Source organism: Carassius auratus, chromosome 1, assembly GCF_003368295.1.
Source record: "Carassius auratus strain Wakin chromosome 1, ASM336829v1, whole genome shotgun sequence".
Lineage (NCBI taxonomy): Eukaryota > Metazoa > Chordata > Actinopteri > Cypriniformes > Cyprinidae > Carassius > Carassius auratus.
This window is the reverse complement of record NC_039243.1, coordinates 11,925,118-12,038,227: the sequence shown is the minus strand read 5'-3', so window position 1 is coordinate 12,038,227 and position 113,110 is coordinate 11,925,118. Positions and strand designations below refer to the sequence as shown.

General features: G+C 37.6%; 8 protein-coding genes and 1 long non-coding RNA gene across 17 annotated transcripts; 6 read left to right on the top strand and 3 right to left on the bottom strand.

The window, feature by feature from the left end:
- The first annotated feature begins 18,485 nt into the window (after window positions 1-18,485).
- On the top strand, window positions 18,486-21,071 carry nfam1 (NFAT activating protein with ITAM motif 1). Of its 2 annotated transcripts, none has more exons than XR_003293021.1 (5): window positions 18,486-18,695; window positions 18,870-19,154; window positions 19,454-19,572; window positions 20,344-20,671; window positions 20,819-21,071. XR_003293021.1 is itself a non-coding variant. In XM_026273744.1 (5 exons), exons 1-5 carry the CDS (start codon window positions 18,632-18,634, stop codon window positions 20,954-20,956), a joined length of 711 nt encoding a protein of 236 aa, XP_026129529.1. In that variant the 5' UTR covers window positions 18,486-18,631; the 3' UTR covers window positions 20,957-21,071. The 2 variants fall into 2 exon arrangements, 1 of the variants encoding a protein (XP_026129529.1); XM_026273744.1 differs by having other exon boundaries at window positions 20,567-20,671.
- Window positions 21,072-22,777: 1,706 nt separating this feature from the next.
- f8a (coagulation factor VIII associated) lies at window positions 22,778-26,680 on the top strand. 2 transcript variants are annotated; one of them, XM_026273575.1, is made up of 12 exons: window positions 22,778-22,878; window positions 23,263-23,309; window positions 23,642-23,714; window positions 23,804-23,963; window positions 24,263-24,331; window positions 24,455-24,575; window positions 24,690-24,782; window positions 25,112-25,176; window positions 25,323-25,404; window positions 25,490-25,536; window positions 26,136-26,191; window positions 26,293-26,680. In XM_026273575.1, exons 1-12 carry the CDS (start codon window positions 22,820-22,822, stop codon window positions 26,372-26,374), a joined length of 954 nt encoding a protein of 317 aa, XP_026129360.1. In that variant the 5' UTR covers window positions 22,778-22,819; the 3' UTR covers window positions 26,375-26,680. The 2 variants fall into 2 exon arrangements, with proteins under 2 accessions (XP_026129360.1, XP_026129367.1); XM_026273582.1 differs by lacking the exon at window positions 22,778-22,878 and having other exon boundaries at window positions 23,280-23,493.
- Window positions 26,681-26,921: 241 nt separating this feature from the next.
- On the bottom strand, window positions 26,922-30,675 carry LOC113109957 (epithelial membrane protein 1). 2 transcript variants are annotated; one of them, XM_026273884.1, is made up of 5 exons: window positions 29,738-30,675; window positions 28,706-28,824; window positions 28,403-28,511; window positions 27,970-28,110; window positions 26,922-27,828 (listed from the first exon to the last, which is right to left on the bottom strand). In XM_026273884.1, the coding sequence occupies exons 2-5, from the start codon at window positions 28,781-28,783 to the stop codon at window positions 27,668-27,670; spliced, it is 489 nt and encodes a 162-aa protein (XP_026129669.1). In that variant the 5' UTR covers window positions 28,784-28,824; window positions 29,738-30,675; the 3' UTR covers window positions 26,922-27,667. The 2 variants fall into 2 exon arrangements, with proteins under 2 accessions (XP_026129669.1, XP_026129678.1); XM_026273893.1 differs by having other exon boundaries at window positions 28,706-28,821.
- Window positions 30,676-30,803: 128 nt separating this feature from the next.
- On the top strand, window positions 30,804-34,496 carry LOC113109494 (uncharacterized). Of its 2 annotated transcripts, XM_026273058.1 has the most exons (6): window positions 30,804-31,202; window positions 31,403-31,521; window positions 31,833-31,983; window positions 32,070-32,188; window positions 32,290-34,003; window positions 34,099-34,496. In XM_026273058.1, the coding sequence occupies exons 1-6, from the start codon at window positions 30,902-30,904 to the stop codon at window positions 34,149-34,151; spliced, it is 2,457 nt and encodes an 818-aa protein (XP_026128843.1). In that variant the 5' UTR covers window positions 30,804-30,901; the 3' UTR covers window positions 34,152-34,496. The 2 variants fall into 2 exon arrangements, with proteins under 2 accessions (XP_026128843.1, XP_026128836.1); XM_026273051.1 differs by having other exon boundaries at window positions 32,290-34,496.
- Window positions 34,497-40,855: 6,359 nt separating this feature from the next.
- On the top strand, window positions 40,856-44,768 carry LOC113109423 (adhesive plaque matrix protein-like). Of its 2 annotated transcripts, XM_026273004.1 has the most exons (6): window positions 40,856-41,295; window positions 41,504-41,622; window positions 41,939-42,089; window positions 42,176-42,294; window positions 42,395-44,075; window positions 44,277-44,768. In XM_026273004.1, exons 1-6 carry the CDS (start codon window positions 40,995-40,997, stop codon window positions 44,534-44,536), a joined length of 2,631 nt encoding a protein of 876 aa, XP_026128789.1. In that variant the 5' UTR covers window positions 40,856-40,994; the 3' UTR covers window positions 44,537-44,768. The 2 variants fall into 2 exon arrangements, with proteins under 2 accessions (XP_026128789.1, XP_026128786.1); XM_026273001.1 differs by having other exon boundaries at window positions 42,395-44,768.
- A 52-nt stretch (window positions 44,769-44,820) lies between these two features.
- Window positions 44,821-47,341, bottom strand: LOC113110033 (uncharacterized). Its single transcript, XR_003293040.1, has 5 exons — window positions 47,212-47,341; window positions 46,820-46,873; window positions 46,549-46,669; window positions 46,137-46,215; window positions 44,821-45,994 (listed from the first exon to the last, which is right to left on the bottom strand). It is a non-coding gene; the product is annotated as an uncharacterized LOC113110033 (long non-coding RNA).
- A 4,919-nt stretch (window positions 47,342-52,260) lies between these two features.
- LOC113109397 (uncharacterized) lies at window positions 52,261-59,588 on the top strand. 2 transcript variants are annotated; one of them, XM_026273000.1, is made up of 18 exons: window positions 52,263-52,779; window positions 52,869-53,033; window positions 53,112-53,230; window positions 53,343-53,511; window positions 53,692-53,804; window positions 54,461-55,013; window positions 55,171-55,295; window positions 55,457-55,700; window positions 55,831-55,967; window positions 56,040-56,130; window positions 56,222-56,344; window positions 57,525-57,697; window positions 57,771-57,868; window positions 57,943-58,070; window positions 58,254-58,434; window positions 58,674-58,815; window positions 58,908-58,977; window positions 59,116-59,588. In XM_026273000.1, the coding sequence occupies exons 1-18, from the start codon at window positions 52,341-52,343 to the stop codon at window positions 59,136-59,138; spliced, it is 3,093 nt and encodes a 1,030-aa protein (XP_026128785.1). In that variant the 5' UTR covers window positions 52,263-52,340; the 3' UTR covers window positions 59,139-59,588. The 2 variants fall into 2 exon arrangements, with proteins under 2 accessions (XP_026128784.1, XP_026128785.1); XM_026272999.1 differs by lacking the exon at window positions 59,116-59,588 and having other exon boundaries at window positions 52,261-52,779; window positions 58,908-59,109.
- On the bottom strand, window positions 59,482-102,355 carry evi5l (ecotropic viral integration site 5 like). Of its 3 annotated transcripts, XM_026273034.1 has the most exons (24): window positions 101,995-102,308; window positions 86,680-87,048; window positions 84,691-84,880; window positions 84,334-84,558; window positions 83,731-83,805; window positions 83,506-83,631; window positions 82,405-82,548; window positions 81,418-81,507; window positions 81,224-81,321; window positions 81,047-81,107; window positions 80,600-80,653; window positions 80,065-80,097; window positions 79,349-79,489; window positions 75,452-75,568; window positions 75,089-75,229; window positions 74,768-74,932; window positions 73,649-73,795; window positions 73,111-73,206; window positions 72,901-72,996; window positions 69,139-69,346; window positions 61,109-61,281; window positions 60,800-60,916; window positions 60,037-60,202; window positions 59,482-59,809 (listed from the first exon to the last, which is right to left on the bottom strand). In XM_026273034.1, exons 2-24 carry the CDS (start codon window positions 86,919-86,921, stop codon window positions 59,712-59,714), a joined length of 3,003 nt encoding a protein of 1,000 aa, XP_026128819.1. In that variant the 5' UTR covers window positions 86,922-87,048; window positions 101,995-102,308; the 3' UTR covers window positions 59,482-59,711. The 3 variants fall into 3 exon arrangements, with proteins under 3 accessions (XP_026128819.1, XP_026128815.1, XP_026128809.1); XM_026273024.1 differs by lacking the exons at window positions 59,482-59,809; window positions 60,037-60,202; window positions 60,800-60,916; window positions 61,109-61,281 and adding an exon at window positions 96,205-96,267 and having other exon boundaries at window positions 69,038-69,346; window positions 101,995-102,355; XM_026273030.1 differs by lacking the exons at window positions 59,482-59,809; window positions 60,037-60,202; window positions 60,800-60,916; window positions 61,109-61,281; window positions 80,065-80,097 and having other exon boundaries at window positions 64,881-69,346; window positions 101,995-102,355.
- A 1,058-nt stretch (window positions 102,356-103,413) lies between these two features.
- Window positions 103,414-109,732, top strand: ddx39aa (DEAD (Asp-Glu-Ala-Asp) box polypeptide 39Aa). The gene is made up of 10 exons (XM_026273498.1): window positions 103,414-103,522; window positions 104,347-104,559; window positions 106,306-106,433; window positions 107,302-107,578; window positions 107,660-107,778; window positions 107,876-108,007; window positions 108,095-108,204; window positions 108,291-108,435; window positions 108,579-108,726; window positions 109,468-109,732. Exons 2-10 carry the CDS (start codon window positions 104,352-104,354, stop codon window positions 109,482-109,484), a joined length of 1,284 nt encoding a protein of 427 aa, XP_026129283.1. The 5' UTR covers window positions 103,414-103,522; window positions 104,347-104,351; the 3' UTR covers window positions 109,485-109,732.
- Window positions 109,733-113,110: the final 3,378 nt, after the last annotated feature.

The window sequence follows — 113,110 nt, the reverse complement described above, 5'->3', positions numbered from 1 at the left end:
TGGTCCACTGCATCATCAACAAACTGCAAGCAAATACTGATGTCACTGAATTTAACTCTCATTCTTGTATCTATCGATTCACGTCAGACATATTCTGATGATTGATTCCCGTATGAAAGTGCTGTTTTTAGTCATAAGGACGTCAAACATAATTTTTTTAAGTGATAGCTGTTTATTTTAAAACAATTTGCAATTTAATATTTCACAAACCTACTCTTTCTATTCCTGTCTCACTCCCCCACTCTTTCATTCCCCTTTCTCTCTCTTTCTCTCTTTCTCTCACATGCTTCCTTCAAGCAGCCAATCACAGAATACATTGCAACACATGTAACTATTTCTTGACAATTAACTGTTACCTAGCAACTGGACCTTTAGAGAAAGAAAGAAAGAAACAGAGAGAGAGAGACGGGGGGAGGAAGATACAGAGAAAAAGAAACATTTGCGAAGTATACTGTGTCTTGGTTTGGGAGCTACAACATTACACGGAAGCAGCAAGTACTGATGATGTGCAACACCCCCACACGGGGAGAAAAAAAGACGAAGAGAGCTAAACGCAAGCAGGGAAGAAGGAAGGAAGGATTGACAGGTAGACAGATAGAGGGAGTCGTGAATGGAAAGATTACGGAAAGTAATTAGTAAGAGACGACAAGTCGCAGCTTTCACATTCATTTAAAGAAAGACTGATAACAGACGCTCGTTTACGTGAGCTGCTATACGTATTTATGTTCATACGTACCGATATTCCGTCTCACGTCCTCACCAGCAAATATGCCCACTTCAAATATGAAGCGATATTGGGCCAAAAACAGTGGGCCACAGACTTGAAGCACTCACTCCTGTCAAAATAGCGAGCGGTGAACTAACCGACACAACACTGCCACCATGCGGCCGGAGTTATAACACCGCAGATTCATCTCGATCACTTCTGAAGGAATAGTGGGCTCGATGGTTTGTATTTTCAGATGTTAAAATTACACCACTGTGATTCTGACTGTTACATAAGAGCACAAAAAAAGTCCATAATCTGTTCTAGATGGCATGCGTTGCGTTGCGTTACATTATAAGCGATCGTGTTCCTCAATGCGGATGTTCATAATTAGTGTTCAGTGATATTTGGGGGAATGGATGTCATTAGTGAGCTGCATACTGCTATTCTCTGTTAGAGAGTGTGAAAGTGCAAATTTTTTCTTTTCTTTTCTTTTCTTTATGTAGGAGTTAATGTGTGGTATAATAAATCAGGATGCTGCTCTCATACACACAGATGGGAACCATCTCATATTTTAACTTAAGCATGTGAAAGCATGTGAATGGAGATGGTTGCCACACATAGAGTGTATAATGACAATAATTTAATTATACAGAACATAACCACACGCTTGCCTCTACATACATACATACAGGCACATGTACAGTCCCTACTTAAATATGAAAGTCCACCAGAAAAGTAATAAAAAATAAAATAAAAACTTAAGTTATAAAAGAAATGATAAAAGATTGTAACACTAAATTTGTAAAATTAATAATTTACCAAATATATATTGTATAATTCTTTCCGATCGAGCACTGTGCCAACCAGACCAAAATTACATAATTTAACATAATTAACTAAATTAAGTAGGGTGTTTGGTTTTGTTTGATTTAATTTGTAATTAGGTTATCTTAAAATTTTCCATCAGATATATTCAACCAAAAATTCATATTGTGTCAGCCAACCGCTGCATAGAGTTCAATATTTGAGCACAATTGAGTAAAAAATCAATAAAAACATTGACAGAATTATATTTTAAAGTATTAACATGTATTCACCCGATTTTATTCCTGTCATACACATCTCTGGATACCAATGATTCAACTGAAGATTCTCCACCAAAAAATATTTTATCTCATTTGGTATTATCCTGCTGGAGAAGTTTTCCACAATCAACATTCCCAGCATTCACTTTTCTGCCAGGGAACTTTAATCGCACCTTTGAGAGCCAAACGTGAAGGAGCGCAGACAAAAAACAAAAAAAAAATGAACGCACACTTGAATAGCATACTGACATTTCTAATATGTGAATTATATTTTATCCATAATATAAAGGATGTTTCCTGAATAACATTAATGTATTTGATTATACTATCTGCAAATGTTTCATCTGCCCCTCTACCTCTCACTCTCACTCTCGCTTGCTTTAACCCTTCCATCTTCATTTTTGAACACTTTTACTCGTCTGGTTCTCACTACCTTGTTGGCAGGACGGACCACTCGAACCATGTACCGCCGTGGATACTTTGCTTGACTCGGTCCCACGCTCCGAGGAGCCAGTTCTTCCCCTCCTTCCTCCCCCTCCTCACGGTAACCATGATGACGGAGGAAGGGTTCCAGGGTTGCTAGGCGATGGTTAAGATCTGTGATGCGCCTCTGTAAGTGGGAGACTTCTCTGAAGAGATCATTTAGGGACTCCGAGAGAGGGCGAACCCTGCGAGGAAGAAGAGAGTGTGAAATGGGGCGAGATAGAAGAGGTTTCTATGTTTGTATGTATGTGCGGAAACATCTGTAGGCCTACGAGAGAGAAAAATAGTTTTTTGATAGGGATTGGCACACACTTTGCAGTCAACATTGCAAAAAATTCAATGTGCCAAGTCAGAACTCTAAAAGAGACCGTACTAATATCAGAAACTTTGTATTAATTATGCATTATTAATGTGAATAGGAAATTTCACATTTTGTTTTAGTGTGCTAAAATGTGGGGTCAGAAAGTCAAAAAGCATACATTAACAGGACGTAGTTTAATATGACAAGGCTGAGCTTCTGGTCCTCCTAGCCAAGACCTGGCTCACAAATACTCAAAAGGTCACGCTGCCATTGCCTCCAGGTGTGTTAAAATGCTCTATGCCATAGGATGACGAGTCCTTTGTACACCACATTACGACAACTGTCCGATCCTGCCGCTTCACGAATAACAACAAGAAAAACAAAGCCTTTTATCCACAATTTACTCTTCTCTGTAGCTAATCTGTTCTCTAAAATTTTCAAGGCTAGTCTACGGAAAATTTCTTTTCTTCTGATGTTGTTAGTTGCTCTATGCTTTTTACCTATTTTTAAGTTTAAATGCATTAGATGTTCATTACAATACATGTCATTGGGATGCTTTACGAAACAAAAATATATGGCAATATAGCCTGCTGGAGAATATAATGCAAACTATATATGAGAAAATAGCATTTGTTTTTAATATACTGCAATATGTGCATGGACCAAGTATGTTTTCCACAAATAAATAAATATATATATATATATATATATAGGAATGAAGATTACTACACTACATTTAATTTTTTATACTTGTAATAGCTTTGTTGAAACCCTTAATCAATTAATTAATTTCATTTTCATGAGTTAATGCATGGATTCACAGGCTGAACGTATTCATAAACTTTTATCTCACTTTATTGTTTTCATACACATTTCATGTATGGAAATATTTGTAGTGGTATATAAGAAAAAAAGTTTACTGAAAACATTAAAATGTTTGGACAATATGTTTAGTACATATTATGCACAAAGTACATTTATTGCATGCATAAATATATATTATGAAGTGTAATAATGAATATAAAATTACATACATTATGATATATAAAGAAATATATTACCAAAAATGTTCAATATACTTATAGAATTGATCAGTTAATAGATACTGACTAAACCTTTTCTGGGATTTGAAGTGCTGTAGCTTAGAATCAGCTTCATGAAATCAATCTCCTTATGGGCCTAGAGTCCATTAAGGGCCTCCTTATCTCCTTATGGGCCTAAAGTCTGTTAAACTGCCGACTTCAGGATAACAAACCCCCAAAGGAAGCTGCGTCTTTCTAGTTTATATAAAACAGTCCAACAACCAGCTTTCGTGTGCAAAAAACTTATTTTGAAAGCCAAGAAAGCTTTAGTGAACATAGCAAAGAGAGATACAGCTGGTTTAACATACTCTATGTTTTGTATGAAAATGCATGTTTTAAAATATTGGTGGTTGGTTAACACTAATTGCTTTACTTGCCTTGTACTTTAACAACATAGTAAAAAGTCTTTTCAAAGAATTTGTACAGGTATTAGGAAATACTGTGTGTTACCTGGAGTAGTCTGGCAGGAGGGCATTGGGTTGTGAGTGTAACAGAGTCTTGATATCTTTGAAAATGCGTTTGCCCCAGGCGTCCAACACTCGAGTCACGCTGCGTATGTTAGCCACGTTCACATTCTCCGCTGCCGTGAGGGCAAAGACAATGAGGTTAGTCTCTAATAAGGCAAGCACCCACATGACAAGAGGCTGTCTGATACTTCAGAATGGTTTTAATCAGGTTTCTTTCACCAGACTACAGGGCTTTAACTTTAAAGTGTGGAATTAGGAGATGTCTATTTGTGTTTTAGCTAGGTTGACAGGTAAGGGGGAGTAAGTTGGTGTACATTGGCCAATGTGATTTGTATTTTAATATTAGCTCCATGAAACTGTACATCTGAATGAATGTGTTGCAGTTGAGCCAATCCAGACTGACTCACATTTTCACAATGACTGAAGCTGTTTTTGGAATGGACGCATTTAGGAATGGAAATTGGATCTGGATCATGATAATTGTCTTCTGTAGAGTTGCTTTATAGCTGAGTTAAATCGATTTCATATTGATGGAACTCACTGATGGCACCACTGATACTGTTACTGAACTGAATGAATCAAAACTGAATTGACTCCAGGTGTTACGACACTATTGCCTTTCTTTGGAGCTGCTTTATAGTTGATCTGATCTCGTTTCATAATTTGAGTCACTATTTCTGAACTGAACTGAATCAATATTGCATAGAACTGAGCTGAATAATGACACGATTATATTCTTTAGAGCTGCTTTATACAGTTGAATCAAATCGGCTTCATAACTTATTAACTTGGCAACATCTGCATTGTACATTTATTATTATTATTATTTTTTTTTTACATTTGTTTAGTATAAAGCACTATAGAAATAAATGTGACTTGACATGCATCTTTTTCAACAAGCAAAGTACTTGGCATGCATAAAATCAATTAAAATTTCATCAGATTTACTAAAAGTAATTAAATGGCTGCTATTAATATACAGTAATTATGCTTACCTAACACCACTTGTATGTTTATTTATGAAAAATTATACTAAATTGATATTGTTTTCAGCTAGCAATAAGAATGCAGTTGCACACACACACACACACACAATATATATATATTATTTATTTGCTTTACCTCCTTCTCTGTAGTTCCAGTTCCCATAATCCAGTTCATTGCTCGTTCCGAGGCATGGAGCCAAAAATGCCATGACCACCAGAGACATCATCAGTTTCATCTTTGCTGTCGAAACGGTCATGGTGAAGAAATGACTGAGGCTTAAAGGAGAGGCAGGGAGAAATATCAAAAAGTTAAACAAGTACTAAAAACACAATGTAAGGCAAGAGACTTAAACCTTTACCCTGCCAATACATCTGGCAGATGGAAGATCACTTTGTTTTTTTCCAGGACAAACAGCCAGATGTGTTTTAGGGGCCGATGATACTGTGGAAACTTTCAGTGCAGAGGCCTGCATTTTTATATGCTCATATCCTGTATGTATTATAATTTCTGTATATTCTTTGAATATTCTTTTTATTCGTTTTTTCTGTTATTTATTTATTTTGGAATTTAGTATTTAAGTTAGAGGCACAAATCCCATACTTTTTCTATTATAAAATATTCCTTTTGAAAAATAACCTTTTCTATATCCAACTATTAAACTCACCCAATAATTTTGACATAATCTGTTGAAATAATATTTAATTCATTAAACTAAAACTATTTTCATGTTTACCTACTTTTATTTACAAAATAATTTTACATTGACAGCACTTAAAATGGTTACACCCATCCATTTTTCTGTACATCATAGTATATAAATAGTAAAAAACCTCAATGTTATTTTCCACATTTTCAAATCCACATTTTCTGTGGGTTAAGCACCTTCTTCTCTGACCATTTGAAAAAGCAAAAAAATGACTTTAAAATGTTGTATGGGTTTCATGCCTTTTGCCGTATCCATGGAAAGTGCCTCATGCTCTTCACTTCCCAAGAACAATCACGCAAGTGTCGGGTATTTCCATTCCATTAAATGACTACGATCAGATCACAAAATGACTGGAGTTCATTCAGGAACACAGAGGGGAGATGGATGACGGGCTGATTGTCTTGTGACTGACCTAACTGATAGCAAACTCAATTAACTCATTTGAAAGAAAATCTCCTTTGTGCTGGAGCCACAAAGGTCAATGTCACAGAGAGAGAGAGCTCTGGGGTAAGGTTACTATGAAAAGGCAGAACCGCAAAGAAACATGATTAGACTAAAATGACCACATTTCAGAGAAATGCTGCAGGAAAGCAAAGAGAAACTGGAGTGACTCCACACTGAGAAAGCGTCCAGAGGCGACAGAGAGCTTTCATTAATATTGAACTTGGAGATCACAGAGTGAGTCACTAAAGAGGCATTTCTTAAAACGGTTTCATGTTGTGGCGTAGCAGATATCTGGATGCTCAGGAACTCGAAGATCGCAGGATTAATGTTTGATCAGCACACTTTTCACACACTTTACCCATTTCACACGTTTTTCAAATCATGCAGGCTTTTAAATAAAGACCTAAGGAACTGACATGAAATCGGAATATCAAAAAAAAACAATTACAACATACATCTACTTATTTCGATTTATTGATTTCTTGCACTTGCTGTAAAAATTATTTTGATGCTTTGTGAGGTCTACACAGACCCCTCTGGTATATATAAAGGATAAGTACATACATTTTTACTTTTAATGGTTCAAATTCGTGAAGTGCAAATTACTTACTTTTTCAGGGAATGAGATGTGGCTTTCCTTTCTCTTTTTTTCTGTCCTCCTCTCCTGCTGTAATATCGCTGTCCTGTCTACTTCTTCTCTCTGAACACTGTGCTGAAATCTGTTGACAGTCAGAGTGCAAACACTTAAACTTATGTCTGCCCTGCATAAGAACTATGATGCTGTGCACATTCACCTCTCTCTCTCTCTCTCTCTTTCACCCCTCTGTCTTATTCTCCCCCTTCTGTTCCTTTTTCTACTCTCTCTCTCACACACACACACTTTCTTCTTCTTATGCATCTCTTTTTCTTTCATTCTTTCTCTCCTTCTGTCTCTTTCTCTTCATCTCTCCATCTGTTAGACTCTGTCTTCTCACTCCCTCACAAACCATCACTCTTTTTTCCAGATGTGCACATTTTCTTTAAGTTTTAAAGAAAAAGAAAAATAACTTTTTTCCCTTATAGTGGCACACTGACATGAACTGATAGTGGCACACTGATAATCACTATGAACTGTTCATAGTGATTACTTTTCATAGACACAATGGTTTGCATAATAAATCATAATTTTGTACCTTTAAACCAAACCCTAACTAAAATCTCTTGAAATATTCTAGCATTCTAAACATTTCAAACATTATGAGCATTTCAAATGGTGATAACCACTAAAAAGGTCCTTATCAGTCAGTTTTTGACCTGTTTCTCAGTATGGCCAAATCTGGACACATCCACAGGATCTAACAGGATAACAGAGCAGTCAGTCTCATAAATCAGGTCTCACATGATTTCTGTTATTCAATCACAAGGCTCTTTAACATCACAGCAAAAGCTGCAACAACTTGCATCTGCTTTTCAGTTGGAATGCTCTTGATTAAAAACATTGCATTCCTAATTCAGTCTCCACATCTCACAGTATTATTTCCAAGGTAATGGTGGGTGAATCTTAGTGGGCCACTATTAATGTCTGAATTAAATCTAGTTAAACCTGTACCAGACAATGTCCAGACTTATATCTGTCTTATATATTTTGATATCAGAAACACATGTGCCAAAGGTTATACCATTTACCTTGATGGAGACATATTCATACTTTAGGATTTAAAACAAGACTTTCATAAATCAATTGTCCAGACCTCGCTATCTACATAAAAACCTTTTACAGTCAATAAAAAAAAATGCATAAAAGAAGTTCCTGGATTCAGGAAAATGACCAAAAAGTATGTTTAATAATTTATTTTATGGTAATTTATATCCAGGAGCTTAGTTTAAATTTGTAAATTTAGACATGGGAAGTCTACTTCTTCTCCTTCTGTCTTCTTCCAAAGTTTTTTTTTTCTCTCTCAAAATAATTAATCTTTTCTTAAATGCTTATGACTACAGAAATAAAAGGATGAAAGAGATTACGGGACAGAAATATTTATATTCCCTGGTATCCAGATGTTATATTTGCTGTGCCTCTATCTGTCTCTCTCACCCTGGTCTGTTTTGGAGAATGTGAGTATTTCTTTACTTCAGCTCAGAAGTCACAAGGCACTCATGCACCTGTTTCTCATTAAACAAGGCGATTTGTCACCTCTAACTGGATTCCTTGCTCTTCTCTTCACCTCACTCTCCATATATCTCCCTGTCTTACTCTCTTTATCTTTATCATACATAGGTGAGTGATATCCATATTAATGGCTGTATTTTGTTCTTGTTAATCTTTTCTTCTTATTATTATTTTACGTCTTCACTCATAACACTTAATCGTATTTCTATCTGTTATCTATTGTAAACCATTCTATTTGTTTCTATATATAAAGTAATATTTACTTTAACTTCATACTAAACGAAGTAAGAAGTGGAAAAGGATTCTGCACTGCTGTTTGTGATTTATCTGCCCTGGCGTTAATTATGTGTAATCTATTTCAGTGACAGTGATGTAATCATTACGTAATTCATTTTTGATTATTTTGGAACTCCTCTTTATATGATGTGATTCAGGCGCTCGCTCCCAAAACATCGTGCGCTCTTCTGCTGCCACCTGGTGGTCAGAGTAGACAGAGCAGTCTAGTGTGAGAATTACGCGCGCGCGCACACACACAAAGTTCCGTTTTAATCAATTATGCTCTCTAATAATGAATGTCTCTCCTCGTTACAGAGGATCGCAAGTGCCATGAAAGCAACAGAAATGTTTGTGATTGGTTACACTGTTCAACTCTACAGAACATGATGTAAATAGAAACTTTGGGAATGTTGTAAATGGAAACCTTTGAAGCTTTGCAAACTGCAGAGCATAAACACAACAAAAAGGTACCATTGAGAGGTTGCCACATCTGTTTCGTCAATATCCTGTTGTTACATTCAGCAGAGGGTGCTTTTCACTGCATGAAAAAATGGACGTGTGTTGGCAGCACTACTTTATTAAGATAAACCATTTTTTCACACATTATATAAAGAAACTACATTTCATTGCTAAAGCCTTGTTTAAAACCCGATTACGTTTAGGTTTAGATTTAGATTAGATTAAGCCAACCAAAAAAAAAAAAAAAAAACAGTTCAGTAAAAGGACTTAATTAAGGAAGAGAGCTTGTGGAGTGAGGGAGGAAGTGGTTTCTGATGATTAAGGGTTGCCAGGTTTTCACAACAAAACCCGCCGAAATTTTAACCAAAACTAGTCCAATCGTGTTTAAATGGTGATTCCCGGTAAAAAATGCGGGGGGTAAAATACAAGCTTACAGCGGGGCTCCTCCTATCTATCGCGTTATTGGGGACGCTTCAACCCGCTCCCACAGTGTTAAACTCCCCCTGTAGTCAAAAAAAATAAAAAAATAATACTCATATAATAACTCATATTTGATCATAAAAATGACATGCTTTTTTCTTGTGAAAACAATTTTCTCATGCCTTAAAATAGCCTGCCTCATTTACTAGATCCGGATCTGTGAATACGCACATTAGCCCTACCTCCTAGTCACACACCAGCCAGCCATAAGCCTGCTCCTCATCCACTAACTCAGTGGTTCCCAAAACTGTCCTGGAGGACCCCTTCACATTTTGCATGTCTCCATAATCACACCCAATTTACAAAAATAGGTCTCTGCAGGAAAGTAATGGGAGATACCAGATCAGGGTGTTTTTAGACCACGATACCTGATTGCCTGACGTCATAGTGATGTAGATTTAGGGGTGGAGTTAGGTAAGAGGGATCATTTTGATTGCATGATTTCGAAACACCCACAAGGTCATAAACGCCCACTTTTGCTCTGCAGAGACCTACATTTCCCTATTTAATGATTGCGGTTTCTACTAACAAGCTGATGAGTGGAATCAAAATGTGCAGGGCAGGGAGTTCTCCAGGACAGTTTTGGGAACCACTGTGACTGAACTGTAAAAAAAACGTGATACAATGGCAAGTGGAAATATTGGTTTAATTAAACCACATGTTTGAACCAGAAATATGCTGGTATGCTCAACATAAGCAAGGAGACTAATGGCTTATGTCGTGAGGTAACATTAGCTGTTTGAGCTGGTTCGTACGCGGATGGTAACTGATAAAACTGTTTTTACTAGCTCTAGACAACTACAGTGGATACTGTAACCAAATGCAACCATGTTTGTGATTCCAAATCGCGCCCGCGTTCATGCGCGTGAGACGCGCGGTTGTCAATGCAGGTGTCAGAAAGACCATAGGAACGGAAATTAAGAAACCGTTTCTGACGGACTGAAATTGTAGTTGCTACTTCCAGTAGACTGATGCAATAGCCAGCTCCAGACGTGCGATCTCCATTATTGTTCAATGTTGTGCGTTCATGCAAACAAATGTGAGTAATCATGTAAATATTTAATTAACACTTTGTAGTTATAATTGTGAATGTCTGGCGAACTGTGGAATGTTTTAGAGATGTGTAATGACGATCGCGATTTGACCGCAAATAGGCGCTAATTTCCATAAGACGCGTTAGTCTGATCACATTGAACACACCTGTTGTTGTATTTCATGCTGCGTCATGCCTTGTATTGAAGTTTACATATATAATATTCATATATTATCTGATAGTTAAATATTCGTTTGTGATGAGTGATTTAATCAGTTATTGATATTTTGTGAGTTAATTTGCAGTGAATATATACAGATGTTGTATTCATATTGTATTCTCTTTATCTGTTTAACAGACCACACACACAACGCAATAACCTATGTCAAATACTGCCATTTGATCCATCACATCTTCAGATGATGTTGTAAGGGATATCACTGCTTACCTGAAAGTACTATTAAAGAAAAGCTTGAAAGGATTCACATCGACCATGCCTGATTCTCTAACCGGAATCAATGTCCATATTTGTCCGCCAGTAGAACTGAGAATTTAACAAGGTTGACAGAGGTGGTAATCTGCAACAAATTGGTCCTTCGAGCCGGATACTGGCAACAACAAACAATATGGACACTGCAGCTAGTGATGCAGCGGAGCCTGTGGTCAGACCCAAGAGACAAAGTAAACCACCTTCACATCTGAGTGACTATGAGGTTGGCTACATACCTCCAGTGGACCCTCCTCCAATCTCTTCTTCTCGCTGTCACAGCCAACATAAGAGCCAATCGAGGAAAACGTCCCACAGTAAAGCCAGCTCTCATTCCAGATCCAGTGGTCATTCCATTATCTCTGGTGTGCAAGCTACTTCTGCACTCACAAGCAGTCAGGCAGCCATGGTGGATGAGAGAATCAAGCAGAGGCAGTATGACAACTTACGTCAGCAGATAGAGGAGGACACGTTGGCAGAAATAGAATATCAGAGGCTGCAAACACAAGCTAAAGAGGCTCAACGTGTTCAGGAAGAGGCTCTCATGGCAAAGGAAGCACTAACTAACCAATTAGAACGACAACGTCAGCTAAAAAAGGCAGAGACTGACCTAGAAGTGGCCAAACTGGTGAATTCTTTGCTCAGCCAAGACTTGAGTGTGGATGATGCAGGTTCTGAAGGATCCCCAGACACAACTGTGCCACCACCACAGTCACTTCATGCCAGCCCAGTCCAGTCTCATGTATCTCCGCAATCTCCCAGCCCTGTATTGTCCATGATGCAAGCCACACAGACTGTCTCAGAGGCACAGAGCACATCAAGGGGACCATGCATAGTTCAGTCACTCAAAACCCCTCCATTGACATTACAAGCAACTATGCCATTACTGGTTCCAGCTTACACCGCACATCCATTGTCCGCATGTACAGTCACTCAAACCCAAGGAAGATCAAAAGTAGCACATTATGAGGAGAATATGTCACATGTCTTGCAGCAGCCGAGCCCAGTCTCAATACCACTACCTCCATTCAGCCCTGTGCAACAAGCAGCGACTCAGCTTGCGACACCATACACAGGTAGTGTTCTGATATCACAGACTAGACCTCCTGTTGCACCCATTGCATCAACCTCACATGTGAATACTCCATTACAAAGGCAATCAGCCCCTCTTATGAGTCAGAATCAGCCTATTCCAACCACTCATCATAGAGCACCTCTCTTATCTAACACACCTATCTGCCCTCAACCATATTCACCTCTACCTGTTCCTCAAGCTGGTTACATACCTCAACCCGGGACAGAACTTCTGATGGCAGCAGCCTATGGCATTCCTCGCCCCACACTACCAGTGTTTGAGAGTGGCACTGAAAGTGACTTTGCCTTGTTGAAGTTGGCTTTAGATAATCTCTTAAGTCACCATACTCACATCAGCGAGCAGTACAAATACCAAGTGTTGCTGAGTCACCTGAAATTTGCTAGTGCCCAACAACTGGCTAAAGCATATATGCACCACCCACAGCCATACACCACAGCCTTGCAAGCTTTGCAGGAGAAGTATGGCCAGCCCCGGCAGCTTGTGCAATCTGAGTTAGGTGCAATCATGAGTACACCACCCCTTAAAATGGGTGATTCCAATGCATTTGAGTCATTCGCCTTATCTGTCCAGTCCCTAGTAGGCATGCTGAGAACACTGGAAGGTCAAAACGGGTATGAGCTCATGTGTGGTTCTCACGTAGACCGCCTTCTGAGTAAACTGCCACCAGCTTACCGAGACAGCTTCGTAGAATACTGCCTGAGTCATGGAATTCTACAAACTGGTACAGACAGAACCTATACTCTCCCCGACTTAGCATCCTGGTTACAAACAAAGTCACAAGCTAAACGTATCTCAAGCCGAGCAGCCGCTGTATTTCAGTTCAACACTACAAAGTTATCTGGGAAGAGTAAATACACTCCATATCATCGAGAGCGTTCAACACCTATACTTCTGACATCAGAGAAATCTGTCAAGCCTTTTGCACCGGCACAGGTAAAAGTCATTTCCAAGCCAAAGCCCTATTGTCCTCATTGCGACAACCAAGATCACTATCTCAATTCCTGTGATAAATTCAAAAGGCTGACCACTGCACAGATCATCACCTGGATCGCAGAGGGCAAACGCTGTTGGAAGTGTGGTCGGAATCATTCAGCTGACTCCTGTAACCTCAAGCGACCATGTAAAATCTGCAAAGAGCTTCACCTTACCGTGCTGCATGACTCAATTAATGACACCTCCAGAGCAGTGCTTATGGTAAGCCTACCATCGACACAGATCTATCTAGATAGACCCAACCGCTCACAGAAAGTCATGCTTAAAGTAGTCAGAGTCCTCTTGCACAATGGTGGCCAAACCATGGAAGCTTACGCTGTCTTAGATGACGGCTCTGAAAGAACTATCGTCCTACCCCAAGTGGTTCAACAGCTCAGGCTAAATGGAGCACCAGAAGTTCTTCCCTTGCAGACAATCCACCAGAGCCATACCAAACTTGATGGGTCCACAGTAACCTTTGAGGTGTCTTCTCTCACCAAACCTACTGAGAGGTATGTGATTCAAAACGCATTTACTGCCTCTGGTTTAAGCCTTGCTGAACATACTTACCCTGTGGCAGCACTCCAGAAAGCATATCGCCACTTGAGAGGTCTACCCTTACAGCCAGTTGACAACGTCAAACCCTTACTCCTCATAGGGTCTGATATGCCACACCTCCTGATGCCAGTTCAGCCAGTGCGAAGAGGAGCAGAGAGCAGCCCCATTGCCATATGTACCAAGCTTGGTTGGGTACTGCAAGGCCCAATGTGTCCAATTCAGCCCCCTAAAGGTCTGCAACAATGTTTACATATTATGACAGCCCCAACACGTGACGAGCTGTATCAGCATGTTGAGCGCTTGTGGCAAGTTGACACTGTTCCATACAATGAAAAGGTCATAACAAGATCGAAACAAGACCAATAGTGCTATAACCTTTTGCAGACTGCCACTGTCAGAGTGAACGTGGATGGTGTCCTGCGGTATGCTACTCCACTGCTGAGGCGCACTCCTATCACTTTGCTTAACGCAGGGATGGAGTCTGTGCTCCCCAGCTTAAGAAACATTGAGAGAAAACTGGCCAAGAATCCTGAGCAAGCACAAGTTTACTGTTCTGAGATTCAAAAGCTTGAATCAGCAGGTTACATTGCTAAGATAGCACCAGATGAGGTAGACAAGTCCACAGAGTCGTGGTTCATTCCCCACCACATAGTGCACCACAATGGAAAGGATCGAATAGTCTACAACTGTTCCTTCCAGTACCATGGTCAGAGCTTGAATGAACAACTCCTTCCAGGGCCAACACTTGGGCCATCTCTGTTGGGCGTGATCTTGAGGTTCCGGCAACATGCAGTTGCAGTGAGCGGGGACATAAAAGGCATGTTCCACCAAGTACGTTTATTACCTGGTGACAAATCGGTACTGCGATTCATCTGGAGGAACATGAACCAGGAAGCTCACCCAGACATTTACGAGTGGCAAGTACTTCCCTTCGGTACGACCTGCAGCCCATGCTGCGCCACTTATGCTCTTCAGTATCATGCCCAAGAATACCGACATACCATGGCTGGATTAGTTGACATTGTGGAGACCTCATTCTATGTGGATAACTGCCTTCACAGTACCCCCGATCAAGGTGAGGCCAAGGCCATAATAGATGGATTGCGTCAGTCCATGCTACAGGGAGGCTTTGAAATCCGACAATGGGCATCCAATGTGCCATCCATTCTCCGGCACCTCCCATCGGAAGCCAGATCAGCTAGTAGTGAGTGCTGGTTGTCTCAGAGTAGCACTGACCTGCAAGAACTTACACTCGGCTTACAATGGAATTGCCTCGACGACACCCTTGGGTATAGAAACCGTGTAGCAGAACCTACTCAGCCCACTATGAGGAACCTGTATAAGACTTTGGCAAGCCAATATGACCCCTTGGGGTTCATCCTTCCCTTCACCACGAGGGCAAAGACTCTGATCCAGGATCTCTGGAAACACAACCTAAGCTGGGATGACCCTATTGAACCCTTACATCTGCGTGAGAAATGGTCCACATGGATTGCAGAGCTTTCCAGTATCACCAAACTACAATTCCCTCGACCTTATGCTCCTGGCAAGTCCGACACTCCGTCCACTGTCAGAGAGTTACATGTCTTTTGCGATGCCTCGGAGAGGGTATATGGATCTGTCGCCTACCTTCAGGTCACCGACGAGAGTGATGAAGTCCATGTCACCTTTGTCCTTGCTCGATCGAGAGTGGCCCCTAGGAAATGTCTATCTATGCCCCGCCTGGAGTTGTGCGCGGCGCTCTCTGGAGCTCAGATGGCCAAAGTCATACAGACTGAACTTACCATTCCCATACACCAAGTCACATACTGGACCGATTCAACCACGGTGCTGCATTGGTTAAAATCAGAATCTTGCCGATACAAAGTCTTTGTGGGGTCCAGAGTAGCCGAGATCCAGACACTGACAGATGTTTCCAGATGGCGGTATGTTGACTCTGCTAGAAATCCCGCTGACCACATCACCAGGGGTCTTACTTTAGCGGAACTAGCTTGCCCCCACCAATGGAGATCCGGTCCTTCCTTCCTGACTCAACCACAGAATAAGTGGCCAGCATTACCCAGTACAGGATCTGAACCAGACCTGAGTGAGATGAAAAGATCATCCTTTGTTGGAGCAATCACAGTTGTTCCCAGTCCAGTGCCTTTAGATATCAGTCAATTCAGAACCTGGAAGGAGCTACTTCAAGCAACTGTGGAGTCCAGTGATGGGGCGGCCAACTCTGACAACTCTTCTGAAGCCTCAAGGTATATACAGGCAGAGAAGCACCTCTTAGCACAGGCACAGCTTGATTCATTTCCAGAAGAATTGCGGGCTTTGAAAGCTGGACAATTCATCTCGACAGACAGCCGATTGAGGTCTCTCGCTCCAGAATATGACAAAGATACTGGTCTTATCAGAGTGGGAGGACGACTTCGTCGTATTGAAACCCTGCCTCCTGATGTCATTCACCCTATTGTTCTAGACCCTCAACATCAGGTCACAAAGTTGCTCATCCAAGACATAGATCAACAGCTCAATCATCCTGGTGCAGAACGAGTACTAGCGGAGCTACGCCGTCGATATTGGGTGCTTAGAGGCCGTGAAGCTGTGCGCAGACACCAACATTTCTGTCAGGATTGCCAATTTTGGCGCTCCAAGCCACAGAACCCAAAGATGGCTGACCTTCCACCATGCAGGCTACGTCTGTTCAAGCCACCATTCTTCTCCACTGGCGTAGACTGCTTCGGGCCCTTTCAGGTGAAGATAGGTCGACGTCAAGAAAAGAGATGGGGGATCTTATATAAGTGCTTGACAACCAGATGTTTACATCTTGATCTCCTTGAACACCTAGACACAGATGCTTTTCTCCTGTCATTACGACGCTTTATAGCCCGCAGAGGGAAGCCCTTTGAGATATTATGTGACAACGGCACCAACTTCACTGGAGGTGATCATGAGTTAAGAGAATCCTTTAGTCAAATGACACCTGAACTTCAGACACAACTGGCTAAACAGCAGATCCAGTTTCGCCATATCCCACCGAGCGCCCCTCACTTTGGCGGTACATGGGAGCGAGAGGTGAAGTCAGTTAAGACTGCTTTACGAGTCATTTTACGGGAACAATCCGTGCCTGAATCTGTGCTGCAAACATTATTAGTGGAAGTAGAGGGCATACTCAATTCCAAGCCACTTGGCTATGTTTCGTCGGACATTGCAGACCTGGACCCTGTGACCCCGAACATGTTACTCATGGGATGCCGTGATGCCTCCTTACCACAAGTCCTTTATGACTCCAACGAGCTCTTGGGCAAACGCAGGTGGCGACATAGCCAGGTATTGGCTGATCAGTTCTGGACTGCTTTCATACGCAGCTATCTACCAGAACTACAGGGCAGACAGAAATGGACATCGGATGGCAAAGGGTTGGCAGTAGGACAAGTGGTGCTCCTAATTGACCATCAACTCCCACGAGCACTATGGCCTGTGGGTACCGTGACAGAGACCTATGCAGGAGCAGACAAGAGGATTCGGACAGCTAAAGTCAAAGTCAAGGACAAAACATATCTGCGTCCTGTTGTGAAACTGATTCCACTTCCTCCAAAGAGGGATGGGGATAAAGACACTTTGGATGGCCTTTCTTAAGGGCTACAATTAGCCTGCGGGTAATTGGGGGCGGCAATGTCAGAAAGACCATAGGAACGGAAATTAAGAAACCGTTTCTGACGGACTGAAATTGTAGTTGCTACTTCCAGTAGACTGATGCAATAGCCAGCTCCAGACGTGCGATCTCCATTATTGTTCAATGTTGTGCGTTCATGCAAACAAATGTGAGTAATCATGTAAATATTTAATTAACACTTTGTAGTTATAATTGTGAATGTCTGGCGAACTGTGGAATGTTTTAGAGATGTGTAATGACGATCGCGATTTGACCGCAAATAGGCGCTAATTTCCATAAGACGCGTTAGTCTGATCACATTGAACACACCTGTTGTTGTATTTCATGCTGCGTCATGCCTTGTATTGAAGTTTACATATATAATATTCATATATTATCTGATAGTTAAATATTCGTTTGTGATGAGTGATTTAATCAGTTATTGATATTTTGTGAGTTAATTTGCAGTGAATATATACAGATGTTGTATTCATATTGTATTCTCTTTATCTGTTTAACAGACCACACACACAACGCAATAACCTATGTCAAATACTGCCATTTGATCCATCACATCTTCAGATGATGTTGTAAGGGATATCACTGCTTACCTGAAAGTACTATTAAAGAAAAGCTTGAAAGGATTCACATCGACCATGCCTGATTCTCTAACCGGAATCAATGTCCATATTTGTCCGCCAGTAGAACTGAGAATTTAACAAGGTTGACAGAGGTGGTAATCTGCAACAGCAGGAGTGCGTCTGACCCCGGACTACTTTTACACTGTGGTCCTAAATACAATTAAATAAGCACTAACAGCACATGCCCTCCTTAGCTAAACATATGTGACTGCCTTTGGGAAACTACAGTTTTAAGGAGAAAATACTCAATAGCAATGGCGTTGTTAAATGAATTTGCACATGGTTTGTCTAAAAGCATATTAAAAACACCACAAAGACAAATAAACAACAGAAAACTGTCTTTCACCTCAATGGGGACTTTAAAGCAGCCCAATTTGGCAACACTGATTGCATGACATCCTGAGTAGATTGTACTTCTTCTGAGAGTCCAACACACACTCTGTGTAATATGGCTTAACATGCCATATTGTCTTGGCAGTTATTCATCATTTTGTTTCTGAACTTTGATGAAACAACAGAGAGAAAGAAAAGGTGGACAATTTTGTTTCAAATGAAAGGAAATGTAAATCTTGCTCCAGGATGTATGTAGCCAAGCCTGTCCTCTGTTGGATCATAATTCTGTGCTTTAGGCAGGAAACTCAAGGTATTGTTGATCTTTATTTATGTCATTACAGTGTGTATTTTGTTTAATGTTTATTATTATATTCCTGGATTTCCCATCCACTCCCTCTTTCTGAATTAGAAACCACACATTATTAAAATACCAGGAGAGCACAGATGCTTCAATAACACCATGTTCTCTCCTCCATCCCTCCAGCCAAACCTACGATCTCTATGCTGAACCGAACCAGGGTGGCACTAGCAGGAGAAACTCTTCATTTCAAACTGTTAGTGTGTATCCCAGCAAACTACACCACTAACAAACTTAGATTGTACCATAATCAGAGCAGAAGGATAATTTGGAGTAGAGAACTTAAAAGTGTATTTTTTGAAACTACACAGTTGGAGATGGCACGTATCAAAATGCGCAATAGTTCCAGTTCTGGCAATTACTACTTTTATTATACAGATCAGAAGGTGCATTGGGTGGTTCAAGTGAGAGGTGAGTACACGGATCATTGATCCAGGGTTGGTCCTACATTCTATATGCTCCATAATTGAAATGCACTGCTGTGACTGAGAGATTAGCATATGAATGAATCTTGAAATTAACCGTTTACATTTCTGATTTTTTAAAATAAAGACATGAGTTTGGCCATGTGACTAGGCATGTTAGACTTAAAACTGACACTTTCAGCAAAAAAGAGCTGTAATGCAAAAACCGAGCCACAAACAAAGTTCTTTTTTTACGTTCTCTCTATTTCTTCTATTTTACTCTTACTCCAACTCTTTGTTTTCCAGATAAGGGTTATCAGCAGCAACTTGAGTTAGACAGTGCCATCTTCACAATGATGGCATTTTCAGGAACTCTGCTCATCTTCAGTGTTGCTGGGTCACTTTACATAGTAAAAAGCTACAAGGTAAAACTTGGCTGCACAGTGTGTCGTAGAGACATTAGAACATACTGCAATAATTCATTTTATTCTAATTTGTTGAATGTACGTTTATTTAATTTCAGATGCTCTCTTGTATACTTTAATGCATTAATTAGATGGTACTCATGCTGTAAAAGTTCAGTACATCTCAAAGGATTCAATCTAAGAATGGGGGGGGGGTTGTACGCTGGACGTGTGAACATTGATTATAACATTACAATGGCACCTGTCAAGGGGTGGGATATACTGGGCAGCAAGTAAACAGTCTTTCATGTGTCAGAAGAAGAAAAAATGGGCGGGTGAAAATATCTGAATAACTTGGACAAGGACCAAATAGTGATAGCTGGATGACTGGTCAGAGCAGCTCCAAAACACAAAGTCTTGTTGCAGTGTTTAGTTTAGATCGGGTGGCTGGCTGGGTACGAATGTATCATTTACCTGGGGAAGAGGTGGCAGTAGGATGAACTATGGGAAGAAGGCAGACCGGTGGAGGGATCTGACATTCATGTGGATGATACTTCCCGCCTGCCTGAAGATTGGTTCAGCAGAAATATGCTCCCTGGTGCACTGCATAAACTGTTTAAAAAAATGGTTTTGAGGAATGTGAAAAAAAAAAAAGTTGAAGATGTTGCCTTTGTCTCCAGATTCCCCAGATCTCAATCTGATTGAGCATCTGTGGGATGTGCAGCAAATCTAATCCATGGAGGCATCAACTTGCAACTTGCAGGGCTTAAAGCATCTGTTTCCAATGTCTAGATAGTACAGGCAACATTATGAGATTTTGTTGTGTCCATGTTTCGACGCGTCGGAGCTGCTTTGACAACACAAGGGGGACCGACATGATATAAGGCAGGTGTTTTTAATGTTATGGCTGATCAGTATTTATGGACTCATAACTAAACGGTAAATGCCAGTTCAGAAAAGATGACATATGTGCTATTATGCAAGATGTATAAATAAAATAAAAATACATTTTTAGGAACACCATACTTGTAGAGATGACAAAAATGTCGCAGACCAGAGGCCAGGGTGGAGTGATGAAGTGATACTGGATGAAGATGCTGAATCTACACAACTCTACACCGTGAGATAACAGTCGATTTCTCTTTTGGATAATAGTCATTTGCTCTTTCTTTGTCTCTGTATTTGGCATTTGTTGGTACAAGGTTGTTCTACCAGTTTTAATAAGAATTTTAAATTAAGTACATCATCTAATACTCCATTCCATCAGGCGCTACAATACAAATCAAGCTCCATTTATGATACAGTGCATCTAGACGTGATGCATGAAGAATACACAAAGAAAACATCTGATGAAAATGTTTGTTTTATAAATGGTGTAATATTATGGCATGTATACCTACATTAAAACAAAATTGTCATAAAAATTTAATGTATAGCTTTAAGGTATTGAATGTATAAACAGAGTTCATAACTCAAGCATGTGTTTACTGATATGGAAGCATATGGGTAGCATTATTCAATTTGGGATGTAATATGCAAAATGACAATGCAATATGTAAAATGGCAATGCATTTCTGTATTTACATTTACATTTTCCAATACTGTGAGTGTTAATGCAATTAAGAAAAATAGCATTTAAATGATCATTTTGCCATAGTTTTTGCTTTAACATGTTAGACATATCTAATCATTTCTGTAATACATTTTCATTTTAATTTTGCAACTTATAAAGCATTAAAATTATTATTAATTTTACATATTAAAACTGGTGTAGTAAATGGCAAATTAAAATTATGTAATTTCATTTTCATTTTGCACCAAACGTTGCACAAATGTATTGGAAAATGTAAATGTATATACAGAAATGCATAGCCATTTTACATATTGCATTGTCATTTTGCATATAACATCCCAAATTGAATAATGCTACCCATATGCTTCCATATACTGAAGATATAAGCATGCAGTTATGACACTTCATTTTTTGTTAAAACAAATAAAAAGGTAATACCTTTGAACTCAGACACACAATTAAACTAATACGTAAACTAAATAAGTAATCCTGCAGTTGTAAAGCATGTTGAGAAATTGCTACACATATGAGCAGTTGGTCATGATTGCTTTATTTCTAAATGTTAATAAATGATCTAACCCATGATTATCCTTGCTTGATGATGTATGGTTATAATAATAAAAATGAAACAATTGTAAGTCTTGTTTCAGAATGCCAACAGTTTCTATTGCTTCGTTCTCTTACAGAACCGCGAAGAACAAGAAGATGAAGTATTTGATTTGGTTTATGAAAACGTGAATGAATGAAGTAGTAATGATTAAGTTAATTAATTTGAATCATGAATACTTGCTGGATTTTTTTTTAAATATAATTTAATATTTTATGGGCCAGTGTAAAATAAAATAAATGAAATATGAAAACAACTGAATTTTGTGTCGTTTTCCCCCAAATTCATCAAGCCTCTCACCAGAGGATTTTTTTTGTAAAAGCCCCGCCCTTACTCTATGTAAGCCAATCAAATAATCTTCAGATGTGTGTAACCATAGACAGTAAAAGAAATGGACACAGCGACCCCATTGGAACTCAATTGAGACAAATGAAGCCCAGTTTTAGCGTTTTTTAGCACTTCCGTTTCTGACGCGCAGACTCAAACGAAGCTTGACGACGTCAGCAACCTGTCTGGCAGATGTAAATCTTCTAGTAGCTGTGCGTGCAAACTGCCATCGTTAATCTTGCAGAGTAGGCGAGCTTGAGCGGGGAGTTCTTTGTCGTGAGTGAGCAGGAGTAAGTTTTCTGATTAATTATTTTGTATAGTATTTTAAAATGTACCGACAGTACGCCATATTAAGTTAATTGCCTGCGAGCTTCTCCTCCTGTCTGTACGGTAATGCGACAGAGAGCCGAGTGGTTATGACGCAATCGTTAGCCTATTTTTTACAAAAACTGTTCATACGGGGCTATAATGTAACATAGAAGGTAATGGAGCCCTTTATACATTGTCGTGCATCTTTAGAAATAAATAATGGACAAACAGAGTCTTCAAACGCCTCAGATGTAAAGTTATTCGCTGTCAAAGTGACGCCAAAATGAATGGGAGTCAATGGGAATGCTAACGCAAGTGAAGTTCTGCTAAAAGATGGCAGCCCCCACCCGACTTCAACTTCCGGTCGAGTTCCTTGCCCCTTGTGTGTAACCAATAGGAACGCTCGTATCCTAACTTCCTGTCAGTTTGCTCCTCCTCTTGGAAGTGTCAACATGGCAGCCGAGGGAGATTTCCTGACGCGCTACCGGGCGGTGTCAAATAAACTGAAAAAGTAAGAGCTTAAATAACAGTTTTATATTACTAATTAAAAAAAACGTTTTTGCAATGTTAACTTTGATAGATTGTTAATGTTGTCTACAATTCTGAGCATAACTAAAGAATGTCATGGTAGCTGTACACTACCCTCGCTAGCATGTTGCTAATTCAATTTGAAGAGCTAACTTTAACGTTACTAAATACAGTTCGCGTCAGTACGATCTATAATGGTCAAACTACAGAAGGTTTGTGCATTAACAGCTGAGGATGACATCTTGTAGATGTTTAATGTTATGCCATCGGCTCTATCCTAGAGGACGTTCGGTATGGATGTTCAGCATGTCAAATTAATCTCATTTAGTGGCGTTTTAACATTTTGTTCTCCTCCTTTAAATCACAGACGTTTTCTTCGGAAGCCTAATGTCGCTGAAGCAAGTGAACAGTTCGGTGAGTATTGTGTCAGAAGAGGGATGCCACTCTCTGTTTATCATTAGTCTTATTTCAGGGAAGTCGTGATCTACTGGTTGGAGAGTTTGACAAGGTTGTTGGTTCGAGTCTCGGGCAGGAAATATCACGACTGAGGTGCCCTAGAGCAAGGCATTGAACCCTAAATGGCTGCCCACTGCTCCGGGTGTGTGTTCACTGCTCTGTGTGTGTGCACTTTGGATGGGTTAAATGCAGGGCACGAATTCTGAGTATGGGTCACCATACTTGGCTGTATGTCACATCACTTTCACTTTTTCACTTTCACTTATTCATTATGTGATATCTTTCCTCAGGTCAGCTGGCCAAGGAGCTCAAACAGCAGGACTGTCCTCAGTATGCTGCCTTCTGTAATCTCGCCATGGCCCGGTAACACAGCTTCTCTCGTTTCTTCATCCTCTTGTGTCTGATCTGAACAACATGTGGAAATGTTTTTTCTTCTTGTTCTGTTGTCGTAGCTGTGAGCAGACCCTGTTCAACGCACCAGGAGAAGCCCTGGCTTTGACTGATGCAGCCAGACTCTTTCTGGCCTCAGAACAGGAAACCAGAGCACTGAGGGCTCCCGGCTTCGATGAGAACATGCAGGCAGCCATGAACTGCTATAGTTTTGCTATTAAGGTATTTATCGGGATCAAATTTATCACCAGATAATTAGCAGATGAGCATATATAACTACAGGTTGTTATTTTACAGAATGTTGGACTCAGACTTGCATGCGCAGCTTTAAATAGACTGAAGAGATACTTTTAATATAAATATATATATATATAATTTTTTTTTTTTTTTTAACAAATAAATTGCTCCTGCTCCGTTTAGTCTGACATGGTTGTCTATGCAGATTTTGTGTTGTTGTTTTTTGGTTGTTGTTGGTTTTTTTTGGACATTATGTTGCAGATATGTACTTGTATATTGTTTAGGTCTATATTGAGATGAATCAGCCTGTTATGGCGGCCAGTCTCTCACTGGAGCTTGGCAATGCTCTGAAGGTGAGACATAGATCATTGTAATACATGGGAGCGGCTTTCTGTTTATAAATAAATAAAAATCGCATATTCATTTTGTTCCACTGTGCTTAACCGTGTTGTTGTCCTGTTTGTATTTGTGTGTAGGAGATGAACAGACCCGGGGAGGCGATAGTTCACTTCCAGAGAGCCGCAGAACTGCAGATTCAGACTCCGATTGAGGCCCTGCAGTCACTGTGGGAAATGGCCTCCTGCAAAATACTGACCCGTGAGTTCAACGATAGCAGCATTTTCCTGCCAGAATGCAATGATTCATTTTGACATTGAGATTAAGTTGAAATTCTGCGGTCGTCAGGGCGGTGATGTGATGTTTGATTGATAGGTGATCATGATGGCGCTCTTGCTGTTCTTTCTGAAATGCAGCACATGAGCCAGGAAAGAGGACTACAGCTACCTGGGACAAATACCCCTGTCGGTATGAATATAATGAACTTTCACACCATAATACAATCAATCTTAGTTTTGAAAAACTAGCTGGGTGTGGACTGGTGGCCTCATTTTAGGGATTTTCACTAGCTGTGCTGTTTTGAATTTTAATTTTTTTAAATTTCCTAATTATACCCTGCAATACCAAATTTATAAGCAGCAGTTATGTTTTGTGGCTGATTTTCATGCTTGTCTAGGATCTGTTTTGCAGTAGCAGAGTCATTTGTGTATTTGATATCTGCTAATAATAATTACACCATGAAAATTAAGCATATGCTGTTGGATTCATGCTTCAACTCTGTTTGTTTTATTTTCCAGGAGCATATATGGATATCATAGCAAAGTGCGAAATCTGCAGGGTTTTACTTCTTATGTTGCTTGAGGTAAATTATGTTTTTAAAATCTGTAAGGTTGACAAATAAGCTGTTCACATTTTGTACTGTATATTAAGAAACCAGACCAATAGCATTAGTGTGTTTGTTTACTATCCTCATATGACACTATATGTTTGTGTCTTTTTTTTTTTAAGCCTCCCCCTCAAAAGCTGTTACCCGAGCACGCTCAAACACTAGAACGATATGCCTGGGAATCCTTCGACTCACACAGTCAGGGTAAGACTTCTGAGCGAAATTGTTTTTGAAATTGCACAGTGTTTTATTCGGTTGCTATTTTTTCTTCTTACCGTCTGTTCTTTAGTAAACTTCCTTCCAGAAAATGTGTTCCTCCTCCTGCAGTCGGTTGTGGTGAGTATTTAAAATCCAGTTTAAACCGGGAAATTATCTGATGAAAAGTTTTTAGAGTCTGAAATATTTAAAACAAAGCATTATTTTATAACACAATATAGAAATATATTTGACAAAATCTCAGAATCAACATATTAGAATGTTTAATGAAGGATTATGGGACACTGAAGACTGAAAGAATGGATGCTGAAAATTCAGCTTTGTCATCACAGGAATAAATGATCAAAATATATATTAAAATAGAAAATGGCTTTAAATTATATCACATTTCACAATATAAGCCTTTTTTTACTGCATTTTTGCTAAATAAATGCAGCCTTAGTGAGTATAATACACTAAAACATCATGCAGTCTTTACAACATTAAAATATTGAATTGTAATTTCAGCATTTTATATACATTTTTACATTGATAGTGTGATTTGCAGTGAAAATTTACAAAATTAGAAAATATCAAAATAGAACCATTTGCACTAGTGGTCTCTGACTTTAGACTGCACTGTTTGCTATAATGTGAAAAATGCTATAAACTGATTACTAGTAGTCAGAACTGTTATCTTGGATTAGGATGGCTAAATGGTTTGACTGGCCTGTTTACAGATGGCCTGTCAGGAAAAGGATACAGAATCTCTCAAGGCTCTCCAGACAGAATTATGGTGAACTTTATGCATTTCTTGACTTACACTATGCATTTATATATATTAGACTGAAGCCTTTGGAATTCGATAAACAGCACCGTTCTCTTCTCTCACAACAGGCCTCTCCTTTCGGCAGAACAGAATCATCTCCTCCATTTAGTGGTTCAGGAACGAATTACACCCTCCGGTCAGGGCATATGATTTGGTAGCATACACCCCCACAAAACAGTTCTTATTGGAACATTCCTGAGCCAGTGCCTTGTGCATTTTGCATGAGGACTGTAGAAGGTCGCTGAACCTAGCAGAGCTGTACATACACCTATGAAAATGCCTAAAATAACAGAAGGTTTATTTGCTTTTGTAATAATGAATGTACATTTTATTCCCCATTTTCATATAACGGTAAGATATTGTATGAAAAAGGTAAATGATTATGTTGAAGCTGTTATGTTGAAAAGTTAAATATTGATGTAAATAATAAAAGAACAAATGAGTTTCTTATGGCAAGGTCTTTATATTCATATTGCAACCTAAAAATGCATCTAGAGCTGGCTTTAACTCTAACCAAACAAAGTAAGGGGCTTCTCCCTTGAGAGGATGGTGAATAATTACTCCCATCAAATTATGAATAGATATTTTCACTTTATAAATCCAAAGCATTCTAAAAATATTTTTGGAACCTTCTGTGGTCTAGAATCAGGACCTTACAGGGTGATCATCTGACCACACGAACAATCATTCATCATCATGCTAATTAAAAATGGCTGGCATAGCAACAGGGCCCATGATGTCATTATCAAGAAAGCATTTCTCCTCACAGAAACCGTAAGTAAATATGGCAGAGGGTCTGTACAGTGAAATTACAAAAGGATTGTGTATTCAGAAGTCTAGATGATCAAGTGGATGATCACAAATTTAAACAGCACCATAATGCACTGCAGTAACAAAGATTTGACATTTTTCTTGACCTAGAGACTATCCTGTGCTATTGCCATTTAAACACACACAGACACACAACTCCATTAAAAAAGAAAATATATAAAAAAAATAAATAAATCCATGTTTAAGACAATGCTCTTTCTTAAAGTGCAAGTGATGTTTAAAACTACACTGTAACATTTGTGTATGTACTTCATATGTACAATTTATATTTCTCTTTATACATATTATAAATTTTACACGTCATTCTTGTATATACTGCATTTTCACCATCAAATTGTCTAACTGGCCTCAGTGCTTTGAGAAACTACCAAAGATGATCTAGCAAAACAATCTATTAAACAAAACTCTTCTTAAGAAACTTCTCCGGCAAATTTTCCTCAAATGCTGAATCAACAATTTCTCACTGACAGATTTTAAACTTTGCATGTTACTTTCGTTTTTACAATTCCAACCAACCCCTGTAATATTTGAGACAACTCATTGTTTTTCCAAGTTGTACACTTCAGACTGGGAAATAAAATTAAGTCTGTACATTAGAGCGAGGGCTAAAGTTTAATCCACTCTCTTGCGCAGAATGATGTACATAATTCCAGTGAAGAGGGTCAGCAGCCACCCGAACCAGGCCATGATGTAGGACCAGCCATACCAGCCATTCTTCTCACCTCTGTGAAAGTGATCGCTGTAGACTGACAGAGCCACCATAATGCAGAAACCTAGAGGTCCAAGAGAATTGTATAAAAGTACAACAAAAATGTATATCTGTATGACCTTTAGGACCTCAAAGGCAATGTTCCACAAGGATTGTTTCAATAACGTCCTAATTTATCCTCAGGTTTACTGAAGCAGGGACTTACAGGAGATGAGCTGCACGACCCCAGAGATGGTGAACCTCTTTCCTTTGCCCAGAGTGAAGAGCTGGAACATGAACACGCACAGAGAGAACACAGCAAACAGGCAGGACAGAACTGCAAATGCCTGAACCGCCTGGAGATAGTCTAGAAGGATGAATTACAGGGGCATCATGTGAATGTCCCAGACGCTTAAAAACAAAGGTTCTTTACTGGCATGAAGAAACCTAAACATCTATGGAAGTTCTTTAGATTATTAAAATGTTTTTCGGACTAAGTAAAAAAACGTCTCTTTTAAGAACTGATCAATGAAGGATTCTTTGAGAACCTCAGATGGTTCTTTTATTGAAGACCCCACATCATTGAAGAATCTTTATTTTGGCTCGACTAATGAAAACAGGCAGATGTCCAATAACGCATACTTTTAACATTGTCTTACCTTTCCGGTAAGAGGTTGGTATGTCCATGTACACCCAGACATTATCATTGTTCTCCATCACCCATCTGCCCCACAAGTCTGTATAAAGGTTCTCTGTGAACCACCATGCCTGGGAAAATTAAAAACCTACCATTAACTATAAACAAAACACAATATAGTAGAAAAACACATACTTCACAACACATACTTTTTACATCTTCTACTGTTTCTGTGATACAAGTCGTGTATCTGCATGTATAATGAAAACATTAATTTTATTAAATATACACGTACATGCATAAAAGAGGAACAACATGAACTTACATCATCAATAGTTGCCCAAAATAGGAAGAAAATTGTAGTCAGATGAAGCAAACAGATTCCTGCCAGGGCCTTGAACATATTCAGAGGATGAGAGGGAAACAGGGTGGAACAATATCCTGCTGTAAGGGAAATATTATAAGACATGACATCTTGTGTTTAAGATATACTCTACATCAAAATGTCCCATGCAATTCAGCAGCCATCCAGTGATGACTTAATGACGATAGCCATGTTTTGAAGAAGAAAAAAAAAGTTGACATATTCAAAATGTGCCAAGCAAAGCATTCAGGAAGAAAGAATAAGGGGGTAGTAAAGACCTTTTTACATGATTTAAAATGAATGCTTTTAATTCATACAGAAACCTACTTTTAACAGTGTGCTTGTGATACTGCAGCCATTTGTGTGTTTACTTAGACATAAACAGCAATTGTTTTATCACTTCTATAAAGTCACTTTACTTTTGGGATACTAGCTTTGTTTCTAACAATATCGGCTGTTAAACTACAATGTCATGTGAGAGGAGAAGTAGCCTGCTCTGATGCTCTTTCTCTAAGTCACAGATGCAGTAGGTGAACTGACATGAAATTTAAAATACTGATGCATGCTGTTCATACAAACAACAAAAAGGTTTGAAGATAAAATATAGTGTTAAATCCCATTAAATTATAGAAATATTCCAACAGTTCGGATCATATCTTCAGCCAGTGCCTTGGTGTTTTATAATCATTGGTTGCCCATTTAAAACAGCGCCTGGTGCGATCATCACATAAATACTCTGTTATTATCGGTTAATTCTAGCAAACCACATTAGACAAAAGCTAATGCGAAAGCAGACAGAACGAATTCGTGTTACGTCATACGTTCAGATTCCGGTTTTCATTCAATTCTAAACATTCTACAGTTTAAAAATATATTTCCCTTTATTTCACATCGATTTTAAGACGCTTAATTGTATTAATAAATAACTTTACAACCTCACTGGCGTGATAATTGTAAAGCGATGGCATCATGGCACAGATAATAAAAGGTTACCTTGGATATTTTAAGCTCTCAGTTTTTTTTCGGAGCCTGTCTGATGTCCCACCATCCGAGGATATTCGTCCGTCGTCTCTCCCCCTCCCGCACTCTTTGCTGCATGGACCCCACCCATCCCACATCCATATTCATGCACGGGGTGTCTTAAGACTATCATCTTAATGTCAAATCAGCCACTAAAACATTTTACTTTTAAATACCGGCATGGCCAATGTTTAGAAGCCTCCTTAAACGTACTGTAAATTACTTTTTACCGAGTGTTCAATAATTCTGTGCAAGAGTTTGCGACGTCCAATCTGTTACCTAAAGCTGTGATGTGCTGCTGCACAGCGATCTATCCGCATGCTGCAGCATCCTAACTCAGCTCTTCTAGAGATACACTGACCGCAGACTACACACTCCCCCGGAGTCGCACCGTTAACTGCAGGTATAAAAGTGGTTGCACGGGCCAAACGCAGCACATGGCTACCCAACAATAGGTCGAACTCAGAGCCAGTCAAATCCCATCTCTCCAATCAGGGCGAAGTAGCGCAGAGAGGCAGAAAACGGTGCGCAGATACTTTGCAGAGGTTGATGATGAGTCATCTAAAGTGGGTTTTGAGCGACACCTAATGCGGATTGAATGGATTGCTAGTCTTACAAGTTATTAGTTTTTTTTTCTTTCGTCTAATTAGAGTGAGACTGATTACCTCTTGATAAACTGCTTAGGCTTTTAATGTTTAGCTCAATACATTAAAGTTTTTGAGAGAAAAAAAGTTTTTTCCCCTGTGCAGTAGTTTGTTTTTCATTGCCTATTTTTTCTGTGTAGGCCACGGATCTTTAAAAAGTATCTATAAGTTATTGATTATTGCAAAAAAATATTTATTAACTAAGCTATAATAAGTTTGTGTTAGCAACAGTTTAGTGATTATTTGCCTGCGGTTCGGTAGCCTATTAGAAAATTACTGACAATTAATTCCAGCTGTGGCTCGTGCCATTTAATAAATAAGTGCACATGCAGGCATCGTTTCGCAACGTATGTTGCCGTATTTAATTATTATTTATTTTTTATACGTAGCCTATTTCGATTATGCATTCGTTCGTAAGCGCATAATTTAAGTTAAACAAAACACCAAAACTTATGAGACGTTATTAGCTGCAGTTAAATAGTCTTTATCCAACATGAATGCATGCGGCCATTTCCCAGTACTTTGTGTTTTATTGTTGGTTTTTCAGGATGTTTTCTGTAGCGAATTTGCCAATAGGAAATACGCTCTATCGATGTTTGATTTTCACGACGATATTTCAAGTGGTGATATCTTCAAGTCGTTTTTTTGGCTAAACTCAAAACAGCGAAGAAGTGTGAAACCGGGAGATGGACAACTACAGACGCGAAAAACCAAACCGCGATTTGAATGCGGCGACCGGGTCTTAACACTTCTTCTGAAGCATGTCGATGTGACAAATATCAGATTTTATGGACGTAAGTGTAAACCAGATCTCCACAATGACCTGACATAACTCACATCAACCAGTAAATGCTTTTTTTGTGATGTCAGCGGATAATATTTAGTTGAGGCAGTTAGGCTCTTTTCCCCCTTTTCTGTAGCCATGACCTCTTAATCAGTTTAATGACTTTAGTCATATTTAAACTGCAGCTTTTGATCTTTTCTCTACCGATAGCACGAGGAGACCTGCTTCAATTGGACCATTTGGCAGCATTTTGTGGTGTTTCCATCAGAAATAAAAACACTGATGTTCACCTGCTGCTCAACTATGATTCCTGTTATATGAGACGAGAGGCAAGTTTGCACTTTATTTCAGTCTCAGTATTGCAGTTTTAAGTAGATCTATTAGCATTATTCCATGTTTTATTCTTGCTATAGGCAAATGAAAGGTCGACCTTTTTTTTTTTTTTTTTTTTAACTTATGACCGCCTGGGACTTGAATATCCAAATACATTGGACATTCAGTTATGGAAGAAGCAAACATGTTTTCATGTGCCATGTTAGAACAAAAGTGTCCAGAAATGGGATTTATTGTAATTGCAACGGGGGCGTCAATGAGATGACCATTAAATCAATTATCTTTATTCATTTGCTCAACATTCTAGCCAAACAAACATGTATTATCTCTGAGCTGGTATGGGGCAGATCTTGACCTGTCCTGTCCTGTAAGTGTTACCCCTCCATCCATCACATGTAAGAACAATAATCTGGAGTTGACTGTTGGTGATGGAACAGCAGATGAACTGTCCGTTTCATGTACGTATTGAGTGATTGTGGGGTGAAGGTGTTTCTGTAAGGTCTCAATCTTGTGATCTTGCAGATATTTGCTAATGTTTTCACAGTAAATGGAGAATGGGCACCTCTGCTTTATGTGGCAACTCGATGCTGGCACCAGAAACTGTCCAAGCAGGGAGGTCTCACCTTCTCAGTTGCATATACAAGCTGTGGTGTCACCGTCAGAGTAAGTACAGTGTTTGGTTTTTGTAACTGTTGGTGCAGTATTTCAACTATTGAAGATTTTTTTTTTTTTTTTTCTGACATGTGGTTTAAATGTGACCTCAGGATGGTCGTTCTCATCTGAAATTGAAACTAAAAGACAAGGTGATCACACTGTCCTGTCCACATGAGCCAAGACCAGTGTTTCCGATCAAGGATTCAGGACTTTCTGTGACAAACCAACAACTGCCAAAAAGGGAACCCAATGTATACCAAAAGCAACCAATTGGATTTCCTACAAAAGCAATAGCTAGTCAGATAGTGGAGGAGCAAGCATTTCCTGTTAAGCAACCCGCAGGAAATGCATCTAATACACCCTCTCGACCTCGAAGTCCTTTGCTGCCTAAAATACCGCCTTTACCTGGCTCTTTTAATCTAGCTGTAAACTTCCCATTTTCACTTCCCATACCAACACGGCCGGCTCCCCGAGACCATTTAGAAAGTAAACATGTGGCTCCTGCCCTGACTTATGCTCCAACCATTGATCCTACTGTCCCAAGCTCAGAGTTTAGCTCCAATATTCAAAATGGACAGTCCCATGTCCCTTATGACCAGACACAACAGGAACTTGATCCAGTCACTAAGGCTCCTAAACCTGAATCCCACCACATGCATTATCCTCATTTTGAAAGGCCTGCTTCGACTCATTCTCAAACAGAGTCTTCACCAGCTCTGCAATATCAACTTTCAAGAGCGCCTGTCCCAAGAGCTGCACAGTATCAGTCTTATGGGTCCGCTCAGAACTTACCTAAACCTAATCCACTTCAAGTAAATCCTGCTTTTGCCAGTTTAGCACAGTATATTCCACCTGGTTATTTCCTATGCTCCGATGATGGTCAAAAACTGCCACTTCGCCCACAGATGTTTCGGCCTCCTGTTCCAAATCAGCCTTCGCAATATCAAAATCCTAGATATCAAAAGCCTGACAGTACTCCACTTGAACCTGCTAATCCTGATAGACCTCCCATGAAAGGTTACTCTGAACATCAATTGACTAGTGATGTAGCTTCCAGCTCCCTTGATTCTGGTGCCCCACTTTACCAGCCAACTCAACATTTCCAGCCTCCTCTGTACCAGCGGTACTTCTACCAAAATGGTTATGGTCATCAAGGACCCACCACACCCTTATCATCTACTTCTCAGCGTATTCCCATAAATCTGCAATCTCAAACAAGGCCATATCCTCCTTATCCTGCTTCTCAAGATTCAAGACCCTTCCAGCCACAATATTACCAAAAGCCTAGTCAACCTTATGGGTCAATCCAACAGCCTTGGTCAACCAGACACTTTCCTGTTAAAGTGGTGTCTCAAGACTCGAGACCATTTATGTCAGCCTCAAGCCAGAGACCAGAGTATCTGCAGTATCAGAGTGGTGGAGACCAATCTCCAAATCCATATCAGAGGTCTGTTATCCATAACCCTGGCACAGGAATCTCAAGTCACTCACAATACTTGCCCAATCAGGTTTCCGAACTTTCATATCCACCATTGAGACCAGAGGTACTTTCAGGTGCTTTTTCCACAGAAAATACTGGATCTAGTTCTATAGGATTTTTACAGCCACGGTCCCAAGCTTCAATTCAAAGTCCACTTGTGTACCTTCCTTCACTTGAAAAAACTGAGGCACAAGTTGCACAAGTTCCTTACAATCAGGATCCTTCATTTGGATACATGGAGAATCCTGAAATCCACCCAGAATGGCCAATCGAACAAAGAAGTCAAGAGCCTCAGAGTGACACCCTGACGCCATATCCACAATTGAGACCAGAGGTACTTCCAGGTGACGTTTCCACAGAAAATACTGGAGCTAGTCCTATAGAATTTTTTCAGCCACGGTTTAAAGCTTTAAGTGCACCTGCGCACCTTTCCTTACAGGAAAAAAACTGAGGCAAAGGTTGAACGGCCAGGCAAACCAACACTCAGAATGACAGCCTGCCACTGCAGCAGTTCTTCAGATGGGCAAGACTACTGAAGGAGGTTTATGTGCCCCCATACTTAAGGTCTACCTCAGAGAAATAAGAGTAATTGGCAAAAAAAAAAAAATCTGGGTCCCTTTTCTGCATACCTGCTACTGCAACTTCATAATTAAAATATTTGCGGGGTTGACGTACAATGTTTGATTGGCAGAGAGGGTCTTAATTGAAAGGTCTCCGGTTGTCTTTTGTGAGGTTATTTAAACTTGTCTTCATGCTTTTGATAAAATGAGTTCAAAGTGAAAGTGACTTGATTAAAACTGTTCTATTGATTTTAAAGCAATAAATATTTTGAAGTTCTGTTGTGCTTGACTAATCTATTAGACTTACAATACATAGACTAATCATTAAAAAAGGAATAGCTGTTAAGGAGTAATAAAAATCTCTAAAAAAAAAAAAAATTCTGTATGTAACAATTTCTCTCACTTTTTGTGAATTTTTTTTTAAGAAAAAGGTTAACGGTAATACAACTCAATTCTCCTATTTCTGTAAAACTTATATTTATGAAAAAAACCCAAAATGTATATCCTATTTTATTTAGACCCCTTCCATCCATACCCTTAAAACAAAAGTCCCCATGAAATCAGAACTGAAGTTTTGTTTTTAGTATGAATATGTTCGGCTTAAGGGGGCTCCCACTTAAAGCACTGAGGCTTTGTCCAGAGCCAAACAGTCCTAGTTTTGTTCAAATCCACTAGGGAGAACACTCTTTCTGCATCTACATTTGAGTGGGGAAGCTACAATACTTTAAGTGACAGCCCCTGGCCCCTATTTAACATACATGCTACGAGCAAGTTCTGCAACCCTACTGTATGTATGCCTACAGTATGTACACTGAGCACTACAATTCAGTTGGATTGTTTGGAGCCAAATGTATTTTTTATTTTTGATACATTTGAATTTTTGAAACAGGCTACATAAAACAATTCTGTTTGGATTAATAATAAAAAAATAAAAATAAAAATAAAAAAAAAACCAGATTTACCAGTTGTTTTATCTATAGCTTCTGGTTTGATTGTTAAAGCAGTTCGATAGTTTTTGACAGTATCAATAATAATTTAGCACAAATTTGACTAAATTCCCCAACATCAGCTCTCACAATATTTGATCACAGATAACTGATTTTGTCCATTAATCGTAAAATCAAAATGCTAAAAAAAACAAAATATTTTAATACATCTTGCTCTTCCAGCTTGCTTTCACTCCATGGCTGCATCCAAAAACTGAAAAATGCTGCCTTCGGAGGACGCATTCCAAGGTAGGAAGGCATCAAGGCACGTCCGAATTCAACGTTATCTTCAGTTCTTGTCTGCTGAGATACCTTCATCTGGCCGATTTTTGAAGGCAGCATAGATGTATCCTTTGCTGCCTTTGATATCCCACAATCCTTTGCATTCAATTCTGTGACAGTTAAGCCAAAAAATAAAGATGGTGTATGAAAGTTGCAGTTGGTGGTCAGTTTGTGTGTAATTGTACACGTTTGATCAATTTTTTTCCCACTTTTGATGTAATTTCTAGTGAGAAATTAATAGCAGTAATGAAATATCCACTTAGTTATCACCAAAGCTCTCTATATTTTGCTGTAGATCATTAAACCATTACTCTCCCTCAGAAGCCTGTCCGAAATCGAAAAGTTTCAAGAGGTGCCTTCACGCAAACACGCTGCCTGCAAAGTCATTGCCTGAAGAGCAGAAAAAGCTTTGCTCCACTGACCGCCAGTTTGCATTTTAGTATAATGTTGTAAAACGCAAATATTAAAAGGTAGAATTCAAAAACCTTATTTATTATGTGTATTTTCTATAGGCAAGCATATAAAAGGGTATAATGTATAAGATTGCTAAACATTGGTTTAGACTCCTTCTGGTCTTGTGTTTGTTGTGGGGTGGGGGGGGGGGTAGCATGTTTTATCATACTAGATACATTTGAAAGTTTTGTTATAATGCGTGTGGGGTCATCACTGATCTATTAAAGCACACAACATATTAAAGTGTCTTTGGTATTTGCATGTTTTCTACAAAACAAAACCAGAAATTGAGGAATTGTGGCGCCATTGGCAGGTGACACAATGGAAACGATCAGAGTCACTAGTTAAAAGTGCTTATTTCTCTGGATTGTAACATTCTTAGAAACATTTGGGATATCGTACACAAGTCAGCAAATACATAACACTGTAGGCTACTAGTGTTTTTTGGATATTTTCATTTAAAAAATCTTACATGTTGTGTCTTTAACTGCTGGCATGAAAGTGGTTGCACAGGCCAAACGAAGCACATGGCTAGTAAACAATACCCATCTCTCCAATCACGGTGAAGTTCCGCAGAGAGGCACAAAATAGACTTGTTTTAGATGTTCCTTGCCTCGCCTGAAATGTAGGCGAGAGTAGGTGGCTGCAGTAAGGGGTCAAAAAAGACCTCTGAAGTTGGACACTCCCTGAAGCTTGCTGTTTTGTGGCCTGCAAATGTAAGCAATGGAAAAGATCGCATTCTCGTTTTTTATTTCTGAAGTGGATGTAATCGAAATACCACAGTTTTGTCATCATGTGCATCAATTCCTTTGTTCTGCTGAACACAAAGGGGGATATTTTGAAGAATGTTTGCAAGCAAGCAGGTTTCTGCCACCATATCACGTCCATAGAATTTTCCAATACTATGCAAGTCAAACCTGTTTTGTAGCAAGCATCCTTCAGAATTTCTTCCCTTGTTTTAAGTTTAACTTAACTTCACTAGGCGTGTTTTGTTTTTGTTTAGTTCGCATGTAAATATGAATAAATAAATGGGTAATCGAATTCTTAGAATAAAGCGAAAATGTATCAGTTGACATTCTCAGCCAATGAGCATGAAGCTGTGTGGTCAGTCAGTCATTTCCCATCATGCTTTTGAATAGCGCAGTCGGTGGAGAGCAACTGCGCTCGACTGCTCAATCCGACACTTAAAGGTGTTTCTCAATGTCAAGGAAGGATCCTCGGAAGCCAGTATTCGAGGATGCTACGTCATCGCCATCCATCGAAGGACTGTTCCAATGTCGAGGATCCTCGGAATTTCAACCAAGGACTGAGTCCTTCGTTCGAAGAGTATCCCATACACAGGAAAGGATGCATATGTGTATCCTTCGCGCTCTCAAATCACCCACAATCTTATGCGCGCAGCATTGCTATCTAACGTTAGTTAAAAAATTCAAAAATGTTGAACGTTAGCAGAGTCGGAGCGTTAACGGTTTTTATTTACGTTACCAACATTTTTTTTACAACTGTATAAATATAAGTAAAGTTTGACGTTTAAATGCCAGTAAAAATTACTACCTATTGATATTGTAAATTATACAAATACAAATGGTTAAATGAACCGGACCTGTCATTTAACAATTGGTTGCATCATCGGCATTTCTTTTATAAATAACTAGTTAAGTTGTCCAAAGTAATTTAATGATACCATTCACAGCGTTATTCAAACGGACCTTTTGCACTTGCAAGACTGTTCCATTTATGTGTTCTCCAATTGCGAAAGAGGAGACTCGCCTAGCCTCTGAAGGAAGTGACTTGGAAGTATCCTTGACATTGAGAAACGCCTTTGGTCGCGAGCGTTTTTTGGCACACGTCAGCATGACATCAGAGCAAGGTGGACGTAACTTGAGGCTTGTTCGACTTCATGCAGTTTTGCGCAAACCGATCGTTGGCTGACTTGAAGCAGTGCATGCCGGTTAGAAATTTTGTCTGACTTCATACAGTGCTGATGCCACGTGAATGTGACGTGTGCCATCAAAGTACCGTGAGAGCGATTCGAGAGTAGCCGGAGAACTCAGCCAGCGCAGCTTCTGAAGAGCGGCTGCACAGGTTCTGATGACGACACAACTGATCCACGATTGGCTAGATTCACTGATGACACCGATGACGTTCAGTTTCAGAAATTCTCATATGGACTTTTAAAACAGTTCAATACGTTTTTATTTCGTCTTCATCTTATAAATCATATTTATTAAATATTGTTTTACTGTATTTACTTTATTGTTAATATAAAGTTTGTGTATGTTTATTTTGCATGACTTTCTTTTTTATACAGACCTTTTACAGTATTCAGCAGCATAACCTATTCAAATGAGCATTTTTAATAACTAAAATGTTAATCTTAAAAACATACAATCTAATGTGGTCATAAATGTATGCTCCTATACAAATGATACATAATACATTATGTTCCTCCATTTGTTTGGTTTCTTCATATTGTCTAGTTTATTTTGCTGTGTTTATACTTCACCTGCATGTTGTTAGCAAACTGCTAACAACTTGCTGTAACTTCAACTTAACAACTTGACAACATTCTGTTCACTTTCAAATAGTTGGTCTAAATCACAATAAAAATCCAACAGAATTGTGCTTTTCTGTATATAAAAATCAGTGGTGTTATGTTCAAAATGTTAAAAAGAGCTCAGCAGGAGGGTACTGTAAATCTTGTTGCTGAAACAATCTTAAAAAAAAAACATACCCACCAGGGATTTTTTTATAGGTTACTTTTATCATTTTGAATTAGCAGAAACACCCATGTCATACTGCTAAAGTATATCCAATATGTTATCTCGTTTTGGAAGACACCTTCTGACACTTTTCTAACCGGCATGCATTTCGCTTTTGATCGGTTCTGTGCAGATTTGGCTAATCTCAAACCTAATGCGCATAATTTGCAGAGGTTGATGCAGGCCCGTCGTCAAGGGGGGGCATCGGGGGGCAGTGCCCCCCCAAATGACTTTTTGTGCCCCCCTAAACGTAACGCACAGAACAATTAACCAAACTTGTATTACAGTGCATTCACACCGCCGGCGTCGAGAGCGTCAAAGTGGCCGCAAGTCATTCATTTTCAATGTAAACCAGCGAGGAGCGGCGCGGCGCGACTTGGCCTTTGAGAGCGTCGAGCAGAGTTTAAATCAAGGCAACTTTATGTTAATGAGCTATGACGCGGTTGGGCAGCAACCAATCGGAACGTAGAAGTCAACCGCTTGAGAGGATTCCAGAGGACGCAGCTCCGATCACATTAGTTCCCAAGCAAAATAGAGGACAGGTTGATTATTGCTGTTTCGCGTTTGCAGTAATCTATGATGTGTCCCTGTTTGCGTACAGGGACATAAAACAATAATTAAAAGTGATACGTGAACCAAGGTGTCTGAGATCGTTCATTTTAAGTAAAGGATTTTAATATTTCGTCCATAACAATATTTAATGAGATCAGCTTATAACGTTAACCTCCTTGTGGTTAGTCTGCATAAGATCAACAAGTCTGTTTGCTTTGTTTCCACTTTAAATACGAAATAAGCATATGGTTGACGTCAGAACGTCTGAGCGCTCACGAATCTTTCTACAGCGTCGCGAGGAGAAAAGCAAGAGCGATTTTTGACGCTCCCGACGCCGCCGTTTGATATTGAATGTTATTGATTAAGATCATTACACTAATGACGTTGTTTCAGCAGAACTTGCCTCACAGGAACAGTAATCACTACAACGGTAACACTAGAAATGCATAACACATTACCTTCAGAAATGATTCAGACGATTCATTATTCAACGCATTATTACACAGAACATAATTTTAAATATAATTATATTCATAAATGACTGTTAAAACATCCCAAAACAGCACCCAAACCTTGCAAAGACCTACCTCATTAATTATTCAAATACAACAGCCAATGGCAAGTCTCCAGCAGCAGAACTTTCAATATGTTATTTTTGTGTTAGTAGTTTTATTAATTCAAATTACAATATGCAGTTTGTGTGTAAGTATATGTATATGTATATATAAATCATGCAATTCATTTAGTAAGCATACAATATTGTTTATACGCAATTCCTTTGCGCAGCTGAGCTGCGCGTTGCATGCGATCTCAGAATAAATTTTTGGCGGTTTTGGAAATGTTAAGAGACAATAAAAAGAGACGTTGATATCAAACAGTGAAGTATTTTATTTGAATAATTGAACAAAACAAGACTATTGTGGTCTATTTTAGTTATAGCCTAATATGGGTTTATGTTATGGTCTGTCTCAGATCATTAAAAAAAGTGTGCCCCCCTATGAAAATTAAATGCCCCCCCATTTGGTTTGTTCTGGCGACGGCCCTGGGTTGATGAGTAATCTAAAGTGGGTTTTGAGCAACACCTAATGCGGATTTAATGGATTTATATATTAATCGTTTTTTTGTTGTTCGTTAGAATGAGACAATAGTCGGATTACCTCTTGATTAACTAGTTGGTTAGACTTGTTTTCATGTTGACGCAACTGGACCCAAGACCAATAAATGAAAGTTTTTGAGACAAAATCCATCAAATGCGTTTTCCCTGTGTGCAGTGGCCTAGCTTGTTAGTGTTTTCATTCCTTATTTTTTTATTAGCCTATGAGTTATTGATTAGTGTAACTTGATTATTAATGATTGGTTTTGCTTCATAGCCCAAATCGTATTATTTTAACGGTGTCCTGTGTGTGTGTGTGTGTGCTTAAAGCTTGATCAGTTTCTAAATTAAAGATGATTTAACGGAACAAAGTTGTTCATTGACTACAATAATAGTGTTTTAACCATTTAGTGATTATTTGCGTGCGGTTCGGTAGCCTATTTGAAAATTATTGACAAGTACCTTCAGCTGTGACTCATGCCATTTAACAAGGAAGTTCACGGGCTTCGTTTCACTACATATGTTTCCGTGTTTAATGTTTTTTTTTATATACAAGTAGCGCCGTAGGCATTGGCTTGTGCGTACATAATTTAAGACGAACGAAACACCGAAAATTATGGTTATTAGCGGCGTTTAAATAGTCCAAAATGAATACATGCGGCTATTTCCCAGTACTTTGTGTTTTATCGTTGGTTTTTCAGGATATTTTCTGTAGCGAATTTGCCAATAGGAAATACGCTCTATCGATGTTTGATTTTCACGACGATATTTCAAGTGGTGATATCTTCAAGTCGTATTTTTGGCTAAACTCAAAACAGCGAAGAAGTGTGAAACCGGGAGATGGACAACTACAGACGCGAAAAACCAAACCGCGATTTGAATGCGGCGACCGGGTCTTAACACTTCTTCTGAAGCATGTCGATGTGACAAATATCAGATTTTATGGACGTAAGTGTAAACCAGATCTCCTCAATGACCTGACATAACTCACATCAACCAGTAGGATAAATGCTTTTTGTAATGTCAGTGGACAATTTATTTTGTAACCTATTTAGAATGTAGGCCACTTTTTTTTTCTATAGCCATAACCGCTTAATCAGTTTAATGACTCTAGTCATATTTAAACTGCAGCTTTTGTTCTTTTCTCTACCGATAGCACGAGGAGACCTGCTTCACTTGAACCATTTGGCAGCATTTTGTGGCGTTTCCATCAGAAATACAAACACTGATGTTCACCTGCTGCTCAACTATGATTCCTGTTATATGAGACGAGAGGCAAGTTTGCATTTTATTTGTCTGTGTTTTAAGCTCTATTAGCACTGTTTATTCTTGCCAGGCAAATTAAAGGTGCCTTTTTATTTGTGTGTATATATATATATATATATATTTTTTTTCTAACAATGGCTATCATCTTGGACTCGAATATCAAGATAAACTGGACCTATTTAGTTATGGCAGAAGCAAACACGTTTTCATGTGCCATGTTAGAACAAAAGTGTCCAGAAATGGGATTTATTGTAGCCTAATCGCAACCCGTCAATACGATGACCTTTAAAACCGTTCTTTATTCTTTTTGCTCAAAACATTCTAGCCAACCAAACATGTATTATCTCTGAGCTGGTATGGGGCAGATCTTGACCTGTCCTGTCCTGTAAGTGTTACCCCTCCTTCCATCACATGTAAGAACAATAACATGGAGTTGACTGTTGGTGATGGAACAGCAGATGAACTGTCCGTTGCATGTACGTATTGTGTGATTGTGGGGTGAAGGTGTTTCTGTGAGGTCTCAAAATTGTAGTCTTGCAGATATTTGCTAATGTTTTAACAGTAAATGGAGAATGGGCACCTCTGCTTTATGTGGCTACTCAATGCTGGCACCGGAAGCTGTCTAAGGAGGGAGGTCTCGCCTTCTTGGTTGCATATACAAGCTGTGGTGTCACCATCAGAGTAAGTACGAGGTTTTTTTTTATTATTATTTTTTAAACCATTGGTGCAATATTTTAACCTGTTTAAATATTTCTGACATGTGGTTTAAATGTGACCTCAGGATGATCGTTCTCATCTGAAATTGAAACTAAAAGACAAGGTGATCACACTGTCCTGTCCACATGAGCCAAGACCAGTGTTTCCGATCAAGGATTCAGGACTTTCTGTGACAAACCAACAATTGCCACAAAGGGTACCCAACGTATACCAAAAGCAACCAATTGGATTCCCTACAAAAGCAATAGCCAGTCAGATAGTGGAGGAGCAAGCATTTTCTGTTGAGGAACCAGCAGGAAATGCAGCTAGAGCACCCTCTCGACACCGAAGTCCTTTGCTGCCTAAAATACCGCCTTTACCTGGCTCTTTTAATCTAGCTGTAAACTTCCCATTTTCACTTCCCATACCAACACGGCCGGCTCCCCGAGACCATTTAGAAAGTAAACATGTGGCTCCTGCCCTGACCTATGCTCCGACCATTGATCCTACTGTCCCAAGCTCAGAGTTTAGCTCCAATATTCAAAATGGACAGTCCCATGTCCCTTATGCCCAGACGCAAGAGGAACTTGATCCAGTCACGAAGTCTCCTAAACCTGAATCCCACCACATGCATTATCCTCATTTTGAAAGGCCTGCTTCAACTCATTCTCAAACGGAGTCTTCACCAGCTCTGCAATATCAACTTTCAAGAGCGCCTGTCCCTAGTGCTGCACCGTATCAGCCTTATGGGTCCACTCAGAAATTTCCTAAACCTAATCCACTTCAAGTAAATCCTGCTTTTGCCAGTTTAGCACAGTATATTCCACCTGGTTATTTCCTATGCTCCGATGATGGTCAAAAACTGCCACTTCGCCCACAGATGTTTCGGCCTCCTGTTCCAAATCAGCCTTCGCAATATCAAAATCCTAGATATCAAAAGCCTGACACTACTCCACTTGAACCTGCTAATCCTGATAGACCTCCCATTAAAGGTTACTCTGAACATCAATTGACTAGTGATGTAGCTTCCAGCTCCCTTGATTCTGGTGCCCCACTTTACCAGCCAACTCAACATTTCCAGCCTCCTCTGTACCAGCGGTACTTCTACCAAAATGGTTATGGTCATCAAGGACCCACCAGACCCTTATCTACTTCTCAGCGTATTCCCATAAATCTGCAATCTCAAACAAGGCCATATCCTCCTTATCCTGCTTCTCAAGATTCAAGACCCTTCCAGCCACAATATTACCAAAAGCCTAGTCAACCTTATGGGTCAATCCAACAGCCTTGGTCATCCAGACACTTTCCTGTTAAAGTGGTGTCTCAAGACTCGAGACCATTTATGTCAGCCTCAAGCCAGAGACCAGAGTATCTGCAGTATCAGAGTGGTGGAGACCAATCTCCAAATCCATATCAGAGGTCTGCTATCCATAACCCTGGCACAGGAATCTCAAGTCACTCACAATACCAGCCCAATCAGTTTTCCAAACTTCTCTATCCGCCATTCAGACCAGAGGTACTTTCAGGTGCTGTTTCCACAGAAAATACTCAATCTAGTTCTAGAGGATTTTTGCAGCCACGGTCCCAAGCTTCAATTCAAAGTCCACTTGTGTACCTTCCTTCGCTGGAAAAAACTCAGGCACAGGTTTCACAAGTTCCTTACAGTCAGGATCCTTCATTTGGGTACATGCAGAATCCTGATATCCACCCTGAAAGGCCAAGCGAACCAAGAAGTTGGAAGCCTCAGAATGACACCATTCCACCATATCCGCCATTGAGACCAGAGGTACTTTCAGGTGACGTTTCCACAGAAAATACTGGGGCTAGTACTGTAGAATTTTTCCAGCCACGGTTTAAAGCTTTAAGTCCACCTGCACACCTTCCTTTACCAGAAAAAACCGAGGCACAGGTTAAAAGGATAGGGGAACCAAGAAGTTGGAAGCCTCAGAATGACACCTTGCCACAATTGAGACCAGAGGTACTTTCAGGTGACGTTTCCACAGAAAACGCTGAGACTGGCCCTGTAGAATTTTTACAGCCACGGTTTAAAGCTTTAAGTCCACCTGCACACCTTCCTTTACCAGACAAAACCGAGGCACAGGTTGAAAGGCCAGGCGAACCAAGAAGTTGGAAGCCTCAGAATGACACCCTGCCACTGCACCAATTCTTCAGACGGGCAAGACTACCGAAGAAGGTTTATGTGCCCCCACACTTCAGGTCTGCCTGAAAGAAATGAGTGCAATTTGGCATAAGGCATTCACGCATTTCTGCAGCCCTCCAGCTGCTGATGCTCACAGTTAAAATGTTGCTGGGAATGACGTACTATGTTTGGAAGAGATGGTCTTAAATAACGGTATTTTGGGAGGTTGTTTAAACTTCAAGATTTTGATAAAATGAGTTCAGTGTGAAAGTGTCATGCTAAATCTGTTCTATTGATAATGCAATAAATATTTGGAAGATATTTTGTGCTTGTTGATGAATGAATTGGGCTTATGATACAGACTATTCCTGGGGTGGGGGGGGGGTAACTATCTCTTAAGAGTATTGTACATCTCTAAATTCAGAATCTCTTAAAACAAAAGGTGCATGACTAAATTGCTTGTTCCATATGCTACACTGTAAAAAGTTGTTCCTGGAGGCACCTTTTGGGGTTCTTCACTTCGCCACACCGGCGGAACCGTCTGAAGAGCCTCTAGGCACCGCTCTAAATGGGGGTGGTTCTCTGAGGAACTTTCAATGGTTCCTTGAGGAACCCTTTTATTATGATGGCCAGGAACCACCTGGGGTGCTTCAAGGCACCATTTCCCTAATTTCAGTTCTTTAATGCCCCCCACTGGTTTATTTGTCCTGCTATTGACCTTTTTAATGATTAAAAATAAAACAAATGGTATAAAACAGTTTATTGATAAACAACAACAATATCCATAAACGCAATACTGCACATCACAATCCCATTCATGGCAACATCAGTGTTAATACTGCTATAAACAACAACAACAACAAAAAAGCATTTACACCTTGGTAATATTAGAAACAAATAAATGTGACTCAATCTTAGAACTTTAAAAAACATTTTATGTACCTTAAACCATGATTTAAATTTTAGATACAATGCAATTAATAGCAATAGCAATGCAATTAGCATATTATTTTCTGTTCTAAATAGTGGTGACTGATTGGGAGAATTCACACAGGACATTTCAAGAAATTGATAAGCCTCAAGATAGCTGTATTTCGCTTAATAAACCAGTTTCTCAGCAGCATAAGTTGTTATAGTTGGGTTAACTTCGAGAGCAGTGAATGGGAGAGTATCACAAATATATTTTTGCATTCTCATTTACTCAAATAGCAAAATGAAAAACTCTACAATAGCATTCTCACAACTTTCAATCAAAGGAAAAAATCTGACAGAGACTGATAACAGCAGTCAGAAGAGAGAACAATGTCAAATTTAGCATCCCTCCCAAAGACTCTTGGATTAGAAACACCCTTGCATTAGCATTAACTATTTTTTTCTGTAATTTGATATGAATGTGATATAATACAAAGTATAGTGTTATAAATGCACATAATTAAAAAAAAAAAAATATATATATATATATATATACAAACATTGTGAGGATTTACGATACAAACACAGCTGAAACACATCATCAGTCTTGTGAAAATTGTCCATGATCTCCTCCTGAATGACCAACAGATACAGCAGAAAAATAGTGCGCTTTAGTAAACTTTTAATTGCTTTTCTGTATAATGTTAAATAGAAAACAGTTACTCATAGTAAGGTGAACTCATGTCTGCAGGTTCATCAGCAAGAAGCTCCTCACCATCAGGAAAGTCTGCAGTGCCGCTCTCATCTAATGGGTTTCCTGTTATTACCACAGCTATTCTGAGATTATGTGTAGGCTGTTCATTAAAAAAAAGAGTGATTTACATAAAATTAAATAATAAAACATTTACATTTATTCATTAAGCACAGGTATTTTTTTATTATCTTAAAAATGAGGAACACCACAGGAATTATTTATGTCATATTATTGCACTGATTAATGGTTGTAGACTAATTAAGTACACAATGTGTCTATGTGTGTGTGTACACTACATATGTCTACACACATATACAGTCCAGGACAGCAGGATCATCATGTTACAGGAAGAGCAATGTTAGAATTACTTAATAATTGAATGTTTTAGAAGGGTTTCTGGTGTGTGTCTGCAACCGTTCACTTATTTACACACCTGCGAAAGATGGGGTACGTCCAGAGAGGTCTGTTTATTGTCAGCCAGCATCAGACATCAGCAGCTGTCTGTCCTCTGCCTCACAGGTGTCCACTACAGAGCCACATTTCTTCATTAACTGCTGCATAAAAAATAACATATGGGTAGTTTTTTATTGTTTAATTCAGTTCAGTGTAACAGTGTATAGTCATATATAATTTTGGATTAGGCCAAGCTGAAACACTATTTCAGTTATTTCAATGTCAAATAAATAATTAAATACTTAACTTACATATTGCTGCTCTGTGAAGCTTTTGAGACTTTCAGAGAAGTCATACTGGATTTTCTGAGGAGAGATAATTATCAAAACCAGTTTAAGTACGTTATGTGCAAATGTAACGTACGTTAACATGGATGTGTAACTATTTAACAAACGTAAACGAAAGAGTTACAATGAATAAACGTAAACATCATGCGCACACCAAACTAATAATTATTGTTTGTGACCTTGTGTTTGTGGTCTCCATTTCGTCCCACAAAGTGCATTAGACTCGCAAGCATCGCGGCTATTAAATTAATGGTTAAAACAAACATACAAAAAAAAAACATACAGTCTAATGTGTCAGTGTAGGAATTAGTATACAAATAATAAATCTGTGTATTTATTTCGGAGTCTTTACTCACCTTGCGCAGCGGTTGTTTCTTACTCTCTTTGAGGAATGGAGCCGTTACTTCTTTGTATTTGAAATCGCTCTTCCACGCACGCGCGCGCGAGCAAACAGTAGGAGCGCGAGGACGCGTCCAAACCTCATGCATTTTCTTGTTGACAACAGCTGAACAATTATTTCTGAATAATTGAAACTTATTTTATCAGCCAAATTAAAAAAAACTCTAAATATTACTATTTTACCGATTGTTATAATTAGAATTTTTTTTTCTATTAAAGTAATGCGTAATGAGTCATATTTAGTTCAATCATATTTTTAATGTTTCCTTTAAAGTTTCAAGGTAAACTATCCACCTTCAAATGATTTATCATTTAGCCTATTTCAATAAAACTATTTTAAGTTATTAAGTTATTTTATTTTATTTATTTATATTTTGACAGAACAAGTGTGAAGATTTTTACATTTAGTTTTTTTTTTTCACATGGAAAGTGTCACAAAAGTCATTGTTCCATCACATTCCTAAAAAGTAATTATTAATAATAATAATCAGTCAAATTTCATTTTTGTCACATGAATCTCTTGGTTCTTCCAGATGCTGGCTTTTACAAGTGAGATCTTCCAGGAACCACTTTAATGTTAACAGAGCTTACAGTAACCCTTTTTTAAAATGTGAGTTCCTCCAGGAACCTTCAGAGCACTTTGAGGTCTCAGTGTAATGAAAGGGTGACTCCAGAACCTCAGAACTGGGAACAAAGTGCTTCAAGGATCCCATGAGTTCCTGCACGAACTGCAAAGACTATAATGGTTCCTCCAGGAACCATATTATGAGAAAAGAGCTTTGAGGCACTTAAAATACATTTTAAGGTTCCTGGAGTACTCAAAAGGATACCTGAGGCACCTTTAGTTTTTACAGTGTATGCTCACTTTGGTTTAATTAAAAACAATTTCACTTCACTACAAAATGGTGTTCTTTGATAAATATGATTACCGAAAACATTTTATTTGGACTGCTTCCATCCACACCCTTAAAACAAAAGTCCCCAAGAAATTGAATTCAAGTTAAAGGTGTTTTTTTTTTTTTTTGTACGTTTGGCTTCAGGGGCTCCCACTTGGGTGCCCAACACTGTGGTTACAAGTTGAATGTGCAAAAACGAGGGCTGTCTCCAAAAGCCTATAGGCAGTTGACTTCCTGCTGCACTGCCGTTTGAGTTTGAAGGCAGTGTTTTTGCATGAAGGCACCTCATGAAATCTCTTTTGGACAGGCTTCTGTGGCAGCATAACGATTGAATGACCTACAAGAAAAAAATAAATTTTGGTGATGACTAAATATTTAATATAATTATAATACTGAATTCCACACTAGAAATAACATCAAAATTGCTAAAAGTTAGTCAGAAATATACATTTACACTCAAACTGCCTCAAAAGGCAGCATTTTAGAGCTTTCGGACAAAGGTCAAATGCTATTTACAAAAAATTTGAATATATGTCATTGAACATAAAACAACTTTTGAACGATTCTCATTCTCCACATTTGTATACACTGCGTCCACACAAAGCCAGAACTTTCCCTGTCCGATCTCTTTTCCCCCTGGTCTCAAGAAATATCTGCATCCACACGAAACCACAAAACAATGTGAGATTCATCCGTTGAGTGCCACTGCAGCTGCAGATGAGCTAGGCTAGAGTATTCACACTGGGAGCAGATTTAAATATGTTTTGCACTCTGTAATTGACCACAATCAGGATTTATGCAGAAAAGGCACATTTCTAGTAATATCCGGTTATTTCTATATGTGTTAGATTATTCAGATTTAATAGACAGTGATGGTTTCATTTTCTTTTTAGATTATTACAAAGCTTTCGACACATTTGAACATACATTTTTATTTCAGGCTCTACAAAAAAATTGGCTTTGGCAATGCTTTTTGCAGGATGGTTCAAATGCTGTACATAAACAGAAACAGCTCTATCATATTAAGTAATGGTACTTCTCCTAGATTCTTTTTAAAACGTTCAGCAAGGATGTCCAGTTTCTCCTTACCAGTTTCTAATTGCAACACAATTCCTTAGCACACATATAAACAATATTCAATTAAAGGGTATCACAATTGGTAACACTAAAATAAAAATTAGTCAATTAGCGGATGATACAGGTATGATTTTTCTAAAGCTTCGGGTTTAAATTTAAATAAATAAATGCGAATTGCTTCCAATTAAAGATTGCTCTCTTCTATTGAGGATATTGCTGTCAAAAATAGGGTAACATACTTGGTATACTAATTACTAAAGATTAATATAGGTGTTCAGCAAACTTCAAACCTATTATTACCAAAACACACACAAAAAATGTGATTGTTGGTTACAAAGGGTCACTAAAAGGCAGAACACTGCTCGCTAAGGCAGAGGGTCTGTTTTGTTTGGCCTACCAACCCGTTTTTTTGTGGATAAGCCCACATCTAAATTTATTAATGAGGTTATAATAAAATTCCTATGGAGAAATAAATCTCATTATTTGAGACAATAAGTCATATTAAATGCATATAATAATGGTGATCTTAACTTTATTGATTTTGATTCCCTCAAAAATACATTCAAAATTAATTGGCTGAACCAACATAGCCCAACAATCTTCTATTTGGAATGTTTTTCATCAAACCCATTACACACAGACACAGACTTTTAATTTTGATGATTATAACTGACAAATAAGGAAAATCCCAAATTCAGTATATCAGAAAATTACAGCAGAAAAGAAACATGTTTACAGCCTGGTGCAAAAAATAATTTTGGTCTATATACAGGGTATATACAGCAATCCTTAAGTTAAATTTACTACTTTTTAATACCTTTTTCACTACCTTCAGAATATTTTTTAAAACCATCACGACACTGAATTGCAAGTGTTAATCAGCGACCTTTCTATTATTTACACAGATTTTGACATATATAACATACAAAAAATAATAGATTTAGAGACTGATGTTGACAGCATATTGCACATTTATTTCACTTAGTAAATAAAAATAAAACAAATACCATAAAATGTGCAATGGAGAAAATGGATAGACCGAACAATAAGCCTGCCTGTTAGTGTTGTCACGGTACCAATATTTCAGTATTCGGCACCGATACCAGTGAAAATCCACGATTCTCGGTACCAATTTCGGTAACAAAGCAAAACACAAAAATTTGGTAATAAAAAAAAAAATAACTTTTTAGCACTAAAAATAAAACCAATGCCATTCTTTATACTTATTTAGAATTGTGTTTAAAGTTTTTCTACAAGTTATATAATTATGAAAAACAGTAAACAAGTTTCATCCAAATTTAATTTGTCTTTTAATTTATCAAATTTAAACACATTTTATGTTTGGTAAATAAAGGGGATTTGCTATTAAAATTAAAACATGGGAGAAATATTGAGATTTATTTTTTTTTTAAATAAAGTTTTTTATTTTTTTGCAACAGTGGTAGCAGTATCACATACGTTTTACTAAATAATAGTAATATTTCTAACACAATGCCCTTATGTAAAAATTTTCTTTTAGGCCTAATGAATGCATATTTGTCATTTTGAAATTTCTATTTGCCCATTAGCTCCGCCCACTACCGGAGAAACCGGTATGTCTTCTGCTTTTTCGAAAGTGAATATGAATAATTCTAAATTAACTCGATTATTTTGACAGGAGAAGACAACAGATGCTGAAATTAATGCAAGCGTCATGCGCTTCAGTCTATGTAGTAAATAAACCTGCACGTCTCTGTCATTCATTAATTCACACAGAGACGCGCAGAACACAGATTCATATTTCAAACAACTTTTGCGGCTTAATACTACAGATACTGGTCCATATGGAGATTTGATTTGATTAATTTATGCTTTCACAAATTCCATGACTGTCCATATTAAAATGTAAGTTTAATTTACATGACTGGATTTTGAGATTCCGTACTCGTTTTCTGCTTCGCGGAAATCATAGCGTTGTATGCGTCAAGAACCGGGTTTGAACGGGACCTCGGTACTACCGGTCGTTAACCCAGCTATTAGAAAACTTGCATTTGTCCAAGAAGACGACGATGGTTGTCCAGTCATTGAAGATATGCCTTGAAGCAAGTCTAAAATAAAACGTAAGCCAGCCACTTCTGTTGAGCGCGCAGTGTTCTGAGATGATGCCGAACGACCACTGAATATGACGTCAGCATGAGACGGAGACGGAAGATCTTTGATTATGTGCCCAGATATGCTAAAGCCCATATAAACGAACTAACACGAACGCAGATAGAATTTCAATCAGAATAAGACACCTGATAGTCTGGAAAAAATAATACCTAATTTGGAAAAAAATAATACCTCTGAGACCACATTTAACACTTTTAATGGCCTTAAATTTGACCATTTTGATTTATCACTTTTTAATACTTTTTAAAACCCCGCGGACACCCTGATATAATTTTTTTTTTATAAATCCGTTTAAATTATATTAAGCCTTAAAGTTCTGCATAATTAAGAGCGTGGTCACTTTCAACGCGTCGTGATATGTGGGCGTGGCTTCAGCAACCAGCTCCCGGATTTTTTTGCCCATTTTCGATTGTCCAGGAGAGTCGCGTGGTGAAGCTGCCAAGTCACTTGTCTCCGTTAAATCCAATGGGGTCGCTGTGTCCATTTCTTTTACTGTCAATGGTGCGAACCCGGTGCTCTAGGAATGAATGAGAAAAGCGGTAAACTGAAACCCACCTGTCGCAAAAAGTCAGTGACTTCTTTTATAAAACTATATAAATAAATTCCTATAGGAGAAAATTAAATTCCATTAAAATCAATCAGAATGTTAAATTCTAGGAATCCAGTAAGACCCTAAAGGATAAACTGAAATTCCAATATAACTTTTTTGACAGGAATAAAAAAAAAAAAGTAAAACTTCCATTAGTAGGCCTATTTATGATTTAAATGCATTTCAAGGGTAAGTTAGGCTACTTTTGAAAAGTTAACTTATCCAGACAAAAAAAAAAAACAAAAAAAAAAAAAACACGTCACTGTCACTGACACATTTACAGGTGGTCTAGATTAATTCGTTGATTAGACTCGCTGTTTGCCCGTGCGAGCTTCGGTTCACATGTGAGGTAGCGTTAAGCAGCAAACTGGCGATGTCTTGCGAACTAAAAGCCTTCGTTTCAGTTTTGATATTATCAGCAATAGCACTTCATCTCATCTGTCGTTCTTTTAGCTCTACGCCTAAGTGGGAAGACCTTAGTTATTCCGGAGAAAGCAGTTTTAGTAGAGTGTTGTACGATTTTGCCAGCAAAACCGGATTTTCACCTCAGCTCCAAAGCGATGCGTCGGAATTCAAAGCAACAAATCCGAATGGAAAGCGCTTTCGACGCGCCAGTTCAAAACTTCAAGTCACAGCTGGTTTTCCCAGTGAAAAAAAGAAAGAAACGCTTCCTCTTCAGTCGAATAAATCCACGTATGAATTTCGATCCGACGACAGTGCAGCTACACATTCTAACACGGAGAACGCTACACTAACAGGTTTCCCCAAAAGAGCTCTTGAAATCGAATCTGGATTTCAAGGTGACGCCCCAGGTGTGTTTACCTTAAATGTGGAAATATGAAGGTTTTGGTGTGTTTTTGAAATAGATTATTTTTTTTAACTAATGAATTAACCCCCCAAGCATTTGGAAGATTGGCAATCCCGGGGAAATTTTATGCTTCTCAAAGTGGGTCCAGCTCCCAATCCACCGATATGGATAAGACATTACCTAAAGTACACTGTTCAGAAGAAGTAATGACTTTAACAGCGACTGGAAAAGATTACACGAACATCTTTGTAGATAGAGGTGAGGAATTCAAGTGTATTCTTTTTTTTTTAAAACTGATGGTCCTAAAGAAAATTAACTGGTATGTTTTATTCACAGTGGATGCAGCCCCACTGCATTTATTCCAGGTACCTGCATATTGTGGTTATTCTGTCAGGGTCACATGGGAAGATCTGGTCCTAATAGTCCCATATGATGGGTGCTACATCATACAAGAGGTGCCAAATATTTCATCTTGTACTGTAGACTTTGTTCTGATACGTTTAATCAATAATAATAAAAAAATAATGGTCCAGATTTAACCTTTTAATCAGTCTTTCCGCGTTTCAGAATGGCAGTTATGTTCTTTCACTGCTGTGGTGGGGCAGTCCCATAAAGATATCCTGTCCTATGACACCTGTGAACTCACAACCAACCCCTTCTGTCTTGTGCTCTCATTTTGGCATGGTCATTAAAATAGAAGGAGCCCGGGACGCTGCAGAGAAACACAAGGTTAAAGGTAGGTTAAATGAAACTAATAATTTTAATCTCCTTAAAATATAAATTAATGAGTTGTTCTCGCATTGATATAAATTGTCTTGTAATTAGAATCTTGCCAAAAAAAGTTTACTTTATATAAACTTACAGTTGTCTTCAGTGAATCAAGATGAGTCTTAAATGCAGTTTTTGTTATCCACAGTGAATGGGAAAATACTGCCTCTCATGTCTGAGACGTGTGCGTATCGCATACATTCTCCTCCTGAGGTTGTTCTACTCCATACTGTTTACAGCTCAAGATGTGTGACCGTTACGGTAAGAAACAGATATTTAAAATGAAGGTATTTAAAGTCTCTTACATTCGTTATAAATTACCACATTTGTCCACTTATTGATTTTGATGCATTAGGCTTATAGTACGTCATTCAGATTTGACACAAATAGTCTATCCTCAAAAGTAGTATTTTACTCTGTATTCAACAACTATTTCATGGTTTTCTTGTGATGATAAAATAATTTCTTAGATATACCACACTCACTTTGGTTTCCAAATAAAAGGTTTCCAAATTAATAAAAGGCACTGAAGCAAGTTTGTTAATGTTTAGAGTTTCCAGAACACACTAATACTTGACCTTGGTATCATTTTTAAAATATCACTGAGATGCTTATATTAAATGTAAGAGACCTTTTAATATATCGTTATTATGGGCAGTTACAGCCAACTCGATTGTCTGCAAGTATACAACAATCATTGAAACATTTAATATATTCTTAATTATTTTCTACTGCATCACAGTTCATGGTTGTCACCTCCAAATTTGTTTTCATATCTAAACAAATAATAAAATCACTAAAGGAGCATTCAGTGTTCTCAATGTCACAAAAGGTCCTTTTTGAAACCGTCACAGCTTGCTTTGAAGGAGATATGGAGCCGTGTTTCAGCTCATGAAGTTTTGCTTGTATTTCTGTAGGATAAAGAAAACATCCTTGATGTGATTTTGGATGGAAGTCAGTTCACCCTCTCATGTCCCTTTCCTCACCACCTGATTCCCTTTCTTCCTTACCTTTATTCTCATCCATACCATAAATCACTGCCACCAGCTCCCATTTATCCCAAATATCCCCTTCATCATCCAGCACCTCTTTTTGATGACGCTGTGGATCAAATACCACAAACGCAAGAAGAGACCGTACCTCAAGACCCAACGATACCCCCTCCACAATATTCACCACACCCTGTATCCTGTCCCCCTTATCCTGAGAAATTCTGTTCTCAGTACCCCATGCCATATCATCAGCCAGCCGTTACCACTGCTTCACAACCAACCATCCAGCCATGGACGTCATTTCCTCAAACTACATACAATCCTCTGGCCTCTCTAGTTATGCAAAAGACCCCACTCCCTGTGTTTCCTACGACTCCATCTACACCACCCTCCCAGATGTCCCCCTCTCTTAATTGCATGAGGAATAAAATAATGGCAACTTTGCCCTCAGCAAAAGAGGACTCCATTAAAGTCAAAGGTGAGATATATAACATGAGACGTTCTATGAGGATTAAGGGACTTATTTAAAAAAGAGAAACAACTGTAACTTTCTGGTAGTGTAGTTTATTTGCACACATACATACACATCAAAACTTTTTTGTTTTTTTGCTTTTCTGTGGTGGTATTATTTGAAGACACTGAGACAAAAACCTGGATCTCCATTGCATCAGTACAAGCAGCCTGTAATTACACACTCCACTCCAGAGATGGCAGTGTTGTGCTCTCTTCACCACTGCCTTCCTGCCACACAAAGAAAATGGTGAGCCCTCAGGGTTGAGATTCAGCACATTCCAGTGTGCTATTGAATAAGTCAGTTATTGAATTAAAATACAATAATAAACCTTAATTCAAAATTGGAATATAATTGAATGTATGATTCACTCTTCCTGCTGCCTGCCTTCTCTCTTTTTACCTCTTCAGTCCCCCACAGTGATCTCTCTATCTGTCCGGTTCTGGGATCTCTCTCAACTGCGATACCGAACCCTACAGCTTCAGTGTCACTACACTGAGGATATAGACACACAACCATTGCACCAAATCATACCTCAACTTACGACTGAACCCACAGCCACTCAACCACCCTCTAAATTTGAAGTGTTGTGTTCTAGCCAACATATGAGTGTAAAACTGCCACCTGGACCAACATCGAGCCTCTATGTACAGGGTGAGTTTGTGGTCTGTTCAGAAAGCATACTCTGTTGAATAATTTCCCATGACAATGAGGCAATTATAGGTTGTATTGAGACTTGTATTAAAAAAAAAAAACTAATAATAATTTTTTTTTTTTTTTATAGACCCTTCCAATGGGATGAAAACAGAAGCTGTTAGTATTTTGGAGGCCCCCAGTCATTGTGGGTACTCTGTGAAAAGGGATCAAGATGGTACCATCAACATCCTCCTGCCTTACTCTTCCTGTCACATGACTCAGAAGGTCTGTGTTGTCATTTGTTATGCAAGTTGTACTGCTACTCTGGTTTCTTGAATATTTGTTTCTGTTAATCAGGATGGACTGTACAGGATTATATTAAAATATCAGACACCGAAAGGGCTCGCAGCTGAGTCATTGCTGTCGTGTCAGGTTGTAACAAGTCAAGGTACAATATGAATCTTTCTTATGAGTGGATTCAAACATTGTTACTTAAAAAAAAAAAACGTATTTAAAAACTTTGCAGTTTTGTGTTTTAGAGTGTAATGTTGCACCTGATCAGCAGTTGGTCTGTGGATCTGGGGTGTTATCGTCATCCGAGTGCCATGACAGAGGCTGCTGCTATTCTACAGACACCCAATCATGTCATTACCCCATGGACGGTGAGCTGGACAATATTAAATTATAACAGAAACGCAAACCTTAATTCAACATTTATTGTGTAGTAATTTACAATAAATCTCAACCTAATTATCGGAGTATGCTTACAATTCTAAAGAAGATTTGGCAACACAAAACGTGTGCGTGTTATTTATATATATATATATATATAAAATGCATGATAAAGGTGTTCGTAAAGTACTTTAATTAGCAGTGTAATGTTACATGTATTAGCCCTGAATCATCATGCTATGGACGTCATGGTTCGGTTCAATGCAGTTAGACGACGAATACAGTCAGTCACAGACGTTCAGTCCAGAAGGGGCCACACGTGGTAAGAATCAAAGAACCTCCTGCTTGTTTTAAATCAGCAGTTTGGGAAAGTTTCAGGTTCTAGAGTTGCGGAATTGCAGTCATTTTCTAAAATGTAATTTGTGTGGAATTTCTATGAAGATAAAACAAAAGCTCACTGTTCGCAATGCTCGAACTGTGGGAATTCATGTATCCTATGAGGGGAAGTGACCATCTTCAGAAATGTTTCGATGGCATTTTCTTTTCCTCTTACTTCCATATAATGCCAAAGTAGTTTATAAGCCAGCTGCTTTAACAGCAGTAAGCAGGGAAACTCTATTTCTGTTATTTTACATTACTCTTATTATTCATGAGGTCATAGATCGCATCATTAGGTACCAATAAAAGGCATAATATATATTTTTATAATGCATTCTATAAAAAGGCTACAAGTAAAGAATTACCTTTTTTTTCCTTACAGTGGTTTTGAAAAGCGGCTGGTACTTTTTTTCTTTTTTTTTTAGCAAAAACCTTAAACCAAAAATAGTACACCTTTAAATTAAACCAAAATGTAATCAGATTACTTGTGTATGGTAAGAAGGTCAATTACAAAAAGTGTATTTTATATGTCAATATACTTTTGCCTGGAGTAGCATTGGGACTCAGAAGGTATGGCTTTTTTTATATTATTATTATTATTATTATTATTATTATTATTATTATTATTATTATTGTATTATTATTATCCAAAACATTCTAAACTGATAGCTGTATTTTCTTCATTTTACAACATTGTTTTTTTTGTGTGTAAAGTTTCTTTACAAAAGACTTCTCAAAATCCAACAAGAACATTTCCAAGAAACATAAGTGTATTTTGTGTATCCCAATCAGAATGCACAATGGATCGACATTTTGTTTTCTCGATCCACTCATCTGCCGCGGATCCGCCCCTATCCCCCGCCAGCCTCGTCACAGCTGGCGACAACCCTTGCACACCCCAAAAAGTTACTGCTGACTGGGCCCTCTTCAAGATCCCTCTGGATGAATGCGGGGCGCACAGATATGTGAGTAGATTCATTGCAATAGGTATGTATCTGAGGGCATGTGTGCATACAAGTCTAACTGAAAGGTCTCCAGGAGGTGGGTAAAACGGTCGTCTACATGGTGGAGATCCTGAATAGAGTGCAGCCCCTCAGTCTAAGTTACGGTACCATCACTAGAGAGTCGCCTGTAAGGTACACATGAAAGTACAGTTACACTGATACACAAAGAGCCAAGCAACATGCTGAGATGTTCCCTGTTGTCCCAGACTACTGGTTGAGTGTCGGTATTTACCTGGATCGGTGATAAGTGTGGGTTATCTGGTGAAAAGCCCATCCCTCGGACCTTCTATCAAAGCTCAGGGGGTGTTTGGGGTTCAGCTCCGGATTGCAAAAGGTTTGTTAAAACATTTTCTTCATATAAAACCTAGCTGAGCCATTTACAATATGTTAAAAATATTAAACATTTTCCCAAGTGGAATGCTACTATGTTCAAGAAAATCTAGGCATTTGGTGACACTTGCAACCAAAAAAGTGATTTATAAGATTGTGTATTTAACTACAACCTCTTTTCATTCAGATGAGCTCTACATTGATTTCTACCCACAATACCACCAGCCCCTGCGTATGCTTCTGGGGAAACCCCTCTACCTGGAAGTGCGTCTGCTAAACCCTCCAGACCCCACTGCTGTACTGCTGGTGCATTACTGTGTGGCATATCCACGCTCTGCAAAATCTGCCTGGATCCTTATTTATGATGGGTACAAGATGTTTGCTTTAAAACCGCATGAAAGCACTGACGTTTCTAGCATAGTTTTATGGGAACAAACTGAAATTGTAAATGTTGCTTTAGCCAAAAACACTGGTTTATATACTGTATACTGTCACTTTTAATTCAAGTTAATGCATCCTTGCGGAGGAAGTCTTTGTTAGAATAAGAGATTATTATTATAGATTTTTTTTTTTTTTTTTAATAATAATTTCAAACTTCTGACTTTAGGTGCCCAAATTTTCTTGACCAGACCCCGACCCACAAGCCTCCTGCTACACCTGAAGAGGCCCTGATCAATCACGTTAGACGATTCACGATCACTACGTTCCAGTTCCTACCTGAAGATGCAGACCTGCAGACAGATGAGGAGGTAAAAAGCAGCTCTGGGAGTGCTTGGAAAAATAGTCGATTCACAGAAAATATTAATTAAATTTGAAATTCGACAATGTCTTTTTCCCACAGATTTATTTTATGTGTTCAACGGAGGTTTGTCTGCCCTCAGATGGTCCATGTGTTGAGGGCTGCTTTACAGGTGAGTGTCAGCCATTGTACTTCATTCCCTCAGTATGCAATTACAGCCACTTTTTTTTTTTTTTTTAAACCATCTCTGATTTCTAATAAGTCTTTAGTCATTTGTAATTTTTTCAGCTTAAGCTCTCTGTCCTTCCAGATCCCTCTAATATGAAGCCCTGAGAGAAGGCTGATGAGCTGGATGAAGCCCAACTAATAAATCACCATTCTTTTTGTTTGACAGATACATATACACAGTCTCAAAAGAAAATGTAAATTAAGTATTTTCTTTATGCTGAAGTTTTGTTTAAAATGGTGTCTAATTAAATAGACTTTAGAAGGAGAAAAAAAAAACTTGTGATATCTGATTGTTGCCATCTGTGGATTTATGCAAGTTCACCTTGAGCTATAAACAAATGTTTTGCAGTGACTCAAATAAACCTGTGGTCATCAGCTGTGCTGCTGCTTGACTCATTTCAGTATTACCGGATCCGGTAGTTTACATTGCATTCAATTGTGCACTGTATATTTTACTTTCCTTTTATTAATGATGCACAGCTATGACACTTTCATTTATATCACACATAACACTGTTCTTAAGCTCTGCTGCATGAACAAAAGACTTGGTTTGAACATATAGGAGAAAGTATGCACTTGATAATTTATAATACTTGTGTTTAAAGTTAACTTATGTACATTCTCAAAGGGTCTCGTTTGGGTAGGCCCTCAGATCCTCTTGGAGGAGAGTGTGTGTGTTCAGCTGAAGGGTCTGTAGTGTTTTCTGCTGTGTGTGATCAGGTTGGAGCTCTGACTGAAGGCTTTACCACACACTTTACAAACATGTGGCTTCTCTCCTAAACAAAATAGAAAATGAACCTTGTCAAATGGGGAGCGATGAAAATGTGCTCAATATCTTGGAAATGGAAAGCAATATACTTTGAATAGAATGCTGGACGGAACATATTCCTGCAGATTGTGGTGATTTTCTAAGGTTCTGATAACTTACAAAATACCCCCCCCCCCTTTCATATATCCAAATGATTCAATCCAATTCAAAGTTTCAAATCTCTGTGAGTCTCACCCGTGTGTATGAAGGTGTGTTTCTTCATGTCGGATTTCTGGTGGAATCTCTTGCCACAGTACTGACAGGGATACGGCCGTGTGTCCGAGTGGATCAGGAGGTGGGTGGACAGAGTGGACGAGCGTTTGAATACCTTCCCACATTCCTTACACTCAAATGTTCGTTCCTGAAATCCACAATGAGTTTTCACAATTTAAAAATACATGTATAGTTTAACAAGAATCAGCATACAAAAATGACTGTTTTACAAGCAAGATTTAATACTGTATATATAGATATACTTTATTCAAAGAAATAATGGTTGCACTTTATTTTACAGTACGTGTACTAACATGTAGTTATGGTATACTTGCAGTGTATTTATCTAAGAAAGTTCTGGTAATACAAGGTAACTACATGGGGTAGGGTAAGGTTTAGGGTTAGGTTCAGGGTTAGTACCTAGTTATTACATAGTTATTGTAATTACTAAAATAAGTACATAGTATGTACATGAGGAACAGGACTGTAAAATAAAGTGCTACCGAAATAATCGCTCACAAAAAAGGTAGAAACACCTACTAACCTACATACTAAATATTAGAAACAAAGTTGGAACTTGCAGAGATTAAGTGCCATACTTTAAAAAAACAAGAGAAGAATATTCACTTACTAAACCATTTACTAAAGCTGCAGTTACATTATTCAGCATCAGAGGGAGACATATAACAACTTTTATCAGGAAGACCTTAAAAAAAAAAAACACATAGCAAAGGAATGGTCCTACCTTTATCCTACATGGCATCACAGGGTCCTTGCTGTCACAGAATACCAGAGACCGTCCATGATGACTACCATGCGATCTGTACAAGTGAGACTCCAGACGAGTAAGAGATGAGAAAACCTAAAGTAAAAATTCAAAACAGAACTATTCAAAGAGCGAGTCAGGAAGTGAAGAGTTTTTTTCCCCATCATAGAAAGACTTGAGACCAAAATAAAGTGAAATACAATCAAAGCGCTACTCAAGGAAAACGTTTTGACTTGTATTTCTTGGTGAGCATGATTTATGGACTTGGGGTTCCTGGGGGACACATACCTTGCCACATAAGCTGCAATGTTTTGGGCCCAAATCCCTCCGAGTACTCATCAGAGAACAGTCCAGTGAACTGTCTCTGCTGCTGATCCCTTGCATGTCTGCTATGTCTCTAGAGTTGACAGGTAACCAGTGCACTGGAGATGGAGAAGGACCGTACCGGAAATCTACTGGATCTGCAGAAACTCAGTAAAGAAGAAGTATTAAACACATGAGAAGAGCTGAACATTGCGACATTTTTTCCCCCCATTGCTATACAAAAAATAAAAAGGGTTCCCCAAAACCGCCTCATGCATTTAGAAAAAATATAATTTTGTTGATTTACATACCTTTTTTCCAGTCATTATTGAGACTGTTGTGTGTACTGTTTTGCTGCATGACTGGAGAATATGCTTGTATCTCTTGGCCTGATTCCTCTGGCAGTGTAGCCACTTTTATGGGGACAGACCAACCCACCAGGCCTAGATAGGGCACGTCAGCGATGGGAAGAGAGGAGCGAAAACCTCCCTTCCTGCTCTTTTTCACCAGAAATGAACGAGGCATAATGAACAAAGAAAGCTAGAACCAGCGACAGAGATGATTGTCCTGCAAGACCAAAAATGGAGAGAGGGAAATAAAATATACAACAACCATATTAACAGAGACATGATGTATATTAAATCTCAGCATAATATATGTATTGATTTAAATGAGAATTGAATGTGCACTAGTAACCAAATTCTGATTTATGCTTATAATGAAATTATTTTCAGTAGGGGAAACAAAGATTCTCTTAATATTTTTTTCCTATATCTCTCTGCTCTGGTTCAGCATCAATGACTCCAAATTTTGCAAGCAACAGCCTTTGTGAGGGCAAAAATGCATTTCTCAAATAAAAGGATTAAAGTTTTTTGTTCTTTTTGACAACAAATTAAATACGAACTCTGGATACTAAACAGAAATGTGTTCTCATCTTGCCAAGTCAGAGATTCTCAGATGCTTATCAGAGCAAGTTCATGACGGCGTATTCCTGTTGAAACACTAAAATCCCCATCATCACTTCATGAAATGAGTAAAAATCTCTATAACACCTGCTGTTATGTCTAATCTTGTTTTATGATGTCATGTAATAGGTCTAGGTAAAAATAAATAAAAAAATTGATTAAAATATTGTGGAAAATTTCCAAAATATACTGAAAACTATATAACAGCATATATATATATATATATATATATATATATATATATATATATATATATATATATATATAAATCAGTTTATTAAGTCTGTGTAACATACAATGTAGTGATTTTAAATAAAAGTTCATTAAATACTCAACATACTATATAAGTAAAATTTAAACAGTGATGATTGTTTTAGTAAATCTTCGTCATATTGACTATCCTTTTAGTCATGAGACTGATGAAGTACTAATATATGAAATTCAAAATATTAACTCTTTAATATTAAATTAAATATTAAATATTAAACTTTCGCAACTCAACTCATTTGTGTTTACTAGGGTAAAAGCTGACTACAGAACTTAAAACAAATGTTGAATTAGTATAAAGTTTGAAAAATAAAATAGCCATTACGAATTGAGACTACAGTAGTGTTTTCAAATTAATTTTTCATCTGTTTTTGTTTTACCACAGACAGAAAATCTTACAGTGATATATTATGGTGTTGATAAAAAACAAACTATATTTTCATATCACAGATGTATTAAATGTACACTATTGCGTATAATTTTGACAATTTTCTGGTAATTCAAGTACAAATAGGATATATATCTAAAACATCTCAAACAATTTGTGCGATTATTTCAAATGATAATTTCAACTTATTACATATTGTAATGTAATGTACATAAAGTATTAAATTAGATTACATAAGATAAGTTCAAAGATGCATATTTGATTTTTAGGTTTAATATATAATTTAATCAAGGCCTATATTAAGTATTGAGTTACTTGCTGTGAAGACAGGTGGTTTTAGGGGTTTTGAGTGAAAATCACATAATCTATTTCAAAACTAATGGCAGTTGAGTGATTCCTGTCAGTGCACTGCCAGTAGTTCTAAACGAACTTCTCAACTTGTTAAATAAACTGTTACTTACCAGTAAATGCGTCCAGGGCGAGCCAATAGTTTCACGAGGTGTTTCTATAATAAAATGCACATTAAATGCAGTATACTCCTGACTGTGTAAATTGCAAGCAAATTAGGCCGAGCTACGCTGTTGTGTCTCTGTCACTAGCAGTAATAAATCACTGAGGACAGGTGCGCGTTCCTTAAAGCGCAGCAAAACTGAAACTTCGGTAACGCGCGCTCACAGCACCGGCCGACCACAGACGCGTCAGTTTCCGCCGCGCGCTCTGACTCGAGCTGTTACAAACCAGACTTATGCTAACCGTAACTGCTGCTGCTGCTGCAGTTCGAAGGAAAACTACCAGCAAAATAAATCAGGGTGGTCTCATCGAAAAGTCAGCCTTTTCTGTTGGTTACACATCTTAAGCACTTGTTTCGTTTAGCTGTGGATGTGACTAATGAAAAACACTGAGGTAATTTTACATTCTCTTTGCAAAAATGACTGCAGTAGTCATTCATTGCAAATGTAAACCATAGGTAGGCCTTACTGTGATATGGTTTTGAAGGCGCGATTATGACACATCATTCTAACTCAGATTTGCTTTTGTCCTTGAAGGTATTAAACAGTCACAGACCCCACGCAGACAGATGAAGAAGGGAGAAAGAGAAGGAAAAGTGATGAGAGTGTAGAAAGACTGATGAACCGCGGAGAGTGTGGTTGAGTGAGTGACTGTGAGGTGCAACAACACTTAGCTCTTTTACCCATGCCTTAAAACCATATAAATAACTGACATTAAGTCCTCACATTTAGGCCAACCAACATGACATTTACACTGTAGGGATGGCGAATAGGAGGAAACACTGCAGTTTGCAGGTTTATGGGTTTAGCAAGAAATTTGTAGAGTCAAGTGGGGCTCCAATGTTGTTTGGACACCAAAATTCATCAAAACATCTAGTTAGACTCTGGTGGTTCTCAGTCGTTTTAGACTGAAAAATGTTACATTTTGATTTTCAGTGCTTATATATGTAGTTATATACACATACCGGGTTACTATATATTATTTTCTAATATTTCCGTTATTTTATATAAACATAAATGCTGCATAATTTTTCTAGTACCATGAATAGACACTGGACCACAAAACCAGTCTTAAGTTGCTATATGTTTGTATAGCAATAATAATATCATACATTATTATCGACTTAAAACACATCTCTTCCATCTTTATTTGACTCTCTAACTTTAGCACTATTTTAATTCTATTCTTAAAATAAATAAATAATCAAACTACCTTGCTAATCTTTTTGTATTCTGTCTATTTTTTTATTTATTATACAATAATATAAAGAAGGCCCTCTAACATTAGCTGCTCTATTATTTTTCTATTCCGTCTTCTTTTTATTTATTATATATATTTAAAAGCCCTTGCTATGTCTACTGCATTTAAGCTAACTGTGACTTGTTACAGCACTTGTATGTCAATGCTCTTTTGTTGTTTTTGATCACTTCCATTGTCCTCATTTGTAAGTCACTTTGGATAAAAGCGTCTGCTAAATGACTAGTCATTTAATGACTATGTAAATGTAAATGTATAGCTTAGGCCTTAGTAATGATTGAAGAGTTTTTGAATTTTCATCCCTTTAACATACAAATCCCTTTAAAGCTAAAAGTAGCGTCATGACACCAACATTTGAACTTTGCAAATGTATAGCATAAATGTTTATTCATTTTTTAATACATTTTATTTTCAAATACAGAACACTGGATCATCATTTGATAACACTGCCATTTATATATCTTTAGTACTGTCAATCTTAATAACACATCAGTAAAAGTGTAGGAGAGAGAGGATGTGGTCTGATGAGTGTAACGTGGAGACTAGGACATTTACGTACTGTGGAGGTAAGGCAGCTGCTTTTTGGGTTGCTGTTTTGATACACACAATGTTTGAAATAGCAGTCAAACCATATTTGAATGAAGACATTGAATACAGTACATACAGTATGCACATTTTCTGTATGCTTGGAACACTTGACAAATATTATTTCCCCCAATTTATGCATTCATCTCCACATTTACTTATCTTGAAGAAAATGTAAGACAAAAGAAAAACCTGTTATTATACTGCAATATTAAACTATCCTGATAAAAGAGGCATTCTAATTCAATAAGTGTTTCTTTCAACAGTGACTTTCTGCAAGTTCATGCATAAAGGCGGACATTTATGCATTTTGTTTTAATTAGGTCATCTACTGTAACGACGACATACCTTCCCTGAAACCAATCAGGGTTTCATTATGATCATTGGTTACATGGCAACCTTCAAACAATAACAACGACAACAAAGATAGCGAGATAAACACCGGCATGGAAGATGCTACCAAAAAATAATAATAAATAAATAAATAATTAACTGCTGTGATAACAGTGTACAAAAGAATTCAGTTTCAACTGTTACAGTGATATAGTGCTTCTGAGATATGTGATAGACTTGATGCATGGAAAACTGACTCATAATACCACAAAGTACTGATATTATTATCACCGTAACCTTCTTCATTCATCTTTTTCTTCTTCCACTGATTAGAACTCAATTCAGCCACTCTGAAGGTGATTGAAATTAGAGCTCAATGTGAGATACAAATGTGTTTGACCAAATATTAACCACCCACCGGCGATCTGAAAATGGTATGTTCCTGCTCAGGTAACATAAATGGGCTTGACAAAGCCTTTCCAATAAGACTGGCTTTTTGTTTTAAACAAAACCAACTCACTAAACAACAACTCGCACTCCAAGTTAATTTCAAAACAGCCATTTCTGATTTCCTATTAGCAAATATTCTTCAGAAGCTAAAACTCACACCACAAAACCGTTGTGTTTTGTAATCAAGATGTGAGGTAAGCTTCCTTCGACTATTTGAAATCCAACAGTCCCAAACCAGAACAAATGTTGGTACAACAACTGCTCGGCAAAGATTTTCGGCTTCAGGGACCCTCTGAGGTTTCTCTTTAAAGACCAGCAAGAAATGAAAGGTGCAAAGCAACTTCCTTTACTTGCTGCTTTCTTGTACAGAACGGAGTTTATAAAAGGTACTCACTTCTGAAACTGGTTTTGTGTATGGTTTTAAATGTTACAGAGGTCACTGGGTAACAGGAAGGATGTTCTAAATCAGAGTAAAGCCCTAGTAGAGATGATACTAGGGAGGTTTAGTTTTATAGTGCAATATGAAACAATATTAAAACCTCGTGTCCATTTGCATAAAATATAATTATTGGTCTATCACACTGTTATTTCTCAGTCTGTCATTTTTTTTTCCGGGTATGATGTATATGTGTATATAAGTGCAAGGGGCATTATAGATTTGATCAAAGGAAAAATATCAACTCTACAGCAAGCGATTCGACACAAACCATTTATAAACAATTTTGCATTAGACAAAAGACAATGTTCAGTTGGTTCAACACTGTGGTATGTTAAAACAGCAACCCTAGGTTACCTTGAGAACTTACAACCACTCAATAAAAGATATGCTTTATAAACACACTTAAATAGTTTTCATGACATATTCAGCACATACTGTGAATACTTCTCCCCAAAACTCTAATGTCTGGTAATGCATCACACTGTCAGAGACATGACTGAGAGCAGCTTCTCACTGGCTTTTGTCTATAACCAGTAAATGGTGCAAATGTCGGCAATGTATTGTTTTTTAGAAAGTCATGTAAACATGTAAAATGTCTGATGAATGCAACAAATGACAAGGTTTAGCAAAACGAGGCAGTGGCAATGACACTGATGTACCATGTGTGGTCAGAAAAACACAGCATCGTAGACAGTACTGAGTTAGATGGAAGTCTTCAAGACAGGTTACGAAATTGTGGGTTAAAAAAAACTGAATTGACCAAGCTCTATCAAAGGGAAAAAAACCTGTTACAAGTATGAAATATTTGTATAATATAATGCATATGTATATACAAAACCACCCATTATTTTGCAATTAACTGTAGATTACATTTGTTTGTAAACCTTTCCTAGTTCAGTCAAATGCGAGCAAGCTTTAGCTCTACAAATGAACTTCTTCAATATCAACCAAGAGCAACAGTCTTCACAAATGCTTCAGGAAGTTGCTTTGGAATCGGCACAAACAAGATAGATAACTGCCTTAAGATGATTAACAGTTGAAATGTGAAATGCAAATCAATATGATAAAGCTGCTTGGGGGTATTTATGTAGTGTACAAATCTAGGCAACTCAAGCGTCAAGTCAATAATAACTTCACAGTATATTTTGGACTTATAGATCTACCTTATATGGGAGAGGGGTTGTCCTTATGAACATATGTAAAATAATAATAATAAAACACCTAACTAGATATGTCATAGCAGCAGTTGTTATTCTTTCCTTTACCCTTTTTTTAAAGTCATCTCTTTTCTGGAGACCCTGTAGTTTCAGCTTCATAACGTTTTTCAGGATTGGCACAGAAGAATAGTATAAATTAAATAGTTTGGCCTCTGTACGCGTGAAGTGCATGTACATTAACATTATAAAAAATAAAAATAAACATACAAAATAAATAGACAATTAACATAATGCTGACAGTTTTCTTTTGCAATGGATTCTTTCCATCCAAAAGTTTGATCACACACAGTTTGATCACACACAGATACATGGATGAGCTATGGTAATATTCATCTATGTAACTATTAACTTCCCTATTATGTTATTATATAATAAGACTTCGTTCATTCTTATTTTCTCTCCTTCGGCCTTCACCTCCAATTAAAGTGATTGTAGTGTCTGTTGCGTTTGAGATAAACATAAAAGGTGCACATCCCCTCCACAGGAACAAGACAGAGAAACAAAAGAACGTCTGCTGCTATCCTCTAAACAAACAGCTGAGATGCTCCCTATGTTAGGTGCCAACGGAGCATGACAAAGACAATCCCATGCTTTGACAGGATGCTGCTAACTTGTGTACCAGAAGGTGCATCTCCTGCTTGCTTTTTCTTTCGTCAGTCACCTCATTTCTAGCCAGACGGCTGTTGTATTTGGCGAAGTTGGTATGCTTACAGGGATTGAGTGACTGATTCAATTAGAGGTAGTTTCAAGGCCACATTGTTTTGTTTGAAAAGAGAAAAATGGCAAAAATGACCACACTTTCTGGCACTCAAGAGAAGAGGACAGTTTGTGAATGTATATTGGTATTTGTTATACAGAAGTCCAAACTCAGTCGTGGGAAGAGATGCAATATGTTTAAGACAACATGCAACAGACACACTGACGAAAAAAGACAAAGAGACAGAGGCTGTGTCCGAAACTGAAGGCAGCTGCCATGTATTTGTATAAAAGGACCACCTTCCAAAACACCAAACGTCACATCTAATGAGCTAGAACTAATTCAAGGAAAGTTTAGATGAACAAGTATTTAGTGACTACAAAATGCTGTGTAGAAATGTAAACTCAAGCTTTTAGAAACATGAGGAAAGGGCATTTATGTATTATTGTATTTTTAATCTCTTTATCAGATGTCGTTTGATCTCTAACCACCAAACTGAGTGCACAGGATTGTGGAGATATTATAAGTCGAACAAATGGAAGGCAAACACTGAATTTGGATATGCCTTGGTGCCCCTGTAGCTTCATTTACTGCCAGAAAAGGTGCGTTTTTCAAGTTTCGGACACAGCTCGAGTGAGGGCCAAGTATATTGTGAGAATGTCGTGCTATGCATCGAGTTCCTGTCCTTCCTCTGACAGCTTTTGGGTGAATGTACATAATCTCTCTCTCACTCTATATATCTGTGCATTTTTTGCAGTCTATTCCTAAAGGACTCTTTCCATCACGTCTCACCATTTCAAGCCATCTCAGTTCTCGAGTCCTTCGCTGCACACCATGCTCGGGTAAAGCTGCTGCTGGTTAGGCAGAGGGTCTTGGCAGGGGGTTTGGATGGGGTTCCTTTCCTCGCCGTCGCTGTCCGTGCTGCCTTGACTGTCCAGACGAGGTGACGAATGGTGCGGATACAGGGAGGTTACGGGTAAGTGGCTCTGAAGAGGGTCCTCGTCCGAACTGAGGTAATCACCTTCTGCAGATGCTGGGCTTTCCAAACATAGGTCCTGATATACGCCTTCACCAGTATTCTGGAACTTGGAGGGTTGTCCACGCAGCCGCCTGATCTAAAATGTTTAAGAGAAAGGAGTTGACAATCCCAATACTCTGGCAAATATTCTTACAAATGCACAGTTCTGCAGAAAAGACCAATTTTACCAATGCTGGAACAATGCCTGTCTAGCAGAAGGACCAGCATAAGCAAAATGTAAGAATATGGTAAGAATTAAAAAAAACACAGTATACACTATGAAAACATTGCAAAATTAGTTGTTTGCCCTGAGACCATCAAAGATTTAGATGACTTCTTTTATTTAGGAAAACTAAAATCTTTAGCTGAAAACTGGTCCTTGGTGATTCATAAAATGCAAGTCATGAAGAACTGGTTCAAAAGAATGATCTGTTCGCAAATCAGAAATCAATGCAGACCGTTTAGCTGAGGCTATGGATTACAGGTAATAATATTGTAAATGATGTTCAGCTTCTTGCACAGACAGATTGTTTCACTTCATAAGATATCAATGTATTGCCAGGAGCCACAGGTATTAATTTTGTGATCCCTGATATGCTTTTTTTTGTATTCTCAAAGATGTGCAGCTGCTGACTTGCATTTTATGAATTACCAAGGACCACAGTTTCAGCTTAAAATCTTCTTTACTGTTCTACTGAAGAAAGAAAGTCACCTACATCTTGGATGGCCTGAGGATGAGTAAATTAAAGAGATAGTTCACTCAAAAAGTTAAATTAGCCCATGATTTACTCACGCTTAGGATTCTCTAGGTGTATCTGACATTCCTCTTTCAGACGAACACAATCGCTGTTATATTTAAAATGTCCTGCTTGTCCAAGCTGTATAATGACAGTGAATGGTGCCCTGGTTTTTTAAGCCTTTATTCACAATTTGTACAGTGTCCCAACTTTTTTGGAATCGGGTTTGTAAGAAACTGTACTAGTTCATGATAGGTGTTTTGTTTTCCTTTCTCCCCTGTGCTTCCACATTAGTCATTCTTCTCCTTGGAGTTAACGTTGCACTTTCTGCTACGCCCACGTCATTCGCTCAAACGCCTTGTCATTAACGTGCCCGGTTGAGCGACTGGAAACTGGAGATTACAGTTAATAAATATAAAAAAAATATATATATTTTTTCTTACACTGACACATTGTTTCACTTCAGAAGGCCTTTATTAACACCTCAGAGCCATTTGGAGTCGTTTTATGATGGATGGATGCAGTGTTTTAAGCTTTAAAAACAAGGCCACCATTCACTGCCATTGACAATTTGGACAATTTGAAATATAATGTGATTGTGTTCGTCTGAAAGTGGATACATCAGATATGCCTAGAATACCATGAATGTGAGTAAATCATGGGTTCATTTTTAGGTGAACTATCCCTTTAAAAAGCACATTTTTCTTTTTAGGTGAACTATCCCTTTAAAAAAAAACTAACAAAATTGGCAATAATGGATCATAAAACACTGACTCATTTTTGACCTTATAAAAAGATTAAATCTAAAAAATGCTCATAACATGAGTTTATGATTTATTTTCTGTAGGGCTGGGATTCAATTCCAAAAAGAATTGAAGAGGACCTTTGCAACTGATTCCATCAAAGATACTCATTTCTAGACTTCTCAGTTCCACAGAGCAAATCATTCATTTGCCTCTTGATCGCTCGTTACTTGTAATGGGAAGTCTGAATTATTTCTGCAAACAAGTTCTTTCAGATGGTTTATTTCAGTGAATTGGTTAAAAAAATTACTGCAGCCATTTTTTTGTCATGGTATGTCATTGAAAACATTCAATGTGTGAACGCATATTGCTAATTATTACGTTACATTCGCTTACATTACATTAATGAGTTTTCAATCTGTGATCCTGTGTGTTGAATAACATAGAACTGACAAATATTGATTAGCCATTTAAAGTAAGAATGACACTTTTTTTCATTTAAATTGAAATTTAGTGGTTTAATTTATAAATTTTATTTACCAACAACTAACTACAAAGCTGTTTTTGATATTTAGCTTTTGTGGTACCATTTGTATGTTTAAACCTGCATGTGAATATTTTTTACGACTATGGACGTGTGTGAATCATGTAGACAGTGGATTTTCTTGCGTGACAGAAATGGACCACAAATTTTTGCTCTCATTTCAGATCTTCCCTTCTGAGTCAGTGAGCATGAGTGTGTGTGTTTGCATGTCTGTGTGTGTGTGTGTGTGTCCTAACATTCATGAAAGCCTAAAACAGGTATTATGCTAAAATCTCAGATCTGAAACGTCATGGGTTTCCCAATAAGTGCTTTAGCAATTTGCGCGTGTGGGAGTGGGAGGGGCTGTGGTTAACCAATGGAAAAGCGTCCTGAGACAATCATCTACACAAGCCCCACCTCTCACTTCCTCTGTCTGGTTGATCTCGTTTCAGCCAAAACCACAGAGCAAAAAGTCAGTGCACAGCACTTCTGAATTAGGACATCACCGAGATTTTTTAAAAGTACGGTTAATGAAACAAATCTTAACGAAAAACACGTTCAGTGCTGAAACATTGAACAACTGCAAGATGTGTAATAGTGCACAAAGAATTATATATATATATATATATATATATATATATATATATATGATATTTCTTAATAAAATATCTATTTAAAACACTAGTTATTTTATACTGTTGAAGAACAAAGTAAAAAAAAAAAATCCTCTAAAATTCACTATCATTTGTTATATCAGATTAGAAGGTTTTGTTTTGATAATAAAGTATCCTAAATCTTTGGCACTACCCAACAAATGGTGACCCTATTTCGTAGCTAAATATGAGCTGATGTAAAACGCTGCAGTAAAATCCGTCCTTTGAAAGCGCCCACAATGCATCTCAACACAGTGATTACAGTAACCATGAAACTGGAGCACAATCGCTTCACATTTGTATGTAAACACTGACACAAGCAAAGAAATCGAGCGAGAGGAAACGTGAGTGACGATGACAAAATCAAAAACGAAAAGAGGGACGAAAATGAGAAACGGAGTGATACATGAACAGAGAGGTGAAAGAGAGGGAAATAAATACAAGAGAACGAGAATGTCAACACACTCTCACACCCCCCTGTCACGAAAGGCTTTTCTACAAATGAGCAAGATCATCACATGAAGTGCGTGAGATCAAGCTGTGACTGGGTGCGTGGGTAAGCACCACAGTATCAAACCATCAAAGCCATCTGTGTGTGTGAGGGCATATGGGGGAATGGGGAAAAAGATTTTCGAGTGGTTTTTATTGTGGTTAGGGAGGGTCCCAAATGCCAAGAATACCACTTTAAAACTGTGTACAAAGTTAATCACCAATAAGAACAGCGACAAAGTGCAGACAGGAAAATGTAGATGATAAAATATATAAAAAGCCATACTAACTGACATAAATGACACTTCAAGAAAAGTAGAAGCCAGGTTTTGCCGTAACTTGGGATCATGGGAAAACGTCTTGTTTTTTTTACAGAAAAAAGTGTGGGTTGTGAACTTTATGGAGTTTTTTCTGATCACATAGGCAGATTATATAGATTGTGACAGATAGCAGCTAGACTTGCACACTAGTGTGTGTACATGTGTGTTTGTTTGTGACGGCCTCACCTCATTCTTGAGTTCAGTGATCTGCTCCCTCAGTTGAGTTATATACTGGCTGGAGTCTGAGTGATTCAGCTGGCCTTGGATCAGTCCCTCCTCTTTCTGCAGGAAATACATACACGTACACTTAATTATACTCATACAGTGGTTGGCAGCACTTTTATGAAGATTTCTAAACCTGTTAAACAGACACGGATAATGGCCTGTATTTCTCACCTGTATTTCTAGCTCGGCTATCTTTTGCCGGAGTTCAGCCATAGAGGCCATGCTGTCAGCTTCTCTTAGACGGACTGCCATCACCTCTTCTTTGCTCTGAAAGAAAAGTGAAATGCACTGGTATTAAAATTCTGCCTGATAATTCTGATAAGCATTTGTCAATGTCCGATGTCTGATGAAAGATAAAAGGTATATATTAAACATTTTGTTTAAATTAAATCACATGTAACGCATTGAAAACTAAGGTCAAACATTTTAAATGCTACAAATGAATTTAGGCATCACAGTAATATAAAGTACAGTATGAAAACATGTTGTAATGTATGGGATTTTCTTATGAAATTGTTGTTATTATTTTTTTATTTTTGAGATGAAAGACAACACTGAAAGAAAACATTTTTTCTGTAAACTCAGTATTTTCCTGTAAACAACCGATATGGTATTGATACAGTATATGACACATCCCATTTACTGTTTATCTCACTGAATATTCAGTTATCTGTTCTTCCTGTATTGTATGACTGTGAATGCACTGCACCTTGCAGTCAGACTCGGCCATCTTTCTTTTCATTTCGTTGAGCTGGCTTTGTAGTGTTTTGTTGTGGGAAAGCGCATTCTGCAGTCTCTCCTGCAGGCCAGCGCTCTCTTGTTCATGTCTGATAACTAGATTACAGTTGATCTGGTTCTGTGAAGACAGAAAGAAACGTGTGAGAAATTTCCGTTGTTTTGGTTGCTAAACTTTATCTTCTATTTTAGGAAAACAACAAACAAACTTACGGTCAAACTTACTAATGCATCATGATTTATGCGTGAAAATATTAGGGGTGTGAATCGTCACTGGTTTCGCGATCCGATTGCGATTATCATGCCAACGATTCAATTCAATTCGTTATCACGTTGCATCACTATTTGTCACATCCTCAATTTTCAATATTAAGGCACATGGCTACATTTTCATATTCATTTCATACTAAATTTATTTTATGCATTTTTATTAAATTACGTAAGCAAGCAATAGTAATTTTTACAAATAATTACAAATGGAAAATAAATCAAAACAATTGTTAAGAATTTAACGAGCAAATATAAAGTAATAAAAGGGGATAAAGACAATTTCAAGTGCTAAGCACAAACTGTTAACATCAATTTTGTATCACAAAAGTATTCTGAGTTGCAAGTGCATTTCGTCGCAGCCGTGAGATTCAGGACAAAAAACACAAAGCACAATTTTGCTTCCCTCCACCATTTTTAGTTAGCGTGACAAACGCGTATGCAAATGACGTCAGCAGGCAATAATCAATTAATGTCCGCATCGCGATGCATCGTAGACACAATTTCAACACCCCTAGAAAATATTCACATAGAAGTTTAATGTACTAAAAAGTATGCATGCATGATAAGTTAGAGTACACACTAATTTGTTACAAGAGAACTGTGGCATTTATATTTCAGCTAGTCGGCGAGTCTCAATTTAGAAGTTTTTAACACTTAAACTAAAATAAATTAATAGCATATTTAAAAAAAAGGTTTTATATATATATATATATATATATATATATATATATATATATATATATATATATATATAAAAATAAAAAACTATAATGGTATATCAATGATACTAAAATAACACTGATATGGATATTGTAGTTCTAACCTGGCTCTCCAGCTGCAGGTTTTTAAGTTTGACCTCTTTGAGTTCAGCTTGACCCTGAGCCTCTCGTAGTCTCAGACTCATCAGTTTGTCCTGTAGCTCATTCATCGCATTCTTTTTAGGAGACTCCTTCCAATGGCCTACTCCTCCACCACGAGATGTATGATGCTGTCATAGAAAATTACATTCACAAATAATTAGATTTGTAGACCAGTAGAGGGTCCAACAAAGTATGTTGCCACATGAAATTTTATATATCAATTTTCCCTTTTTTATGAATGCCACAACAATTGAGTTCAGTAGAGCTGAATAGAGATTCTGCACCTGCCAGCAGTGGTTGAGATCAGTAACGGCCTCTTGCATCTCTCTGAAGGAGCGCAGAGTCTCCTGCTCTCTCAGTTTCACCAGCTTCAGCTCATCCTGCAGCTGAGCTACATTGATTTCATCAGGCAGAGAGCTGTTCCTCTACAGCACACAGACAATACTCCATTAAGTCCTATACTTCAGCATCATTTAGTAAAAGCTTTGATAGAGTATAGTTAACTACTAGTCATTTGTAAGTAATAGTTTCACTCATTTGTATGTGCACAAGGCGTATGAGCTGTATCATCACCACTGATCTAAAAATCACCATTGAGGCAAAACATTATTTTTTTTTTGAAGAGTCAAAGACACACATGCACACACCTTTTCCAGATCGAGCACTTTGTCCTGCATTTCTTTCAGAGCACTGAGTAATTCTGCTTCCTGTAGACGAGTCTGTTCCAACTGAGTCTGCAGCCCACTCACAAACTCCTCTGTATACTGCAGACAGAGAGACAAAATGGTCTGAAACCCTGAAGACTGCAGAGGAGGCTATAATGGCTGCTATTACATCACATTCATTTATGGCTAAACAGAGCATGTGTATGACTAACACACACAAGCAAACACTGCTTTCCATGTTTTATGGGGACATTTCATAGATTATTTCATCTCTATTATGTCGGAGACTGTAGGGGCTTTCATAACAGCCCTAACATGTGTTCAAACAACCTGAAAAAGTTCTCCTTGGGAGAAATTCTGAAAACCAGTCTATCAATCAGAAGTAACTTTTGATATATATATATATATATATATATATATATATATATATATATATATATATATATAGAATGCCTTCCTATCATCTCAAACTACTTGTTTTTTTTTTTGTATGTATTTGAATATTTTGCTATATTTTATACTTAATGACCAGAAGTCAATCGTTTCATATTGCACAGGCAAACACATCATTTGCAACATGGGTAATTAGTTTATCTTAGTATAAAAGACATGAAGTATACACTCTCATAACCTTGTTGTAATGTTCATCTCCCAGAAGATTTGTTAAACTTATGGATGGGAAATCAATGGGAAATGCTGAGAATCCTGGTGAGGTAAGTGGTCCCTGTTGCGCTCTATTCTATATTTTGTGCCAATGTTGCATGGTTACCATTAAGTGTAGGCCTATATGGATCGACTAATGAACTCTATTTTGTGGAAGAATTTCTATTATGATTATTAGCATAAAAAATTCATTAATTTATTGACACATTGGGTCTAAAAACAGCAGTTGGCATGGTAAAATTACTGAAACACAGTAAGTAAATCTATTAAATTTATGTAACACTATAGGCCTCAGGACCGTTACATCATAAAATAACAATTTCAGTCTCTTTTGCATTTCCAAATAAGTTTATGTGTGAAAATCAACCAGTCATTTTGTAAGTGCCTACTCAATAAATAAGACTCTGGAAATGTATTTAGTTAGTCTTAGCGATATCTATCACTGAAGTGGCAGTGTTGATGTGACTGTGCTTCTGCTGTGTACTGTGTGCATATACTGTGGCCTACCAGAGGGGGCTGTGGCCTGCCCTGGAGACTTGTGTGAACACTAGTTCCCACGGACTTTTACTTCTGTTTTTCTTACCTCCCATCATGCTTTCCAGTCACTTCATCATACCCGTATTACTCAGATGTTTCAATCACAGACACTCTCTCTCATTCTACTTCTTGTGTACTTGAAAAATGTCAGCAGAAGGACTAGAGTTTCAGCTAAAAACCAAATGCTTTCCATTCCAGATAGCAAAGCACAGTGGAAATGAATCTAACACGATATAAAACAAGCACTGCCAGAGATCCAGTTATCTCTAAATGTAAATTGTAATGCGTTTTTTGCAATATATTTAGCAGGACATGTGCTGAAAACACCTTTGTTGAATTCTTATAGAAGCTAATGCTATGCCTACGTCATCCGCAGACAACTAGTAGAAGCTACAGATTATGGTTTATAAAGTTTTCAATATGGATATTTTGCTCACAAAAGTGCATTGATTCACTTCAGGAAGACTTTATTAACCACAGAGCCACCTGGAGCACTTTTCTATGAAGGATGGATGCAGTTTATTATCTATATTATATTGAATATCACCCATTCACTGTCATTATAATGTTTTGAAGAGCCAGGGCAATTTTTTTAATATAACACTGACTGTATTCGTCTGAAAGAATTACATTATATGCACATATGATGGTTTGAAGGTGAGTCAATCAGGTGGCAATTTTCATTCTTGGGTGAACTATCCCTTTAAAATGTAAAGTGAATGGAACAGAAATGTGCATCGAAGCTAAACATTTCATAAACACTAATGTTGTGCAATATCATTATTTTATCCTAGACTTACAGTGCTTTAATAATAAAGTTGTAGGCACAAACCCTTTCTCAAAAAAAATAACATTAAACACCTGAAATTAGTTTCTAATAGTAGGTTAGTTAATATTACATCTTTAATCAGCATCATAAACTAGTGATCTTTGACTAAATCGTCCCCTAACAGAAAGGCTTGTAATAGGAGTCAAATGGTGTAACCGGTTACACCACTTGACATTTCCATTTAAAATGAATTAATATTATATATATATGTGTGTGTATATATATATATATATGTGTGTGTGTGTGTGTGGGTTAAAAGAGGATGTGAAATGTAGACCACAAATAGCATTTCATATCAAACACAGCGACCTTCTTTGCTCCAGGTAATGAAACCAGATTCATCAGATTTAGGTCGAATGAGGAGTATAAATACTCGCCTTATAGACACTAAATCCCTGTCAGATTTTATCTGGATAGTTTTTATTTTTTATCTTACAGGAAATATAATAAATAAATGAACAACTCTGCAAACCAATCCAAAAGAAGTAAAAGAAGTGATTTCAAGTATGAACACATGCAGATTTTTGTGAAGTGTGTGCACACAGAAATCCATGTGAAAACCAAATTGAGTTTTCTTCTGCCTTTTCTTGTGCTTGACTGGTTTGTAATCACTTGAATGTTTACATCTGCAAAACATAGAACCACGTGCATCAGTTTATGGTGGTTAAACTATGCATGTAATTCGTGAATTACATGCATGTCGAACCGGTTCAGTGTGGATGACAGATCAACTACGAGCCTTTGAGCAACTAGCTACAAGCAACACAAACATAGAACATAAGAAAAAACAACTAAGAAAAGGGTTAGCTGTTAGTTGCAAGATACACTAGTTCTGTTGACATCAGCACCGCTATGGGACAGTGGTCAATTATGAGTTTAACACAGGAAAATACATATGACCATAGAGTGTTGCTCTGAGTGTGAAACATGTCACGGGGTCACAGCTCACACTCAACATGACACACACCACACCCCAACATCTTCTCACACATGCCATTCACACCTAAATGAAAAAACAAAAATTCCAAAATACCCCATCTGCTACATATTGATGCTTTAGCATTCATTCTTTTAACTTTTGAGGATGATCAAAGATTTTAAACTCTAATTATGTGTTCAAACAGTCATTATCATAAATCTCACCAGAAAATAATCTCTGACCTTTCAGTGACCCAGTTCAGGGTAATTATGCTACGCGAAAGCAGATCTTTTGACTAAGAACAGCCTGCAGCCATGTGTACAGTGAACATGATGGTTAAAAAAAATGAAAAACCATGTTTATATGACTTTGCTCAGCTTTCTTGAAAGAGAGAATCTTTCCTCATAATAAACTGCTTATTCCTTTTTAATTTAATCGTAATTTAATAGTAGGTACCCTCAAGGGATGTGATTGTTGTGTCTGTTTCGCACTGCACACATAAGCAGTGATAAAGCTAACTGGGAGAACAGGCTGGCTTTGCAGTGCTTTCACACTGACGTTATTTCAGAGCTTACTGGGTTACTACATTGACTATTTCATTAAATAACAGCCATAAATTATTAAATGATTAATGTAAAATTAGGTAACCTTATTAAATCATCTACATTCAATCAGACTTGCTGAACAGAAAGTGCTCTTTGTGTGTCTGTTGGGCTTTGTGCCACATGCTCCACATGGAATGGCAGACATCTTTTTCAAATGATGGGTGAGCAGTTCACTTCAGTCATTTAATGTAGTTTCATAAAAAACCCATATTTAAAAAAGATGTAATAAAAAGGTCTGCATATAATTTTATCAGTAGTTCCTGCTGAGGTCAGCAAAAACTGTCTCAGCACTGAAATTCAACTTGTAGCTATGCATCTGCTGTTACCTTGTGTTGCTGAAGTTCACGAATGGTGTCCTGTGCCTTTTCCAGACTCTCACTGGCTGTGTTACACTGATGCCGAACCACAGCCAGTTCACGCTTAATAACATAGTTCTCCTCTGCCTCCTGGGCTCGAGTAACCTGACCCTGAGAGAAAAGAAAAAGAGTAAGTTTATTCTTGGAAGATCTGTCACTTAACTTGCAGTTAAGGGGAGATAAGTGTGGCATTCCAATCAAATAAATGAGAAGGGCTACATGCAATGAGATCTCTGCATCATAAAAACTCATTAAAAAAATCTATTCTAGAATCAAAAGAATCCCACTGAATTTTGGAATTGGATGTACTGCATGATCAAATTAAAAAATGACATTGGACCTAATACAGAACCCTGATGCACAACTATGCTTCCACATCCCACATGCAAGGCTAAACTGTCGGTAGAGAGTGTTAGCTTTCATTTGGAGTGCCTCTTAGACATTGTTACAGCCATGTAGACAAATGCACTGTCAAGGAAGTGTTGAAAAGCACAGCAAAACAAATAACCACTTTTCATGCAACAGGCCCATTCTCTGATCTGTGTGAAGGAGGCAGCACAGGGGCAGGAAAATGAGTGGATTACAGTAAGAATCATGGTTGGTTGTAGAGAAGAACTGTATGATTGAGTAAAGAGAGGAGGAAAGGCAGGAGGGATTAGTGAGCAGCTGGCTTGCCAGTACTGTACCTGAATCAACCTGTCTGCTAATGCAGCACTCTCCTACAACACCACAAGAAAAAAATGAAGAAAAACGGAAAGAGAGAAGAAAGAAAAGGTTGAAAATATGGACAGAAAGAACAAGGAAAAAAGGAAGGAAATAATGGATCAAGAAAAAAGGTGTTGAAAACCACAGGCACACATGAAGAGAAGAAAAATTATATATTTTATATTATATATATATATATATATATATATATATATATATATATATATATATATATATAAATTGAGTATAACAGATTGAGTGTGTTTGTGGTGTAAATTGTGGGGAAGTAATTTCAACAGAGAAAGGCAGAGAAAAAGAAAGGAAATGAGACTTCAACATTTTTACCATCAGTAAGAAGGCAGTACAGCTAAGCTTCTGTAAAGCTCTATATGATCTAAATGATCGAAAATGTTACATGACTCACATGATAAAGATATTTACACGGTTTACTCAAACACAAACTAATCAAGGTTCATAATTAGGTTCATCCATATTGGTTAGAAGACACCATCTCACTTTTTCCAGTGTCTCAATCCTCTGCTTCAGTAGTCTATTTTCTGTACGTAGTCTCTGTTAAAATGAACAAGAACAAAATATCTTAAATATATATTTAATTAAAAAATCTAATTATTTAAAATAAAAAGAAATTGACAAAAAAGAAAAGTACGTTTTACTTTAAAACTGTATATTATTTTATTTAAGCTTCACTTTATTTAACAAAAATGTTGAATACTTTTAATATTAAATGTTGCATAAATACCTTCTTTACAGAATATTTATTCATAAATCAAACCCAAATGGTGCATTTAACAATGACAAAAGTACATATATTTTTTTGTAAAATTTAATCCTTAATGAAGCTCAAGCTAAATATCATTGGATAAAACCAAATTTACATGTTAGTCATCAAACTAGCAGAACCAAGTACAATGTACAACTGTATCTAAACACACATATACAGACCTTAATTTCAATCTGTTCCTCCATTTCTTTGTTCTTGATAGTGGTATACTCCTTTTCTAACCTGTGGATGAAAAGGCAACAACTGAATCTAGACAAAAATCTAACTTTCTTTTATTTATTGTGAATCTCCCTTTAATTTTTACTCACAGATTACTCTGATAATTTCAGATCACTCACTTTTTCATTCTCTTGGGATTGTATTTGACTTGATAAGCCCGGAGGATCATCTTATCGGGGCAGCTATCAAACTGATGCGGAATCACCTTCTGAAAGTGCTGTGGTGAGATGGTTAAACAAACGTCAGTTTAAGTGTTGTGTTGTTACATGTATAATGTATTGATGTACGTAGCAGAGATGATTTTCCCTGTGACCTGTGACATTCCCTCCATGTCTAGCTGTATGAGGTCTGTCTGGTTGTACTGCAGTATCGCTACTCCAACTCGGAATATGATCTCCAAACCCTGAGGAAACAACACACAGTATTTATACAGTTAGAGACTTAAGAACTACAGGTGCATCTCAATGAATTAGAATGTTGTGGAAAAGTTGATTTATTTCACTAATTCAACTCAAATTGTGAAACTTGTTTATTAAAATAATTCAGTGCACACAGACTGAAGTAGTTTAAGTCTTTGGTTCTGCATTGAGCAGCCGTTTTCAGTTTTGAATGGTAGTGTCTGTTCTTTTACTGAACTAAATTATGTTATTACTATAAAAAAATCAAAACTACTGTGGGGGTCGGTGCTGTGGTGGACAAGTGACGTGCCCAGTGTTGCAGCTTAACACTGGTATCACCCTCAACAACGTCTATTGAGGGTAAAGCCTAAGAACCAAAGACTTAAAATACTTCAGTCTGTGTGCATTGAATTTATTTAATACACAAGTTTCACAATTTGAGTTTAATTACTGAAATAAATAAACTCTTCTACGACATTCTAATTTATTGAGATGCACCTGTACAACAAATGCTCATGTCCTAGTATTTTCACGGTTCTATTAAGTTCTTATGACACCCTAGATGCATTCACACCTTCGAAAAAAACTGAAAACTGCATGCAACACATACAGTACACACAAATTCTGTACTTGATAATGCTTATATATCATGGTGGGGAATTCCATTGGGTTTACTCTTTCCACAATATTTACTTTACCCTTTTTACTTTTTTATTTTATTAATTATGGTACACTAACATTTTTACTTTGATTGATTTTCAGTTTGATTAGGACTAAAATAATCATTTTTCCTTTTGAGTTTTTCAGATGTTGCTTAGCTTAGCTTTTTCTTAGCTGTTGCTAACATTTTGTCCATAAAGTATACAGCTAAGTCAGTAACACACAAAGACTCGTGTCCATACCTCATACATAAAGATGTCAAAAATACGTGTAGCTATTGGAAGGGGTAGGAAGGTGAGAAAGAGAGTGAGAAACCAGGATGAGGCATACATAGATGTATGGAAACTCTGAGAACGGAAATGAACGTTCAGCTCCGGCAACTGCTCCTGATCACAGAGATGAAAACATGATATAAGTAAAAAAAATAAATAAACATAAAATTTAAAAAAGTACAGTGAAAAACATTATATAAAACACTTCTGAGAAGAAACAAACGGGCTGCCTCTTGACTGTCTATGCACTGTAAATCTGTTGCCTCCTTGTGGACAAAAATGGCATTACTCCAGACATCTTGGCATGCAGTAGAAATAAATATATATATATATATACTTTCTCGTGTAACTACTCTTGTAACCTCTTTCAATAAGGAAAACATGGAAGTGTTTGGTGGCTTCTAAATTCATCCCTGTCTGGATCCTAAGGAATGAATGCTGCTAAGCTAAACACTAGCACAGTTGCGCAGTGCTACAAGTTGAGGGAAGACCATAGTGGAATATGGAAAAACGGTAGCGTTTTCCTTTAAGGGCAATATAATCATATATTGGCCCCTATATATGTGACTGTGACAGATATTTATAATGTTATTTCAGATGAATACTGTTCTTAAAAATTCGACACAAAAATATTAAGCAGCACAACTGTTTTCAACATTCATAATAATAAGAAAGATTTATTGAGCACCAAAATAACATCAAAATGACTTCTGAAGGATCATGTCACACTGAAGCCTGGAGTAATGCCTGCTGAAAATTCAGCCTAACTGACAGAAATAAACTACATTTTAAATGCGTTAAATTAGAAAACGAATAATATTTCACAATATAACTGTTCTGTTGTATTTTTATTTTATTTTTTTCAAATTAATTCTTAATAACTTCTTTCACAAAGAGACTTCTTTTTCTTTTACAACAGCTAATTTTTCAGAGTAAACTAAACCCGATTCAGCACACTCCATTACCAAAAAAGCAGTCAAAAAGCAACTATTTATCTTTTGCCTTGAACACTCGCTCAGCATTATATGTACAGTTATATTAGTCTAGATTCCATAAAATATTTTCCCTTACCTGTAGCAAGTGTTCAAACTGGTAGATGCACAGACCCAGTTCAGCCATGCTGGGTTTAAACAACTCTCTAAGCCTGTACTCCTGCATTAGTCTGACAAACACACAGAAAGCCTCCTCCTCCGGCATCTACAAACACAAATGAATTTGGTTAATACAAAGTTTGGCTCACAGACATTTCTTTACATTACTTTCATTCATAATGATAAGCAAAATGCAAAAGCAAACCTGCATAAGTAGCAATCCTACGATGAAGGCACTGCCCTGACAATAACCAACTTCACGATCCACAAGAGAATATGCCTGAGACCAAGAAATATACATGCAGGTTAAAGTTATAGTTGGAAAAGAACATTTTTTGAAGACTGAAGTAATAGTTTCTGAAAATTCAGCTTTGCCATCACAATAATAAATTACATTTTGAATTATATTCAAACAGAAAACAGTTGTTTTAAATGATAATTATACAACATTACTGTATTTCTTGTATTTTTCCTTGTATTATTGCCAAGCTACTTCTGACTTAGATTATACTGAAAAATTGGTGTCCACATTCTGCTAAATTTCTTCTTTTTATCTACTGAAGAAAGCAAGTCGTGCAGGTTTGGAATGAATTATGAGTAAATTATGACCATTTTCGTTTTTTGGGGGAATTATTTCTTTAATTTTTGGTTTTGTTTAGTTTTTTGTAATCCGTGTGAAAATGATTTTTTGTACGCTTTTACATTGTTGTTCAATAAGCCACCACTCTCTCTTTCATTTGTTCTACCATGTCTCCACTTTATCTGATCTGCTCTTTTTCTCTCGCCACCCATTTTCGGTCTTTCTCACCTTCATGACATTAAACAGAACTTCCTGTCCCAGGCTGTCCTGGCCTTTGAAGAAGTCGTGCTCTGGATATGTGCGGGCAATATCTCTGCGTATGAGTTTTTCGCAGGGTGAGGACATCTTTAATAGTTCAGAGTACTGGTTCTTTACTGGCATGTCAGTGGCATTACATAATAACTGCCACACGATTGCTCGGAAATGATGAGGAATGCCTTTCCTTATTAGCTCCTGCAGACAGAGAGAGGGTAAGACAAAATAAGAGATGAATGTACAAGTTTCAGATCCTTTTGTCTAGTGTCTATGATGTGGGTTAACACATTGTCATTCAGATCCTAAATAAAAAAAAGGACCAACAATCACCTTGAGAAGTTTGTCTTTCTTTCGTCTCCACTCGTCCCACTCATTGACGATCCGTCCCCACAGGATCCAAGTGTCTTCTTCCAGATGGGACAGGTTAGAAGATGCAGATGAGCTTGACACCAGAGAGGAGCCACTATTCCTCCGAGATCCACTCATTGAGCGCATGGATTTGGAATCTGCTTCCAGTAACCTGAGTGCAACACAATCGACAGAGATCATGATAGTGTTGAATCAATAGATTTATTCAACAAAAAAAAGGTAAAAAAAAAAAAAAAGGATTAAGTAGAATTTTAAAATGTAATATTATCTCACTATAGTACTGTTTGTATTGTATTTCTGATTAAATACATCTACTTAATAGGACTTAAAAATCAAGAACTTGGACTTTTAAAGTGCGAACTGCTGAATGAGTTAACAACAACATTTAACTGAAATAATATTTTTCATTTTCTTACTTTAAGAATCACTTTGCTTGTATTGCTCATTAAGTGACATAAGATAAGTGATAAGTGACCTGATATGTGGCCAAGTATGGTTACCCATACTCGGAATTAGTATTTTTTTCTGCATTATATGTTATGTATAAAAAAAGGTTTATATTGGTGGCATATTCACCGATACCGATATATCGGCGACAGGCTCATATCGGCCGATAATATCAGTGAAACGAATAAATTGTTCAGGCTTTAGTGTGGACAGCCACATTTTTTTTTTGCTGGAATATTGTCGTGTTGCGCCTGGTTGGGACATGGTGTTATGCAAAATTTCCAACCATGCTGATTGCTATTGAAATTACTGGATTTAGTTTGCGAAATTCCAACAAGCTACGCTATATGTGACCTTTAGTGCGTGAGATATTTTTTTCTGTTATGTTGTCTAGTAGGCAAACATATATGAATATGTAAGTCTGATCACTCATAAAGTGTGTCAAATTTCATGTCCAAAGCACACATTGTGTGGGACACAAAGTTTGTACAAATTACTAGTCAAGTATGAGAAATAGTAAATTATGGTTGTATACACAATACAAATGCTGTTGACTGTATACTACTGTTATACCACCGCTTCTAAATACTGTATACTCTATGTTCTAAATACTCACATGTTGTTTCCAGAAAGGTTTGGTAACAGTTTTGTTTCTTCCACTGAAGGCAAAATGTGATTGATAAAAAAAAATAAAAATAATAATATATATATATATATATATATATATATATATATATATATATATATATATATATATATATATATATATATATATATATATATATATATATATATATATATATATATATATATATATATATATATATCCTGGCCACCATTTTTTTATATATTCAAAGTGAATGAGAATTGGGCACATAAAGGTACATAAAGAAAAGTCTTTACTCATTATATTCTTTTGAAGTCATATGATAGCCTAGTCCTATACTGCTGTCCTATCGAAATATACCAAATATAACTCTTTGTAATGCAGGAAATGTATTCTAACCATTGACTGTTGATTGGATGGAGGCAGGTCTGAATGTGAGCTTGCAGTCAATTGTAAAAAAAGTGGTGGAGTTAAAGTGTATTAAATCATTGCAGAAGTCTGGCATATGTCACCAGAATCAAATCTGTTGTTTGACCGGTAGATTGAGTTATGAGATTTTGATAGAATATTATGGGGTCAAAATTTTGATATTTTGGTACGTGACATTCTGGTCCTCATTCGATTTCATCATCTAGAAAAAAGAACAGCCAGGATATTCAGAAAGAAAGAAAGCCATGCCATTTGAAAAAAAACATGAGGCACGTTTAAAAAAAATTGGTGAACTATCTTTAAAGGGATATTTCATCAAACAACAAACATTTTGTCTGCAAGTTCTCATCCTCATGTTGTTTGTGGAACATAAAATAATAGTTTTTTTTTATTTTTTATAATTTGCTTACATTGTATGGACAAAACATATTGGTAAACAATTTGCATGTACATTGCTCTAGTTTTACCTGTTCTGTTCCTCCAGTTTAGCCAGAAGCTCGAGCTCATCTGGACTGAGGTTCTCGGAGTCAGCCGGGGAAGCTGCTGGGGCAGAGAGCGCAGCATCATGGGAACTGGAGTCTGGACTGAGCACTGGGCTGCCAGCTAAAAGAGGCTCAGTCTCCAGTCCAGCAGGCAAATTGAGGTCCTCCAGCTGAACAGAACCTGCCATCCCTCCCTCTCTCTCTGGGCTGCTGCTAGGGCTTGACATGACGGAGGAAATCAGGACAGGAGAAGTCAAGCAGTGACGTGGCGATGTGGAAGGATACTACAGGGGTCTTGGCACCGTGGACGTAGACAGGCCTCCTTGAAGACGTGGATATCAGGACTGGGTTAATCTGTGGGAACGAGGGAAGTGAGGGCTGCATAATTAATAAAAAAATGAAAAGAGTTTTCGTTTATATGGCTATTGTGATTAACTAATGAATCAGTTCATGATTGTGATGAGATGTGGCTGTAGTATTGTCTAGTATTGTGACGGCTGTCACAGAGTCTAGTTGTTATTTCTCTGGGCACCTATTAAGGTCTCAAACTCCCGTCTCTTAAATTCGGTCAATTTTATCATGAAAATCACCATTTAGACTTATAAATACTGTAATGTGGTGTGACAGGGAATCTGCCTCAGCTCAAGCAGCACTGTGGAGCAAACATAAACCAATCATCTCTTAGCAAGAAATAAACAACCACAGAAAATGTTGAACGATAAAATTATACTTACTGCAGTGTTTTAAACATGAAACAACACTTGTAAATGACAAGAGTTACTTGTGTAAGTAAAATGAACACACACCTTAAATAATGAATAAGATTAAATAATACAAGTCCATTTCCAATTATCTTCCGGCACTTTTCGACGTTGGGCTGAATTTATGTTGTATTTTTAAGAAAACATTAATAAAACGTTGGCAGTTACGGTTAATAACCGTAACAAAAGTTACGGTTATTATTTATTGGCAAACATGTCTGAGTTCCTCTGACTGGATGGAATAATAGTCTGAATCTTAAAAACAAAAAACAAAACAAAAACTGAGTCTGCGATCGTCATACACTGGAAAATCTGTAAATTCCAATTGCCTAAAATCTGAAGACTGGGTCTGATTTTGGCCACTACAGTGACACATTCAGACTGCAAATCTGGGCAAAAGTTGTGTAGCGTATTCCAGTCTCACATCTATGCCACCTTATACTCTCATAAACGGGAGATGACATGCAAATCAAGCCTGTGACGATGTTTGAATACAACCAAGAAGAAAAATGACTGTCCTCCATATGTGACCTGGGTAAGTATTTTGTACAGTGTTGCAGCAAGCTATCTGTGCATCCTACAACAAACCACAGACACAAATGGAGCAGCTAAGCCACAACCAACGCCATTAAAGAGAGAGAGAGGGCATGCTGCATTATATTTAGAGTATAGAGTAATAGACAGATGACAGAAATACACAAGCACTCGTGTTCATTTATTACAAAATTTCTAAAGACAGTATTTCCTCATAAGAACATTAGAATTCAGAGCTTGGTTAGCACTGTTTGGCCTTGGAATAGAAATATACCCTGTTTCACATAGTCAGACATCTGATCTGATTAACAGTAACAGGTCTGGTCTACACTGAATTTACTCTGGCCAAGAACCGTCAACTAGAAAGGAAGAAACCACAGCTCATTTTGTTTTTACGTGCCATTTAGGGACGGGCTCATCTGAAACCATAACAAAATATAATAGACTGATGGGGAAAACATTTTAATAATACTGTGACAGTTATACAGAAAGCACTGAAATAGCAGAAAATGTGAACATACTGAAAAAATACTGATCTTTTGACAGACAGTTCTTATTAGCACGACAAAACCCTTTTGCCAAAGCGGGCCAGCTGGGGCTAGAGGAGTGGTTATGAAATTACTCAGCGTCTGGAGAGTGTCGGCACCATGGATCATTTCAGAAAGTCATTAAAGGGGCGGGGTGAAATGCTCGTTTTCACTCAATATCCTGTTAATCTTGAGGACATATAGAGTAGTACTGCATCCTTCATAACTCTAAAAAGTCTTTAGTTTTATTATATTCATAAGAGAAAGATAGTCTGTACCGATTTTTCCCGGAAAAACACGACCGGCTGGAGGCGTGATGTGTGGGCGGAGCTAAAGAATCACGAGCGCGAATAGGCTTTTGCGTTGAGAGCGTTTGGAAGCTGTGACATTACCTTGAGGAAAAAACCATCATCAAAAACAAACCATGGCTAACAGTCAGATTCAGCCGTTTATTTATGATCCACAATCAGATCCCGAGGCTGAAACTGAACGAGGCTCGAACCCGGGTCTCCGGCATGGGAGGGGACGCACTAACAAGAAGGCAGAGATATTTTAAGCAGTTTTACTCACCACCTGCGGTTCCAACACACGATCGTGACCCTTTTTCGTTGGGATTGCATCATCCTTAAGAAATAAACGATGTGCAAATCCGTCGTCAAACTGGGCCTTGTTTGTAAAACAAGCATCTTCGAAATGCAAACACTTGCACAACTCCGTTGATGCTCTGCAAAAATAAACTCCATCCACTGGTCCCTTAATGCTGTTTTTTCTTTGGTAATCTGTGCAGGGTTGTCTTGCCCTGGCAACCAAAAACACACTCCTTTTGTGACATTTCGCGACGCTCTCGCTCTGATCACTGAATGCCTCTGCTCTCAGTGCTCTGCTATACGGGAGCGCACGCTCTTCCGGCAGACGTGACCTAGGACCCATATAAGGAAATTCCGCTCCATCTAACGTCACACAGAGCCATACTCGAAAAAAACTTTCCGAAACTTGTGACAAACCGGAAGCGTACAACTTAATTTTTGAAACTTTGTCCATGTTTAGCATGGGAATCCAACTCTTTAACAGTGTAAAAAACTCAGTATGCTTGAAATAGCATTTCACCCCCCCTTTAAGCTTACCATAGTAAACATGGTACATGTGACCGCTTGAAGAAATCAGATGTCAGCTTCTTATTCTCTATAACAATCATTTATTTATTTAGTAATATATTTTATTTAAGTCTCATCTTAAAATTTAGCTCCGCGCATGTCATAGAAAAATAATGTTTTTTGTTTGGGAGCTTTTATAAAAACATAGAAATGATCATTCTTTCTATACTGTATATAATTTATATAGGCTGCTGTGACTACAAATAAACAGATTCGACTGAAAAGCAGGCTAAGTTCAACCATTTCATTTCTGTGTGACTAATTTTCAATCCTGAAAAATTAATTAATTATGATCAATGCATCACCTGTTATTGTAACACATCAATGCTTTTGGATTTACCGTATTTTTCGGGCTATAAGTCACACTTTTTTTATAGTTTGGCTGGTCCTGCGACTTATAGTCAGGTGCGACTTATTTATCAAAATTAATTTAACATGAATTAAGAGAAATGAACCAAGAGAAAACATTACCGTCTACAGCCGCGAGAGGGCGCTCTATGCTGCTGAGTGCTCCTGTAGCCTACACTGAAAACATAGAGCGCCCTCTTGCGGTTGTAGACGGTAATGTTTTCTCTTGGTTCTTGGTTTTAAATAAATGCGACTTATAGTCCAGTGCGACTTATATATGTTTTCTTCCTTGTTATGAAGTAGTTTAGGACTGATGCGACTTATACTTAGGTCGACTTATAGTATGAAAAATATGGTAAATATTTTACAATGAATGCAAACAAATGGCCGTATTATCGTGTTCGTTTTGTGATTGCGCTAGTTCCAGTGCTAGTTTTTTATTAGTTTTCTGATAAATCTTGTCTTTGTTGGTGATATGATGGGGTTGTGTGACGTTGTGTGGCTACAGGCCCAACAGTTGAAACGCAGCATGATTTTGGCCTTGGTGCTTCAGGTTCAAGGCTATTAGCCCAGCCCGGCCCGTTTACAGTACTGGCTCGCAGTGGCCTGACAGAGGAAAAGCAGCTATTGTAGATCTTGTTAACCTTTTAACAAGTGTTAAAGAAACATTTCTTATTATTAATGTTGAAAATAGTTGTGCTGCTTATAGTTCTTGTGAAAATAGTGATAAACTTTTTTCAGGATTTCAGAAGAGAACAGTTTTAATAAATTTTTTTACTGTCAATTTAAACAATTTAGTGTGTTCTTAGTATTACAGTATTAATGTCTTTCTATATATATAAAATAAATAATAATAATAAAGTTTATTTCTTTAAAATAATTCACCATGCATGATAAAATGCAACAGGAAGGACTGCAAATATATTTATGGATTATATATATATTATAAGAAGTTAAATATATAAGTACCGTATTTTCCGGACTTTAAGTCACACTTTTTTTATAGTTTGGCTGGTCCTGCGACTTATAGTCAGGTGCGACTTATTTATCAAAATTAATTTGACATGAATTAAGAGAAATGAACCAAGAGAAAACATTACCGTCTACAGCCGCGAGAGGGCGCTCTATGCTGCTGAGTGCTCCTATAGCCTACACTGAAAACAGAGAGCGCCCTCTCATGGCTGGAGATGGTAATGTTTTCTCTTGGTTCTTGATTCTAAATAAATGTGACTTATTGTTTGGTCTTCCAAAAGAGGACACAACTAAGAATCAGTGGTTAAGTTGTATTTACAACACTGTTCCAGAACAATTTAACCCAAATTTTCAGATGTGTGCAATGCATTTCACAGAGGATGAGGACTGTTTCCTGTGAGAGTAGACTACAATGCCAGTGTCTGTTTCTATATAAGTGGGGGCAATTCCAAATTTGCAAGGACAGTCTGGAGCTTCTGACTCACAGTCTGTAAGTATGTTTTCATATGTAAAGTATTTGCCACTGATGATTCAAACGCAAGTTTTAAGCAGTGTAGAGTAGTGGTTGCTGTTTGTTGTTTCTTGGATCACAAATGCAGACATGATTTGATGTATTTTCAGCACAATATGCAACAAAACGCATAAAAAGACAGTATAAGTCATTATAATCAGTAATTATGTCCCAAATGGATGCAACAAATGCCTCGTTTGTAAAGGATTTTACGGGTTTTGTCTCGTCACGCTAGGACACACGGCATCGCACCAGGACACAATCAGAGCACATCTCGCTTATCAGAATGATGAGCTTTGCAAAAATCAACGCATTTCAGAAAGGTGGGGCATAAAGGAGCAACCATAATGTACATAATGGGGAAAATAATGTGTTTTTTTAACTTAAACTGCATAAACATATTGGCTTACACCAAATACACAAAATAATGTTATTTTTAGTAACATCATATGACCGCTTTAAACAAAGTAAACACACACACTGCAAACAATGGCAGCATTCATATCAGAGGAGAAGACCAATCAAAAGAACCATTAACAAGTGCATGAATCCAATCCCCCTGACCAAGAAAACACACACACACACACTCTCTCTCTCATCTCCAGTGCAGTCACAACCAAACACAAAAGCAATGTCCTAAACCTGGCAGTAATCTCTGTGTTAGGCATAGGCAGCGGGAATTGAGAGACAGACCAAAAATACTCTGAAAATGACCTTTTAATCAAGAAAGCGCATGATAAATAAAGATATTGTTTCTCAAAAGAGAGAGACAATTCTGAATCGCCTTAATGAGGCGTCATATTTTCAAATCTTTTGCCTGTTACCGGTATATGACACTTGGTAACATATTTGCATAATCCCCACCTGCCCAAGAAATACGAACAGAGTCTGACCTGCCCACAAACACTTCTGCTAGTTAGTGTGTTTCCATAATGTTGAGAAGACACTGTGTTTCAAGGATACCACAGAAATACAATTCAAACTTTTTGTTTTGTGCATCATTATCATTATATCAAGGACTGCTTGTCCAATCTTGGCTTTTAACTTCATTGGCTTCTAATCTTCTTCATTTGGACTAACAAGCTCTCCGATCCACAACCTATGAATACGATTGATAGGTTATGTGTACATTTTCGATTTAGTGATCAAAATATCAATATTTTTTGTGCTAATATATTATGTATTGTAGTGCAGCTTTAGGTTTCCAGGTGAAGCGTATTACTAATTCGCTGTGAACCCACTATTTCCTAAGAATGTGTAATTTATTGTAGACTGATGATGTTCAAATTACTTTTAATAATAAAGAATGTAGCACAAAAACTTTATAATCATTGTTGAATTGTGGTTTATTTAGCTGCACCGGCAGTTATAGGGTTAATGTGGGAGTGAGTTAGGCTGTTATAGTTGGGTTAGTCTGTTAGTTAGGCTGGTGCACCTGTAATACAGCTGTTCTGATTAAAAGTTAAGACAGAGCAACTTTTGTCTGTTGTTCTTCAAACATTACAGTAGGCATATTTGTTTTACAAACTGTATTGTTTCATCAGTCAGTCACGTTAGCACTCGGTCAACATACCCACCATTTATTGTTTTAAGTGTTCAGTGTAGCAGCTAAACATTTGCTGTGGGCACGAAAAACATAAGTGTTTTTGTATTTTATGTCATTATTATAAGAACAGATGGGAGCATTATATAATTGTTTTATGTAAACAATACACTGGCTAACTGGCTCAAGAACCCCTCTCTGTACCAATCACAACAGGCTTGGCCAGCTGACCAATCAGAGCAGAGTGGGCTTGAGGAGGGGAGGTGTTTGCTCCGAACTTGCTTGGAACGAATCATTTTGAAATCATTGGCAAATTACGCTAATATAAAATGTATATTCTGAGAAAATTACAATGTTTTCTGTCATGAGACACATTTATACCTGTTGTAGGGGACTCCAACACAATATTAGGACACTTTAAAATACCATATGACCTGATCTTCAACAATATCAGAATAGTTTATTGCCATAATTATGATTTTATTTATTTTTATTTTTATTTTATTTAGTATTTGTTCCTCTTTTTATTTCAAATCTGAAGTGTACTTTTTTTTACTCTTCACCAAAGAGAAAAACACAATGTCTGTGTAGCACAACCACAACACAGATCTACAGCAAGCCACAACAATCTCCCATACTTTGAGAACCTCAGATTTCAAGGTTTTTCAAAACAGCATTAAAATATGGCTAATTCACGGTCACGATAAGATTTTTGATCTACTCAAATTTAGCCCTTGGTAGAATTGTGACAGTGAGGTATTTTTCCCACCGGTTAATCGATGTATGACAACATCTGGACACTAGAAATAGAAATAATATGAGAGATGCAAAGGCCATCATCTTGGTAATGGCACAGAAAAACTGTATGTCTGTGTGTGTAGTAACTGAATACAATAACAGCAGTGTGTTTGCTGCATCTGTCTCTTTCTTCTCCTGATGAGCAGCAAAAGTGTGGTTATTGTAGCTCTTAGCACAATGTCAATCACACTCCCCTTCCCCCACACGCATTCAAACCCAAACCTCCAAACCTCCAAACCTCCAAACCTCTCTCTCGTTCTCTGTTCAAGCACCCTACATTCTTCACTGACAACCTTTCACACCATGTGCAAAATTTACTTTTTGCCATGAACATTTACATTATTTTATAAAAAAACAGCAGCTAATATGGCAGCAATAATATGACAAAAATCATCATTTTTTTATTATTTCTCTTGATACAAAATAATATTTATTAAGTGTTGATTAATTGAATAAATAAATACTTTTTTGTGTTTTTTTGTCTGCGTTTTGGCAGGCAACTCATTTTATGTCATGGCTCTGGTTTCACAGACAAACGTGTCAGTCCATGACGTTTATCTAGTCTAGCACATGTTATACAAAAACTATTGTTATAATCACTGAAGATAAGTAAATCATATTTTATTTACACCGTATCTCAATCAATGAGTGTGCACACTTTCAGCGCTGACTAATCTAAGCGTATCTGATTGGCCATTGCATTCCTAAGCTCAACGGAAATGCGTGTGATTGGTTATAAGGCTCAATGTTAAAAAAACAATACATGAAAAACAATCTAATGCAGTGTAAGCGAATCAAAATGTAATTCCATTAATAGACATTAAAAGACACACATTTCTTTTTAACCGCAATAGCCATAATCAATTGTTTAATTGTCCAAGGGCATTTTTTGCCCCTTTATCTTGAATTTGTAGGGCATTTTTGTTCATTTTGGTGGCATTTTTTGCCACAAGCCCTCGTTAATTTTCAACCCTGCAGCACAACATAAGAAATGTTTCTCGAGCAGCAAATCAACTATTAGAATCATTTCTGAAGGATCATGTGACACTGAAGACTGGAGTAATGATGCTGAAAATTCAGCTTTCATCAAAAGAATAAATCTGATTTTAAATGATATTAAAACTGGCGAGACTTAGTAGCTCTTCTGATTGGCTGAAATTCTTTAATCTCTAAAAAGTCCTGCCCACTACCTCTACAGATGCACAAATCACTTTTGAACCAAATATCTCGGTGCAAAAGGGAGAGCGCGAAACTTGTCACTTGAAAGTGAAAAACAGTGTTTGAGGTTCATCGCTGCAGATTCAAGCAGCTGTAGTTATGTACTTTGTGTTTGTGTTAGAAAAATATACAAGACATTTCTGAGAAAATATTCTACAAGTGTGCAATTCTCATTTGATGAATTCACGTATTGATTTGCGGATGTTCAACATTTGTCCACGACTTCACATTTCTTGATGCGGGTGTGTAAATGCGTTTTGCACCACATTCACTGCAGCAATTGTTACATAAATGTGAGCGTACGAGTTTCTAAATGTGTGATTTGTAGAATAGTATTTGTGCACCTGCAATGAGGAATTTGAGAAGGTGTAACTGTTGTGTTGTGTTTGTGGGAGAGAAAAAAAGTCTACAGGTTTGCAACTCTTAAAACATTTCTCTCTGTGACTTCAAATTTACTGATACACATGTGTGGCTTTTCTTTACAACTACAAATCGCACTGCCACAGGTGCTCAGTTGTTTTGAATCCAAAATAACTTCATACAGTAATGCTATCTATCAGTATGTGTAACCAATGCCATACTAGGTTATTCCAAATCTATACGAAAATCTTTCTTCCGTTGAGCACAAAAGAAAATATGCTGAAGAATGATCACAAAGTCAACTGTAGCCATCAACTTCCATAGTATTTTTTTCCATACTATGAAAGTCAATGGCTACAGTCTAGTGGAGTATGAGTAAATCATGACAGAATTTTTTTTTTTGGGGTGAACTTTCCCTTTAAGGTTAGGGTTAAGGGTTTGTATTTGTTTCAGCGTAATGTACTGTAGGCAATTAGCACAGTGACTGAAATGCCCTCGAAGATTTAAAACTGCAGCGGGGCAGGGTTTGTGTCGATCTGGTTTAGGGGGATAAAACATGCTAAATAAAATCTACCACAACGATGAAGACAACACCGTTAATAACAGAAAAAAACGACATTAGGCTATAACACAGTAAATTTCATGAAGATAATAAACAATTTAGAGGGCAGAATAAGACATCTTCTGTAAACTAAAAACAGCTGCAGTGAATTTAAATTAGTATGACTAAGTAAAACCGAAAAAAAAACAGCAGCAGCTGAGCAGAGATGGAAAATGTACGTACAGGCCGGTTATGATCATCACAGCCGAGGAGCCACAGCTGCTCTGAAGCAAAGTCATCATCTCTCTGTCGGACACACAAAATGTTCAAAACACATGCAGGCTTAGCCCAGACTTCACATTTGTGTGCTGTTTGAAATTATGACATTGAGTCAGCCAGCAGCTATAAACCAAGAGAAAGTGTGACAATGCCAAAACACTTAAACACAGATACAGAAAGGAAAATAGAGATACAGCAAGAGGTTGCAGAGGGCAGATAGTGTCTTTCTCTCTGGCTCTCCTGGGAATGTGAACTACATAAGGGCTTGTTTGTCCTGATGAAAACACAACAGCAACCCTATCAGTTTAACATTCACAGTTCACATGACCCATCTACCACAGCCATAAATCATGCTTATTTGGACGTAAATAAAAGCTATAGTGCAGCCGTTAGAAAAAAGAAAAAAAAGTCCACTATTTATTTACATATGGTAACTGCAAAGTGACTGATCCAAATAGTTTTAAGTTACGTGGAGAAATCTGTGAATGTTTGCACATTTCCTAAGTGGCGCAGAACTGCAACTGTAATTCAGCCATCTTTGCTTATGGCCACCAAATTCTGGGAAATTGTGCAGCAATCACCCAAGCTGTAAATATCATTGGAATAATCTTTCTGGAGCCACAAGACATCAACAGAAAGGGTAAAATCCCAAAATATAAAAATTCTTATAATGTATATATTACTATCTATTTCCTTAGAATATACATATTTTAAATGGCCATCAAAAGAGAAAAGTAATTTTCTTTTGCCACAGAATGGTGCAGTAAAGACAACTACCAACATGGGCTAACGGAACCCTGCTAACCAGCCAATGCTTATATCTGGAGAGATCATATGCATTCCCAGACAATCTCTTGTTTTTTCTTGACTGTACATCTCCACAATAGCTGACTCTTAAACAGTATATTAATTGTTTAGCTGAAAACTCAGGCAACTCTTTCAACTCTTTTTTCAACTCTGAGTTAATACAACCTAGGGCTGTGCAAAAAAAAAAAAAATCGAAGATGATTTTCATGTGCATCTAGTCAGTAAACACATTTTAACGCTTTTTCACATCTGGCCAAAAAGTGGCTTCTTGTAAATGAATGTTTGAGGAATGAATGGTGTGGTAATTTAAATGCTTTTTAGGGGTAAATGTATTATTAACATGTGTATTCTATTTGTCATTAGCCTGCCCAGGGACTACAGGTGGGAATTAGCATAAATGCTACAACCTGGTATAATGCATCTCTCCTTTTTAAGGTTAATGTATGTTGTACACTGTCCCTGTTCAAATAAATAAAGTAAAAAAAAAAAAAAAGGCACTCCTGTAATTAGTAGTATATCTACAGCACGTGCGTTCAGATCAGGATTGCCAGGTTTTGCTTCAGCTTCTGCAATTGCTTCTCAAAACTATTCCAATCGCATTTCGTTCCGGGCAAAAAAAAATACACATTTTCTTTGCCGGGGTTCCCTTGGTAAAATTCGCATTTTAGGGGCTAAATATCACATTATTGGGATTGGGGTCGCTTTAACCTGTGGACACGAAAAACAACTGCAGACTTGGCAACACTGGTTGGCATTTACTATACAGAGCTGTAGTTCACTGACAATCTACACAAAATTGATTTTAAAGTCACAGGCGATTCTTTGCCGATTTTGAAAGCGATTGTGTGTAGCTTGTCGGTGAACTATGGCTCTGTATAGTAAATGCCAACCAGTGTTTCCAAGTCTGCGGTTGTTTTTCATGTCTGCGGGTCGAAGAAACCCATATCCCATTCCCAATAACGTGATATTTAGCCCCTTAAATGCAAATTTTACCAAGGCAACCCCAAAAAACTTATATTTTAACTCCGGGACTAAATTTTTATTAGGGAACCCTCTGGAAACGCGATTGGGCTAGTTTTGGACTAGTTTTGAGAAGCAACTGGGCAGGCTTTGTTTTAAAAACCTGGCAACCCTGATCTGAACACACGTACTGGAGATATACTACTGATTACAGGAGCGCCTTTACTGATGAGATGCGCATGAACATTGCATTAGATTTTTTGCACAACCCTAATACAACCTGTCATCTGGATGAGCACATATTGTGTATGAAGAACAGGGCTGCAACTACCATAGACATAATTAGATATGGCAGATTGTCCCCACAGATACTCTTAACTGTTATCATCAATGTCAAAATGCTTGAGATGGCCAATAAAAACAAAGAAGGTGGGTTTGACTGTTTACAGAAGCCAAGCATGAATTCCAACATAAGGCTTAAAAGGATACTCCACCCCAAAATGCTAATTTCGTAATTAATCACTTACCCCATGTTGTTCCAAACCCGTAAAAGTTTAGTTCGTCTTCGGGAACACAATTTAAGATATTCTGGATGAAAACAGTGAGGTTTAAGACTGTCCCATAGACTGCCAAGTAAGTTACGCTGTCAAAGTCCAGAAAAGTATGAAAAGGATTGTCAATAGTCCATCTGCCATCAGTGGTTCAACCGTAATGTTATGAAGCAACAAGAATACTTTTTGTACGTGAATAAAACTAAAATAACGACTTTATTCAACAATTCCTTTGTCAACAGTCTCCTCTGTGCCTCTCCATATCACCTTAAGCTGTGTATGCTCTTCCGTGTCAGCTGCCCCACAAGGATGGGCTGTTTTCTTTCAAATCAAAGCTTAATACACATATAAACAGAAGAGTGTAGGCAGCTTGAGATGGCCAATCAAATCAAAGAAGGCAGAAGCCAAGCATGAATCCCAACGTAAAGTAGGGGTGTAACGATACGCGTATTCGTATTGAACCGTTCGGTACGACGCTTTCGGTTCGGTACGCGGTACGCATTATGTATACCGAACGGTTCGTTGGAGTAATTAATTATATTTGAAAAAAAAAAAAAGAGAGAGAGAAAGAAATATAATGATATGCGTTCAACAAGGTAGCCCAATAACCCAAACAACGTAACAGGCAACGCCCCTGACACTCCCGAAGAAGAAAAAAACACCATCTTATATGTTTATGTTAGGCTACTCAGCAGGCGCTCGCTCACTCAGTACGCGCTGAAGGCTCGTTGCAAAATAGCCAATGCGTTTAACAGACTAGAAATGAGAAGATCCCCCAATAACCAACAGGTCTGGTGTTTGGGTGCACTTTGGATTCCCTTTAAGCTATAATGGTGATGGCAAGAGAGTGGTGGATAAAAAAACAACGGTATGTCGCATCTGCAACATGACAGGGTACACCAGCGGGATTACAAAAAAAAACCAAAAAAAAAACAGCGGGAATATCTGGGATATATGCGTCAGTACTATCTGGGAAAAGACGAAAAAAAGGAGAAACATGCACGCAGCAAACTATCCCTGCAGCATTTAGACACTATAGCTTACAGGGAATCCAACCCAAACACCAGACCTGTTGGTTATTTTAGGATCTTATATTTCTGGTCTGTTAAATGCATTAGACATTTTGCAACGAGCCTTCAGCGCGTGCTGAGTGAGCGAGCGCCTTAGGGGCCGTTCACATATCGTGCCTAAAAACGCATGGAAAACGCTAAGCGCGTCTTTCTCCTCCTTTCCAAAGCGCTTGGGCAGAAGCGCTCATGAGGCGTCTGTCTTTGCTAAGCAACAATGACGTGCTCTCTCCATGAGACGCGGAAATTTCAGCGAAGGATAAATGGATTTGCAGCTCTAAAAATCGCTTGCAGTAGCTCTGCTACTGAATTTATTTCAAAATTGCAATCCATATACAACTATGATCAGCTGTTCCTTCATCTTGGCTGAGCTCTCAACGTTGTTACGGGAAAGGATGAAGCTGATTGGTTGGTTCTTGTCACATGACCCGCGGTGCGCTTGCGGCATTCTGAAAAGTTGAGATGTTTTTACATTTTGCTGTATCTAAAACGTATCGAACCGAACCGAAGCGTCACATCAGTGTATCGTATCGAACCGAACCGTGAATTTTGTGAACCGTTACACCCCTAACGTAAAGCTTCCGTTCTAAAAATGAATGTGAGGTAAGATGTAAGTATTTAGACATTTAACCTGCCAGCTGTTTTAGGATAGAAATGTTAAATTACTGACAGTATTATCCAGTGAAGCAAAAACATCAACCTTTTTTTTTTCTCAAATTTTAAAGTTTTGAAATGAAAATATATGGGCTGTTGTTTACATGACTTGTGTAACTCATAATTGCAAGTGATGATATAAAAAACATTGGTACCTTATATCAGGCCCACTCATGATGAGGTCACTATTACCTCATCAGGCCTGGCTGATGTTACAGTTGTTAAGAAATTTTGCTCACACTGATTTAGTGAGTATGACATCCCATTCCAATAACAGGGGACACATGAAAGTGTTATAAGGGAAAGTCTATCCAAAAATAAAAATGCTGTCATCAGTAACTCACCCTCCTGTGGTTTCAAACCTATATCACTTTCTTTTTTCTGTACAACATAAAAGATGATATTTTGAAGAATGTTGGAAATCAAATGGTTTTGGGTTTCCTTTGACATCCATTATATTTTTTGTCTATATAACTGAAGCTAATAGGACCGGAAGCTGTTTTGTTACCAGTATTCTTTAATACATATTATTTTATGTTCCACAGAAGACAGAAAGTCATACAGGCTTGGACCATGAAAGTGCATAATTTGGGGGTACACGATCCCTTTAAGCAATAAAGGTACAATTTAACACCAACCAAATCTTCAATTGCAATGACATAATTTTTAAAGAATCATCACCATGTCCATTTCTTTTAGGCAAAAGTAAAAAAAAAATGAGCAAAAATAAATAAATTTAACATCAGTGTAAGATCCCACACAACTTTTTTTATTTTTTGCTTTAGCTGGCAGCACAACCACAGTCTATTTATTAAATACAGAGTCAAACAAACTCTCCTCCCTACCAAAACATGCAATCAGACTGCCCTTAATCATTAGTAATCGCAGGCAAGAACCACATAATTAATCTCTTTAACTGTGTTTCACGACAAAACTAAATGAAAGACCATTACAGCCATATTTACCTTTGATTGGTCCAAAATGATAACAAAACGCAGTGTGAAACATGACAAGAAGGAAATGTGCATAACAGCCATGACAGTCTGATGCATGTTCAAGCTTTAATATCGCGTTATAGAAAATAATACGAAACCATAACAGGCCTTTCAGGATGCTAGAAGACCAAAAAGGCCAAAATAAGCAACAGCCGTTGTTTAATCCTGCATGATGCAGACTCTATAGGCTACTATAATAAAGCCTGTAGTCTCTGGACTCCTAATGCAAATGCACCACCAGGAGGATGCTAGTTCTCACTATAGGTGTAACGAATCCATTATTAGTAACATATTACATTTCCGGAGGGGAATTTAATGATTGTGCAGCGTTGTGACATTAAATGCATTAGCCTTTGAAATGGAGGAAGGCTGCGTTGAATTCAAAGCACAGTGGTTTTTAAACGCACTGTGTATTTTGGTGCTTTAAATCGGGTCATAATAACATCTATTTCTCTGCAAAATAATAATGGTGCTGTGGATGGAGATTCCCCCCCATGGCAACTCGCAGATGGGCAAGCGGGCAAATCAGCGCTGGTCCAGAGAAATGGGAGCATGAGTGTGATGCGCTGGAATTTCCCCGCTTTGTCCTAGACTACCTATCTGTCATCTCATCCCGATTAACGGTTTAAAATTAATGTTGTACTAAAATGGATTAGTGCACACATAACCGAGCAGCGACCACACATTAGTGTAAAGGAAAATGCATAGAGCAATGCCCACCTGAATTTCGCTCTCATTACTCAAGCTGCTCCTGCGATCTTGACATTTCGCACAAAACCGGCAGATATCAGCAATCCTTTTTTGTACGAAGCCGTTGGACCGCTAAGGTAAGTCGGGAAATGAATACGGTACCATATTGAACATATTGGATGTGGATGCTCATTTAGAGGAAAATATGAGTCGTCAGGGCGAGCTTCCTCAAGGAGAGAACAGAACAAGACAAAACCCCGCCCAAGTCCCGCCTACTATCTTAATCGTGATCTATAAAAAAAATGCTGATAGAAATAATAGTAAATCATGATATCACAATAAATACACGATGAAAACCACTGAGTAGCTGGCATCTATTTTCCAGTAGTTTGACGATCTCGTTCAGAATAAACAATAATGCAATGGTCTTACGTCAGCGGATCTCGTGATTGACAAAAGTCAAACCAATCAACTTGAGGACTAGACATGATTGACAACTCGTTCTACCAATACGTAATTTTTTTTGATAACCCCAGCCACAGAGGGCAGCGGGCAGGTGATTTTGCGGTGTTGATTGTGGTTAAGTGTTAAGATTATTTTAACTTGTTTATCCTCTGACGTCATTCTTTAATTCATGATAACAACTATAATGTATTGTAAATAATATACAGAGCAGCCAAAAAACAACAATCTACAAGCCTTTTTTTTTGCTTCATGACAGTTTACTTCGTGCATTTTATATTTTAAGATTATTAATTAATGACCTGCTCTCTTTTGCTTCGGAAGTTATTGATCTAGTTTACAAAGTTATATTCTACCTATAATGGTGTATAATGGTCTGAAATCCGCTTTTTGCATTTATCATTAAAATTAGCTTCACAGATTTGAAAAAGAAAGAAAGAAGAAAACTGTAAACGAATTTGTACAATGTAGATTGAGCACCACCAGATAATTAATTTTGGTAATTTATTATTACTTTGTAAAAAGCATATTTTCTATATAAAATTATATAAATACATATATATTCTATTACGTTTGTTTTCTCTGTATTTTGTGTTCATACTGACATTCACTAACTCTATTACAAAGTTTTATTATTATTCGTTTTACTAATAATTTACTTTTCAATAGTTAATGCATTTTGTGTTGAGGAAGAATATAAGGAAACAAACAAAGAAACAAACCAAAAAATGCATTTTCATTGTAAGCCTAAAATACTGCACACTGGTGGTGGATGAGGACATACCCCCTGACAATGTAAAGCGCTTTGAGTCCTTGGAAAAAGCGCTTTATAAAATTTAAGGAATTATTATTATTATATTCTGACATCGTGTGGACAGTTTTTAGAGTAATAGGCTTGAGACTGCCGTTTGAACCCGCCCACAACTTCTACGCGATTTCATGTTACCCAATCGCAAGCATGCGCTGGTTCTCACCCATTATTGACGTTGAATGCAACCAATAGGAGAGCTCGATTTTTATTTCTTGGGAGACTTGTAAACTTAAGGCCTAACCACACGAATCGCCAGTGCCGAAGTTCAGTTACCAACATCGAAAGGTAATTTGTTTTGTTTACACCTTTAATAACTGTAATTTGTTTCATGCATGGTGGTTAATTGTACTCACTTTCGGATTAAAGGCAATTTTAATAACAAATCTAAGTATTTAAAACGGACAGCTGTAACGTTAGACACACGTTTTTCTAGCCATAACGTTAACGTACAGCCTGAAAGGCTCAAAGCCTAAATGCGAAAACGAGCCTGATTTGCACCCAAACAGGATCTTATGTGAAGCGCCACACGTGTTGCAACAGTGCATAGTCACAGTTATTCTAGATACTTAAAAAAGTGTGGTTTGGACCGTTCATTTAGATCAGAAGATCGGTTTAGATGGGACAACGAATGGCGGCTCTATTGTCTGCACGCTGACTGGAAGTCAATTGACTGAATCAAAGCTGGTTCAACATGTATAGCAACTTGTATAATGGATTTTAAGGGTTTTGCCCTCTAACAATTTTCTCCATGTGGGTACGATTTACTAACAAATAATACTTTAAAGAGAGCAATGCAAGTGATGAATTAAGGATCATTTCGAGAAGTTTGGATAATGCTCCATACTTTCCCATTAGTTTAGGCTGTTGCAAAACACTGAGCAGTATTTTTTACCTTTTGTTTTATTTATCTATCTGTCAATCTCTCTCTCTCTCCCTATATATATATACACACACACACACACACACACACACACATATGTATATATACACACATAATAATAATAATAATATTCCCTGATATTGTAGCAGATCATGTTTATATACTGATTTGGTATATTTTGGCATAATTCAGTCATTTACATCTTTATGTTCCCATGTGTCACCAAAAGTTACCATGGCAGAAAACGATGTTGATAATGAGCTGTTGGACTACGAGGAAGACGAGGAGCCCCAAACCATTGTGGACAGCGCAGTCCCAGCCGGCAAGAAGGAGGTGAAAGGCTCCTATGTCTCCATTCACAGCTCCGGCTTCCGCGATTTCCTCTTGAAACCAGAGCTGCTCCGTGCGATCGTTGACTGTGGCTTTGAGCATCCTTCTGAGGGTGAGGATTACTGTGAAATGTTTTAAAGCTTTTTAGAGTGTGTAAAAAGTTTAATCTAGTTTTAGTACATATATTATATGAGTATGTATTCATACTCACTCTTTGTGAGTATAAATAGCTACCGTATTCAAAAACGAATGTGACGTGTAGCCAAGTACAGGTGCATCTCAATAAATTAGAATGGAGTGGAAAAGTTCATTTATTTCAGTAAATCAACTCAAATTGTAAAACTTGTGTATTAAATAAATTCAGTACACACAGACTGAAGTAGTTTAAGTCTTTGTTTTTTTAATTGTGCTCACATTTAACAAAAACCCACCAATTCACTATCTCAACCAATTAGAATATGGTGACACGCCAATCCACTAATCGACTCAAACACCTGCAAAGGTTTCCTGAGCCTTCAAAATGGTCTCTCAGTTTGGTTCTCTAGGCTACACAATCATAGAGAAGACTGCTGATCTGACAGTTGTCCAGAAGACAATCATTGACACCCTTCACAAGGAGGGCAAGCCACAAACATTCATTGCCAAAGAAGCTGACTGTTCACAGAGTGCTGTATCCAAGCATGTTAACAGAAAGTTGAGTTGAAGGAAAAAGTGTGAAAGAAAAAGATTCACAACCAGCCAAGAAAACTACAGCCTCATGAGGATTGTCAATCAAAATAGCTTCAAGAATTTGAGTGAACTTCACAAGGAATGGACTGAGGCTGGGGTCAAGGCATACAAGACGTGTCAAGGAATTTGGCTACAGTTGTTGTATTCCTCTTGTTAAGCCACTCCTGAACCACAGACAACATCAGAGGCATCTTACCTGGGCTAAGGAGAATAAGAACTGGACTGATGCCCAGTGGTCCAAAGTGCTCTTTTCAGAGCAAGTTTTGTATTTCCTTTGGAAACCAAGGTCCTAGAGTCTGGAGGAAGGCTGGAGAAGCTCATAGCCCAAGTTGCTTGAAGTCCAGTGTTAAGTTTCCACAGTCTGTGATGATTTGGGGTGCAATGTCATGTGTTGGTCCATTGTGTTTTTTGAAAACCAAAGTCACTGCATCCGTTTACCAGGAAACTTAAGAGCATTTCATGCTTCCTTCTGCTGACCTGCTTTTTGAAGATGCTGATTTAATTTTCACCTGCCCACAGCCAAAAGTACCAAAAGTTGGTTAAATGACCATGGTGTTGATGTGTTTGACCGGCCAGCAAACTCACCAGACCTGAACCCCAGAGAGAATCTATGAGGTACTGTCAAGAGGAAAATGAGAATCAAGAGACCAAACAATGCAGATGAGCTGAAGGCCACTGTCAAAGAAACCTGGGCCTCGAGAACAACTCAGCAATGCCATAAACTGATCACCCCCATGCCACGCTGAACTGAGGCAGCAATTAAAGCAAAAGGAGCCCCTAGTTTTAGTACAGTAAATTAACATACTTTCCAGAAGGCCAACAATCCACTAAAAATTTTTTTTATTGGTCTTATGAAGTATTCTAATTTGTTGACATAGTGAATTGGTGTTTTTTTTTTTTTTTTTATGTGTGAGGTAAATCATCACAATTAAAAGAAGCAACGACTTGAACTACTTCATTTTGTATGCATTGAATTAAGTTAATACAGAGTTTCACAATTTGAGTTGAATTACTGAAATGAACTTTTCCTCAACATTCTAATTTATCAAGATGCGACTGTATGGTACCCCATACTCAGAACTTATTGTCCAAAATTTAAATGTATTAAGTTTTTTTCATCTTTCCTCAGTCCAGCATGAGTGCATTCCACAAGCCATCCTGGGTATGGACATCCTGTGCCAGGCAAAGTCTGGAATGGGAAAAACCGCCGTGTTTGTGCTCGCCACACTCCAACAGATCGAGCCAGTGGACGGCCAGGTGTGTATTCATTGAACTAGATTTGGCAAACTCAAAATCGGTACAGTTTACATTCCTATTTGTCAACATATATACTAGTCAAGGAATGTTGGCAGGAGCTTTGTTAGATTTTATGATTTATTCCTGTCTTCAGTGTTACATGATCCTTCAGAAATCATCCCATTATGCTTATTTTGTGCTCAATTATTATTGGCAATCAATATGAATGGTTATCGGTGTTGATTATGATGAGGTTTTTTTTTTTTTTTTTTTTGCTGCTAAATCTTTTTTTCAGGAATGCTACTCAATGTGTTCTTGCTCTGCTGAATAAGTGTTTTTTTTATATATATAACACAAACACTTGAATGATAAGTGTATAACCATTTCCACAAATATTTAAGCTTCAACAACTCATTCAGCATTGATAATAATACATTTTTCTTGAGCATAAAATGATCATATCAGAATGATTTCTGAAAGATTATGTGACACTCTCGGCTGGAGTAATGATGCTGCAGATTTAACCATGAAAGGAATATGTTACATTTTAAAATATATTGAATTACAAAAGAGTTGTTTTAAATGTTGCCTTACTGAGCATAATATTTTTGTTTTTGAAAGTCTCTTAATTCCAAACTTTTGAGCAGTAAAACCTAAAACTGTTTGGGCTGTTCTAATGTTGTGTCAAACATTTCTTGACATAGATCTCAGAAAATGGTTAAGTTCTGCATTAAATCTACACACTTGCAGGAACCTAAATAACCAGCAATGGACTATAAAGCCCAGATTGCATTGGTTTCATATCCTGTTGCAGACTGTTACTTTAGATCGAGACTAGTATTAGCTAAAGTTATGGATGTTAAGACAACACACATTTTCTTCTATACAGGTTTCTGTGCTGGTTATGTGCCACACACGTGAACTAGCCTTCCAGATCAGTAAAGAGTACGAGCGCTTCTCCAAGTACATGTCCAGCGTTAAGTGTGCGGTCTTCTTCGGTGGTTTGTCCATAAAGAAGGATGAGGAAGTGCTGAAGAAGAGCTGCCCTCACATTGTGGTGGGAACACCAGGAAGGATCCTTGCCCTCATTCGCAACAAGACCTTGAACCTCAAAAATGTCAAACACTTTGTGTTGGATGAATGTGACAAGATGCTGGAGCAGCTGGGTGAGTTTCATTGTGATCTGTATGGAGCTGGATGTTTTTTGTCGTTCCCCAGAGGTCTAATTGTGTGTGATTGCATACTAGATATGAGACGGGATGTCCAGGATATCTTCAGACTGACCCCTCATGAGAAGCAGTGCATGATGTTCAGCGCCACATTAAGCAAAGAGATCAGACCGGTCTGTCGCAAATTCATGCAAGATGTGAGTCATCGTCTTTCTTTTTGTCTATTTATGTATCCGCTTCGCTCAAAAGCTGTGAATGGTGTTCTGAATCGCATAGCCTCTTCTTTTCTCTCAGCCGATGGAGGTGTTTGTCGATGACGAGACTAAGCTTACCCTGCATGGACTTCAGCAATACTACGTCAAACTAAAGGACAGCGAAAAGAACCGCAAACTGTTTGACCTGCTTGACGTTCTCGAGTTCAACCAGGTAATTGTCATGTCATCACATTTTCACAGTCATTGACCTTGGATGTGACCACTTGTCAACTCGGCGGTTTGTGTGGATGATTTATAGGTGGTGATATTTGTTAAGTCCGTTCCGCGATGCGTGGCTCTCTCTCAGCTGCTGGTTGAACAGAATTTCCCAGCCATTGCGATCCACAGGGGAATGGCTCAGGAAGAAAGGTGAGACATTTGTTGATCCAATGATCTTGGAACGGTTTGGTAAGAAATGCAAATGCTGAGGACATTTCTCCTTCTCTTTCACGCAGATTGTCCCGGTACCAACAGTTTAAAGATTTTCAACGGCGGATCCTGGTGGCTACTAATCTGTTTGGTCGTGGGATGGATATCGAGCGTGTTAATATCGTTTTCAATTATGACATGCCTGAAGATTCAGACACGTACTTACACAGGGTATTTATGCATGATGTGCTGTGGCATTTATCAAAACGAGAGATGTAGTAGTAACTACCCAACCCTAAGATTCAAACTAGTGCTAGGAATGGAAAAATGCACAATTTAAGATTGTTAAACTCAGTTATCCTACTTTCTTTCAGGTTGCTCGTGCTGGTAGGTTTGGCACAAAAGGATTGGCCGTCACCTTTGTATCAGATGAGACGGATGCAAAGATCCTGAATGATGTGCAGGACCGTTTTGAAGTCAACGTCGCCGAGTTGCCCGAGGAAATCGATATCTCCACCTACAGTAAGAAATTTGACAGCACACGAAATCTGCATTTTAAATTCTGTATTGATTCTTTTAAGATGAAGATAAGCAAGTATCTGCTGATGCAGATGGCAATCCTTGATCAGTTTAGATTTATACCTCATTAACTTCACTTGCCTTCATTAGAAATAAAAAGGAAACAAAAAAGACAAATTTTATATATTTATATATAAATATATTAACTGTAATTCCAGTGAAAATCTTACATCTAAAAAAATGAATCTCAAATGTAAAAGTCAATGTGAGAGTAGAAATAACTGCTACATGTTAAAATCTTGATTTAAAAAAAGGGACTACAAATCGCTGTCACAGGACTGTCAGTGTCCATCTTAAATTTAAGGTTGTACTACATAATAATAATAATAATAATATAATAATGAATTCCAGTCATCCTCAAATACAGTAATTTTTTTTTTTTAACCAAAGAACCCTCAGAACTTTATATACAAATTATGCATAGTAATGGAAACATTGAAAAATGTTGGAGAAACAGAGAGTTTTAACCAGACAAATCTAAAACGCTGCTTGAATGCTGGTGAAGTGCTTCAGGAGACTTGAGCTTTAGTGCGCCAAAAAGTAAAAAAAAAAATGTATCACTGATACTGAAACTCATCCCTAGTGTAGGAAGTCTCGGGTTTGGTTATTCATTTTTTTTTTTTTTTTTTGTTGATGTGTAATTGCAGCTTGCTTCATAATGTTTCTCTCTTTCTTTTTGTCTAGTTGAGCAGTCCAGATGAGCTAGATGTGTGAAGAAGTTGTGGTGGCTGTTATCCAGATCTCCCTCTCTGTCTCAGTGTTGTTTCTGTGACAGCGGGAAGAGAGAACCGCCCAATTTTTATTTTCATATGATCATGCCCAAAAAGCCTCTTCTCCTTTTGTGTACTTTATTTTATTGTTCCAGGGAATCTGTGGGGAATCCTTTTTTACTTATGTTAATTGTGGATGTTTGTTGATTTGAGAATTAAAAACATTTTATACTACACAAGTTATCAGTGCAGTATTTTTTTAGGTTATTTAAAGGTGAAGTGTCAGTTTTCAGTGCTAAAATGATTTCTTCTATTCCAGTTTATTGTATAGATTGCTACCTTTGTGTGGACTATCGGTCAAAAGTTAATGGAAAAAAAAAAACGATTCAATATAATCTAACCTGCCTAAAAGTTTAGATAATCCATAGATTTACAGGTATTGATTTTACAAACTAAATTTAAAAACATCAAAGGTTTTATGTGTACCATTATAAACGCTTTATAACAAATCTGTAAAAACTATAGACATTCAGTTGCACTCTATTGGTCAACTACTTTCAAGCTTGCTTTTGTTTCACACAAAGATTTGTAATTGTAACAATTCTGCAAGTGTAGTTTTCTTTTTACACCTAAAAAACTGGTAAATCTAACTGTGAAAAATAATAGTGATGTACTTAAAAATGGCAAAACCATGTACCTAATAAAACAAAATATTTAACGGGGACTGCTATTTTCTAGCTTGCAGAGACTTTATTGCTCATCACTAGATGGCGCCAATTGCCTCTTTTGCCCTGCTTTTGTTAAAGGCATCTCTGCTCCCTGAGGATGGAATCTGTTGAGATTCACTTCACTTAACAAAAACCATTCTTTCAATACTCCCTGCAATTTTATCTAATAAGAGTTGTGCATGTTATACTATATATATAATAATAATCCATAACACTTCCCCAAGTGAAAAAAGTCTTGTCCTCTGAAATGAAAATCCACTTCTTTAAAACTATTTGGGACAGTATGAGGCCAATGATGAGATCTGTGCATGTTTCTCTCCTGATACAGATGGCCTTTTCACCAGAGAAAACAATATTATGGCCTTGCGATGTCATTCTGCCAAAATCTGATTCAAGGGACATGAAAATAGTATATTAGTACTATATACAAAGTGTATTCAAGTGGTGTGTATTGAGAAATATTGGTTTTATAAAAACCCTATAAATAGCTAAAACTGTTTTGCATCCAGACACATGCTTTTCATATGATTTAAAAGTAAAATGAGAGAGAGAAATGCTTCTTTTAACCAGTCTGTCAACGCTTGACAAAAGCACGGGGAGCAAAGATAGGCTAATATCAAAATAATGGAGCCCCTTGACACACATCTCAGGAAGGGTTTTGTCACTCCTCTTTGCAGATCCTCTCGAAGTCATTGAGGTTTCAAGACAGTAGTTTGGCAACTTGAAGTTTCCGCTAGACCACTCCATGTCCTTGAAGTTTCTGTGGACAGGTCTTTTATACAGGTACAAAAAATGCACTGTATGAAAATAGCTCTTAAGTGTGTCGTAGCTGATGTTAGGTTTCTGGATTCAGCACTTTGTGCAGACCTTCTTCTTCTTTTTTTTTTTTTACTAAAAGTATCATAACGTTAGCACGAAGAACAGAGAGAACATAAAAAACCCTTCAGTACCATGAATTAATGAATAAAACCAGGGCCGTAAAACACGCCCGGCCCGATAATTAGAAATGGCCAAATTGTCCCCTAGGATTTTAAATTCTTACTCTGCATTCAGCTGTTGTAAGGGTGTCAAAAAAGTTTCAAATGCATATTTTAGGTTTTCCTCATCAAAATTTAATTTATCGCTCGTCATTGTTAAAACGATTGAGATGCCAATCAAAGCGCACAGCAGCCAATCCAAGGCTTTAGATTAGTCACGCTTGTTAAGTTCATGTGCTCGTGACTGAATTCACCGCGTTGACGAAGTCTCTCGTCTAAACAACAAATAGTGTTTTAGCGACGTAAGTACTAAATTTCGCTGCTTCAGTAATTGTAAGTTGAGTTTTTGCATTTCTTTTGCTAGATTATCATGGACCGACATTATGTCTGTGTAGGCAGCTAATAACGTTACGTTTCTCCAAGCACTTGTATGTGTAAGTTAAGGTTATGCTGTTACTTGCGATTAATATAGCAAGAGGAATAATCGACAATAATGATTTTTATCGTAAATAAACTGGCACCCTGACCCTATAATAAATACTTTTTTTCTTTGTAACATTTAAATCTTTTTTTCTTTGCTGAATCGCCCATAAACAAGACCTCTGTAATTTATGTCTTCAGATAAATGCTTAATTTCATCGGATCACAACCCTTCCTTTACAGACCAAAACTCCTGGCCAAACTGGATTGGTTGTCTGATGATCTGATAAAAGTGTTTACCAAAAAGAATGGAGTGTTTAGAAAAAAGATTCAAGATTTGATTGTGCCAATGTCTCAGGTTGTATTAAAATTATTATTATTTTTATTTCACTTTTTTATATATTGCTTTTTAATACAAGCTATTGATATAGTGCTCTGTAATGCATAATGGCTCAGATATGTGTATTGGAGGGTGTTATGTCAAATCTATGAATATCAGAAACTTCAAAAATGTTTTGTCTGTTTTCTTACAATACCACCATGGAGAACAAGCAAGAGTGCATTCTCAAGGGAGTATGCATCTACCTGAACGAAGATGAAGGTGATGGGGTATTTGGTAAGTACAGAGTTCTCTTTCATTACAAACAGTTATCACAAATAAAAACAAATTTGACCTTGCAAAAGATGTGACATGAACTGTACCTACAATTCTTAATGCATTAATGCAAATTAATGCATTTAGCAGACGCTTTTATCCAAAGCGACTTACAGTGCATTCAGGCTATATATATGTATATATATACGTTGGTATGTTTAAATGTCAAAAGATATTCCCCATCAAAACTGCTGACGGGGAAAGAGTTAATGTAAATTTTTAATTTTAAAATATTGAGTAAATTTTAAAGCTCAGAAATGAATTAAATGACTGATGTTAACTTCACTTTAAACCTTTGTACTCCACACAGCCACTGGTTTAGGTTTACGTGATATCATCCGGTTTGAATGTAATCATCCAGTTCAACTCTCTTCTAATAGTGTGCAATCAGTCAAGCATCCCCAAATAACCAAGCCAAAGGTGGCAGTGGCAAGGAACCAAAACTTAACTGGTGACAGAAATGGAAAATAAACCTTGGGAGAAACTTTACTTAGTCGGGGAGCCAGTTCGCCTCTGGCCAGATGAAAACAGCAGTTTAATTCCAGGCTACACCTTTAACATACAAAGTAATTACATTCCGTTTGTTCAGTAATAAAGTAATTTATTTTATGCAAGGCGGTCGTTTAGGAGAATGGCATTGCATCCATGTATGTTGGTTTGAAAATAAAGTGACTAATGATTTTTAGATATTATCGGCCGATATGAGCTTATTGCATTTAAATCGGCATCATCGTTTATAACGGCCGATGGAACATGAGAAACAGAGTCTCATGCATCACTCATGTTATGAGTGTTGCATAGTTTGCCCACCAAAGGGAGCTCTGCAACTCCAGTTGA

Bases quoted from the DNA above. Each gene is read 5' to 3' on its own strand.
- nfam1 (XM_026273744.1), top strand. From the start codon at position 18,632: ATGTATGTAGCCAAGCCTGTCCTCTGTTGGATCATAATTCTGTGCTTT. The intron at 18,696-18,869 runs GTATTGTTGATC...CCATCCCTCCAG, and splicing joins CTTTAGGCAGGAAACTCAAG to CCAAACCTACGATCTCTATG. The intron at 20,672-20,818 runs GTGAGATAACAG...CCATTCCATCAG, and splicing joins AATCTACACAACTCTACACC to GCGCTACAATACAAATCAAG.
- f8a (XM_026273575.1), top strand. From the start codon at position 22,820: ATGGCAGCCGAGGGAGATTTCCTGACGCGCTACCGGGCGGTGTCAAAT. The intron at 22,879-23,262 runs GTAAGAGCTTAA...TTTAAATCACAG, and splicing joins GTGTCAAATAAACTGAAAAA to ACGTTTTCTTCGGAAGCCTA. The intron at 23,964-24,262 runs GTATTTATCGGG...TATATTGTTTAG, and splicing joins GCTATAGTTTTGCTATTAAG to GTCTATATTGAGATGAATCA.
- LOC113109957 (XM_026273884.1), bottom strand. From the start codon at position 28,783: ATGTTCAAGGCCCTGGCAGGAATCTGTTTGCTTCATCTGACTACAATT. The intron at 28,512-28,705 runs GTAAGTTCATGT...TAATTTTCCCAG, and splicing joins TTTGGGCAACTATTGATGAT to GCATGGTGGTTCACAGAGAA. The intron at 27,829-27,969 runs GTAAGTCCCTGC...TTGGACCTCTAG, and splicing joins GGTCGTGCAGCTCATCTCCT to GTTTCTGCATTATGGTGGCT.
- LOC113109494 (XM_026273051.1), top strand. From the start codon at position 30,902: ATGAATGCATGCGGCCATTTCCCAGTACTTTGTGTTTTATTGTTGGTT. The intron at 31,203-31,402 runs GTAAGTGTAAAC...CTCTACCGATAG, and splicing joins AAATATCAGATTTTATGGAC to CACGAGGAGACCTGCTTCAA. The intron at 31,984-32,069 runs GTACGTATTGAG...ATGTTTTCACAG, and splicing joins AGATGAACTGTCCGTTTCAT to TAAATGGAGAATGGGCACCT.
- LOC113109423 (XM_026273001.1), top strand. From the start codon at position 40,995: ATGAATACATGCGGCTATTTCCCAGTACTTTGTGTTTTATCGTTGGTT. The intron at 41,296-41,503 runs GTAAGTGTAAAC...CTCTACCGATAG, and splicing joins AAATATCAGATTTTATGGAC to CACGAGGAGACCTGCTTCAC. The intron at 42,090-42,175 runs GTACGTATTGTG...ATGTTTTAACAG, and splicing joins AGATGAACTGTCCGTTGCAT to TAAATGGAGAATGGGCACCT.
- LOC113109397 (XM_026272999.1), top strand. From the start codon at position 52,341: ATGTCTTGCGAACTAAAAGCCTTCGTTTCAGTTTTGATATTATCAGCA. The intron at 53,805-54,460 runs GTAAGAAACAGA...GTATTTCTGTAG, and splicing joins CAAGATGTGTGACCGTTACG to GATAAAGAAAACATCCTTGA. The intron at 55,968-56,039 runs GTCTGTGTTGTC...TCTGTTAATCAG, and splicing joins CCTGTCACATGACTCAGAAG to GATGGACTGTACAGGATTAT.
- evi5l (XM_026273034.1), bottom strand. From the start codon at position 86,921: ATGTCAAGCCCTAGCAGCAGCCCAGAGAGAGAGGGAGGGATGGCAGGT. The intron at 82,549-83,505 runs GTAAGGGAAAAT...CTCTGTGATCAG, and splicing joins AGTTTGAACACTTGCTACAG to GAGCAGTTGCCGGAGCTGAA. The intron at 61,282-69,138 runs GCGAGGAAAGGA...GAGTTTCTGCAG, and splicing joins AGGCAGCACGGACAGCGACG to ATCCAGTAGATTTCCGGTAC.
- ddx39aa (XM_026273498.1), top strand. From the start codon at position 104,352: ATGGCAGAAAACGATGTTGATAATGAGCTGTTGGACTACGAGGAAGAC. The intron at 107,579-107,659 runs GTGAGTTTCATT...ATTGCATACTAG, and splicing joins CAAGATGCTGGAGCAGCTGG to ATATGAGACGGGATGTCCAG. The intron at 107,779-107,875 runs GTGAGTCATCGT...CTTTTCTCTCAG, and splicing joins GTCGCAAATTCATGCAAGAT to CCGATGGAGGTGTTTGTCGA.